We start from the raw sequence: 143,660 nt of genomic DNA, 5'->3' as shown, positions 1-143,660 counted from the left end.
TAGTTAAATCACAAGCGGATTGTGATACATTACAGGAGGACCTTGAAAGATTGGGCAATCAAATGGCAGATGAAATTTAATGTGGACAAGTGCAAGGTGTTGTATATAGGGAAAAATAACCCTTGCTGTAGTTACACGATGTTAGGTTCCATATTAGGAGCTACCACCCAGGAAAAAGATCTAGGCATCATAGTGGATAGTACATTGAAATTGTCAGCTCAGTGTGCTGCAGCAGTCAAAAAAGCAAACAATGTTAGGAATTATTAGGAAGGGAATGGTTAATAAAACTGAAAATGTCAATGCCTCTATATCGCTCCATGATGAGACCGCACCTTGAGTACTGTGTACAATTCTGGTCGCCGCATCTCAAAAAAAAGATATAGTTGCGATGGAGAAAGGTATAGAGAAGGGCAACCAAAATGATAAAGGGGATGGAACAGCTGCCCTATGAGGAAAGGCTGAAGAGGTTAGGGCTGTTCAGCTTGGAGAAGAGATGGCTGAGGGGGGATATGATAGAAGTTTTTAAGATCATAAGAGGTCTAGAATGGGCAAATGAATGGGTTAATGTGAATCAGTTATTTACTCTTTCGGATAATAGAAAGACTAGGGGGCACTCCATGAAGTTAGCATGTGGCACATTTAAAACTAATTGGAGAAAGTTCTTTTTCACTCAACGCACAATTAAACTCTGGAATTTGTTGCCAGGGGATGTGGTTAGTGCAGTTAGTGTAGTTGGGTTCAGAAAAGGTTTGGATAAGTTCTTGGAGGAGAAGTCCATTAACGCTATTACCGTATTTTTCGCTCCATAAGATGCACTTTTTCTTCCCCAAAAGTGGGGTGAAAATGTCTGTGCGTCTTATGGAGCGAATATAAAAAAAAAACAAAAAAACTAACTACAAACCCCCACCTTCCTGACCCCCACAAGACTTGCCGAAAGTCCCTGGTGGTCCAGCGGGGGGTCCGGGAGCGATCTCCTGCACGTGGGCCGTTGGCTGCCAGTAATCAAAATGGTGCCGACGGCCCTTTGCCCTTACTATGTCACAGGGGTTGTAGTTAATTAAATTTAAAGGGTTTGGATGGGTTTTTTGTCGTCCCCCCCCATAGAAAGAGAACGATAAAAGTTTTCTGATCTGGGGAGTGGTCTGAAATGGCCCTCCCCAGACCTGAAAACGAAATGGGGACAAAAAAAAATTTTATGCACTCCCCTAATTTGCTCCATAAGACGCACAGACGCCCGGGAACAGAGCCGTTTAGCACACCATTTTTTTTTTTTTTTTAATTTTCCCCCTCTGAATCCTAGGTGCATCTTATGGTCAGGTGCGTCTTATGCAGCGAAAAATACGGTAATGAAGTTTGCTTGGGGAATAGCCACTGCTATTAATTGCTTCAGTAGCATGGGATCTTCTTAGTGTTTGGGTACTTGCCCGGTTCTTGTGGCCTGGTTTGGCCTCTGTTGGAAACAGGATGCTGTCAACCAGCTTCTCTCCTGTGAGTGGCGGCACAGAGCTGCACGACCCCGGGCCACATGGCAATGGCACACAGCAAGTCATGCCGTACTTGTGGGGGATTGCGTTCCTGGCTTAGCAGAGAAGGCCTGTGTTCCAGCTGCGTATCGAGCAGAGAAGGCACTTTGGGAGTGCCTGCTGCCGCTGCTGTTACTGCTTCTAAGTCGGCAAGTGCTCGTGTGTGTCTGGGCCTACCGTTGGCGGCCATATTGAATTCTTTGGCAGGGCTGTCAGCATTGGCAGGGAGTTCCCCACCATGACTGTTGCCAGCACCAAGGAGGCTCTGATTTTGAGGACTTTCCCCTAGATTGGAGTGGCTTGGATGTGGAGAATTTTCCCCTGGATTGGGATTCTGATGAATCCCAGGCTTTTTCTGCTGAGCTTGTGTTACTTATACATAAGGCATATTTAGCAAAAAGAACAGCAGGGGATCATTCTAGGTCCCGGTCTCTGTCTACTGTTGTTACCCAGCCAGTGAAGAGCCCTGTGCAAGCCAAAAAATAGCATTTGGCGAACATTCGGTGTGTTCTGGGTCTTTCTTCTCAGGCAGGTGGAACTGAGGGGGATATTGAGGACTCAGATAGCCAGAGTCTAACTGCAGGTTTTGCACAGCCACCATTCTCTAATACTGAGAGACTGCAGGTGAAACACTGTATTATGTACCAGCAGTACAGTAAAGCTTTTCTTCTCTGCCTCCATCTGCTCGTGGGGAGAAAAACCCCATTCATCTGGAAGGAACTGGGGGACAATAAGGAAGGAGACATGACTACTTACTTGATCATTCTCTTTCGTCTAAGGAAAGCACAACAATCCACACAAGCGGGTTATGCACCTCTACCTCTACTCGCTGATTCCATGGGAGCAGACCCGATGCCGGATGCGGCAAATCCGGCTGAGGACCCAGAGGAGATTCCGATGGCCAAAGGAGATGATCCCAAGGTGGTGCGCCTTTTTCGCAGAGAGGAACTCTGGCCTTTGATTCCACATGTGGTTCAGGAGCTGGGAATCAAGGTTTCATAGGAGGAGTCTGACCTGGAGGGAGCGGATCTTGTCTTGGATGGTTTGCACAGTCTAGCGAAAGCTTTTCCTTTTCACATGACGGGAAAGAAGTTAGTAGTTCAGGAGTGGGACACTCCGGAGTCCAGCTTAAGGATTGGCAGAGCTATGGTGAAGCTTTATCCGTTGCTGGAGGAGAAGTTGGAGCTTTTAACTCTCCCTAAAGTTGATGCTTCGGTGTTGGCAGTCACTAAGAAGACCACCATTCTGGTAGTGGGGTCTGCTGGTTTAAGAGATGTGCAGGACCACAAGTTCACCTCGAGGATTTTTTTTTTTGTATCATTATCTTTATTAGCATTTCAGTACAACAATGAACAAGCAGGAGACCAAAAAAGAAGCCCTGCAATAATATAACAATATAACATGTAACAACAATTGTGCACACATTGAATCCATCCCTTTCTCCACCCCACCCATCCTGTCTATCCAAATGTCATCATTGGAGGATGTCATTGGTAATTGTCTTGAAAATATTAGAAAAAGTTGAAAACTGCAGAGAATAATTAATAATGTGGTGAAGAAAAAAAGCCAAACCATAGTTTTGACCAGACACTTAAGAACATAAGAAATTGCCAGGCTGGGTCAGACCAATGGTCCATCAAGCCCAGCATCTTGTTTCCAACAGAGGCCAATCCAGGCCATAAGAACCTGGCAAGTACCCAAACACTAAGAAGATCCCATGCTACTGATGCAATTAATAGCAGTGGCTATTCCCTAAGTAAACTTGATTAATAGACGTTAATGGACTTCTCCTCCAAGAGCTTATCCAAACCTTTTTTGAACCCAGCTACACTAACTGCACTAACCACATCCTCTGGCAACAAATGCCAGAGCTTTATCGTGCGTTGAGTGAAAAATAATTTTCTCCTACTAGTCTTAAATGTGCTACTTGCTAACTTCATGGAATGCCCCCTAGTCCTTCTATTATTCGAAAGTGTAAATAACTGAGTCACATCTACTCGTTCAAGACCTCTCATGATCTTAAAAACCTCTATCATATCCCCCCTCAGCTATCTCTTCTTCAAGCTGAACAGCCCTAACCTCTTCCGCCTTTCCTCATAGGGAAGCTGTTCCATCCCCTTTATCATTTTGGTTGCCCTTCTCTGTACCTTCTCCATCGCAATTATATCTTTTTTGAGATGTGGCGACCAGAATTATACACAGTATTCAAGGTGCGGTCTCACCATGGAGCGATATAGAGGCATCATGACATTTTCCGTTTTATTCACCATTCCCTTCCTAATAATTCCTAACATTCTGTTTGCTTTTTTGACCGCTGCAGCACACTGAGCCGACGATTTTAAAGTATTGAATGTGGAATGTATTAGTCTCCTAATATGTCATGTTATGTCTTTTGACACGGGTCAAAAGACATAACATGACACAAGGTAACCTCAGGACATAAGACATATCAGGACTTTAAGGAGACACTTGAGCACCCATCTCTTCCGTACCATACTCTTTAAGGAGTCACCCGACCCTCAAGGATCTTAGGAGACTTGATCACCCTTTACTCCCACATCATATCCCGTTAATCTTGTTCTAATGCCTCACTCCCTTCCTGCCTACATACTCCTCCTTCCCTCCACCACTCAGTCTTACTCTCATAGCTACCTTATGCCCTATGCTACCACCACGCCTTATCCACTATGCAGCTGCACAATGACACTTCATTAAACGTATTTTGATATTACGCATACAGTCGCCCCAGTTGTTGTTCCCCTATTTATATATATTATGTTACTCTATGATGAAGCATTTCACTATATATTATTGTTGAACTGTTGACCTGTTCTATGTTTATTGTTTATTGCTCAATGTTCTATGTTCGATGTAACGCCATAGCCGCGACAGTTATGTTCAATTGTAAACCGATATGATTTGATATCTTTGTTCAAGAATGTCGGTATAGAAAAATTCGAAATAAATAAATAAATAAATTATCCACTATGATGCCTAGATCTTTTTCCTTGGTGGTAGCTCCTAATATGGAACCTAACATCGTGTAACTACAGCAAGGGTTATTTTTCCCTATATCACCTTGCACTTGTCCACATTAAATTTCATCTGCCATTTGGATGCCCAATCTTCCAGTCTTGCAAGGTCCTCCTGTAATGTATCACAGTCTGCTTGTGATTTAACTACTCTGAATAATTTTGTATCATCTGCAAATTTGATAACCTCACTCGTCGTATTCCTTTCCAGATCATTTATATATATATATATATATTGAAAAGCACCAGTCCAAGTACAGATCCCTGAGGCACTCCACTGTTTACCCTTTTCCACTGAGAAAATTGACCATTTAATTCTACTCTCTGTTTCCTGTCTTTTAACCAGTTTGTAATCCATGAAAGGACATCGCCTCCTATCCCATGACTTTTTAGTTTTCTTAGAAGCCTCTCTTGAGGGACTTTGTCAAATGCCTTCTGAAAATCCATATACACTACAGCTACCGGTTCACCTTTATCCACATGTTTATTAACCCCTTCAAAAAAATGAAGCAGATTTGTTAGGCAAGACCTCCCTTGGGTAAATCCGTGTTGACTGTGTTCCATTAAATCATGTCTTTCTATATGCTCTACGATTTTGATCTTGAGAATAGTTTCCACTATTTTTCCCGGCACTGAAGTTAGGCTCACTGGTCTATAGTTACCCAGATCGCCCCTGGAGCCTTTTTTAAATATTGGGGTTACATTGGCCACCCTCCAGTCTTCAGGTACAATGGATGATTTTAATGATAGGTTACAAATTTTAACTAATAGATCAGAAATTTCATTTCTGAGTTCCTTCAGTACCCTAGGATGCATACCATCCGGTCCAGGTGATTTGCTACTCTTTAGTTTGTCAATCTGGCCTACTACATCTTCCAGGTTCACAGTGATTTCGTTCACCACGAATATAACATATCAATGACCTGAAAGCAACTTACTTTTCAAATCTATTGGAATTAAATTGAAAAAGGGGCTCCAAATACCCTGAAAATGATGTTTAGCCCTTGTCGAGGCTATTTTGGCTGATTCATGTTCCAAAAGAAGCAAATCCAACATTGCAGATTTCCATTGCAGAAGAGTTAGACCTTTAGAATCTAACCAACTGTTTAATATACATTTCTTTGCCACCAGGTGACCTTTAGTGATGAGAGCTTTAGAATGCTTAGTTAGAGATATCAAATTCTCCTGGAAACCCAGCAGACAAAACACTGCTGACAACTGACCAGACGTTGTATATCCTGCAAGCATTGCTTAGTTGATTGCCAAAAAAATTTGAATATCTGTACAGTCCCACATGCAATGCATCAGTGTTGCTCTTGACTGTCCACCCTTTAAACAGCAGTCAGAAGACGCAATGTGAGCTTTAAATGCTTTGATAGGCCAGAAAATAGTTCTATGTAAAAGGCATGTGTAAGTAGTGTAAGGGCTAGGGAAAGGTGGTAGTGTATCCATGTGAGGGATAGGGAGCTATGATAATTTTGTATGTGAGGAGAGTAATGAATATGGAAAGGCAGTAGTGTGAGTGTGTGAGGAGAGTAAGGGTCAGGGAAAGGCATTGTGTGTGTGAAGAGAGTAAAGGATAGGGAAAGGCGTGTGTGTGTGAGGAGAGTAAAGGATAGGGAAAGGCGTGTGTGTGAAGAGAGTAAAGGATAGGGAAAGGCATAGTGTGTGTGTGAGGAGAGTAAGGGACAGGGAAAGGCATTGTGGGTGTGAAGAGAGTAAAGGATAGGGAAAGGCATAGTGTGTGTGTGTGAGGAGAGGAAAGGCATAGTGTGTGTGTGAGGAGAGTAAGGGACAGGGAAAGGCATTGTGGGTGTGAAGAGAGTAAAGGATAGGGAAAGTGTGTGTGTGTGTGTGTGTGTGTGTGTAGAGAGTAAAGGATAGGGAAAGGCATAGAGTGTGTGTGAGGAGAGTAAGGGACAGGGAAAGGCATTGTGGGTGTGAAGAGAGTAAAGGATAGGGAAAGTGTGTGTGTGTGTGTAGAGAGTAAAGGATAGGGAAAGGCATAGTGTGTGTGTGAGGAGAGTAAGGGACAGGGAAAGGCATTGTGGGTGTGAAGAGAGTAAAGGATAGGGAAAGGCGTGTGTGTGAAGAGAGTAAAGGATAGGGAAAGGCATAGTGTGTGTGTGAGGAGAGTAAGGGACAGGGAAAGGCATTGTGGGTGTGAAGAGAGTAAAGGATAGGGGAAGGCATAGTGTGTGTGTGAGGAGAGTAAGGGACAGGGAAAGGCATTGTGTGTGTGAAGAGAGTAAAGTATAGGGAAAGGCATTGTGTGTGTGTGAGGAGAGTAAGGGACAGGGAAAGGCATTGTGTGTGTGAAGAGAGTAAAGTATAGGGAAAGGCATTGTGTGTGTGTGAAGAGAGTAAAGGATAGGGAAAGGCATTGTGTGTGTCAGGAGAGTAAGGGACAGGGAAAGGCATTGTGTGTGTGTGTGAGGAGAGTAAGGGACAGGGAAAGGCATTGTGTGTGTGTGTGTGAGGAGAGTAAGGGACAGGGAAAGGCATAGTGTATGTGTGTGTGAGGAGAGTAAGGGACAGGGAAAGGCATTGTGTGTGTGTGTGTGTGTGTGTGTGAAGAGAGTAAAGGATAGGGAAAGGCATAGTGTGTGTGTGTGAGGAGAGTTAAGTTATAGGGAAAGGTGGTAATTGTCTGTGTGAGGAGAGTAAAGGATAGGGAAGGATGGTAATGAAGTAATGTGTGTGTATTTGTGTGAGCAGTAAGGGATAGGGAAATGCAGTAGTGTGTTTGTGTATATGGAGAGCAGTGTATGAAATAGATGGTAATGTCTGAGTGTGAAGAGGGTTAATTTAGTGTATGGTACTGATATTTTAAAATCTTCAGTTCACTTCTTTTAAGGTCTTACCATCACTCTCCCTCTTTCTTTTTTCCCCTCTCCCAGTCTTTTTTTTTTCTCTTGCACTTTTCTCCTTTCTCTCTCTTCCCATTCTTCTATCACTGTGTGAATCTTTTATCTGATTTTGGAAGCTTTCTTGGCCTGATGTGTTCTTGTGTGGGGGAAAAGTAGCACAAAAAGAGGATAAAAGAGTAAGTCTGCAGGGATGCTAATCCCATACAGGAGCGTGAGAAGGCCGGTCCCCAGCTTCGGTGCCGCTCGGCATTGTCTCGGCTCAGATCCTGTTTCCGGCCTGAGAGCAGGAGCTGACGGATTTTGCTGCTCTAGCTCTCTCTCCTCCCTCGCTTTCGTTTTTTGCTTCGTCTGCACTTTAGCTCCCTTCAGTTTTTGTTGCTTTCATCTGAGCACTCACTGTTCAGTTTCCATTAAAGACTAAGGATATGCAGTCCCTGCTTAGGTTTTTAAGGGAGGGAGAGAGCTGTGACTGCTTCACCCCTCTAACCCTGTAAGGCAGGGATAGAGGGGCTGAATAGCCACAGCTAGGGCTGCTTCAGAGCAGCATCAACCACAGCACAATGGAAACGGCCTGGCTAGTGAGGGCCCCCACAACTCACCCCCATCTGGATCGGCTGAGAGTGCACCAGCCAAGGAGTGCAGAAGCTCACAGAGCAACTGTATACAGGTGTCACACTGGAGCTTTTGCCTGGCACTGGGTAATGATGGGAGCTGGAGCTGGATCCTCACACTAGATGGTAATGGGAGACAGAGCTTAGCCCTGAGTCGTAATAGGAGATGGAGCTGGTGCTTGGCCTTGGGTAATGATGGGAGATGGAACTGGCGCTTGGCCCAGAATCATTATGGGAAATAGAGCTTGTACTTGGCCTGAAGGGTGATGACTGGAACTAGTGTTTATCCCGGGTATGATGGGACCTGGCACTACTGCTTGGCCCTGAGTAATGATGGGAGGTGGAGCTGGTGCTTGGCTCCTGCTAGTGATGGGAAATAGAGCCTGTTCTTGACCTGGGGATAATCATGGGAGATGAAGCTGATACTTGGCCCATAGTAGTGATGGGAGATGGAGCTGCTTCTTGGCCTGGGTGTGATGTGATATGGAGATGGTGCTTGGCCCTGGAAAAAGTTGGGAGATAGAGCTTGTTCTTGACCCAGGATATGATGGGAGATGGAGCTGGCTCTTGGCCTGGGGGTGTGATGGGAGATGGAGCTGGTGCTGGGGTGGGAGAGATGGAGATGAAACTGTTGCTTGGTCCTCAGAAATGATGGAACTTGTTCTTGACCCAGGGTATGATGGGAAATGGAGATGGAGCTGGTTCTTGGCTTGAGGGTGTGATGAGAAATAGAGTTGGTGCTGGGTTGTGGATGATGGGAGATGGAGATGGAACTGTTACTTGGTCCTGGGTAATGATGGGAGATGGAGCTTGTTCTTGATCTAGAGGTGATGAGAGATGTTCTTGATGCTGGTGTGATGGGAGATGGAGTATGATCTTAGCCTGCACTGAAATGACTGTATTTCAGATTATCTTTAATGACCTCAAAGCCATCTGTTCTGTGCATCATGACTCCTCTGACATTGGAAATAAGGTTGCTTGTGTGTGGAGTGACAGGGCAGGAGGGTGTGCCGGGGAGATGTCAGTGAAGACTGTGAATGGAATACCCAGAGGGGAAACAAGGCGATAGCAGTCAACTAATTGTAAGAATGTGAAACAGAATGGGAGATGTACGGACAGTGAAGTGTTACCAATGTGCACTCTGTACTGTGCTGAAAGGATTACCAGCTGTAATCCCTAGGGGGACCTGGCTGATTCAATTAGACAGAAGGAAACCTCAAATTGGCTCATTTTCACTTTCAATTGGAGTCTTCCTGTTTAATCGGTGGTTTTGATAAATCTAGAGGGGATGGAGTTGGGGAACATGGCATGAGGTTGTGGCTTACATTTTGTGGTTGAGCATTCCCAAGCCACTTCTCAGCAAGGCGGAGGGAAGGACATAATTGTCTTGCACTAGTACCTGGGAGCACTCGATGTAATCCCTCTAGCACGGAAAGCCTTAGGGGGGGAGATAAATGGCATTGTGTTAACATTCCACGTCCTTGCGGGTCACTCGTGTACCAGAGTAAGTGTCGCTGTCACTCATTTTGTAACCTTGGGCAGGCCACATGTACCTCAGTACCCTTTTCTCCTGTAAGCTTTCTGGAGTGGAGACTCATTGTAGCCACGTGTACTTGGTTGTAGGGTGCTCATGGCCCCACCTCTTGGCCTTTCTCCAGGTTCTTGCTTCTCCGACTCCAGCACTGGGCACACATGCAAGTACCTGCAATGAGACTGCAGCAGTGCTCTCCTCAGACACTACAGCTCACATTGGCTCGCCATGCTGCCTCTTCATCTTGATTCATTTTCAGCTCAGCAGACAATGTTGAATCTGTTGGGAAGGATTTTTTTTTTTTAAGTACTGCAGATACAGAAAAGGTTTTTTCTCTCCCTTTTCTCTGATATCAGTGTTTCTGAAGCTGGTCCTGGAGTACCACTAGCCAGTATGGTTTTCAGGATACTTACAATGAATGTGCATGGAAATCTTACCTTACTACATTTGACAATGTGAAGAAGACTGAACTCGATGGACCTTTGCTCATATTGCAATTTTAAACCAACCACTTGATCCCCCCTCCTTTCACACACCTTATGATGGTAACCAGCATCTCCCCTGTCCCTCCCAGCTGCTGCCCTGGCCTTCTGTGCCCCAAGGGCATAGCTGCACTTTTTGCATTAAATCTTACATTGTAGTCGGTGCAAGCCAATCGGATCCCGGGAATGACTTAATGTGTGGCTCTGGACTTCACAGCCAGGAGGAACTAATCAGAACCCGGGAGTGTGATGTATTGTGTGACTGGACATCTCAGTATTGTGCAAAGATCCAGCAGGAAGATATGCTCTTCCATTCCTTCTTAACAGAAGATGTAACGGAGGCTCCCCAACACATCAGCGATCCTGCAAGAATCATCCTCACTGAGCCACTTCTGTCCCCGCAAGGAAAACTTTTGTCCCCAAGAGGCTCTGGGAAAGAGTGTTGAACTGGGCATACAACTCTCGCATGACAGGACATCCCAAACTCTCAACCTTCTTCAATGCCACTATTGGTGGCCCCAAGTAAAAAGAGACATAAAAAAACTGTGTGGATTTCTTCCCTATTTGCATGCAGAACAAACCTGTTCATGCCTGACCCTGGGGATTGTTACAACCGTTGCCAGCTCCTAGGGAGCCCTGGACCCATATTTCCACAGGCTTCATTGTGGATCTCCCCCTCTCGCACGGCGCCACTGTGATATGGGTCATAGTGGATAGATTCTCTAAAATGGCACATTTTGTACCACTCTCTGGACTACCTTTGGCTCCTGAACTGGCCCGCCTCTTCGTCCAACCTGTCTTCAGATTACACAGTCTACCATCTCACATTCTGTCTGACAGGAGTTTCCAACTCACTGCATGCTACTGGAGAGCTCTCTGTCAAATATTTGGCATCATTTTAGACTTCACTACAGCCTATCATCCACAGGGTAACTGACAAAACCTTCCTCCACCTGTACATTAACAAAAGGTAGGTTGACTGGGCCGTCCTTCTACCCTGAGCAAAATTCTCTCATAACAATCATGTGAGCAGTGCCACTGGTTCCTCTCCATTTCAAGTGGTCTATGGGAAACATCCCAGAGTACTTCTCCCTCTTCCTCTCTCCTGTTGCGTTCATGGACTCTTGGGCCGAGGCAGGATTGGTGCCACCTTCAGGGAGGAGCCCTGCAGGTTCCTACTGTTGGCAAGTGGACTCGGATGAAGCAGAAGCCCAGCTAGAGCTCTGCCTATACCAGCCCTCATTCCCCTCAGGTTGAGCCTTTGGGTGCCAGGGCTGGCAGGTCTTAGGTGGGGGCCTAGGCTCATAATGAAGGGGTTTCTCATAGGTTGAAGCAGATGGAGGTCAGGTGTATCTGGAGGCAGGCAGTGGTCAGTGGCAAGCAGCAGTCAAGCTTATCTGATGACATACAATGGTCGGTGGCAGGCAGTGGTCAAGAGTATCTGAGATCAGGCTGAGGTCAAACCAGATATCCATCTGAAAGGAAAGGAGGGATGGATAGGCAGGGCAGGAATGTGAGGAGAAGAACAGGTGAGCAATGAGGACAAGGCAGAAGAACTGAAGACAGGACTGCTGGAACTGAAGAACAGACGACAAGGACTTGGAGAGCAATACACATTACTACAAGAGTAGATGGACCTATTGCTGAGGCAGTGAGGAAGAGAGAGAGCAAAGGCCTTTTATAGGCCTGAGCTTGTGAGGTCATCAATGGGCGCTGTGGGGGATATCCCGCCATGGGCCCTTTAAGTGGCATGATATTGGGCATGCGCATGCCTATGAGGAAGCCTGGCTGAAGGATGGCAGCATCCTGCTGTGAAGAGCATTGGCCTTGAAGCACGACATCCCTCTGTGAGGTTGAGTGAAGGAGTTCGGCGGAGTCAGGAGCAGACAGTGGTGGCCCGGACCGGGAGGTAAGTGCGGTGGTTTGTGAGAGGAGCTAGTGGACCACTAAGCACAACAGTTCCCCCCCTCGTAAACCCCATCCCTGAAGTCCTGGGTTTCTTGGGGTATCAAAGGTGAAAATCTTTCAAAAGGTTGTGGTCCAAGATTTTGGAAGCTGGCTTCCAGGAATTTTCTTCCGGACCATAGTTCTTCCATAAAATGAGGTATTCAATTCTCTTGCCCCTACAGCGGGAATACAAGACCTTTTCAACTTCGTATACCATATCACCATCGATGGTTACATCCTGTATTTTGGGTAATGTTCAAGAGGGCCATGAAAGCACTAGTGGTTTGAGTAGCCACACATTGAATTCATTATGTATCTTCAGTATGGGTGGTAACTTTAATTGGTACATGACGGATCCCAGTTGCCGGAGCACGGGGAAGGGTCCAACGTAACGTGGAGCCAGATGCATGGAAGGCACCTGTAGGTATAAATGCCATGTGCTCAGCCACACTTTCTCTCAAACTGAGGAGCTGGTCTTCTGTGGGCATCTGTGGTTTTCTTGGCTCTGTCAGCAGCTTCCTGGATGATCCATTCCCATAGTTCATGCAATTCCCTGGGTGGACAGTTGAGCCACTGGTGAAGACATTGTCACAGATAGTTGCAGAGGAGGCAGAGGTTGTTTCCCACAGACCAACTGGAAAGGAGAAGATCCTGTGACTGCATTGACATGTGTGTTATGAGAGAACTTGGCCCAGGGTAAATGAGTAGCCCAGTTGTCCTGGTGCTTATTGCCCTATGAGCAGAGGAAGGTCTTGAGAGTGCGACTGGTGCACTCTGCTTGTCCGTTACCTTGTGGGTGATAGGCATAGTGTAGTCTAGCGTGATGCCAAATCTCTTACAGAGAGTGCAAGTATCATGCGGTTAATTTTACTCCTCTATCTGACAATATGTGCTTAGGCAAGCCATGTAGAAGGACATGGAGGGTGAAAAGGCGCGTCAATTCTGTTGCTGAAGGAAGGCCTGGTAATGGAACATAATGTTTGCCCTGAGCAGATGCACGGATTGTGACTCCTGCTTCCTTTTTCTAATTTCTCCTAAGTGTGCCTTTTTTCTTAACTCTGAATATGGGGAAAAGGAAAGGTGTCATAAGTTCTTACCTTCCTGCAGGAGCTCCCCGGCAGACCATTTTGCCAGAGTTTTCACTTGCTCTACCTCCACCAATGCCAGATGCCAACTTGACTCGATCTGGGTCTTCCTGCCTGTTGGCTGCCGAGATTTCTCTCAGCCCAGTTTGAGCGGTCCACACCCAGGCCTTCTGAAGATCCCGCCTGTGCGAGGGCTGAGACGTCAGGGCTGGAATGAAGTCCTGACGCTGCTCTTTGGCATCAAGCAGCTTCTGCAGTCCCACTGGTTGCAATGAGATGCAGCAGGAAGCTGCAGAGATGGTACACTCTCTTCAGGAGCCTGGGAGGTTCGACGGAGGGCAATGTTGGTGTGCCGGCGCCAGGTGTGATCTCTGGAGCCATCGAAGCCGATTCACAGGAGCTCCAATCTGCTATTAACCTACTCCAGGTCAGATCTGCAGTTATTTAGCCAAATTTGGTGACTCTTGATAACTTTTGGGGTGTTATGGCCTCTATCGAACAGTCTGTTATCATCATTGGTATCTGTCACACTGGACATTCATTTGAAAATTGCGAATCAAGATCATCGCTTGCAGCAGTGTAAACTTAAGATATCCAATCTTGAAGATTTTGCTTCTAAAGCTAAAGTCATACAAGCTAAGCAAACTTCTGATTCCTTGTCTGTATCTCGAAGAATTGAGAACTTGGAAATGTCTTAAAAGGTTTAAATCTGCGGATAGTTAACTTTCCTCAGATACCACTGATTTATCCTTTGGAAATGTTTGAACTTTATATAAAAGATATCATGCAAATTCCAGAATTTGCTTTTCCTCCAATTCAGAAGAGGACCAGAAGGCTCATCTGCATACTGCTCCTAGCATCCCCCGGGAGAGTACTCCAGAGATCACAGCGAGCGAATCAGGCTTTGAACTCCACAGCCTCAGCTTCCAGAGGCCCCACACCCTTTGCAGTAGAAGAGGACTGGAAGCGCGCCATTAGGTGCGCAAATCTCAAACCTTTCAATCCTTTGAGTGAAGATCAACTTAATGGCGGTTGAAGAAGATTGATAAGTATAGCTTTGGGAAATCTTAGGACTTAAAGTTTGGAGAGAGGTGAAATAGTGGGATATATTCTTTAGAGTTTGTTTGTGTCAGATAAATAAGCAAGCTAGAGGGGGTTAATTCTAGTATCTGTTTTTCCCACCCACCCCTATCTCAACACTTAATTTTTAGGCAAGAGACACTTTCTCATTTAAAATCAATTAGGCTCTTATCTAAATCATACTATTGCACCAGCCCTTATTGAGAGTTTAATCATCCCCGTGTAGGTCACTAGCAGATTAATTACTAAATACACTTGTAAATTTAGTGTACTCTAATTCCAACTCCCTTAGTAACCTAAACTTAACTAGGAACTCAACGGTGAGAGATTGTATGTGTGCACCTGATGCAAAGAGCTCCTGGCTCTCAGAGAAACAAGTCTGATCTCTGGAGGCTAGAGTGGCAGACCTGGAGTAGCTGAGGCAGACAGAGAGGTACATTGATGAGACCTTCAGGGACATAGTAACCAAGTCCCAAATCCAGTCTGGCAGCCCCAGTGCTGCCTTGGATCAAAAAGGTCTCCCGGTTGGAGAACATCTCCCTGGTATAGCAGGAAGTGATCCTGTAGCAAGGACCTGCTCTCCAGGTGATACATTGTCCTCCATGCAAGAGGGCAAGTCTCCCAGGGCTACTGCCCAGAGAGGAAGGGTTAGGTTGGCCATCATAGTTGGTGATTCGACTATTAGAAATGCAGATAGCTGGGTGGCTGATGGATGTGAGGACTGTCTGGTATGAAGGTTGCGGACCTCACGCGTCACCTAGATAGGATTATAGACAGTGCTATGGAGGCAATGCATGCAAATTTTATCTCATGCATATTCATGGTGGATATCCCGAAAACCTGACTGGTTGGGGGTCCCCCAGGACAGGTTTGAGAACCTCTGCTCTAGAGCCTTGGATGGTGTCTTCATCCTCACAATGTCTTCATGTCTGCCCTTGGACTGACTGCCCTTGGATCTGACCACAGCCTGTACCTTGACTACTCTCACTTGCCGCCTGCCTTTGACCTCAGCCTGAATCTCGACCACTCTCGCCTGCCTCTGACCTCAGCCTAGACTATGACCATCCTTGCCTACTGCCTGCCTCTGACCATAGCCATGACCGAGACATCTCTCGTTACTACTCCCAACGAGAGTCATGCCTAAGTCTTGCTGGTCCCCAGAACCTGAGGGCCCAACCTAAGAGGAAAGAGGCTGGATTAGGTAAAGTCCTAGACCAGTCTCGCACCAGCCCCGTCCTGCCAACTGTCAGGTAGCACCTACAGGGCCTTCCCTGTAGGTGGAGTCAACCTACCCACAGCAGCAAGTGTCCACGAACCTTACACTAGGTCGGGGGAAACTGATCAGATGCTGGGAGTGCAATGAGTTTGCAGTCTCTTGTTAGCATGGCTGCTTGTCAGATGTACCTGATGAAGGAAACGTGTGCCCTGTGCTAAGGAATGCAGGCCCTGTCCTCTCATCTATTCAATAACTGGCAGCACTAGTGCAGCAGGACCAACTTCCATAAGGGATCCTTTTACACTACATTACAAACACAGCCCTTGAAGGGCATGAGAGGATGCCTCACTCATCCAGCTTGCAATGCCCTGCCTCATGGAGAATGCAGCACCCCTTGCAGAGGCCCTCAGCCTTCACTGGCTGTGGACTCGCCCACTGGCTGCAGACCTGCTGCATATAGAAGCCTTTATTCCTTTCTGTTTATCACAGGCCCTGGAGGAGGGATAAGGAAAGACTTGACTGCAGGTCCTTGGAGACCACTTCCCTTTCTAATTTTTTCCTCTAGAACTGAATTAATGCTATGACACTATTAAGTTATAAACTGGAACTGCATGCCTGAGAGCCTGGAGTGGGAGGGGGAGGAGGATGTCAGTAAATGTTCTTTTTTTTTTCCTAACCCCTGATCTCCTGCAGTTCCATGCCACCTGTATGGAAATCAGATAAAGCTGCTTTTCCTTTCTCCATCAACAAATAGGCATGAATTAGCCATTACGTGGCACCAACACGGACCCATCTCTGAATTGCACATGCTGGGTAAACAAATAAGAGTGGGGGTAGCTTGCTTATTGCGGCGGTTACTACCCCTAACCAATTAAGTTAGATACTTTTCTTTGATGCGGCTCCAGCACTGCTCTCTGCATCAATGACTGGGGGGGGGGGGAAGGAAATTGGAACCAAAAAGTTACCAATAAGGGCCAAGAGTAACAGATAAGTATGAGAAAAATAAGTGTGGAAGCTTGCTGGGCAGACTGGATGGGCCGTTTGCTCTTCTTCTGCCGTCATTTCTATGTTTCTATAGCGTGCAGTAAATCTTTACTGAGCACTTGTGTGCACGTGCTGCCTCGTGAGCCCTTCAGCCTGTCTTCGTCTGAGCTACCGCACAGACGTGACCCTTTCTCTCTCTCATAATTTTTTCTCTTTCAAGAAAGTACTTCCTTATTTTATCTGCCTCCTTGCTAAAAATTCTTTTCACTACCGCTTCAGCAGCTCCTTCAACAGAGCTTTTTTCTAGCAAAAAAAAAAGAAAAAATGTCAGCCTGACGAGCCCTCTGTAAGCGGACTTAAGGGTCTGCTTCTGTGGGCACTCTGTGTCCATCATGGATATGCACGCGTCTGTTATTGATGCTTGGGCCCAGCCCACAACTCAATAAACTGTTATCACTGTGGTTCCATGCCCCTCAGGATGCAGCATTATCGGGCCTGGAAAATGTCCCAAAGTCTTGATGCACAGGCAAGCAGCATAGCTGCTCTTCATTGCAAAGTGAAGCATCTTAAGGCGAAAGGCTGGATGTTCTCCCTCTTATCCCTGCAAGCACTGGAAGACTTCCTTCTCCCACTCCTCCTCCATGGCACCAAGCTCCAGGTCTGTCCCAGGTCAAGGGTTGAACATGATACAAAAGCTTTAGGTGCCGCAGGAGGTGTGGAGAAAGGCACCTAAGAAGCAAGGGGGACCTCCTTCGTGGCTATCCCCGTCAGAGCTGAAGAGAAGGTCAACACCACTGATGCAAGGCCCCGCAAGAGCAAACCAATCCTCAACACCAGCGACAGGATGCAGCCTTGTTGGCATTGGTGACGTCGTTTCTGGTGCAGAAGATCCCCATGGTGCTGAGTCACCTGTCCTAGCTGGATTGTGAGCCGACCAGGGCGCCATTCGTATTCTCAGCACAAATGTACACTCCAAGGCACTTCTACACGCTTGGCACCATCTGTGGTGCTGGAAAGGAACACTTCAACATGTAAGCTCAAGAGTCCCACTGTGGATGTCATAGCGCGGAACAAATTACCAGGGCCATCTATGAAACGGAGTACCGATCTTCAAGAATTGTTGATGCATCCAATGCTGTGTGCCTCGTGGGCAGCCACCATTGTAACTGTGGTGCCAAGCTCTTCTGCTGCCTTATCGCCAACTCTAAGTGAAGATGAGCACATTTGGAGTTCTGAGGAAGATGCAACTCCTCCAACTCAGAGGGTTCCCCAACCGGTAGGAGCTCAATGATCAGAGGGTGGTTAGGGTTGTATTGAGCCCTTCACCCACCCACTGCACTTCACCGTATGCAGGACACAGGAAGAAGGAACTTTTTCTGCTCCTTCCTGGGTGGGAAGTCCTGGATTTTCTCTCTCTGGATGTTGCTCGGTGCAGGAGGAAATGCACTTCTGCTTCTCTTCTCTGGTGCTGCACTGCAGGCAGAGTTGGGTTTCCAGCTCAGTTTATGCCTGCACGTTTCTTTTCCTAATTTGTGATACTTTATTCTGTGACTGATGAGGTCTGTGAGTGGTCTCGTGGACTTGAAGGGGAGGAGGTCTGAACAACTCCCTGCATTGGCCCTGTGGGCTGGAAGAGGGAAAGGACCAAGGTGAGGAGTGCTGCTAGCATGGAGTTGCTGTGTAGGGATCTGTCACAGTCTGGCTGGTTCTGTTTCCCAGGAGGAGATGTATTAGGGTTCTAGGTAGGGCTGATGCTGGATGATTTCTAGCAGTTAGTGCTATTGTAGCGTAGTAGATTTGCTGCATAGGAGATGTGTGTGTGTGGGGGGTTTTTATTTTTTTTTTGCAGGGTTTTGTGTAGGAAGTTTGTATCGCTGTCACTGATGATGAGATACCAGAATGTGAAGACTTTGTTTTCATATGGTAAGGGGAAGGGTCCTAGTTCTGCTCTGCAGCCGTTGTTGGGGGAGTTTCTATTGACGTGACAGCTGCAGGTACCAGTGGGGCTCTGTCCCTTTCTCTCTCTTTGATTCCTGGAAGAGTTCATAAGCAGAGTAGCAGAGCGCCTGGGGTGCAAGCGTAAGAGAATATATGGCGTTAGGAAAGCCAGTAATAGCCAGAAAATGGAGCCTTGGAGGAACAGTTATCTTTTGTTCAGCGTCTCATTCTCTGCCCTGCCTGTCTCTTGACATCGCAAAACCGTCCACTCTACCACCACCTCCCACTGCCCCATCCAATGGGTGCCCTTGATCCCAGATGATAGGCACTGCGGTTTTCTGAAAGTAGAAGGGGAAAAAAAGCCGCAGCTGTTATTAAGCACTTGCCCCTTCCCTCATCATCTGGCCTCATAGTGCATCCCATGAAGTTTTGCTTTATTTCCACCATGGGAACGTGGCCTCATCCAGTCAAGCTGTGCACAAACTGGGAAGGCAGCCGCTCCGTAGCTTTGGACCAGCCCCTCCCTAACTAGCTGGCTGAAACCATTCCAGCCTCAAATCCCCAAGACCTGCCTTACCTGATGAGGTCTGGCCTCTACCTCTGGGAGTGCTAGGTAGGCAAGTTGCTTCCATATGCCGAAGGACCTGCTGCCTCTGGTTTCACTTTGAAAATGCTTCTTTTTTCATTTCGGCCTGTCCTGTCTAAGCATCTGCTGTGCCAGACCCTCCCCCTGCCTGTTCCCTTCTTCTCACCTTATTTACTTCCCTCCACACCACCACCCCTCTACTTTTGGTCTGGAGTCCATATGCTGGCAGCCATGCTGAGCATGCCCCACTTGTCCAAAGAGACTTGGGGCTTGTCCTTTCCTCTGTCTCCTGGGATGTTAGTTCCTGGATCGCTTAAGATGGCATGAGGTGTGGAAGATGCTGGCGCTGCTCGAGGACTCTGCCCACGCCTTCCCTCCGCTCTTTGACAAGGCAGACGGCGCTGGGATCTCTGAAAGCTCTGGCTGCTCTTGGCATTCCCTATCTGCTTCGTTTCAGAACCTCCAAATACTTCCCCAGGTTCATGGGACCCTTGGACTTGTGAATGCCATTTCCACAGGCTGAGGAACGTCTGTGGGTATGGAAGGGGAAAAGGGGTTGTTTGCTGCTCTTGGTTTTTCACCTGGGAGAAGATCGTATCTAGGACAAATGACCAGTGACAGCTTCTGTTGTTCCCGTCACCTAGAAGAGACCCTGGCATAGAGACTTATCCCTTGTTTCAGCAACCTCTTCCCAGTTCCCTTTGCCCCTGTCCCTCCACCTCCCAATTTCCTATTTTATCTCGCTCCTCTCCTAGCCCTTATTCCACCAGCCCTTCTCTTCCCTTCTGCTCCTCTCTTCCGCTTCGCCTTCCTGCTCCCCTCTTCTCTCCGCTATCCTCTTACACCCAGGCAGCTGATACTTTCCGCTGTAGGCTGCTTTCTGCTGAGCAGAGATTATTGTATTCTTGCTGTAAACTTGTCCACACTAGGATGGAATTATAGATAGCTTTTTTATTCAGCTGAGCAGGGAAAAAGAGCAGTTCCCAAGGTCAGCATTTTCTCAGTTATCTAAACCTTTTACATATAGCTCTTTTTTATTTTTTTTTTAGGTTCTGACAAAAGAACACATGCACACTCGTGTTACATGTTCACTACAGATGCACACTCAGTACACGTACCCCATGCATACTCATGACTGTATGCATGTAATACATGAACACACACCGTGCACACTGAGATTTTCGCACACAGATGCATGTCTGCATGCAACTGACCACACACATATGAATGCTGGCACACAGTGCATGTGCACATGTGGATTACCAGTAGGACTGGGGACATTCCTGGAACTAGCAACCGGCATATTTAAAACAAATCATGGGAAGTATTCACGCCATGCAGAATCAAGCCATAGAATCTGTTCCCGGAGGATGTGTACAAAGCAATTACCAAGGTTTAATTCAAAAGAGGCTTCGACAAGTTCCCAAAAGAAAAGTCCACAAACAGTTGTTAGACAGATAGACTTGGGCCAGCCAGTGCTTAACCCTGGGAAGGTGGAAAAGAAATAGATGAACTCTGGGGGACCTGATGGGTATTCGTGACTTTAGTCTCACCCAGCAGAGCTGTTCTTATGTACGGCTGGGGACTCCATGGATCCTGGGTGTGACCCAGCACGGCACTTCTTATGTTCTTATGTACAGGATGAGGGGCTCGACGGATCCTGGGTGTGACCCAGCACAGCACTTCTTATGTTCTTATAGACAGGATGAGGGGCTCGATGGATCCTGGGTGTGATCCAGCAGGGCACTTGTTAGGTACAGGATGAGGGGCTCGTTGGGTCCTGCTGTGACCCAGAAGAGCACTTCTTATGTACAGGATGAGGGGCTCAGTGGGTCCTGGGTGTGACCCAGCAGGGCACTTCTTATGTTCTTATGTACAGGATGTGGGGCTCGATGGGTCCTGGGTGTGACCCAGCACAGCACTTCTTATGTTCTTATGTACAGGATGAGGGGCTCGACGGATCCTGGGTGTGACCCAGCACAGCACTTCTTATGTTCTTATGTACAAGATGAGGGGCTCGATGGGTCCTGGGTGTGACCCAGAAGAGCACTTCTTATGTACAGGATGAGGGGCTCAGTGGGTCCTGGGTGTGACCCAGCAGGGCACTTCTTATGTTCTTATGTACAGGATGTGGGGCTCGATGGGTCCTGGGTGTGACCCAGCACAGCACTTCTTATGTTCTTATGTACAGGATGAGGGGCTCGACGGATCCTGGGTGTGACCCAGCACGGCACTTCTTATGTTCTTATGTACAGGATGAGGGGCTCGATGGATCCTGGGTGTGACCCAGCACAGCACCTCTTATGTTCTTATATAGAGGCTGAGGGCTCGATGGGTCCTGGGTGTGACCCAGCACAGCACTTCTTATGTTCTTATGTACAGGATGAGGGGCTCGATGGATCCTGGGTGTGACCCAGCAGGGCACTTGTTAGGTACAGGATGAGGGGCTCGTTGGGTCCTGCTGTGACCCAGAAGAGCACTTCTTATGTACAGGATGAGGGGCTCAGTGGGTCCTGGGAGTGACCCAGCATGGCACTTCTTATGTTCTTATGTACAGGTTGAGGGGTTTGATAGGTCCTGGGTGTGACCCAGCAGGGCACTTCTTATGTTCTTATGTACAGGATGAGGGGCTCGATGGGTCATGGGTGTGACCCAGCACAGCACTTCTTATGTTCTTATAGACAGGATGAGGGGCTCGATGGGTCCTGGGTTTGACCCAGCACAGCACTTCTTATGTTCTTATGTACAGGATGAGGGGCTCGATGGGTCCTGGGTTTGACCCAGCACAGCACTTCTTATGTTCTTATGTACAGGATGAGGGGCTCGATGGGTCCTGGGTGTGACCCAGCAGGGCACTTCTTATGTTCTTATGTACAGGATGAGGGGCTCGATGGGTCCTGGGTGTGACCCAGAAGGGCACTTCTTATGTATAGGATGAGGGGCTCATTGGGTCCTGGGTGTGACCCAGCACGGCACTTCTTATGTTCTTATGTACAGGATGAGGGGCTCGATGGATCCTGGATGTGACCCAGCACAGCACTTCTTATGTTCTTATGTACAGGATGAGGGGCTCGATGGGTCCTGGGTGTGACCCAGCACAGCACTTCTTATGTTCTTATGTACAGGATGAGGGGCTCGATGGATCCTGGGTGTGACCCAGCACAGCACTTCTTATGTACAGGATGAGGGGCTCGATGGATCCTGGGTGTGACCCAGCACAGCACTTCTTATGTTCTTATGTACAGGATGAGGGGCTCGATGGGTCCTGGGTGTGACCCAGCACGGCACTTCTTATGTTCTTATGTACAGGATGAGGGGCTCGATGGGTCCTGGGTGTGACCCAGCAGGGCACTTCTTATGTTCTTATGTACAGGATGAGGGGCTCGATGGATCCTGGGTCTGACCCAGCACGGCACTTCTTATGTTCTTATAGACAGGATGAGGGGCTCGATGGGTCCTGGGTGTGACCCGGCACGGCACTTCTTATGTTCTTATGTACAGGATGAGGGGCTCGATGGGTCCTGGGTGTGACCCAGCACGGCACTTCTTATGTTCTTATGTACAGGATGAGGGGCTCGATGGATCCTGGGTGTGACCCGGCACGGCACTTCTTATGTTCTTATGTACAGGATGAGGGGCTCGATGGGTCGTGGGTGTGACCCAGCACAGCACTTCTTATGTTCTTATAGACAGGATGAGGGGCTTGATGGATCCTGGGTGTGACCCAGCACGAGGGCACTTCTTATGTTCTTATGTACAGGATGAGGGGCTCGATGGGTCCTGGGTGTGACCCAGCACAGCACTTCTTATGTTCTTATGTACAGGATGAGGGGCTCGATGGGTCCTGGGTGTGACCCGGCACGGCACTTCTTATGTTCTTATGTACAGGATGAGGGGCTCGATGGGTCCTGGGTGTGACCCGGCACGGCACTTCTTATGTTCTTATGTACAGGATGAGGGGCTCGATGGATCCTGGGTGTGACCCAGAACAGCACGTCTTATGTTCTTATGTACAGGATGAGGGGCTTGATGGATCCTGGGTGTGACCCAGCACGGCACTTCTTATGTTCTTATAGACAGGATGAGGGGCTCGATGGGTCGTGGGTGTGACCCAGCACAGCACTTCTTATGTTCTTATAGACAGGATGAGGGGCTCGATGGGTCGTGGGTGTGACCCAGCACAGCACTTCTTATGTTCTTATGTACAGGATGAGGGGCTCAATGGATCCTGGGTGTGACCCAGCACGGCACTTCTTATGTTCTTATGTACAAGATGAGGGGCTCGATGGATCCTGGGTGTGACCCAGAAGGGCACTTCTTATGTATAGGATGAGGGGCTCATTGGGTCCTGGGTGTGACCCAGCACGGCAATTCTTATGTTCTTATGTACAGGATGAGGGGCTCGATGGATCCTGGATGTGACCCAGCACAGCACTTCTTATGTTCTTATGTACAGGATGAGGGGCTCGATGGATCCTGGGTGTGACCCAGCACAGCACTTCTTATGTACAGGATGAGGGGCTCGATGGATCCTGGGTGTGACCCAGCACAGCACTTCTTATGTTCTTATGTACAGGATGAGGGGCTCGATGGGTCCTGGGTGTGACCCAGCACGGCACTTCTTATGTTCTTATGTACAGGATGAGGGGCTCGATGGGTCCTGGGTGTGACCCAGCATGGCACTTCTTATGTTCTTATGTACAGGATGAGGGGCTCAATGGATCCTGGGTGTGACCCAGCACGGCACTTCTTATGTTCTTATGTACAAGATGAGGGGCTCGATGGGTCCTGGGTGTGACCCAGCACGGCACTTCTTATGTTCTTATGTACAGGATGAGGGGCTCGATGGATCCTGGGTGTGACCCAGCACGGCACTTCTTATGTTCTTATAGACAGGATGAGGGGCTCGATGGATCCTGGGTGTGACCCAGCACGGCACTTCTTATGTTCTTATGTACAGGATGAGGGGCTCGATGGATCCTGGGTGTGACCCAGCACAGCACCTCTTATGTTCTTATATAGAGGCTGAGGGCTCGATGGGTCCTGGGTGTGACCCAGCACAGCACTTCTTATGTTCTTATGTACAGGATGAGGGGCTCGATGGATCCTGGGTGTGACCCAGCAGGGCACTTGTTAGGTACAGGATGAGGGGCTCGTTGGGTCCTGCTGTGACCCAGAAGAGCACTTCTTATGTACAGGATGAGGCGCTCAGTGGGTCCTGGGAGTGACCCAGCATGGCACTTCTTATGTTCTTATGTACAGGTTGAGGGGTTTGATAGGTCCTGGGTGTGACCCAGCAGGGCACTTCTTATGTTCTTATGTACAGGATGAGGGGCTCGATGGGTCATGGGTGTGACCCAGCACAGCACTTCTTATGTTCTTATAGACAGGATGAGGGGCTCGATGGGTCCTGGGTTTGACCCAGCACAGCACTTCTTATGTTCTTATGTACAGGATGAGGGGCTCGATGGGTCCTGGGTTTGACCCAGCACAGCACTTCTTATGTTCTTATGTACAGGATGAGGGGCTCGATGGGTCCTGGGTGTGACCCAGCATGGTACTTCTTATGTTCTTATGTACAGGATGAGGGGCTCAATGGATCCTGGGTGTGACCCAGCACGGCACTTCTTATGTTCTTATGTACAAGATGAGGGGCTCGATGGGTCCTGGGTGTGACCCAGAAGGGCACTTCTTATGTATAGGATGAGGGGCTCATTGGGTCCTGGGTGTGACCCAGCACGGCACTTCTTATGTTCTTATGTACAGGATGAGGGGCTCGATGGATCCTGGATGTGACCCAGCACAGCACTTCTTATGTTCTTATGTACAGGATGAGGGGCTCGATGGGTCCTGGGTGTGACCCAGCACAGCACTTCTTATGTTCTTATGTACAGGATGAGGGGCTCGATGGATCCTGGGTGTGACCCAGCACAGCACTTCTTATGTACAGGATGAGGGGCTCGATGGATCCTGGGTGTGACCCAGCACAGCACTTCTTATGTTCTTATGTACAGGATGAGGGGCTCGATGGGTCCTGGGTGTGACCCAGCACGGCACTTCTTATGTTCTTATGTACAGGATGAGGGGCTCGATGGATCCTGGGTGTGACCCAGCACGGCACTTCTTATGTTCTTATAGACAGGATGAGGGGCTCGATGGGTCCTGGGTGTGACCCGGCACGGCACTTCTTATGTTCTTATGTACAGGATGAGGGGCTCGATGGGTCCTGGGTGTGACCCAGCACGGCACTTCTTATGTTCTTATGTACAGGATGAGGGGCTCGATGGATCCTGGGTGTGACCCGGCACGGCACTTCTTATGTTCTTATGTACAGGATGAGGGGCTCGATGGGTCGTGGGTGTGACCCAGCACAGCACTTCTTATGTTCTTATAGACAGGATGAGGGGCTTGATGGATCCTGGGTGTGACCCAGCACGAGGGCACTTCTTATGTTCTTATGTACAGGATGAGGGGCTCGATGGGTCCTGGGTGTGACCCAGCACAGCACTTCTTATGTTCTTATGTACAGGATGAGGGGCTCGATGGGTCCTGGGTGTGACCCGGCACGGCACTTCTTATGTTCTTATGTACAGGATGAGGGGCTCGATGGGTCCTGGGTGTGACCCGGCACGGCACTTCTTATGTTCTTATGTACAGGATGAGGGGCTCGATGGATCCTGGGTGTGACCCAGAACAGCACTTCTTATGTTCTTATGTACAGGATGAGGGGCTTGATGGATCCTGGGTGTGACCCAGCACGGCACTTCTTATGTTCTTATAGACAGGATGAGGGGCTCGATGGGTCGTGGGTGTGACCCAGCACAGCACTTCTTATGTTCTTATAGACAGGATGAGGGGCTCGATGGGTCGTGGGTGTGACCCAGCACAGCACTTCTTATGTTCTTATGTACAGGATGAGGGGCTCAATGGATCCTGGGTGTGACCCAGCACGGCACTTCTTATGTTCTTATGTACAAGATGAGGGGCTCGATGGGTCCTGGGTGTGACCCAGAAGGGCACTTCTTATGTATAGGATGAGGGGCTCATTGGGTCCTGGGTGTGACCCAGCACGGCAATTCTTATGTTCTTATGTACAGGATGAGGGGCTCGATGGATCCTGGATGTGACCCAGCACAGCACTTCTTATGTTCTTATGTACAGGATGAGGGGCTCGATGGGTCCTGGGTGTGACCCAGCACAGCACTTCTTATGTTCTTATGTACAGGATGAGGGGCTCGATGGATCCTGGGTGTGACCCAGCACAGCACTTCTTATGTACAGGATGAGGGGCTCGATGGATCCTGGGTGTGACCCAGCACAGCACTTCTTATGTTCTTATGTACAGGATGAGGGGCTCGATGGGTCCTGGGTGTGACCCAGCACGGCACTTCTTATGTTCTTATGTACAGGATGAGGGGCTCGATGGGTCCTGGGTGTGACCCAGCATGGCACTTCTTATGTTCTTATGTACAGGATGAGGGGCTCAATGGATCCTGGGTGTGACCCAGCACGGCACTTCTTATGTTCTTATGTACAAGATGAGGGGCTCGATGGATCCTGGGTGTGACCCAGCACGGCACTTCTTATGTTCTTATAGACAGGATGAGGGGCTCGATGGGTCCTGGGTGTGACCCGGCACGGCACTTCTTATGTTCTTATGTACAGGATGAGGGGCTCGATGGGTCCTGGGTGTGACCCAGCACGGCACTTCTTATGTTCTTATGTACAGGATGAGGGGCTCGATGGATCCTGGGTGTGACCCGGCACGGCACTTCTTATGTTCTTATGTACAGGATGAGGGGCTCGATGGGTCGTGGGTGTGACCCAGCACAGCACTTCTTATGTTCTTATAGACAGGATGAGGGGCTTGATGGATCCTGGGTGTGACCCAGCACGAGGGCACTTCTTATGTTCTTATGTACAGGATGAGGGGCTCGATGGGTCCTGGGTGTGACCCAGCACAGCACTTCTTATGTTCTTATGTACAGGATGAGGGGCTCGATGGGTCCTGGGTGTGACCCGGCACGGCACTTCTTATGTTCTTATGTACAGGATGAGGGGCTCGATGGGTCCTGGGTGTGACCCGGCACGGCACTTCTTATGTTCTTATGTACAGGATGAGGGGCTCGATGGATCCTGGGTGTGACCCAGCACGGCACTTCTTATGTTCTTATGTACAGGATGAGGGGCTTGATGGATCCTGGGTGTGACCCAGCACGGCACTTCTTATGTTCTTATAGACAGGATGAGGGGCTCGATGGGTCGTGGGTGTGACCCAGCACAGCACTTCTTATGTTCTTATAGACAGGATGAGGGGCTCGATGGATCCTGGGTGTGACCCAGCACGGCACTTCTTATGTTCTTATAGACAGGATGAGGGGCTCGATGGGTCGTGGGTGTGACCCAGCACAGCACTTCTTATGTTCTTATGTACAGGATGAGGGGCTCGATGGGTCCTGGGTGTGACCCAGCACAGCACTTCTTATGTTCTTATGTACAGGATGAGGGGCTCGATGGGTCCTGGGTGTGACCCAGCCCGCACTTCTTATGTTCTTATGTACAGGATGAGGGGCTCGATGGGTCCTGGGTGTGACCCAGCACGGCACTTCTTATGTAAGGATGAGGGATACAGTACTTCTTATGTTGTGTGCCTCTGATACTTTTCACTCTTTGTGTGAGAGGGTTTTTTTTCCCACTTTCTCCTCCGTCTTCTCCTCTTTTGTCCCCTTTTCCTTTCTCTCTGCTCTCATTTTTTTCTCTCAAGATTTAAGAGTCTTTCTTGACCTGACCGTTTTGGTGCGTGATGCCAAATCAAGGAATTATGAAGTAGGGAGGAGAAATAACCAAGAATTCATGTGAGTGTTGATGCTGGTTTCTTATCTCTGGTGTGGTGGCACCATGCCACAGAGTTTTTCTCTGCTCCTCTCAACCTGTTCATCTCATCGCTCTTCCAGCATTAGTCATTCACGCGGCAGCACCGCCGAGAAACAGAAAAGAGAGCTGAGCCCCCTTGAAACGAAGGTTCAAATTAGAAACCAGTCAGGTTTATTTCCTGCTGTTACTCTCCCTGCATGGTAGATCATGCCATGCAGGGCTTCCTGCAGTTTCCTACACTTCGGTCTTTGTAATTGCATCCCATTCGGAAAACAGCAGGAAAGAAACAAGTGGGACTGCGAATCCTAAAGGAGGAGATCTGGGGGCAGAGGAGAAGGAGGAGGGCAGAGGGTGCTCTGAGCTGAGCTGGCTGCTCTCACTTGGGGGAGATAATGGGCTGGCCTTGCCAGGGAACGCTGCGGGCTGCTGCTTCCATGTGTTCTGTGCACTGCAGCATGCTAGAAAGGTGAGGGCATGGGCTCGGGCCTCAGGAAACCAGGACTGCAGTGAGATTGCATGGTTAGTGTATCGTCTCTTCCCTGTCTGGCACTGACAGAAATCGGCCGCAGCAAGAAGGCAGGGATTAGACTCTTCTCCAGAAGGAAACAGGAGCGTTAGAGGCCCCCTCACATTGTCTGTTTTAATTTATTGCTTGCTTTATGGGGAATGGGTTGGATGGGCCAAGTCCCATGGTAATATATATGAGAGAAGCAAGGAAGTAGGGATTGGATAGTAAAACTCTTTTCTGGCGCTCTCCCTTCCCCACAGCCTGCTGCTTTCTGGATAGCAGCTGAGGAGAGGAGCCAAGGCTGCTCCACCACAACCCTAGTACACCTAGTGCAAATGCAGGAAGACTTCCTGTGTACCCAGATCCATTGAATGCAAAATAATTCTCAGTACAGGAATGCACATTTTGAAAAGAGTTACTTTTATAATCACATTATCTTTATTTAATATAAAAGCGTCAGTCTTGTTATTACTATTCGTGTTAATGCACTGACTCCAGGTGCCCCTGGCGCGCTCGTCCCATGGTAAGCTCGTAGGTGCAGGGCTACCTCTTCTTCACCCACACCGTGGGTTGTATCGGAGGGGAAGGGTTTACAAATTTTGGAGGGAGAAAGTGGTGGGAGCCTGTCTTAGCATGCTGAAAGGCAATGGAAGGGTTCGCCTGCCATTGATTGCCAAGGGTGAGGGTCAGTGTCCAGAGCGAGTGGCGGAAGGGGTGGAACGGAGATCCTCCCATGACCTCCAAGCTTCCCTGTGAACACACAGCCTGCAGCATGCTCTTTCAAAGCAACAGACTAGACGTGGCATGGAGCTTTTCCAGATCTGAAGCGTAATCGTATCTGTTTTTATTGCCACTTTAATAATCACAGTCGCAAGTGTGGGCAGTAGGATGCAGTCGCCATCGGTGTTCAGCTTTCTGTCTTCCCAGCAGCTCCACAGCCAGAGGCAGAAATGCTTTCCTTATTCTTCCCACCCCCTTGCCCCCACTTTCCTCCTGCAAGAGTATTAACTGCAAGCAAGGGTCTTCTCCTCCTTCTCCCCCCCCCCCCCCCCCCAGCCAAGGAGGAAACCTGGACTATGACACCAGGAGCAAAAGAATATGGAAGGAGCCCATCAAAAACAATATATCTAAATCCTGAAGCGGAAGAGGATCCTGCTCCTGGGTGCCAGGGCTGCTTCCAAAGAAACCTGCCCTGCCCCTGCTGGCTGAGGGGCACTCCTGTCCTTTCTACAGGTGCCAAAATGTTAAATCCAGCCCGGCCCCTACTTCAGAAAAAAAAACAAGGCAGTGTAAAAAACTGATGATGCTTTCCTGTCTGGCCTAAACCGTAGAGGCTGAGGTCCCCTTTGATTTCCCATTCACCCAGAACAGATCACATGTGCTGTAAAGACAGGCCTCGCTTATTTATTTGGGAACAGAAATGCTCATCCCCTTCGTAACATCATGGGCAGGATTATTGGTGTCAAAGCCTCTTCTGTTTGTGGCAGTGTCTTTGGAGTGCAGCCACCAGCTCCCTGCAGTGCATAGTGTGGGGGTCCCCAGGCAAGGCCCTGAGGCCTTCTGCCACCTCAACATATGCACCGAAGGGTTGTTACTAGCTTCATACTCAGTGGGGCCAATGCAATAAAGTGCACCCAGGTTTACACGTGGATGGATGTGTGTTTTGGATGTGCTAGACTAGCACCCGAGGCACTAAGATTGGCATGTCCAACAGCCGCGTGCAAACAAATGTGTAACATATATAGAAACATAGAAATGACGGCAGAAGAAGACCAAATGGCCCATCCAGTCTGCCCAGCAAGCTTCACACAAATAGTGCAGACCACGTGTAAATTCCATGCAGATGAAGCTATTAGCTATTACCCCCCACGATGCAGAAAAGCACTGGGTGCCCAGTGCACAACAATTTAACTCTAGCTCCAGAAGGCAGTAAGTCAACCTGCAAGGCACAGGCTCAGGAGAAATTAAAAAAAAAACCATTCTGTCCTCTGTGGTTCCTCCTACTTAGTATCGTTGCAATACTTCAATCTACTCTTTGCGCTGTTTAAGAATCAAGGTGTAATCTAATGGCTTGTGCTAAATAAAAAAAAAACAACACATTCTGGCTGCACAATCGACCCGCTCCCGGCCGATTTCGCCCCTTGCTAGTGGGCATGTATATTGGGTGAAATCGACCTGAAGTGGGATAAAACGGATGCTCATATTGAGCGCCCATTGCATTTGAGGGCTCGGGGGGGGGGGGGGGCCGCACAATTCTTCCCTAGCGAATCTTTATTTTTTTTTTTGAAGGCAGCAGCTCCTTTAAATATTGCCATCAGGCACCCAGGAGACGTGGCTGGGCACGCATTAGGAAAACTGGCGCGCTCAACAGGACTGCCCGTTTTAATGCGTGTCTTATTGCTTCGGCCCCATCGTGGGAGAGGGCAAAAGTGGCTAGAAAGGAAAGATTCCCATCTGTCATCAAAAGGTCCAACCCTGCTTTTCTAGCTTCACCCCCCTCCCCACTGCTGCTCAGACTGCATTGTGCAAATAGCTGTAGTGCCTGAAGACAGGGCAGTCAGCTGGAGCCCCCTGTTGTCCTCCGCTTTCCTGTGCTCTGGGCCTTTTCCCGGTTTTAGCCCAGTAACGTTGCAGTAAAGCTGAGGATCATCTGCTTGTTTACTCGATCATCTATTTTGAAAAAGAACTGGAAGGCCGCCACGCTCTCAGGCCTTAAAAGTCTGCAAAGCATTCTCTCTATCACAGAAAGTTCCCCCTCCTCTAAAGCGCTGACCTCTCCCTTCTTTTCAGCACCATGCGCTGGACAGCTCCTCTGCTAGCCAGGGCATGCCGGCGGGATTGTTCAAACCTGCTACAGATGTGCGCGCTCTCTCTCTCTTTTGGGAGGTGGGGGCGGGCCGTTGTTAGCGCTCTGGGCTTATTCTTACATGGTGAGATCAGAGTAATTCTGCGTACACTTCCAGTCAATGTAGGTAGCGCAGGCAGGAGGAGCCGCTGCACCGGTCAGGATCCCTGGGATATCCCAGGAAGGAGGTGACCACCTTTATTTCATTTTGTTACCTGGCGCTGGCTTGATAAGGTGAGCCCCCACCTACCACTGACTGGCAGGGGCTCTCCTTCATCTACCCCCTCCTGCAGTCTGCACACAGCCTGAACGGGTATAATTGCCCGATTGGCCGTGCATATGAATATACCTCAGCGCACACAAACCTGGCCAGTGCTCGGCTGCAGTGTACCGGCATACACCGTGTTTGAAGGTAGGTTAAACCCTTACAGGCTGATACAGTAAGGGGTTTAACGCATCAAACATGCGTACCCCCCCCCCCCCCCAAAACTAATAGCACTCATCACATGCAAATACTATTAGTTAGTTCCCGGGATACTGAAAGTAAAATGTGCAGCTTAATTTCTGAGCAACCCGGCAAAGTGTACAGAAAACCAAAAAATACTGCTTTTCCGTACACCCTCCGACTTAATATCCTAGTGATTATTAAGTTGGAGGAACCAGAAATTTAAAAAAAAAAAAATCTGCCCGCCAGTCAGCAGGTTGGAAAAACAGATGCTTAGTTTTACCAGCGTCCATTTCCCTAACCCGTGGCTGTCACCGGGTTCAGAAACCAACGCCAGTAAAATAGACCGTTGGCTGTTGGGACCCGCTGCCAGCCACCTCTATGCTAATAAGGAGGCGCTAGGGATGCACTACTGTCCCTAGCGCCTCCTTATTGGCGTGACCCCTCATTTAAATAAAAGAATTGCGTGCCCAGGAGCGGTGGCTGGGCGCGCACCAGGAGCGCAGGCGCTCAACGCGGAGCCCCCTGCTCTCCTGCGATTTTTACTGTATTGGCCTGTTAGAGATGCCTACTGCATGTATACAGCTTGGAAACTGAGCTGTTCTCATATACTTTCCACCCCTGCCCCAGGAAGCCCGGTTTCTGGATAGAAAACGTGTACACGTTACCAAAGCATGTATGTGCTTTCTGCTGGCTCCACATCCACTTTGTAGGGTATTAACTGACCACTGAGTTAATTCTATTTTTACCTGCGGAAAAGTCACTTAAGCTTTTGAAAATGTACTCCATACTTACCCCTGCTGGGGCAGATGAAGGAGAGAAGGAAGGGAGGTTACACGGAGCCCTGCTGGCTGCAAGCTAATGCAGAATAAAGGAGCTACTTCGCCTTCCCCTGGCACGCTCTCCTTTCCCAACTCCCACCTGCTGTCTGATGAGGGGTCTGCGGAGTTGGACTGCAGCGTGCTTTCAGGAGGGGGAAGGCATATCAAGTCCCCAGCACTAACACAAGGTCATAAAAGCAGGTCCTGCTGACTAGCCCACCGGGATGGAAGTCACATTTCCATCTCTCTTAAAGGTACGTATGCACGCACCCTACACACCATGGTAGTTACAATAAAAACGGATGATCAGTAAAGTGGAGACGACAGTAATACAGAAAATGGTCTGGATTTCCATTTTTTTATCAGTTTGTTTTTTTTTGGGTTTTTCCCCCTTTAAAATGCTTCTTAAAATCATCATAGCTGAAACAAGGTTGGCTGGGGGTGAGGGGTGGGAGCGGGCACAGGCTCAAACCACAAAGCATGCCAGAAAAGTAAAGGCAAAACAGTACAAAGGAAGAAAAAGATTTCAAAATGCAGAATTATCTGGCAGCAGAAGTTTCCAGGGAGGCGTTCAGCTGCACGGCTCGGCATCTTCTTTTGCTGGCTTAGGGGGACGGCTAAAGCAGAGTTCTTGTCACGGGAGCTGACTGACCCCCCCATTCATACTCCCAGCCCTGTGGAGGAAGTTTTGGCTGGCAGCATTACCAACGGCATGAGTGATGCAGGGCACATGGATGCTGCCAGGGCCCTTCTGGTGCTTTACCCTGTGCACAAGCCTGCAGCGCATGGCTCCCTCACACAGATGCCAGGGTCGGGGGCCTTAGACCTCTGTGCCAGGGAGTGGCAATCAGTTATTTGGGGGTCTGACTCTGGCCCAGTGAAACCTCTCAACTCCCCTACTACAGCACATTCTTAAATGGGTCTTTAGAGGTTGAGTGTGCATGTATTTATACATATATCATAATCCATGGTCACATGACCTCAAGAAGAAGGTAACAGCCATGATGTGATGATGTCATGCATTTAAACCATTTCCACCTTTTGGGACAACATGTGCTTCTCAGCTGGGAACAGCCATTTCCAGAAGCAATAGTCAATGAACAGCTAGAGTGCTATACACCAGTCCTCAATCAATCAGTGTTACCTCCCTTGGGGGCTCAATATTTTCTACTATGGACGTCCCTGGTAGTCCATATGCACACATACGCGCATATATACACACACACATATAAATGAAAACAATAATTACCATGATATCATCATTGTGCATGAGCCAAAAGGATATCAGAGCAGTGACAGTGTGGAAAACCCCCCTGGAAGCTATGGAGTCTTTGTCAGACATGAGGAAGGGAGCGGAGGTGGAGGAGAGGGGAGCACTGAGAATAGGGGAAGAAAATAACACTTAAGCAGTCTTTTCGTGCCATAGTAGAAAGAGAGACAGAAGAGTAGTCAGTCAATATGACCGATTATCCATTCCACGACTTGCTCCCCCTTAGTTCCAGGACAGAGCCCTAGGGATTGTGTTCACTGGTGAGTCCTGAGGAGCTGAGGGACAACCATTTCTCCCCAGAACCCTGCTATCCCTGGGGAAAGTATTACACCTCATCCCTTCCAAGTGTCCCTGGCAGGGTTGCCACCTGACCCAGGTCAACCCTGCCAGGCTGGTCCAATTCTGGTTCTGTTCCATAGCATCTATGGACCTGCAGTTCCTGCTTTCCTAGAGAAATTGTATTTCCTCTAGGGCAAAAGCAGAATCCAATCAGCCTGGCAGGTGGCTGCCCTATTTGTCCTAGAGGAAATCCTTCAGATGTCCTTCCCACGATCAGAGCTGAATCAGAGAAGCAAGCTATGAGTATGCGTTCTGTAGGACTTCAGGTCACATTAGATTCAGTATTGCAGCCAAAGCTCCTGGACAGCATCTGGTTTTCAGAGGGGATAAAGCACTCTCCCTTTTGCTGATGAGTGTAGAAGGAATTGATTTTTTTTTTTTTTTTAAACCTGCAGTTGTAAAGTACGGAAATGGGGCCCAGAAGAGAAGGGAAGCATGGGGCTGCAGTACTAAGGTCTGCCTATGTGAAGAATATACAGTACTTTCTCATTTCGAAGGGAGAGAGAAGAGGCACCAGACCATTGCATAGGATTAGTTGCATTGCATACCGGAAGACTTTGAGCGCCAGGCGCTTCAGTTTGGTAAAGGTTTGCTCAGTACAGGGGAGATGGGCACAGGTTGCCTGGCTGCCCCTTTTCACCTCTCTTGCTTTTAGTAAATGAAACATGGTACGACATTAATCAATAAAATGAGATGGAAAGCCACCAGGTGTAGAAACACAGCAGGCAGAGAATGGCATGTAATCAGAGGACAGCAGGGCGAGGTATACTTATCTTCATTAGTAGGAGAGGAGCTCAAACTCACCTGAGATAGGGATTTTGTCTGATAGGACCAGGTGCAGAGAGTTAGTGGGAATGATGATGGACAGGAACAAGGGAGAAGGCTGCTGGAGAAATCAAGGAAGATGGTTGTGAGCTGGAATGATAATAGAGAGAATGTAACATTGATTGAGTGGATGGAAAAGGAGAAAAAGAGGGGTGAGGATTGGTTGACCTATGGGGATTGGAGCAGAAGAGTGGTGGGAATATGGGTGGGGAGAAAATGGGATATAGAAGAGAACTGGTCACAGTGGTAGTGGAAAGAGAGGAAGGCATAGAGGATGTTAGACACAGTGCTTCCCGACCTTCTCCTGGAGGCACCCCTAGCTAGTTGGGTTTTCAAGAGATCCATAATGACTATTCATGATAGCTTTCCTTACTCTGGGTCTCCAATCTATGCAAATCTCTCTCATGCATATTCATGATAGGTATCTTGAAAATCTGATCAGGTGAGCCTCCAGGAGAGGGTTGGGAAACACTGGGTTAGAATATGGACAGAGAGAAGAAAGCGTGGGGGAGAAGATTGGTCACAGTGATAATGTCAAGAGTGGAAGGAATAGAGGAGGTTGGCTGGAATATGAAAGGGGAGAAGGAGAGAGCTGGCTGTAATTGGACTCATGGAGAAAAAAAGGGCGAGGAATTGTAAAAATGGCGAGATGGAATAGGAGAAAGGGGGCACTGGAAGTATAATGGAGATTAGTTGGAATGATGATGGCGAGAGGAGATGGTTGGGTAGAATTGTGATGGAAGAAGAAGGGAGGAGGTGATTGGTTGCATTAAGAATGAGTAGGGAGGAGTGGGTTGGTTGGAATGAGGCAGGAATGGTTGAGGGGCACTGGAAGTATAATGGAGATTAGTTGGAATGATGATGGAGAGAGGAGATGGTTGGGTAGAATTGTGATGGAAGAAGAAGGGAGGAGGTGATTGGTTGCATTAAGAATGAGTAGGGAGGAGTGGGTTGGTTGGAATGAGGCAGGGATGGTTGAGGGGCACTGGCTGGAGAAGCCAAGCACAGAAGCTGGAGGCTTCTTGCCTTCCCTTCCTTTGGCGGTGCCATGTGGCAGGAGTGAGAGGGTTTCATTTGAGATTTCCCCGGGTTTGCCTCCAACCTACGGGGCAGCTCTGATTTCCGCTGCAGTTGCAGCTCTTGCATCTAGCATACATAAAGTTAACCACCTAACAGGAGCAGTAGAGTGAATTGGGGAAAGCAGTGGAGCCAGGGTGCTAAAGTTTAGCTGGCTCCCCTCCCCCCCCAAGGCACTGCAGGGTTTCCCTTCATTCTGCCCGTGCCACGCCCACCCGGGGCTTTCCCAGATCCAGTCCCAGCGATCCCCGATTTCGGCTGCCCCCCTCCTGGCTCGGCAGTAGGGCAGGCTGCGCCATGAGCCCTCCAGCCCGGGCAGTACCTACCTCTCCTCCCTGCCCCGGAGCCACCAGTGACGCAAAGCCTTGGCCCGTCCTTCACAGATAGGAAACCCAGAGGGAACGTTTTCCGGTCAGAAACAGCCCTGGAATACTTGTCCAACCGAGCACTGGTAGTGCAGGAAGCACCCAGTCAGAGCAGTAGCTGGTGAGTCAGTAGCGCTAGAGTGTTTAGCCAGTCTGAGAGTTTACTCACCCTCCTTTTCATACAGTTTTTTTTTTTTTGTTGTTGTCAGGTTTTGCAGTCTTGAAGGAAAATATAACTTTTTTTTTTTGCATATAACATTAAATATTATTGTTACAGTATCGCATGCAAACTCATGCTGGCTAGGAAAATGCAACCTTTAAATAGCGTTTGTCTTGGTTTTGTGTGGGTTTCCTTGTGATGCGTCCCAACGGAGGAGGAGGAGGGGGCGGCGAGGAAGCAGCGGCAGCAGCGGGACCCTCAGTCCCTTCTCTCCCCTCCTGTGCCTTCTGCTTTCTCTCTTCTTCGTCCTCTGCTGGGGGAGCTTGGAGAATTCTTGTTTTTTTGTTTTGGTTGGGTTTTTTTTTGTTATGATTTGACGTTCACATTCCTCGTTGGGTGTTGTCCTTGGTTCCTCTCCAGCGTAGTCTTTGTCCATGAGTGCCTCTACCCCGTCTTTCCCGCTGTCCCAAAAGTTATAGGCGGCTGAAGGAGAGACTCTCTGGGGTTGTTGTTTTTTTTTTTTGGTGCGTTTGTTTCTGTGACTGGGGGTTTGTGTGTGTGTGTTTTGTTAATTCACAGTGACAACTTCTGTCTGCATATATTGGACAAGGAGAGGGCTTTCTGTGTGTGGAATAAAATAAAGGTAAAACAGTAATAATCATAAATAAAAACAAAACAAAACAGAAAAGAGAGAATGCAAAAAATAAATAAATAAATAAATAAAAAGACGAGGAAAAAGAAGAGATAAAAAAAAGGAAGAGAGGGCTCAGCGATTATCCATCAACCATTTTTCTTGTAACGTTAGCAAAACTCACTCGGGATCCAGCCCTCCAAAGCTCCTTCAGCTAATACATGCGTGTCCATTTTCAATATATACAGATAAGAAAACAGTTTCTAAATAGTTTTGTCCTGGAAATGTTTTGTTTCCTTTACGAACATGCAGACAGGCAGCGTAGCTGTTTATTGCTTGCATTCGTAGTCCATGCACAGAAAGGATTAAAGAGAGGGATGGAGCAGACCCTACTGGGTCCTTACAGCTTTTGTTCTCGCTTTCTTCTTCTGGTCCTTTTTAGTTTGTTTTTTTTAAAACTTGCTTTTGCTCTGTGCCCCTCTGTATCGCAGTTCTTTATCGACAGCTTGATAATGAATCAGTACTTATTTGTGTTAAGATATGGCTCATAGAATCCTGAGAATGTGTTGTTGGGGGGGAAAAAAAAAGGGGTAGGGGTAAGAAAAGAAAACAGTGAAAGAGAAGATTCATATTGTAAAGAAAGGAGAGAACGTCCTCCAGCTGCTCTGTAAAATAATAAAACTGGAAAAGGGCTAGAGAAGGGGAGAAAGAGACCTACGGACCAGACAAATATGGGAAAGGAGCGAGAGAAAGACAGGGAAAGGGAGAAGAGAGAGACGGACGGAAATGTATGGGAAAGGAGAGAGAGAGAGAGAGATACAGGGAAAGAGGGGCGAGAGACAGGAACTGTTGGGGGGAGGAGGGTCAAAGACAGAGAAAGCACCAAACCAAAGAGGGGAAGGGAAGGGGGCGATGAGTGAACTGTTTTTTTTTCTCAGAGAGCTGGTTCCCCCCCCTCCCCCCCATCACCCCCACCCCCACATGTGCAGGAAAGTCTATTGAATTAAAACCCTCCTCTTCTGTTCTTACTTGCTTCCTTGGCGTTTGCTTTAACAGCCCCCCCCCCCTTCCTCAGCCCCTCTCCCCCCAACTCTTGTCTTTTTAACTTAAAAAGAAAAATGTGCACGTGTGTGTGTGTGTGTGTGCGTGCGGAAAATGTTTCTAGAACAACATAAAATGAGTAACTAATAATAAAAAGCCCCCCTTGCCCGTTAGACCCTGAAATCCTCCCCCCACCCGCCACACCTGAGGGGCTTCCTCCCAGCCTTCCCCTTCCTCCAACATGCCAGGACCTGATAGATCCATGGGAGGAGGAGGGAAGGGGGAATCGGACAGAACGTACAAAATAATTTATATATATATATAGAGAGAGAGAGAGAGATAATCTATGCATATAGTTTCTTTTTCAACTGCTCAAAAATACTTGAATTGGTAAAAGCTTTTCATCCTGGGGTGTTTGTTTTAATGCTCCCCCCATGTTGGTTGGTAGAGTCCGTGCTATAAGATGGCGGGGATGGCCGAGCGCGGGCATCTCATTGTGCACGGGGACCCAAAGGGGGTGGTGAGAGGAGACGGTCTGGGCGCAGTCCCACTCATGCCAGCTATGCTGCTTAGACTCCGGGACTTTTCGTAACCTTCGTTTCCATGGTGAGATCAATGAACACCAAAAAACAAAACATAAAAGAAGGAAGGAAGAAAGGGAGGGAAGGAGGGAGGACAAGAAACAAAACAGAATTATGGATTGCAGATTTTGTTCTGAGGCGAGGGCAGGGGCGGGGGAGAGCACTGTATAGTCCATGAATAACATGGAACAGCTCAGAGACAGGACAGGGGTCACAGTTTAAAATCCTGCCATGCCAAAAGGCAATAATCTAGTTGCCCGCACTCTCTTTTCCAGTCTCCTCTACATCTAATTTCCCAGTCCTTCTTTCCAACATTCCTTCGCCCTCATCCAGCATCCTGTCTTCCTCTTTCAACATTCCGTACAGTCTTCCAAGATCCCTTCTCCCTCTGCCTGCATCTCTTCTTCCTCTTCCAATAGCCCATCCTCTCTCCCCAACATTCTTGGCCCCTTTCCTACTATCTCTTCCCCTCTTCCTTTTAGTGGATTAGGCCAGGCAGGCACTGAGAAGGAGACCTCTGCATCTTGCTGGGCCTCTGAACAAGTTAAGATCCTGTAGAAAGCAAAGGTCTCCATGTAGTCATGCAGCAGAGCTGCCCCTCCCTCCTCTTCCTCCGTGGTTATCCAGATATCCTATTTGCACTCAGAGTCTCTGGTTCTTAATGAATTCCCTCTTTTGAAGTCACAGTTGGCTTGTGGTTAGACACTGGGCCTTATTTTCCTGCACTGATGTATGGGATGGCTGGAGCTATAATCATTTTGATAGTACATGTATTATTGACTTCTTAAATCTGCAGTGCTTATAATGAAGCAGGTGTGGCTTACACCACATCTGACTGATCTGACTCTGGCCCCTCCTCCCCTCCATAAACACACACGTTCACCTGTTCTAACCTGTCTGTTTTTTTTTAATAGGCCTGTCCCGTGTTCCCCGGGTAGGAATGCTCGACTCCAGATGCACTGGCACCATAACGTTGTGTGATGTTGTCTCCACAAACATAAGAGAAACCTGCAGGCATGCACTCCAGTGACAGGCATACAGAAGGGCAGATGGAGACCAACACAAGATGTGGGGGGGAACAAACAAGATGTAGCAGTGAAGGGGGTGCACTAAGGACCCAAGCACACCACTGACACTAAACCATGGGGTTTTGACCCGAAGCAACATCTTTGCACCCACTAACCCTTGCCACTTCCCTCGGTGTTGCCAGTCCCTCTCTGCCTGGGAGGTGATGGCCTGAATTCATGCTAGCACCTCTAAACTGCTATCTGATTTCAAATATTCAGTGCAGGAAAGCAAGGCCACCCAATTTGCTCAGATGTAAAATCCCTTGATGTTCTTTATAGCTAGCCTAAAATGAAAGACACGTGGTAGAGGCTGAAGTGCTTGTGGTCACGTGCCCACACTATTTCAGTGAAATCTAAGTAGCTTTTCCCCCTGTGCCTGCACGTGTGTGGCATGTGGGCCTGCTTCTCTGTTGGTTTTCTTTGCTAACTCTCCTCACAAATTCCTCCCAGGAGATTCTTGCTCTTCTCCCCAGAGCATAAGAAGAGCATGCCATACTGGGTCAGACCAAGGGTCCATCAAGCCCAGCATCCTGTCTCCAACAGTGGCCAATGCAGGCCATAAGGACCTGGCAAGTACCCAAAAACTAAGTCTATCCCCTGTTACTGATGCTAGTAATAGCAGTGGCTATTTTCTCAGTCAACTTAATTAATAGCAGGTAATGGATTTCTCCTCCAAGAATCTTCTAGATCTCTGCCCCAGTTCCTCCCAAGAGATTCTTGCTCTCTGCCCCAGTTCACCCACGGGATTTTTGATCTCATCCCCAGTTCCTCCCAGGAGAGTCTTGCTCTCTTCCTCAGTTTTCTCAAGAGATGCTTCCTGTCCTCCAAGGAGATGCCTGCTCTCCTCCCAGTTGCTCCTCAGACGATGCCTGCTTTCCTCCCAGAAAATGCCTGCTCTTCTCTCCAGTTCCTCCTCAAGAGATCCTTGCTTTCCTCCTCAGGATATGTTGCTCTTCTCTCCTCTTCCTCCCAGAAGATGCCTGCTCTTCTCTCCAGTTCCTCTTCAAGAGATCCTTGCTTTCCTCCTCAGGATATGTTGCTCTTCTCTCCTCTTCCTCCCAGAAGATGCCTGCTCTTCTCCCCAGTTCCTCCTCAAGAGATTCTTGCTTTCCTCCTCAGGAGATGTTGCTCTTCTCTCCTCTTCCTCTCAGAAGATACCTGCTCTTCTCTCCAGTTCCTCCTCAAGAGATCCTTGCTTTCCTCCTCAGGAGATGTTGCTCTTCTCTCCTCTTCCTCCCAGAAGATGCCTGCTCTTCTCTCCAGTTCCTCTTCAAGAGATCCTTGCTTTCCTCCTCAGGATATGTTGCTCTTCTCTCCTCTTCCTCCCAGAAGATGCCTGCTCTTCTCCCCAGTTCCTCCTCAAGAGATTCTTGCTTTCCTCCTCAGGAGATGTTGCTCTTCTCTCCTCTTCCTCTCAGAAGATACCTGCTCTTCTCTCCAGTTCCTCCTCAAGAGATCCTTGCTTTCCTCCTCAGGAGATGTTGCTCTTCTCTCCTCTTCCTCCCAGAAGATGCCTGCTCTTCTCTCCAGTTCCTCCTCAAGAGATCCTTGCTTTCCTCCTCAGGAGATGTTGCTCTTCTCTCCTCTTCCTCCCAGAAGATGCCTGCTCTTCTCTCCAATACCTCCTCAAGAGATTCTTGCTTTCCTCCTCAGGAGATGTTGCTCTTCTCTCCTCTTCCTCCCAGAAGATGCCTGCTCTCCAGTTCCTCTTCAGGAGATTCTTGGTCTCTTCCTCAGTTGCTCCTCAGGAGATGCTTGCTCTCTCTCGTTCCTCCCAAAAGATGCCTGCTCTCTTCCCCAGTTGCTCCTCAGGAGATGCCTGCTCTTCTCTCCAGTTCCTCCTCAAGAGATTCTTGCTTTCCTCCTCAGGAGATGTTGCTCTTCTCTCCAGGCCCTCTTCAGGAGATGCCTGCTTCCCTTCCCAGTTCTTCCCAGGAGACGGTTGCTCTGTTCTCCTCGGGAAATGCTTGCTCTCCCCATTCGGGACCTCTGATGTTACAGCCTGTGGTGTATGTCCTTTTTCCTGGTAGCAAGGCTCCCTTCCTTAACCCCCATCTCATGTAGCCTGATGGGCAACTCAAAGGGCCCGCCCCCAGCCCCTCCCCCAGCATGCTGCTAGGCTGTGGAGACTGGACAGAGGTGGATATGCCCTGTTTTCGGAGAAAGGGTACATTGCTTGGATCACTGTACTAACTTGCCTCTGCTGCTGGACTAACAGGTCTTTACCAGCTTCAGGGGTTATCATAGCTACGAGGCAACAGATAAGCAAACATATACAATCAAGTTGAACCAGTTGTCATTTTTTCTTAATAAGTTAAATAAAAGGTTTGAAGTGACAGCTAATGGCAGAAGGCTAAAGTTTCTCATCTGAATGAATTGAAAAATATGATTTTTTTTTCTTTATGAAATAAAAATCGGTCCAGGTAGCAGCTGGTTGTATATACACTATACCCTACCAGGGGAAGCAATATTCGGGCAGCAGCCTTATATTAGGAAGAGAGAGAGAGAGATAGCAACCATGCCAGCTTGCCCTCTGCTCCACCACTGCTTGCTTTCAGGGGAAAAGGAGAAATGTCGTTTGTAACACCTCCCCCCCCCCCCCCCCCGGCGCTCCCAGCCTGCGTTATCATCTTAGCACTATCTGAAGAGAGTTGCATACATACACTTTACATGTTGCACATTTGTGTACATGGATATGTCTGTGCATTTCATGAGCCACATATACATACCTTCTTCACACTTTAGTAACACTACGGGGACTCTGGATGGACCCTACAAGATGGCGGAAATGGGGGTGTTAATAGCATTCAAATATTGACAACCTCCAACATGGTGAATGCAGGTCTATCCCTCTACCCCACTCAGTGGCTTGACCCAACCCAGTTTCAGAGAGTCTTATCCCAGGTCTTGTTTTGCTTTGGAGGAAGTTACGCTGTGCATGACTGACCCTGTACAAAAGGCCCTTGATTCAGTAGCTGCTGTTTGTTAAAGTGGGGCCACATTGCTCCGCTTGTCCCCTATGATCTGCATGGCCAGGAGCTGCAGCGTTTGCTCTCAAGGACTCCCGCACCATCTCGGTCAGAATCAGGGGCCCCTGTCTGGCAGGGCAGGGGCAGGGCAAAGGACTGGCTCATTTCCGGGCTCTCCTTGTAGAAGCACGGTGTGGTGGGCGGCCCTCAGCCTAGTGGCTTGGGGAGATTTTCTTGGATAGAATTGGTCTCTCATTTGGTCTTGTGGAAGGGTCTTCTCAGTGAGCGTGCATCTTGTGTATGGCTTTAGCCCCAAGACGCCAGATACGAGACACAGAGATATGTTTGTGATTCAGAGCTGGGCACTACAGCAAGGCGAAGGCCACAGTGGGAGAGAACATTGACCCCCCTTGCTTCAGTTCCCCATAGAGAGACTGTGACACTACATTCACCACAGCACCTTCAGTCAATATTTGCTTCACAGATGGCAATTCAATTAACAGCACAGAACAAACAACCAGAAGACAGACGGCAGAAAAGCTTGGCGAAGCTCTCCAGGCATCTGGGCGGCCAGCATTTTCTGGTCACGCCATGGGATGGCTGCTGGCTTCCCACGAGCAAAGATGGGAGTGGGAAGGGCTTGAATGATGAAAGATGTGATGCTATGTGACCTGGAGACAGCCATGAAGGGCACGCGTCAATAACCCACGACTCAGATGGCTTGCATGAACCGCATGCACTGAATTCTGGACGTTTTTGAAACATGAAACCCCAACTGTGCTCCTGTGACCCCCCCCCCCAATGCAGGGATTAAAGATCGATTTTATTTATTGGCTGAATCAACTGATCAGATCTGATAAATTGACCTGTTCCAGGACGTGTGCGACTGGCGAGTGGGACCCAGAGAGAAAGAAGTATTTGCCGATGGCCTGGAGAGAGCTGACAGCCTGAAGAAGGCCCACATTTAAGGCAGGAAGCACATGGCACGCAGCTCTAAATAATGGATGAGGTGACATTTTGGTTTTTCATCCTGAATAAATCCCATCCCATCTTTCATCCTTTCCAAATACTTCTTGATGTTTCTTTTGCCATCAGTAGATCAAAAAAAGCACTCCGTAAGAAAGAAAAGGCACAGCATCATATGCCCTGGATAGGAGTGCATCGGAGGATAAGCATCCCCACCAGCAATGCACAGAACAGCAACATATGAGCATGTGCTAAACAGACCACCGGTGACCAGTTTTGTGGTTGTTGTAAAGCAGATTCCTATTGTGTGCCCACTATAACACCAGTACTACTGTGCTGGTGGGTTTGGGAGATAGGACTGACCCCGGGTGCACCGCAGTGCTGACATGTGACCGCCTCAGAGGGCAGAGCTGCATTGCGGGTGGGTCTGGGGGACAGGACTGGCTCCTGTGCGCTGCCCGGCTGACGCCTGACACTCTCAGAGGGCAGTGCTGGTTGTTCCCAGTGTAGGCCCGAACTCTGCGCCCTGCAGGGCTGAGGCATGGCACCATCAGTGCCGCAATACTGGAGCACCCTGGGGTACCAGGCACAAGACTTGTGCACTGTGTATGGGTCCTGAGGAGAATAAGAATGCCCATTCCACCTTCACCTTTCCCAAAAAAGAAAATAAAACTAGACAAACTTACAATGATCCAGCCGCCTGCCCATCTACTCCCAGGTTTGCTCATAACTACAGATGATACATGTAGATATATACACACGCACACACACACACACACTCATGTATGTATAATAACTGAGCCTGAACCAGCACACACATAGAACTAGCCCCAGTCTGCAGGGTCACCCTCTGTTATAGAGCAATCCTGACATGCTGACCAGTTCTGGTTTTGTCTCATGGCATCTATGGATCTGTTTTTCCAATTTGTCTAGAAAAGGCAGCACCAAAAGCCCATAGCTGCCCTGGGGACAGAACCAGAAGAGACTCAGCTTGGCAGGATTAACTTGGGTCAGGTGGTGACCCACTGTATGAGGCATATTTGCTGTTCTGGAGTTAATGGGAGCTCAGCTTATAGAGGGGGTGTGCAGCTCTGAGTTGCATTATGTGGAATGGTGATGAGGAAGGAGTTGACAGTGCAATGACAATCTCCAGGTGAAAAAATGATACACGTAATGGATGTGATGGAGCCGAGTAGAAAGGCAGCGGAGGCTAGGAGGGTTCAGGCTTGTAAGCCTCAAGATGCTTCCTTCCTGCTAATGGTGAATTACTTCAGGGAGTGTGTTAGTCACCATCTGATGAAATGGACAGAAGAGCAGTCTGTCAGTCAGCATCTCATGATGTCAGGAACAGAAAGAGCAACATGTCAGTCACTATCTGATGTTGTCATGACTAGGAAGTGCAGTATCTCAGTGTTTGATGATGTAATGAGCAGGAAGTGCAAACTGTAAGTCAACGTTTAATGATGCCATGAGCAAGAAGAACAATACTTCAGCATCTGATGAGGTCATGGGAAGTAAGGGTAATCAGTCAGTGTTTTAGGTCATGAGCAGGAACAGCAATGTGTCAATCAGCTTTTGAGGTAATGAACAGGAAGTGCAACCTGTCAGCCACCATCTGATGATGTCATAAACAGGAAGTGATATGTATCAGCATCTGATGATGTAATAAGTAGGAAGAGCAATGTGTCAATGTTGGATGAGCAGTAAGAACAATGAGTCAGTCAGCTTTTGATGATATCATGAGCAGGAAGAGCAATCTGTGGGCATCTGATGATGTCAGGAGAGGAAGAGCAATCTGTCAGTCAGAGTCTGATATCATGGGCAGGAAGAGAACTGCTTGCTTTCCATCTACACCTTGTGCCATAGTCAGAGGCCCCGTTTCAAGGTGTAGGTTAGCAAGAAAATAAGGACTATTATTTTCTGTGTCCAAAATGTGATTCTTAATGGCTCCAGAATTCCTGTGGAAAGCATTGATCCTGCAGTTTTCTGCCCGTGACATTGTAAGACCCACAGCCCCCTTGCAGTGTGGCACAGAGACCTGGTGACAGCATCCAGACTTCCGTTATGAGAGAACTGGAGTTAATGGTGGTGTTACAGTGGTTCATTGGGCTGCTCACCACTGGCCAAACCAGCACTAATGGGAAATGCGCCATGCCAGTACCAGTCAGTGGCTTCTGCTCAGTCTCCAGTTAGGACTGAGCAAAGCCCTTTCTGCTGGCCTGGCATGGACAACGGACTCAGTGTGACCCAGCAGACTGCCCAGAGACAAAGCGAGAAAGCAGCCCTCACCTTCTGCTTTTTCACAAGTGATGTTAAGCACCTGAGGCCCCTCCCAACAAATCACAGACTGTGACAGAAGAAGCCCTTAGTGAGGGAGGACGGGAGTTCACACGCCAGCCTGGAGCTAGCGCCTGAAACTCGAGAAGGAGTCACAAAGGTCTGGGGGAGGAAGAAAAGCATTGCAGGTACAAGTTTTAGTGAGGGGGGGGGGGAGGGACCAGGCTACTCACCCCTAAGGCATCATGCATCCTACTGCTGGATCCAAGAAGCAGCATTGCAATTGAGGTCATGCACGAGAGCAAGGTCCTGTTTGTACCAGTCGCCGCTGTTCTGAGGAGATGGAGTGCAGGCAAAGGCAGCTGCAGAGCCACAGGGTGCACGCAATGACAATGGAGCATGGATGGGAATGGAAATAAAAGAAGAAATGTTCTCATGTAGATGGCTTAGAGCTTTGCTTGTTAATTAAATAATGCAGTTACCCCCAACCTTCCCTAAGCTCTGTCCTTCTCTGACAAGCACAGTTAGCAAACTCCACATCGTGTCAGGGCGTAAGGACCAAAATAGATCTGCAAACCAAGGTGAACAGGGCAGAGAGGAAGTTCAGCTCTAGAGGTGTGCGCAAGGAATGGCTGGGGTCCGATGCTAGAAGTGTGTGCCAGGAGTGAGGGGCATCTGGTGCTAGAGATGTGCACAGGGAGTGACTAGGATCTGATGCTAGAGGTGTGTACCAGAAGTGATTGGAGTCTGATGCTAGAGGTGTGTGCAAGGAATGACCTGGGTCAGGTGCTAGAGGTGTGTGCTGGGAGTGACTGGGGCCATGTACTAGAGGTGTGTGCTGGGAGTGACTGGGGCCTTGTACTAGAGGTGTGTGCTGGGAGTGACTGGGGTCTTGTACTAGAGGTGTGTGCTGGGAGTGACTGGGGCCTTGTACTAGAGGTGTGTGTGCAGGGAGTGACTGGGGTCTTGTACTAGAGGTGTGTGTGCAGGGAGTGACTGGGGTCTTGTACTAGAGGTGTGTGCTGGGAGTGACTGGGGTCTTGTACTAGAGATGTGTGCAGGACGTGACTGGGGTCTGATACTAGAAAGTGTATTTGTAAGGGCTCTGCCCAATGGTTTTTTGTTCACTGTAAACCGATGCGATGTGCGAACGGTCATCGGTATATAAGAAATGTTAAATAAATAAATAAATAAGACATGACCCAGATCTGGTGCTGGAGGTGTGTTCAGGGAGTGACTGGGGTCCGATACTAGAGGTGTGTGTGCAGGGAGTGACTCATGTCTGAAGCTGGAGGTGTGTGCAAGAAGTGACCTGGCTCATGTGCTGGAGGTGTGTGTGCAGGGAGTGACTAGGGTTTGATGCTAGAAGTGTGTGCAAGATGTGGCTCAGATCTAGTGTTACAGGTGTATGTTCGGGGAGTGACTGGGGTCCGATGTTATAGGTGTGTGCTGGGAGTTACTAGAATCTGATGCTAGGTGTGTGTACAAAGTGACTGGGTCTGGTACTGGAAAGTGTATGAAAGACGTGGCCCAGATCTGGTGCTAGAGGTGTGTTCATGGAGTGACCTGGATCTGGTGCTAGAGTTGTGTGCAGGGAGTGACTGGGGTCTGGTACTAGACTGTGTGTGCAAGACGTGGCCCAAATCTGGTGGTTGAGGTATGTTCAGGGAGTAACTGGGGTCTGGTGCTAGAAGTGTGTGCAAGGAATGGCCCAGGCGAGTGCTAGAGGTGTACATTAGGAGTGACCTGGGTCAAGTAGCTAGAGGTGTGCACTAGTAGTGACTGGGGTCTGGTGCTAGAGGTGTACATTGGGAATAACTGGGGTCTGGTGCTAGAGGTGTGTGCAAGATGTGGGCCAGATCTGGTATTAGAGGTGTGTGTTTTGGGAGTGACTGGGGTCCAATGAAAAAGGGGTGTGCTGGAAGTGACTGGGATCTGGTGCTAGAAGTGTGTGTGCAAGATGAGGCCAGATCTGGTGTTAGAGGTGTGGGTTTGGGGAGTGACTGGGGTCAGATACTAAAGGTGTGTGCTGGGAGTGACTGAGGTCTGGTGCTAGAGGTGTGTGCAGGAAGTGACTTCATCCTGACGCTAGAAACTGTGTGCAAGGAGTGACCTTGGACAGGTACTAGAGGTGTGTGCTGGGAGTGACTGGAATCTGGTGCTAGAGATGTGTGCAAAATGTGGCCCAAATCTGGTGCTGGAGGTGTGTGTTTGGGGAGCGACTGGGGTCCGATGCTAAAGGTGTGTGCATACATCACTAGCAACAGACCCCAGTCACTCCCGGCACATACCTTTCGCACCAGACCCAGCTCACTACTTGCACACGCATTCTAGTACCAGACCCCAGTACACCTCTAGCACTGGACTAGCTATAATCATACTATGTCTTCTGATCGTGCTAAGTTTATCACATGACTGAAAAAAAGAATGATGTGCAAAGGCAAAACATAGCAGGCAATATGTGATGACAATCATTCTGCACCCCTCTTACTGGAGCGCTAATGCAATCTTATTCCCGGCTCACTCAGGGACAGGATTTTTTTTCTTTTTGGATCAGATGCCTCCTTGTCAAACCGTAAGTTTTCCACATGCATGTATCATGGTAAGCTCAGCCCCTCCACGCCTACCGTGGACAGCAACATCTTGCCACAATCTTCTGAACGCTTAATTCTCACAATCTCAAAAACCTTGCAGTGCCGAAATGTCAAGTGAGCTGGTTCCAGAAGGGCCATCTCAGGCCAGGCCTGGATTTCTGACCCACCCCCATCCTGCTGCATTCTAGTGTCTGTGGTGGTGCAGAGACTCTAAATCCCACAATGCTCTGGGATGTAGGCTCCAGCACCAGAGCTAACCAACATGGGCCCGCCTTGCACTGGGTCACTTGGCAGCCCTGGTAGCGCCACTCACAGGTAAGTTCAGGCCCCCCCCCCCCCTGCAAGTTTCATATTGTAGTTATTTGTATACATTCCTGTTTGAATGTCCAATTTCATGAGTTTGGATTTTTGAAATACTGGAGAAATGGGTGTAGGAAGGATGGCCTGAACCTACTAATACAGAGGGATAGTGGTGACTTAATAAACTAATCTCCTTCCAATCCAGCTCCTGTGAAAGAATACATGTTTATCTCATGTTCTTTTCCTCAGATCTGTGATGGCAGGTCTAGGGAGGATTTGTGGATTGGTGCTGTAGATTAGACTACCAAAGCACAGGGCTATTCTGTAATTCTGTATATGCCAGGCTCTGGATGCACTAGTAAAGGCTGGTCTTTAATCTGTAGTGTGTATACCAGGCATAATTTGCACTGGCATGGGCTGGTCTGTAATCTTTGGTATGTATAACAGGCGCTGCGTGCGCCGCTATGGAGCTGGTCTGTATTCTCTAATGTGTTTACCAGGCGCTGTGTGTGCTGGTGGGAGCATGGCCTCTATTCTATGGTGTGTTTACCAGGCACTGTGTGCACTAGTACGGGGTTGATCTGTAATCTGAGGTGTGTGTACCAGGTTCTGTATGCGTTAGTATGGGACTGGTTGTAATCTCCGGTGTGTGTACCAGGTTCTGTATGAACTGGTAGGGGGCTGGTCTGTAATCTGCAGTGTGTGTACTAGGTTCCATATGTGCTAGTATGGAACTGGCTGTAATCTGTGGTGTGTGTATCCGGCACTCTATGCTTTGGTAGGGAGCTGATTGTAATCTGTGGTGTGTGTACCAGGCTCTGTATGCGCTAGAATGGGACTGGTTGTACTCTGTGGTGTGTGAACCAGTGATTGTGCTAGTATGGGGCTGGTTGTAATTTGTGGTGTGTGTATCAGTCACTGAGTGCACTGGTAGGGGGCTGGACTGTAATCTGTGGTGTGTGTACCAGGCTCTGTATGCATTGGTAAGAGGTTGGTCTATAATCTGCGGTGTGTGTACCAGGCTCTTTATGAGCTAGTACGGGGCTGAACTGTAATCTGCGATGTGTACCAGGCTCTGTATGTGCTAGTACGAGGTTGATCTGTAATCTGAGGTGTGTGTACCAGGCTCTATATGCATTGGTAGGGGGCTGGTCTGTAATCTTCAGTGTGTATAACAGGCGCTGTATTCAGTGGTATGGGGCTGGTTTGTATTCTATGGTGTGTTTACCAGGTGCTGTGTGTGCTGGTATGAGGCTAGTCTGTATTTTATGGTGTTTATCAGGCACTGTGTTCACTGGTATGAGGCTGGTCTATTTTCTATGGTTTATTTACCAGGCAATCTGTCCACTGGTAAAGGGCTGGTCTGTAATCTGCAGTGCGTATACCAGGCTCTGTATGCATTGGTAGGGGGGCTGGTCTGTAATCTGTGGTGTGTGTACCAGGCTCTGTATGCATTGGTAGGGGGGCTGGTCTGTAATCTGTGGTGTGTGTACCAGGCACTGTATGCATTGGTAAGGGGATGGTCTGTAATCTGTGGTGTGTGTACCAGGCACTGTATGCATTGGTAAGGGGATGGTCTGTAATCTGCAGTGTGTGTACCAGGCACTATGTGCACTGTTGAGGGGGCTGGTCTGTAACCTGTGGTGTGTGTACCAGGCACTATGTGCACTGTTGAGGGGGCTGGTCTGTAACCTGTGGTGTATATATCAGAAGTAGTATGCACTGTTTTTATACCATTGTTCTTGGTGTCTATATAAACTCAAGCATAACAGTTTAGCTTTTGTTAGTTAAGCTAACCATGACTTCCTCAGGTACGGACAGCAGCACATAATCATTCTCATTCCTCTTCATGAAACAATCAAATCCCGAGGTAATGCAATTGAGCTGAGCTTTGCTGTGACAATAGGTTCAGTAAATGATTGCACAGGGCATTCACTGAGCCAGAGAAAGGACAGCTGCCCTCTCACACTGACTGAGAACCTTCAGCCCTCACCATGGCCTCCCCTCCCCTGCCAAACATACAATGTGCTCCTCTTCAATCATATTTTTTACAAATCCCTGTAATTTCCCTGCCTGAAAACTTGATAAGTCGAGCAAGAAACACTATCACTGTGACCTCACTTTATCACAGGTTCAAATAGCTTTATTGGCATGACAGTTTTGTATGCGTTGGCAAAGTAATACAAAAGTATTTTGCAGTACAGGGAATAAAGACCATCCCTAGGCATTTCTATCTCTCCTATCTCACTGCATCACACGGTGCACGGAATAAAGACCATCCCTAGGCATTTCTATTACAGTATCACACTCTGCAGGGGATAAAGACCATCCCCAGGTGTCTCTATCCCTCCCATCTCACTGCATCACTCGGTGCACAGAATAAAGACCATCCCTAGGCATTTCTATCACTGTATCACACTCTGCAGGGAATAAAGACCATCCCCAGGTGTTTCTATCCCTCCTATCTCACTGCATCACACGGCGCACAGAATAAAAACCATCCTCAGGCATTTCTATCCCTTCTATCTTACTGCACACGGTGCATTGAATAAAAACCATCCCCAGGCATTTCTGACCCTACTATCTCACTGTATCACTCGGTGCATAAAATAAAGACCATCCCCAGCCATTTCTATCCCTCCTATCTCATTGTATCATACGGTGCACAGATAAAGACCATTTCCAGGCATTTCTGACCCCCTATCTCACTGTATCACACACTGCAGATAAAAAACACCATCCCCAGGTGTTTCTGTCCCTTCTATCTCACTGTATCACATGGTGCAGAGAATACAGACCATCCCCGGGCATATCTATCCCTCCTATCTCACTGCATCACACGGTGCACGGAATAAAGACCATCCCCAGGCATTTCAATCCCTTCCATCTCACTGTATCACACAGTGTAGGGAATAAAGACCATCCCCAGGCGTTTCTATCTCTCCTATCTCACTGCATCACATGGTGCAGGGAATAAAGACCATCCCCAGGCATTTCTATCTCTCCTATCTCACTGCATCACACGGTGCAGGGAATAAAGATTATCCCCAGGCATTTCAATCCCTTCCATCTCATTGTATCACACGGTACAGGGAATAAAGACCATCCCCAGGCATTTCTATCTCTCCTATCTCACTGCATCACACGGTGCACGGAATAAAGACCATCCCCAGGCATTTCTATCTCTCCTATCTCACTGCATCACACGGTGCACGGAATAAAGACCATCCCCAGGCATTTCTATCTCTCCTATCTCACTGCATCACACGGTGCACGGAATAAAGACCATCCCCAGGCATTTCTATCTCTCCTATCTCACTGCATCACACGGTGCAGGGAATAAAGATTATCCCCAGGCATTTCAATCCCTTCCATCTCATTGTATCACACGGTACAGGGAATAAAGACCATCCCCAGGCATTTCTATCTCTCCTATCTCACTGCATCACACGGTGCACGGAATAAAGACCATCCCCAGGCATTTCTATCTCTTCTATCTCACTGCATCACACGGTGCACGGAATAAAGACCATCCCCAGGCATTTCTATCTCTCCTATCTCACTGCATCACACGGTGCACGGAATAAAGACCATCCCCAGGCATTTCTATCTCTCCTATCTCACTGCATCACACGGTGCAGGGAATAAAGACCATCCCCAGGCATTTCTATCTCTCCTATCTCACTGCACCACACGGTGCACGGAATAAAGACCATCCCCAGGCATTTCTATCTCTCCTATCTCACTGCACCACACGGTGCAGGGAATAAAGACTTTATTTGTTCCTTGAAACAAAATGAAGGTGATGGGCCCCCTTGCAACTGTGCGGAGCTGGAAGAAGGATGCCCACTTTGCCTAGGTACACGACAGACACAGGGAGTGAGCGCATGCACGTGTGTACACATCCTCTCATGCATATACACGTTCATGCATACATGCTGAGCCCCAGAACCAGACACACACACACTCGGAAGGAGACACACACGCAGGACTCTCTCCTTCAGCTTTCCATCCTGCTCTCGTCTCTGAGTTCCTTAAGCTCCTTCTTTCTCTCAGGATCTTCTTGCCTGACCCCTGATCTTTCTCCTGCCATCTTGTGATGGATGCATTGTCTGCTCCTTCCTTTCTGCCATTCTGCAGGATATCTTGGGGCGAGGTGAAAGGCTGCTGTTGTGGAGATTCTTTAAGGGGGAAATGTTCAAATTGTCCGTTAGGTGCAAAGTGTGTGAGGGCTTTGTACCCAGGGTCCCTTGTACCTTAATTTCGAAAGGAAAGTACAGGCAAACATTCCCCGTACAAAATGCCACTGGTCCTGCAGACGTTTGCTCTGAAAACTGCCCAAGCAAAAAAAGTTCCCACAAGGATTTGCACCTGCCTTTTATCAAAATCTGAAACTCTGCATGTGGTTTTCTCCCCCAATCTAAGTCCATCCCGGCAACGCCTCCACTGATAGAAATCCATGGGTTGTGGAAGTGCACAGGTGCTTCTACCCTCACACAACCAATTTATGTGGCTAAAACACTTTCTACCTGCAGAAATCCTATTGAAAAGGGCCTTCATTACTAGCTTAGTCCTCAAATAGAAAGAAAGATTGAATAATAAGAAGCAGCAGAAGGGATATTAGCCCAGAGTCTCCTGAGTGTTGCGTAGGAGAGAGCAGAAGGGCTATAGAGCGAGGAGGTAGAAGGGATATAAACCCCAAGGCCTTGAGTGCTGGGAGCAAGTGAGCAGATGGGATATAGAACCAGTTCCCCCACCTGCTGAGAGTGAGGGAGCAGAAGTATTATAAACCCAAAGTCCCCAAGTACATAGAGTGAGAGAGTAAAAGGGATATAGACACCAAGATCTGCTAGAGACCCGAAGGGGTATAGGCCCAGAGCCACTGAGTGCTGGTGTGAGAGAGCCTCAGGACTCACCTGCCTGCCATCCCAAGTATCAAGAGCAAAGGAGCAGAAGGGATACAGGTCTAGGGCTCCTGACAGGAGGAGGAATAAAGGCCCAGAACCCTTGAATGAAGGACAGGAGTTGTTGCACATGTTCTCAGCGGGGTAGGGAGAGGGAAGACAGAAGGTCGGAAATGTTCTCTGTGGTGCTGGTGGAAGGGAGAACGGGTGGTTGGACATATCCTCTATGGTGCTGATAGAAAGGCACTGGGAGGGAGAGCTGGGATGGTCGGAGACATTCTTGGTGGTGCCTGTGGAAAGGAGGCGGGAAGATGGGGTGGTTGGAGATGTCCTCGGTGATGCAGATGGAAGGAGAGGCGTAAGGAAGACCTGGTGTGGTTGGACACATTCTCAGTGGTGCTGGTGGAAGGGAGGTAGGAGGATGAGGAGGGGTGATGATGCAGAAACGTACATCAGCCCTGAATACCTTTGCGAATGTTGCCATCGGGGGAGTGTGCAAAGTCTCCAGTGGACAGCAGGAAACAGGCTCGGTCCCGGTTGTACCTCTCTCTGGAGCCTGGGGTAACAGGGGATTTCTCCTCTGGAGACAGAGCCTGGTCTATGGTCGGACAGTCCTCATTGGCCAATGCGGCTTTCGCAGCATCCCCGTTCTGTTTAGAATCTTAAAAAAAAGGGGGGGGGGGTAGAGTTTATAGGGGTAAAACTAATACAAGCCTTCAGTTGTGAGACATTTCAGGGACATGCAGGGAGGGTAAGGACGTGACTGGCACTGGGGTGGGTAGGGAGTAGGTGGGACAGGCAGGGAGGATAGGGGTATGACTGGCACTGGGGTGGGTAGGGTAGATGGGAATTGGGCATGCAGGCAGTGTACAGGGGTGACACATTGGGGTAGGTAGGGGATAGCTGGGACATGCAGGGAGTGTAGGGTTGTGACAGCCCTTGGATGGTAGTGGGTACCTGGGACATTAGATTCATGCAGAATAAGTAGGGCTGTGGATATTATTAGGGTATTCATTCTGAAGGTCATGGATTTGTATATATTTTTATCTTTACAGGTGAATGGGCATTACTAACATCTCTGTATGCCGCTAGTGGCATATTAATCTGCCCCTTTCCTTATTTTTTAGGCTACTGACCCCCTGCTGTTAATGCCAGGTGAAGGGTTAAAACTGGTCTTGGAGACTTATCTCCAGGCTCTTGTCTTCTCATTGCTGTGCACCAAGGAGTATCACAGGACTCCACGGCCCACGCAGAGCATTTACTGTCCGGACTGTACCAAACCTAGACACATCACCCGTGGCCAGTGTGGAGTCTGCGGCTTGTAAGGTGGTCATCCCCAGCTGTATCAGCTACAGGAGCCACTGGTGATGCTGGGATAATCTTAGTAACTGAATAACACCATCATGAATGCAATGAGTTTGTTGGAAACACAGAGGGATAATTAATAATGGAGGGAGAGTATTTTTATTGCAGTGGGCTAATAGGGAGGGCAAAACTCCAACCCCCGGGGGGGACAGGTGTAACGTGTGCATCAGAACGCATGCACAGATATTTCAGAATGAATGTCCTGCACACAGAGTCCTTTCCCCAGACCTGCTTCCAGCACCCAGTATTACTCACTTCCAATGTTGTGGTCATCTGTGTGTGTGGGGGGGGGGGGGGGGGGGAAGGGGACTTTCAAACCATGTTTTTATGTGGGTAGACATGCATTTGCTGGCATAAAAAAGTACAGCTATTGCTCTCATGGTGACTTTCTTTGTAACATTGTGTTATGACATTAGCAATGCAAATATCGTATTATAATACGGTAACTCATTGATGATATGGTGATCTCATTAGTAATTCAATACTGTCTTAATTAGCAATGCATTGACTTCCTTGATGACTCAACAGTCCTATGATTAAAAATGCAGTGACCTAATTATTAATAAACTGACCATCTTAGTAATGTTGCAATCACCTCCTGAATAAAAATGCCGTGATCTCATCAGAAATGCAGTGACCATCTCCTGCTTAAAAGCGCCGTGGCATCATTAATAATACAGTGATCTCTTCTAAATTAGAAGAACTGTGGCCTCTTTAATAAAGCAGTGATCACCTCATAATTACAAATTCTGTTTCATTAATAATGCAGTGCCACATAAGGATTAAAAGCACAGAAATCTCATTCATAATACAGAGATCACTTCTTGATTAGAAGCTCCATGGCGTCAGTAAATAATACAGTGATCACTTCCTAATTAGAAGGACAGTGACCTTGTTAATGCGAAGATCCTTAGAAATGCAATGGTCTCATTAATGAGAAGTGCAATGACCTCATTAATGATGCAATGATCACACAATATTAGAAGCATAGTGACCTCATTAATGATCACCTCCTTATTAGAAGCATAGTGGCCTCATTAATATAATGCATTATTCGCCTCTATTAGAAGCACAGTGATCAACTAATTAGAAGCATTAATATAATGTAGTGATCTACTCCTAAATAGAAGTGCAGTGACCTCATTACTAAAATGTAGCGGTCACCTCCTGATTGGAAGCGCAGTGACCTAATTAATATACTGCAGTGATCACCTGATTAGCACAGTGACCTCATTAATAATGCAATGATCATCTCTAGAAGTATGGTGATTTCATTTATGTAACGCAGAAGTCACCTCCTTATTAAAAAGTGGTGACATTAACGTAATGCAATGATCACGTGCTGATTAAAAAAGTGCAATGACCTCATTACTGTATTAATATAATAGTGATCACTTCCTTATTATAAATGCTGTGACCTCATTAATATAATACAGTGATCACCTCCTGATTAGCACAGATCTCATTAATATAATGCAGCAGTCACCACCTAATTAGTTCAGTGGCCGCATTTATGTAATACAGTGATTAGAAGTGCAGTGACCTCATTAATATAATGCAGTGATCACCTCCTTAGAAGCACAGTGACCTCATTAATATAATGCAGCAGTCACCACCTAATTAGTGCAGTGGCCTCATTAATGTAATGCAGTGATTACTTCCTGATTAGCAGTGACCTCATTAATATAATGCACCTCCTGTAGCAGCGATGGCCTCATTAATATACAGCAGTCACCACCTAATTAGAAGCGCAGTGGCCTCATTAATGTAATGCAGTAAATACCTCATTAGGTGACCTCATTAATATAATGAAGTGATATACTGATTAGAAGCACCTCAATATAATGCAGTGATCACCTCCTGATTAGAAGCAAGTGACCTCAATAATGCAATGATCACCTCCTGATTAGAAGTCAGTGATCTCATTAATTTAATGCAGAGGTAACCTCTTTACTAAAAGAGCAATGACCACATTAATTATAATGCAATGATCACCTGCTGATTTAAAAAGTGCAATGATCTTATTAATATAATGGAGTGATCACTTCCTTATTAAAAGCACTGTTAATATAATGTAGTGGCACCTCCTTATTAGAAGAGCAGGGACCTCGTTAATATAAAGGCGATCACCTCCTTATTTGAAGCGCAGTGACCTCTTTAATATAATGCAGTGGTCACCTCTTGTTTGGAGGTGCAGTGACTTCATTACTACAATGCAATGATCACTTCCTTATTAAAAGCACAACGATCTCATTAATATAATACAGTGCTCACTTCCTTATTAGAAGCGCAGTGACCTCATTAATATAATGCAGTAATCACCTCCGGATTAGAAGCAAGTGACCTCAATAATGCAATGATCACCTCCTGATTAGAAGTCAGTGATTTTAATGCAGAGGTAACCTCTTTACTAAAAGGGCAGTGACCACATTAATTATAATGCAATGATCACCTGCTGATTTAAAAAGTGCAATGACATTACTATATTGATTTAATGCAGTGATCACTTCCTTATTAAAAGTGCAATGATCTCATTAATATAATGCAGTGATCACTTCCTTATTAAAAGCACTGTTAATATAATGCAGTGGTTGCCCCCTTATTAGAAGAGCAGTGACCTCTTTAATATAATGCAGTGATCACTTCCTGATTAGAAGCGCAGTGACCTCATTTATATAATGCAGTGATCACCTCCTGATTAGAAGCACAGTGACCTCATTATATAATGCAGTGATCACCTGATTAGCACAGTGATCTAATTAATATAATGCAGTTATCACTTCCTGATTAGAAGCACTGTGACCTAATTTATATAATGGAGTGATCACCTGATCGGAAGCACAGTGACCTCATTAATATAATGCAGTGATCACTTCCTGAAGCACAGTGACCTCATTTATATAATGCAGTGATCACCTCCTGATTAGAAGCACAGTGACCTCATTTATATAATGATCACCTCCTGATTAGAAGCACAGTCCTCATTTATATAATGCAGTGATCATCTCCTGATTAGAAGCACAGTGACCTCATTTATATAATGATCACCTCCTGATTAGAAGCACAGTCCTCATTTATATAATGGAGTGATCACCTCCTGATTGGAAGCACAGTGACCTCATTTATATAATGATCACCTCCTGATTAGAAGCACAGAGTCCTCATTTATATAATGCAGTGATCATCTCCTGATTAGAAGCATAGTGACTTCATTAATATAATGCAGTTATCACTTCCTAATAAGAAGCACAGTGACCTCATTAAAGCAATATCAGAAGTGAAGTGATCTCTTAAATGCAGTGATCACTTCCTGATTAGAAGCTCAGTGACCTCATTAATATAATGCAGTGATCACCTTCTGATTAGAAGCGCAGTGACCTCATTAATATAATAAAGTGATCACCTCCTAGTTGGAATGCAGTGATCTCAATATAATGCAGTGATCACCTTCTGATTAGCACAGTGACCTCATTAATATAATAGAGTGATCACGTCCTGATTAGAAGTGCAGTGACCTCAATGTAATGCAGTGATCAGCTTCTGATTAGAAGCACAGTGACCTCATAATATAATACAGTAATCACCTCCTGGTTAGAAGTGCAGTGACCTCAATATAATGCAGTGATCACCTTCTGATTAGAAGTGCAGTGACTTCATTAATATAATATAGTAATCACCCCCTGGTTAGAAGTGCAGTGATTTCATTATAATGCAGTGATCACCTTCTGATTAGAAGCACAGTGACCTCATAATATAATATAGTGATCACTTCCTGATTAGAAGCTGAGTGACCATTAATATAATACAGTGATCACCTCCTCATTAGAAGCACAGTGACCTCATTAAAATAATGCAGTCATCATGTCCTGATTGGGGGGGGGGGGGGGCATACTGTTTGCTTAGGTATAATGCCTGTGGCTTCTTATTCCTCTGGTCTTCGTATGCATGAATTTTATCAAGGTACCCATAGGCTTTTGCAGTTGCTTTTTCTGTAGATTAAACTTCTGTGGAAAATAATGTCCTCCGATTTGGAAATCTAATCTGCCTGCAATTATTTCCTGCTCCCACTCAAAGCGCCCCCCTAAATGGTTCCCTCAGTCTCAGGCATGCTGTGAGCCAGGCTATGTGAGGACCTTGTTCAGAAAGCTAACTTTACCCAGCCAAACCACCCTCTAGAAGTGCAGTGACCGCTTTGTTAATAACGTGGCTGCTGGGAGCACTGCTGTGATGTTTCCCACTGCCCAGTCACTGCTTGCCCGCGCCTAAGGCAGCCACAGGGAAAACAGACCACTGGGGGTTGTCAAACCAGGGTAGGACTGCTTGACAATGGTGCTGCTGTCATAAGCCAAAATGTGTCTCTCTTAGCGTTTTGCATGCAGGTCTCCTGAAGAAGCAGCCGAGGGCTAAAGGGTCTGAGCAGCACCCGGCCAGCACATGTAATTACATTGCTTAAACTCAAAACCGAATATCCCCTTGAGCTTGTAAGGTACAACCGAGCCCTGCAGCAGGGGCTGAAGAGTAACTCTCCTGTCTTGTAGCTGACCTGGGTATCTCGGACACGACATTCTTGTCTCTAGTCTGGGGGTCGCCCAGCTGAAGCTGCTCTCTTTGCTTGTGGGCAGCTGATCAGTGCAAGGGTGCACCACATCATTATTCAAACAGCGCCGAGCGGGTCTAGAGCTGCCGCCTGGTCAGGAGACCCATGTTACCTAGCTGCAATGGGGACTTGTACCAGGTGGTCTTTTAGGCCTTGTTACTCCTTCTCTTGCAGAGTATTAGCTGTCCAGGAGCCATCAGTTTTGTGTTTTCCCAATTGGAAAATCAGCAGTAAAAATCCCCTCTCCCCCCCCCCCCCCCTTGGATGCAGCCAGATCCATTCTGGTGAAGATGGATCTGGGCTGCCCCACTGCACTCAGTGTCTGCTTTCTGACTTTCCCTCGCCCCTGGGAGCCCAAAGTCTGGAGCCAGCAGCAGCTGCATTGAAACTCAACCAGTCCCTGCTCTTTGTGCCTCTGGCAGAAAATCTAGGCTGACCAAGTTTATCATCGAAGAAGACCCTTCTGCTTGACCATTTCTAGCCTTGTGCCTGAGAGTGGCAAGCTAATGACACGGTAACTGATTGCCCAGTCAGGAATCCTGAAATCTGCCTTTTCAGAAGGCCGCACCAGCTCTTAGACAGACCTTCACATTGCTGGAGGCCAGGGAATCTCACTAGCCTGCTCTAGCAAGGGTTACTTCTGCTATGAAATGCTCACATGATTCATAGAACGGGCAGAAGAAACACTGGTGCAGTACCTGCCATTACAGCAAGTCACTGCATTCTGCCTTCTTACCTGCTCGGTTGATTTCTATGATTTCCTCCTGAGCTAAGGGGCAGGCATCTCCCGGGGCACCCCTATGGGGTGATTGCATGTCGGGCTTGCAGTAATTTGGTGATCCAGGTTGCGGAGGTCGTGGGATATGTTTATTTTTTTTCTTTGGTAGCTTCTGCTTGGCCATGGCGAGGGAGTAGTACATTCCAAAATTATTGACGATAACAGGCACTGGCATTGCAATAGTCAGCACACCTGCCAGGGCACAAAGGGCACCCACCAACATGCCAGACCACGTCACTGGATACATGTCTCCATAGCCCAAAGTTGTCATGGTTACCACGGCCCACCAAAATCCAATGGGGATATTCTTGAAGTTGGTGTGTTCACTGCCCGTGATGTCATCTGGCTTAGCTCCGATCCTCTCTGCGTAGTAAATCATGGTGGCAAAGATCAAGACCCCAAGGGCCAAAAAGATGATAAGAAGGAGGAATTCATTGGTGCTGGCCCGGAGGGTGTGACCCAGAACCCTGAGCCCCACAAAGTGGCGGGTCAGCTTGAAGATCCTCAGGATCCTGACAAATCGGACAACCCTTAAGAAGCCCAAGACATCCTTGGCAGCCTTAGAAGAAAGGCCACTTAAGCCTACCTCCAGGTAGAATGGTAGGATGGCCACAAAGTCTATAATGTTCAAGCTACTTTTTATGAACTCAACTTTGTCGGGGCAGAAGAGGACACGCATGAGGAACTCGAAGGTGAACCAGATGACACATATGCCTTCCACGTAGGTGAGGAAGGGCTCTGTCTCCATCTCCGTGATGATCTCCATCCGGGTGTCGTTCCCATTCGTGTAGGTTTCTGTCTTGTTTTTCATCTTGTTGAAAGCCTCATGAGTCTCAAGGCAGAAGGTGGTGATGGAGATGAGGATGAAGAAGAGGGAAGCGAAGGCGATGTACTGCCATACCAAACATAAAAATAAAGAGAAAGCACAGAGAGAGAAGAGAACTTTAGCAAGACACAACTTTCAGCTTTCCTTGGATCTGTATCCCTAGCAATTCAACCGCATTGGCCTGTGCTCATTTTGCTGTGGGAAGGAGTTATAGCAGAGGTGTGCTGCAGCCAATGCCCTCCCTGGCAGCACTGAGGTCAGATACCAGTGGGAGGCTTTTGGAGATGAAACCTCCATGCGTGTCCCGTGTTTAGAATGGGTTTTTTGTTTTCACACTAATGGACATTGCTAATTAGCCCATTTTCAGATCGATCGAGGATGCAGATTGGATGTGACAGTGCCGTGCCTGCAGCTGCTATGGCCTTGTTGAGAGAGAGAGAGAGAGAGGGGGAAAGAATGTGTTTCAAGCCTTGTATCTCGTTATTTTTCTTCTGCAGTAACTAGGCAAGTGAAGAGAACCCAACTTCATAAGTGGCCTAGGCAGAGGACACAGAGCAGTCGGGCATGGGCATCAGCTTTAACACCGGCCAGATCTGTTTTTTACCTGCCCTTGACAAATATCCTGCCTTTGTTCAGGTAACTTTGTCTGCACAAAACTTGGGTGAGGATGGAAGCAAGGCAAGGGCATGCTAAAATATGTAGCCAGACAGCGCCATAGCGCGTGCAATTCAGCTAAATTTGTGTGGGACGACTCTGTCTGCTTAAAATAGCTGGCACAAAGGTATCGGGATATTCAATGGACCACTCATCTGGTTGTCTTCCCCACTTGCTGGGGGTTTAGAAAATGGGGCTCAGGGGCTTCCCCTGTGCCTGTCCTTGTGAGCAATGCCCTGCGTCCTTTCCTGCCCCATCTTCACACTCTTCCTCCTGGCAGCTTCTCCCTGCGCCACTGCACAAGCCCCTGGGCCCTTTCCCACCCCGGCATAGATACAGTGGGAGGAGAGAGTGGCCCAAGACCTCCAGGGGAGCCTGCAGGCACTGCAGCTGCATACGCAGATCAGCTGAGAGCCAACTCTGCCGCCCTCTCGCCGTCGCCCACTCTCTCACACCCACAAAAATAGCTCCTCTCGGATGCTTATAGATTTGAATGAATTCTGATAGCCCAGTTCCAGGAAGGGCGGGCACATGTGTGTGAAGTCACAGCTTTCCTTAAATATCGAGCCGAGCGCATGGCGTGAGGGAAAGCAGGAGGAAGCCAGAGCGAGGGGAGCTGCCCAGGTACCTGAGTACTGCCCCGGCTGCTACCACAGACTTCTGGCGAGTTGCTTTGGGATACATTTCCAGTCGAAAACCACGCTGGTAAAATGGGTTAGGAGGGTGGGATGGCTCTCCCTTTACGTACTTGCCTACTTTTAACTTGAGGGACAAACCTCTGTGTGCACACTGAGGCTTCAGAAATGCACGCGTGTACTGAACCTGCATATGTTTTGCTCCCATTGGACATGACGCCTGTACATTTTATCTAGCCAGCCACCACCACTCACACATGAATCATGCAGGTATTTATGCCCGAAGATCACATTGGTTTGTGTGTGTGGAAAAGAACCTGCTACATTGTCAGATGCTTTCTGGAAATGTACCCCCTTTATAGCCTATACCTCAGCTCTAATCCCCGGCTCTGTCACTGACTCGGTGCGTGACCCTGGGGGGAGTCACTTTATCTCCCTGTGCCTCAGCTCTAATCCCCGGCTCTGTCACTGACGCTCTGTGTGTGACCCTGGGGGGAGTCACTTTATCTACCTGTGCCTCAGTTCTAATCCCCGGCTCTGTCACTGACTCGGTGCGTGACCCTGGGGGGAGTCATTTTATCTACCTGTGCCTCAGTTCTAATCCTCGGCTCTGTCACTGACTCTCTGTGGGACCCTGGGGGGGGGGGGGAGTCACTTTATCTCCCTGTGCCTCAGCTCTAATCCCCGGCTCTGACACTGACTCTCTGTGTGACCCTGGGGGGAGTCATTTTATCTCCCTGTGCCTCAGTTCTAATCCCCGGCTCTGTCACTGACTCTCTGTGTGACCCTGGGGGGAGTCACATTATCTCCCTATGCCTCAGCTCTGTCACTGACTTTGTGTGTGACCCTGGGGGAGTCATTTTATCTCCCTGTGCCTCAGTTCTAATCCCCGGCTCTGTCACTGACTCTCTGTGTGTGTGGCCCTGGGGGGAGTCACTTTATCTCCCTGTGCCTCAGTTCTAATCCCCGGCTGTCACTGACTTTGTGTGTGTGATCCTGGGGGGAGTCACATTATCTCCCTGTGCCTCAGCTGTAATCCCCAGCTCTGTCACTGACTCTGTGTGTGACCCTGGGGGAGTCATTTTATCTCCCTGTGCCTCAGTTCTAATCCCCGGCTCTGTCACTGACTTTGTGTGTGTGATCCTGGGGGGAGTCACATTATCTCCCTGTGCCTCAGCTCTAATCCTCAGCTCTGTCACTGACTTTGTGTGTGTGTGTGATCCTGGGAGGAGTCACTTTATCTCCCTGTGCCTCAGCTCTAATCCCCTGCTCTGTCACTGACTTTGTGTGTGTGATCCTGGGGGGAGTCACTTTATCTCCCTGTGCCTCAGCTCAAATCCCCGGCTCTGTCACTGACTCTGTGTGTGTGTGATCCTGGGAGGAGTCACTTTATCTCCCTGTGCCTCAGTTCTAATCCCCGGCTTGGTCACTGACTCTCTGTGTGATCCTGGGGGGGGGGAGTCACTATTTCCCTGCGCCTCAGTTCTGCACATCCACAGCATTGCACTTTCATGTCTGGCCTCCTTATGGTAGTATCTGATGAATGCTTATTGTCCAGTGCTCATCTCATGGGAAGAAAGAGGAAAGTACCAGTGATAATGAGGGATCTCTACTGAGCTCTGTGGCAAAGTGTCCAGCACAAAGGCTGGTGAGACTGGCCTCTTCCACCTCCTTAAAGAGTGGGGTGCCTGCCCTCTGCTGTGTACACACACACACACGTACAGATGTACAGACAAGCATACAAACATAAAGATAAGAATATACACACACAGATTCACATGCACACAGATCAAGACATAGGCACTCATGTATATGCACAACCTAAGAAGCTGCGACAAGCTTTGCTTTCTGCGTTGTGCTTGACAGCGCAATGCAGTGTCTGTAACAGGACATTTCTCCAAGACTTCATTAGAGCTGCTCCTGTAATTCCCCTGAACATTCTCAGCAGCATGGGCAGGAGAGCGGTGCAGAGCAGGAGAGGGGGACACGGCAGGGGAGGAGAGCACGAGAGGAATGCAGTACGGCTGCAGAAGAGCAGTGCGGGGCAGAAGAGAGATGCAGAAAAGGGAGGGGCAAGAGAGCAGTGGAAGGTCACAAGGGAGGGGAGGCATGCAGGGGAGGAGAGCAGTGGAAGGTCACAAGGTAGGCGATGAATTCAGGGTTGGAGAGCAGTGGAAGGTCATAGGAGGGATGCATGCAGGGTAGGAGAGCAGTGAAAAGTTACAGGAAAGGAGAGGCACGCAAGGTGGAGCAATGCAAGGTTACAGAGGAGGAGAGGCGTGCAGGGTAGGACACCAGTGGAAGGTTACAGTAGAGGGGATGCATATAGGTTAGAAGAGCAGTGGAAGGTTACAGAGGAGGAGAGGCATGCAGGACAGGTAAGCAATGGACGTTTGCAGGGGAGGTGAGGCATGTAGGACAGGAGAGCAGTGGAACATCACTGGGGAGGCATGCAGGGTAGGACAGTGGTGGAAGGTTACAGGGGAGGAGAGGTGTGCAGGGTAGGACAGTGGTGGAAGGTTACAGGGGAGGAGAGGTGTGCAGGGTAGGACAGTGGTGGAAGGTTACAGGGGAGGGGAGGTGTGCAGGGTAGGACAGTGGTGGAAGGTTACAGGGGAGGAGAGGTGTGCAGGGTAGGACAGTGGTGGAAGGTTACAGGGGAGGAGAGGTGTGCAGGGTAGGACAGTGGTGGAAGGTTACAGGGGAGGAGAGGTGTGCAGGGTAGGACAGTGGTGGAAGGTTACAGGGGAGGAGAGGTGTGCAGGGTAGGACAGTGGTGGAAGGTTACAGGGGAGGAGAGGTGTGCAGGGTAGGACAGTGGTGGAAGGTTACAGGGGAGGAGAGGTGTGCAGGGTAGGAGTGCAGTGGAAGGTTACAGGGGAGGAGAGGTGTGCAGGCTGGGAAAGTGGTGGAAGGTTAGAGGGGAGGAGAGGTGTGCAGGGTAGGAGTGCAGTGGAAGGTTACAGGGGAGGAGAGGTGTGCAGGCTGGGAAAGTGGTGGAAGGTTAGAGGGGAGGAGAGGTGTGCAGGGTAGGACAGTGGTGGAAGGTTACAGGGGAGGAGAGGCGTGCAAGACACGAGAGCAGGGGAAGGATGGGATAGGGTAGGATAGGACAGAAAGTGATTATAACTGGTAAGGGTAGAATCCTTCCTCTTTATTCTCAATTATTTGAGGCTCTCCAAAGGCCGGAGAGCTAGGCAGGAGGAAGATGTCTGTAGAGAAAGAAGGAAGGCTGGGGAGTTGAAAAGATGGAAGGAAGGGAAAAGAACAAGCCAGGAGGAAGGCAGGTAGGTAATAGCTGGGCCCTTCATGGCGCTGAATCTAGAACCTGGCCCAGGATGCCCTGCAGGCTCCAACCAAACGTCCATGAACCCCCACATCCAGGGGCTCACCTGGAAGTACCCGGTACATCCCCTTCTTACTGCTCTCCTCAAGAATTAAGAGGAGAAAGCACGGTCTATCTGGCTGCTAATTATTCATGGACCTGGGTCTTCCAGAGACCGATCCGAAACTTTCTTAAACTCAGTTACACAACTAAGCCTGTAACCACATTTTGTGGCAACAAGTTCCACAGCTTAATTAGGCATCGACCTAAAAAATACTTTTGTCAATTTGTTTTAAACCTACTAGCGCTTATTTTCAGGGAGGGTTACGTAGTCCTAGGTCTGTTTGATAGTGTAAATAACTGTTTCCTATTAACCTGCTCCATACACACAATTTTATAAACCTCGGTCATGTCTCCTCCAAGCTGAAGAGCCGACTCCTGTTTCGCCTTTCTTCATAAGCATAGTAACGACAGCAGAAAAAGACCAAATGGTCCATCCAGTCTGCCTAGCAAGTTTCTTATGGTAGTAACTGCTGCTCCGTGCAGGTTACCCCCATGTTGCTGTTAAGGGTAGTAACAAAGAACATAAGAACATAAGAACATGCCATACTGGGTCAGACCAAGGGTCCATCAAGCCCAGCATCCTGTTTCCAACAGAGGTCAATCCAGGTCACAAGAACCTGGCAGGATCCCAAACACTAAACAGACCTCAAGCTACTATTGCTTATTGATTAAGAGCAGTTTATGGATTTTTCCTCTAGTAACTTATCAAAACCTTTTTTTAAGCCCACTTACACTAACTACCTTAACCACATCCTCTGGCAATGAATCCCAGAGCTTAACTATGAACTGAGTGAAAAAGAATTTTCTTCGATTTGTTTTAAATGAGCTACTTGCTAACGTCTTGGAGTGCCCCCAGACCTTCTATTATCTGAGAGAGTAAATAACCGATTTACATTAACTTGTTCAAGTCTTTTCATGATTTTGTAGACTATCATATCCCCCCTCAGCCGTCTCTTCTCCAAACTGAACAGCCCTAACCTCTTCAGCCTTTCTTCATGAGGGAACCATTCCATGCCCTTTATCATTTTGGTAGCCTTCTCTGTACCTTCTCCATCGCAACTATATCTTTTTTGAGATGTGGCGACAGAATTGCACACAGTATTCAAGGTGCGGTCTTCACCATGGAGCGATACAGAGGCATGATGACATCCTCTGTTTTATTTTCCATTCCCTTCCTAATAATTCCTAACATTCTGTTTGCTTTTTTGATCGCCACAGCACACTGGGCCAATGATTTCAATGTGTTATCCACTATGACGCCTAGATCTCTTTCCTGGGTGGTAACTCCTAAGATAGAACCTAACATCGTGTGACTACAGCAAGGGTTATTTTTCCCTAAATGCATCACTTTGCACTTGTCCATGTTAAATTTCCTCTGCCATTTGGATGCCCAATCTTCCAGTCTCAGAAGGTCCTCCTGCAATGTATCACAATCCGCTTGAGATTTAACTACTCTGCTTAATTTTGTGTCATCCACAAATTTGATCACCTCACTCATTGTACCCTTTTCCAGATCATTTATAAATATATTAAAAAGCACCAGTCAAGTACAGATCCCTGAGGCACTCCACTGTTTACCTTTCTCCACTGTGAAAAATGACCATTTAATTCTACTCTCTGTTTCCTGTCTTTTAACCAATTTACAATCCACAAAAGGACATCACCTTCTATCCCATGACTTTTAAATTTTCTTAGAAGCCTCTCATGCGGGACTTTGTTGAATGCCCTCTGAAAATCCAAATACACTACATCTACTGGTTCACCTTTGTCCACATGTTTATTCACCCCTTCAAAAAAATGTAGGAGATTTGTGAGGCAAGACTTCCCTTGAGTAAATCCATGCTGGCTGTGTCCCATCAAACCAGGTCTATCTAAATGTTTTGTGATTTTATTCTTTATAACAGTTTCCACGATTTTTCCAGCACTGAAGTCAGGCTCACCGGTCTATAGTTTCCAGGATCACCCCTGGATCCCTTTTTAAATATAGAGGTTATATTGGCCATCTTCCAATCTTCAGGTACATTTGATGATTTTTATGATAGGTTACAAATTTTTACTAATAGGTCTGAAATTTCATTTTTTAGTTCTTTCAGAACCTTGTGGTATATACCATCTGGTCCAGGTAATTTACTACTCTTCAGTTTGTCAATCAGGCCTACCACATCTTCCAGGTTCACCGTGATTTGGTTCAGTTGATCTGAATCATCACCCATGAAAACCTTCTCCGGAACCAGTATCTCCCCAACATCCTCTTCAGTAAACACTGAAGCAAAGAAATCATTTAATCTTTGCGCGATGGCCTTATCTTTCTAAATGCCCCTTTAACCCGTCAATCATCTAATGGTCCAACCAACTCCCTCACAGGTTTCTTGCTTCGGATATATTTTAAAAAGTTTTTATTGTGAGTTTTTACCTCTATGGCCAACTTCTTTTCAAATTCTCTCTTAGCCTGTCTTATCAATGTTTTACATTTAACTTGCCAATGCTTATTCTTTATTCTATTTTTTTCTGATGGAGCCTTCTTCCAATTTTTGAATGAAGATCTTTTGGCTAAAATAGCTTCTTTCACCTCCCATTTTAACCATGTCGGTAATTGTTTTGCCTTCTTTCCACCTTTCTTAATGCGTGGAATATATCTGGACTGTGCTTCTAGGATGGTATTTTTTAACAATGTCCTCGCCTCTTGCACACTTTTTACCTTTGTAGCTGCACCTTTTGGTTTTTTCTAACTATTTTTCTCATTTTATCAAAGTTTTCCTTTTGAAAGTTTTTAGCACTAGAGCTGCAGATTTACTTATTGTCCCCCTTCCAGTCATTATTTCAAATTTGATCGTATTATGATCACTATTGCCAAGCAGCCCCACCACCGTTACCTCTCTCACCAAATCCTGTGCTCCACTGAGAATTAGATCTAAAATTGCTCTCTCTCTCATTGGTTCCTGAACTAATTGCTTCATAAAATTGTCTTTTATTCCATCCAGGAACTTTATCTCTCTGGTATACCTTGATGTTTCACTTATCCAGTCAACATTGAGGTAATTGAAATCTCCCATTATTACCGCACTACCAATTTGGTTAGCTTCCCTAATTTCTCTAAGCATTTCACTGTCCGTCTCACCATCTTGACCAGGTGGTCGGTAGTACACTCCTATCACTATTCTCTTCCCCAACACACACATTTGAAAATCAACCCCTATATATCTGGTAGTGACCTAAGAAATTGCCTTACTGGGTCAGACCAAGGGTCCATCAAGCCCTGCATCCTGTTTCCAACAGTGGCCAATCCAGGCTACAAGTACTTGGCAAGTACCCAAAAAACTGTCTATCCCATGCTACTGATGCTAGTAATAGCAGTGGCTATTTTCTAAGTCAACTTGATTAATAGCAGGTAATGGACTTCTCCTCCAAGAACTTATCCAAACCCTTTTTAAACCCAGCTACACTAATTGCACTAACCACATCCCCTGGCAATAAATTCCAGAGTTTAATTGTGCACCGAGTGAAAGAATTTTCTCCAATTAGTTTAAAAAGTGCCACATGCTAACTTCATGGAATGCCCCCTAGTCCTTCTATTATCCGAAAGAGTAAATAACTGATTCACATTTACCCGTTTTAGACCTCTCATGATTTAAAGACCTCTATTATATCCCCCCTCAGCCGTCTCTTCTCCAAGCTGAACAGCCCTAACCTCTTTAGTCTTTCCTCATAGGGGAGCTGTTCCATTCCCCCTTTATCATTTTGGTTGCCCTTCTCTGCACCTTCTCCATCGCAATTATATCTTTTGTGAGATGTGGCGACCAGAATTGTACACAGTATTCAAGGTGCGGTCTCACCATGGTGCGATACAGAGGCATTATGACATTTTCCGTTTTATTCACCATTCCCTTCCTAATAATTCCTAACATTGTTTGCTTTTTTGACTGCTGCAGCACACTGAACCAACAATTTCAATGTGTTATCCACTATGACGCCTAGATCTCTTTCTCGGGTGGTAGCTCCTAATATGGAACCCAACATTGTGTAACTACAGCAAGGGTTATTTTTCCCTATATGCATCACCTTGCACTTATCCACATTAAATTTCATCTGCCATTTGGATGCCCAATCTTCCAGTCTCTCAAGGTCTTCCTGCAATTTATCACAATCCACTTGTGATTTAACTACTCTGATTAATTTTGTATCATCTGCAAATCTGATCACCTCACTTCTCGTATTTCTTTCCAGATCATTTATAAATATATTGAAAAGCAGGGTCCTAGTACAGATCCCTGAGGCACTCCACTGTTTACCCTTTTCCACTGAGAAAATGGACCATTTAATCCTACTCTCCGTTTCCTGTCTTGTAACCAGTTTGTAATCCATGAAAGGACATCACCACCCATCCCATGACTTTTTACTTTTCTTAGAAGCCTCTCATAAGGAACTTTGTCAAAGCATGGGATAACCTTCACGAAGCAGCAGTTAATAAAGTGTGGGGAATTTCTGAGTTTAAGTTAAAAGCCTGATTAAATAAAAAAAAAGGTTTTAACTGTGAAAGTGACATCTGCCTATAAATTAAAGGATGAGCTAGGGGTGGGTAGGAGGGTTGGGAAATACAAACACACAAACTTCTCTTTATTGCCTGACTTTCTGACTACCTGTTTAAAACAAAACACAAGAACACACTAAATAATATACCCCAATAGTTTACTTCTCCCCAATACTTTTAAGTTTTAAAAAATTCTCCAAGCAGTACTTATTGATTCTTTCCAGCCACCAGCAAGGTGATCCTCTCTTCTCAGTGCTCTCATGTTTCCGTAAAGGGTAGTAGCTACCAATCCGTGCAGATTACCTCCATGCTTTCTGTTAAGGGCAGTAACTGCCGCTCCATGCATGTTACCCCCGTGTTTCTGTTAAGGGTAGTAACTGCCACTCCGTGCAGGTTACCTCAATGTTTCTGTTAAGGGCAGTAACTGCCGCTCCATACATGTTACCCCCATGTTTCTGTTAAGGGTGGTAACTACCAATCCGTGCAGATTACCTCCATGCTTTCTGTTAAGGGTAGTAACTGCCGCTCCATGCATGTTACCCCCATGTTTCTGTTAAGGGTAGTAACTGCCACTCCGTGCAGGTTACCTCAATGTTTCTGTTAAGGGCAGTAACTGCCGCTCCATGCATGTTACCCCCATGTTTCTGTTAAGGGCAGTAACTGCCGTTCCATGCATGTTACCCCCATGTTTCTGTTAAGGGTAGTAAGTGCCGCTCTGTGCAGGTTACCCCCATGTTTTGGTTAAGGGTAGTAACTGCCGCTCTGTGCAGGTTACCCTCATGTTTTGGTTAAGGGTAGTAACTGCCGCTCTGTGCAAGTTACCCCCATGCATCCTTTTCTTCATGTCTATGCTCCAGCCTTTAGGGATCCACATTGTTTAAGCCATGCATTTTTTAATGTGTTTACTGTTTTCATCCTCACCATCTCTTCTGGAAGAGCATTCCAGGCATTCACCACCCTCTCAGTGAAGAAATATTTCCTGACATTGGTTCTGAAATGTCCTCCCTGAAGTTTCATTTCATGACCCCTAGTTCTACTGATTTCTTTCCAACAGAAAAGGTCTGATGTTTGTACATCATTAAACCTTTCAGGGATCTGAAGGTCTGTATCACATCTCCCCTGCATCTCCTCTCCTCCAGGGTCTACATTTTGAGATCCTTCATCTCTCCTCATAAGTCTTCTCATACTGACCCCACATCATTTTGGTTGCCTTTTTCTGGACCGCCTCTGTCCTGTCTCGATCCTTTTTGAGAAACAGTCTCTAGAACTGAGCATGGTACTCCAGGTGAGGCCTCACCAAGGCCCTGTACAAGGGGATTATCACCACCTCCTTTTTCTTACTGGTTATTCCTCTCTCTATGCAGCCCAGCATTCTTCTGGCTTTAGCTATCGCCTTGTCACATTGCTTCACCATCTTCAGATCTCCAGACACTGTTACCCCAAGGTCTCTCTCTTGGTCTATGCACAATAGTCTCTCACACCCCATCACATGCAGCTCTTTTGGATAACCACACCCCAATGCAGGACTCTGCACTTCTTGGCATTGAATCCCAGCTGCCATATCTTTGACCACTCTTCAAGCTTTCTTAAATCTCTTCTCATTCTCTCTACTCCTTCAAGCTCTGTTGCAGATCTTAGTATCATCCACAAATAGACAGACTTTACCTTCTATCTCTTCTGTGATGTTGCTCACAAAGGTATTGAACAGAATTGGTCCCAAAATGAGCCCTATGCCGTTCTTTCTTCAGAGTAAGCTTCTTTTACTAATATATGCTGTCTCCTGTCAGTCAACCAGTTTGCAATCCACGCCACCACATTGGTGCTCACTCCCAAGCTTCTCATTTTATTCACGAGTCTCCTCTGTGGGACCAGATCAAAAGCTTTGCTGAAATCCAAATAGATCACATCAAGCGCTCTTCCTCGATCCAATTCTCTAGTCACCCAATCAAAAAATCAATCACATTAGTTTGACAGGATCTTCCCCTGATGAATCCATGCTGCCTCGGGTCCAGCAATCCTCCTGCCTGCAGATAGTTCACTATCCTTTCCTTCAACGGTGTTTCCATTAATTTCCCCAACTCTGAGATGAGGCTAACCAGCCTGTAGTTTCCAGCCTGCTCTCTGCTCCCACTCTTGTGAAGCGGGACCACCACCGCTCTTCTCCAGTCACTTGGCACCACTCCCGTTTCCAGGGATCTATTGAACAGGTCACGCAGCGGCGCCGCCAGCACATCTCTGAGCTCCCTCAGTATCCTGGGATGAACCTCATCAGGCCCCATGGCCTTCTCCATGTTCAGGTTTCCTAGCTCCTCCCATATTTATTGATATATTTATTTAAAACTTCTTCTATCTCGCTACTTCCTAATACATGTCCGGCATGGGTTACAAGGTTACAGCCATAAAAACATCACAATACAACATTAAACAAACACAACACTACATTTAAGCTAAAACATAAAATTCAATACTGATACAAGCCATCATATTTCAGTTAAAAGCTTCTTCAAAAAACATAGACTTAATACATTTTCTAAAAAACTTGAAACCCTGCTGCTCGCGAAGCCGTGCTGCCATACCTTCCCTTCTGTCAACGCCGTTTTGTCTTCCCCACCCCCATCTACGGTCTCGTCAACCAGTGATGGTCCTTCTCCAGGGTCTTCTTTAGTGAACACCGAACTGAAGTACTTGTTTAATATTTCTGCCACTTCTTTGTCTTTCTCCACACAGTGCTCCTTTTCCACCTTTCAATTTCACTATCATCGTCGTCGTTGCTGCTCTCTGTACTTTTTCTATGTGGTTTTTGAGGGGCAGTGACCAGAATAGCACATGATACTCAAGATGTTGGGTGCACCTTGAATTGAAACAGAGGCATGATTATGCTCCCAGCTTTGTTCTCTGTTCCTTTCTGAATAATTCCTAACATTTGATTTGTTTTTTTGGGTTGGTTTTTTTTTTGGGGGGGGGGGGGGGGGGGCGGCGGCTGCTGCACACTCAGCTGAGGAGTTCAGCGTGTTGTTCACAATGACCCCAAGATCCTTTTTCCTGGGTGATAAGTCCTAATAAGGAACCCAGCATTGTGTACCTACAATTAGGATTATGTTTCCCTATGTGCATCACTTTTCATTTGTTCATATTAAATGTCTTCTACCAGTGCCCCAGGCTCACAATGTGCTCTTGCAATTCAGGTTTGAACTACTTGGAATCATTTTGGGCCATCTGCAAATGTGATCACCGCACTTCTGCTCCTTTTTTCTAGATCATTTGTGCATATACTAAACAATGCTGATGCCAATACAGATTCACTATTTACTTCTCTGGACAGACCATTTGGTCCTTTTCTGCCATCATCACTATGCTACTATGGGAAAATTGACCATTTCCGGTCTTTTAACCAATTACCAGTCCACAATGGGACACTGCTTCCTACCCTATGGTTTGGGGTTTTGCATTTTCCTAAGGAGTCTCTTATGCGGGTATTTATCAAATGCCTTCTGTAAATCCAGGTGCACTATATTGACCAGCCTACCCGTATCCACATGTTTATTTGCACTTTCAAAGAATTCTAATAGACTGGCAAGGCATGATGCCTTTTGTTAAAACTATGTTGGCTTTTTCCCATAAAGCCATGTCTAACCATATGCCCAGTAATTCTGTTCTTAACTAGAACTTCTCCCATTTTGCTCGGCACGGATGTCAGGGTTACTGATCTGTACTTTCCCCGATCATTCCGGGAGTCCTTTTTGAAAACTGGCATTACGTTAGCTACCCTCAAATCTTCAAGTACGGTGCCAGATTGTAATGCTGTCACAGATTCACAGGAGTAAAGCTGCAATTTCACATTTGAGTTCTTTCAGAACTCTGGGATGAATACCAGCGGGTTCTGGGGATTTGTTGCTATTTAGCTTGTCAATTTTCTCTAATACATCCTTCTGTTTAACAATAATTTGCTTCAGTTCCTCTGACTTACCACCTTCAAAGAACTGTTTGGGAATGGGTATCTCCTAAACACTCTCTTTAGTATAGATTGAAGCAAACAATCATTTAGTTTTTCTGTGGTGGCTTTGTCTTATCTGAGCACCTCTTTTATCTCCTGGTCTTCTAGTGGTCCAACTGACTCCCTTGCAGTCTTTCTTGCTTTTGATGTACTTGAAAAAGGTGTTATTATTAGTTTTTGCCTCTGTGGCAAGCTTCTCCTCAAATTATTTTTTGGCCTACTTTATCAATGTTTTTCATCTATCCTGCTGGTGCCTATTCTCTCTCCTATTCTCCTCATTTCAATTTGCTTTCCATTTTTTAAAAAATGCCTTTTTGGCTTTAATAGCTTCTTTCACAGAACCATTTAACCAAGCTGGCAATCATTTGGTCTTCTTTCAACCTTTTTAAATCTGTGGAATACATTTTATCTGTGCTTCCAAGAGGGTATTTTTAAACAATCTCTATGCTTCATAAAGATTTTTAACCCCTTACAACCACCCTTTTTAGTTTCTTTCTGACTAATTTTCTCATTTTATCAAAGTCTCTCTTTTTGAGTACTACTGCAGTAGTTTTATTTAATATTCTCGTTTTGGTGATTATATCAGATTGGATTGCATTATGATCACTTTTGCCAAGCATAACCACCACTGTTAACCGAATCTACTGAGTACTAAGTCCAAAGTAATTCCTTCGCTCATCAGTTCCAGGACTAGCTGCTCCATGAAGCAGTCATTCATTTACTTCCCTTGAATGCCCTGTTGAGACATTCATCCAGTCAATGTTGGGATAATTGAAATCCCTCATTATTATTGTCTTGCCAAAATTATTACACTTTCTAATCTCTGTTAGCATTTCACAGTCTGTTTCATCATCCTGGTCAGGTCGACGATAGTATAGGATTACTGTTATACTCTTCCCCATGTCAAATGGAATTTCTATCTAAGAGATTCCAGAGCGCAGATTGTTTCCTGTTAAATGTTTATCCTACTTAACTCTCTGCCATCCTTAACAAACAGTGCCACCCACTACCTCCAATTCAATCAACCCTGTCATTTCAATTTTGTATCCTGATATATATTTAATACCTCTCAGTCATGTTATAGAAGGAAGACGGAGTAGAAGGTATAGAATCTGAACCCAGGCCAGGACTTTTTCAAACTGTCTGATACCCATCAGTCTTGGGGATTTTGAAAAAACGGAAGTAAGGCTCAAAGGAAGGCTGCCTAGAACACACAAAACCAAAACCTGGATCAGAAATTGTTCTAATTATCTACTATCATTGGTCTTGGGGCTCTCCTGAAGACCGAAGAAAGGATGGAAGCAAGGCTGACCAGAACCTGAGTCAGGGCTTGTTCAGAATGTCTCCAGAAGATGGGGGAATAGAAGGAAGGAGGACCGACCAAAGCATGTCAAATCAGAATCCAGGCCAGGGCTTGCCTGATTCTCTAACGTCTACCAATCAAATGGCCTCTTAATAGTCATTATTTTGATACCGTATGTTCCTGCCTTCTGGTTTTATTCTTGTGATGTCAAAGTCTTGTTAAGGCTGTCCCACCATTAGTTAGTGGGTCAGGAATCCAATTTATCTGCTATGACTGTCTAGCTGTCCCACTGTCATGTTAAACGTACCATGGCCAAGATTTCAATTCTTATATTTCCTCCCAAAATTGCTTCCCCTTTTCACATTTGTATCATCTTGGTGGATATCACCATCATCTTCCTACAACCTTGCAACTGTCACTGATTCCTTTGTAGCATGGGATCTGTTTAATGTTTGGGTACTTGCCAGGTTCTTATGGCCTGGATTGGCCACTGTTGGAAACAGGATGCTGGGCTTGATGGACCCTTGGTCTGACCCAATATGGCGACTTCTTATGTTCTCTCCTTTTCTGCTCACATTCAAAACCTTGCTAAAACATGTCACTTCTTTATGTACAATAAACCAAAATCCACCATTTCCTTTCTGAACCCACTACCAAAACCCTTATCTACTTTCTTGCTACTTCCCACTTGGACTACTTGAAATCTCACAGGTTTTCTACTGAAGCAGCTTTTACATAAGAGCATAAGAACATGCCATACTGGGTCAGACCAAGGGTCCATCAAGCCCAGCATCCTGTTTCCAACAGTGGCCAAGCCAGGTCACAATTAACTGGCAGAATCCCAAACAGTAGACAGATTCCATGTTGCTTATGCCCAGGGATAAGCAGTGGCTTTCCTCAAGTCTACCCGGTTAATAATGGTTTAATTTATGGACATTTTCCTCCAGGAATTGTCCAAACCTTTTTTTAAACCCAGCTACATTAACTACCTTTACCACCTCCTCTGTCAATGAATTCCAGAGTTTAATTGTGTATTAAGTAACAAAGTATTTCCTCTGATTTGTTTTCAATGTGCTACTTCATAACTTCCTGGAGATCTCCTAGACTTTTTATTTTTTGAAAGAGTGAATAACATTCCACCTCACTCATTATTTTATGGCCCTCTATCCTATCGCCCCTCAGTGGTCTCTGCTCCAAGCTGAAGAGCCCTAACCTCTTTACTTTTAGGTGGATCGTTCCATTCCCCTTATCATTTTGGTCGCCCTTCTCTGTACCTTCTCCATCACAATTATACCTTTTTTGAGATGTGGCAACCAGAATTGTACACAGTATTCAAGGTGCAGTCTCACCATGGAGCGATACAGAGGCATTATGACATTTTCCGTTTTATTAACCATTCCCTTCCTAATAATTCCCAACATTTTGTTTGCCTTTTGACTGATGCAGCACACTGAGCCAATGATTTCAAAATATTATCCACTATGATGCCTAGATCCCTTTCCTGGTAGGTAGCTCCTAATATGGAACCTAACATCGTGTAACTACAGCATGGGTTATTTTTCCCTATATGCATCACCTTGCACTTATCCACATTAAATTTCATCTGCCATTTCAATGCCCAATTTTCCAGTCTCGCAAGGTCCTCCTGCAATTCATCACAATCCGCTTGTGATTTAACTACTCTGAATAATTTTGAATCATCGACAAATTTGATCACCTCATTCGTCTTGCCCCTTTCCATATCATTTGTAAATATATTAAAAAGCACCAGTCCAAGTACAGATCCCTGAGGCACTCCACTGTTTACCCTTTTCCATTCAGAAAATTGTCCATTTAATTCTACTCTCTGTTTCCTGTCTTTTAACCAGTTTTCAATTCACAAGAGGACATTTCTTCTTATCCAGTGACTTTTTAATTTTCTCAGGAGTCTCTCATGAGAAATTTTGTCAAACACCTTCTGATATACCATCATTTACAGGTTTATTAACTTCTTCAAAAAAAGTAGCAGATTGGTGAGGCAAGACTTCCCTTGGGTTATTCCATGCTGGCTGTGTCCCATTAAACCATGTCTTTCTATAGATTCTGTAATCTTATTATTTATAACAGTTTCCACTATTTTTCCTGGCACTGACATCAGGCTCTCTGGTCTATAGTTTCCCGGATCACCCCTGGAGCCCTTTTTAAAAATTGGCGTTACATTGGCCATCCTCCGATCTTCAGGGACAACAGACAATTTTAATGATAGATTACAATTAATTGAAGAAAGACATTGTTTCCTGTCTTTCTGTACCTCTTCTGTCCATTTCTAGGTACCTACAAATGAGTCCAGCTTTTCAAAGTCTTCTTAGATGCAAAGAAATTACAAAGAGCTCTGTCCAGTGGAGGCTGGTATAGAGAGCTGAACCTTTCATCCCCTCTGTGTAAGGATGCAGGCACCCTGTAACACTGAATAATATCCCTGTTACCATTATAGAGTATACCTGTGATAATGATCTGTCTATACTAAGCCTCCTTTTTCCATGACTGTCTTGTTCCCTGCCCTCAGCAATTACTGCATCTATTTATTGCCCTTGCTTTCCCATCCTGCTTGGCTGTCCCTTTTCCCTCGGCAGTTCCTGCTTTTCCCCTACCTGCCTCTCTTTCCCACCTCAGAAGTACCTGCTTTTCCCCTGCCAGCCCTCAGCAGTTCCTGTATTGCCTCTGCTTTTCTCCTGTCAGCCCTCCTCTGACTACTCAGCAGTTCCTGTATCACTGTTTATTGCCCCTGCTTTTCTCCTACCTGCCCCCTCTTTCTTTCCTCAGCAATTTCTGTATCTGGTTATTACCCCATGTTTCCCCTTTCTGCCTGTCTTGCCCCTGCTTTCCTCCCTACCTCTCTCTCCCCTTTGCAGTTCCTGTATATCTGGTTATTACCCATGTGTTTTTTTTCCCCTGCCCTCTCTCCCCCTCGGTATATCCTGCAGGAGACTAAAAGCACAGTAGAATCTTTATGAGAAAATCCATGTGTGATGGGGAAAAGTATAGTGGTGGGGGTATAATACCATCCACCTGACCAAAATAAATAGATGGATGATGAAATGCTAACAGAAATTAGGAAAGCTAACAAATTTGGCAGCATGGTAATAATGGGAGATTTCAATTACCAATAGGAAAAAGAGATGCTTCTCAAAGTATCTAAGCCCAGGTGAGATTTCAAAAGTAATATATCCAAGAATTTTATTCTCAAAGCATTGCCTGGGTTAATGTCCCATCAGAACATGCCAGGAAGTAAAGATTCTAGATGACATACATGACTGTTTAATGGAGCAGCTAGTCAAGGACTTGACAAGAGGGGAAGCTATTTTAGATCTAAATTAGTGTAATGCAGAATTTGGTGTGAGAGGTAACAGCAGAGGAGCCACGTCAACATTGATCATAACGCAATCAAATTTGTCTTCATGACCGGAGGAAAAACATTAAGTAACTCTACTGCTCTAGCATTTAACTTTCAAAAGGGAGACTTTCACAAAATGAGGAAAATAGTAAAAAATTAAAAGGTGCATCTACAAAGGTTAAGAGTTTGCATCAGAGGAAGATATTGTTTAAAAATGCCATCTTGGAACCCCAGACCAGATGTATTCCAAATATTAAAAGAGGTGGAAAGAAGGTCAAACAACTGCCAGCATGGTTAAAAAGTGAGGTGAAAGAGTCTATTTTAGCCAAAATAACTTCTTTCAAATATTGGAAAAAGGATCCATCTGAAGAAAACACTAAGACAGGCAAAAAAAGAATTTGAAAAGAAGCTGCCGTAGAGGCACAAACTCATAATAAAAACTTATAAAAGTATATCCAAAGTAGGAAGTTTGTGAGAGAGTCAGTTGGACCATTAGACAATCGAGGGGTTAAAGGGGCACTTAGGGAAGATAAGACCATAGTGTAAAGACTAAATTAATTCTTTACTGAAGAGGATGCTAGGGGATACCTATGCTGGAAATGGTATTTAATGGTGATGATTCAGACAAACTGAAACAAATTACTGTGAACCTGGAAGATGTAATAGGGCAGATTGACAAATCACCTGGACCAGATGGCTTCTGAAAGAACTGAAGTACCTGAATGTAATTCACTTTGAAATGCCTGAAAAGCAGAATATAAGACAAATTTAAAAAAACGGAAATTGCAGATCTATTCCTAGTAATTTGTAACCTATCATTAAAATTGTCTATTGTACATGAAGATTAAAGGGTGGCCAATGTAATGCTGATATTTAAAAAGGAATCCAGGGGTGACCTGAGAAACTATAGATGGTGAGTCTGACTTCAGTCCTGGAAAAAAAATCATACAAACTATTCTAAAGAAAAAAATCACAGACATGGTTTGATGAGAAACAACCAGCATGGATTTACCCAAGGGAAGTCTTGCCTCATCTGCTACTTTTATTAAGGTGTTAATAAACATGTGGATAATGGTGTATTTGGATTTTCAGTAGAATCGTTTGACAAAATCCCTCATGAGAGACTCCTGAGAAAATGTAAGTGTCACTTTTTAATAGGAGGCAATGTCCTGTTGTGGATTGCAAACTGGTTAAAAGATAGGAAACCGAGAGGAGGACTAAATGGTCTGTTTTCACAGTGGAAAAGGGTAAACAGTGAAGTGCCTCAGGGATCTGTACTGGGACCTGTGCTTTTAAAATATTTATAAATGATCTGGAAAAGGGAATGATGAGTGAGGTGATCAAATTTGCAGACACAAAATTATTCTGAGCTGTTACATCACAAGCGGACTGTGAGAAATTGCAGGAGGACCTTGCGAGATTGGAAGACCAGGCATGCAAATGGCAGAAGAAATTGAATGTGGACAAGTGCAAGGTGATGCACATAAGAGAAAAGTAACTCACCCTGCAGTTACATGATGTTAGGTTCCAGTGGAAAACGATCTTGTCATCATCGTGGATACTTTAAAATCCTCAGATCAGTGTGTGGCAGGGGTCAAAAAAGCAATCAGAATGTTCGGAAATATTGAGAAAGGAATGGAAAATGAAACGGAGAATGTATTGTATTGTTCTATGGTGACATTGCAGGTTGCCGCAACTCAAAAAAATATAGTCTAAAGATATGATAATCAGTTATTACAATAGTTAAACTGGAAAAGGTACAGAGAAGGACGACCAAAATGATAAAGGGGATTGACCAGCTCCCCTATGAGGAAAGGCTAAAGAGGTTAGGGCTATTCAACTTGGAAAAGAGATGGCTGAGGGAGGTAAGGATAAAGGTCTATAAAATTATGAGTGGAATAGAATGGGTAACTATGAATTGGTTATTTTCTCTTTCAAAAAATACAAGGACTGGGAAGCAGTAGTAAGTAGCACATTTAAAACAAATTGGAGAAAATTCTTTTTCCCTCAATGCAAAAGTAAGCTCTGGAATTCATTGCTGGAGGATGTAGTTAAGGCAGCTAGTGTAGCTGGGTTTAAAAAAGGTTTAGACAAGTTCCTGGAGGAAAAGTCCATAAACTTGGGAAAAGTTACTACTTAACCCAGAGCAGCATGGGATCTATCTACTGTGTGGGATCTTGTTAGGCACTTGTAATGGCCACTATTGGAAACAGGATACTGGGCTTGATGGGTCCTGGGTCTGCCTCAGTATGGCAGTTCTTGTATTCTTGCAACTCTTGTTATTAGCCCTGCTTTTTCTTTTCCTGCCCCTCTCTCCCCCTCAGCAGTTCCTGTTCTTCCGGTTATTACCCTGCTTTCCTCCTCTCTGCCCTTCTCTCTTCAGCAGTTCCTTTATCGCGTTATTGACCATGCGTTTCCTCACTCTCTGCCCTCAGCACTTACTGTATTTCATGTCTGTGCAGCAGAAGATGCATTTCAGAGGCTACCAGAGGAAAATGACCTGGTGCAGTCTATGACGAGACACATGGCTTTCTATCATACCATCTTTCTCCAAACACTGCATCCCGAGCTGCCTCCTGCTACTTAACTCTGAGAAATGCTCCTCTCTGACAAGCCCCGATTCAAGGGGAAAGACTAAGAAGCCGCGTGAAATTGCCGGGGCCTGAGGCTGCGGCAGGCTGCAATTCAGCACCGCGGAGAGCTCCCGAAGCCTGAAAGCTTCCGGCTCCTTCACTGCAGTTTCTGACCTGCTCCAATTCCACAGCGGTCACTGCACCCACCATGCACCTCTGCTTCTCCTTCCCCCTCTGGCCTGCCCCATTCCCAGAGCAGTCACTGCACCCTGCCATGCACCTCTGCCTCTCCTTCCCTCTCTGACCTCCATTCCCAGAGCAGTCACTGCACCCACCATGCACCTCTGCCTCTCCTTCCCTCTCTGACCTCCATTCCCACAGCGGTCACTGCACCCGCCATGCACCTCTGCCTCTCCTTCCCTCTCTGACCTCCATTCCCTGAGCAGTCACTGCACCCACCATGCACCTCTGCCTCTCCTTCCCTCTCTGACCTCCATTCCCACAGCGGTCACTGCACCCACCATGCACCTCTGCCTCTCCTTCCCTCTCTGACCTCCATTCCCAGAGCAGTCACTGCACCCACCATGCACCTCTGCCTCTCCTTCCCTCTCTGACCTCCATTCCCACAGCGGTCACTGCACCAGCCATGCACCTCTGCCTCTCCTTCCCTCTCTGACCTCCATTCCCACAGCGGTCACTGCACCCTGCCATGTACCTCTGCCTCTCCTTCCCTCTCTGACCTCCATTCCCACAGTGGTCACTGCACCCACCATTCACCTCTGCTTCTTCTTTCCTCTCTGACCTCCATTCCCACAGCGGTCACTGCACCCACCATGCACCTCTGCCTCTTCTTCCCTCAGCAGTCACTGCACCCCACCATGCAACTCTGCTTCTCCTTCCCTCTCTGACCTCCATTCCCACAGTGGTCACTGCACCCACCATGCACCACTGCCTCTTCTTCCCTCTCTGACCTCCATTCCCACAGCGGTCACTGCACCCACCATGCACCTCTGCCTCTTCTTCTTCCCTCAGCAGTCACTGCACCCCACCATGCAACTCTGCTTCTCCTTCCCTCTCTGACCTCCATTCCCACAGCGGTCACTGCACCCACCATTCACCCCTGCTTCTCCTTCCCTCTCTGACCTCCATTCCCACAGCGGTCACTGCACCCGCCATGCACCTCTGCCTCTTCTTCCCTCTCTGACCTCCATTCCCACAGCGGTCACTGCACCCGCCATGCAACTCTGCTTCTCCTTCCCTCTCTGACCTCCATTCCCACAGCGGTCACTGCACCCACCATTCACCTCTGCTTCTCCTTCCCTCTCTGACCTCCATTCCCAGAGCAGTCACTGCACCCACCATGCACCTCTGCCTCTCCTTCCCTCTCTGACCTCCATTCCCACAGCGGTCACTGCACCCCAACATGCGCCTCTGCTTCTCCTTCCCTCTCTGACCTCCATTCCCACAGCGGTCACTGCACCCCACCATGCGCCTCTGCTTCTCTTTCCTCTACAGAGCTCTCTCTCTACACCAGACAGTGGCCAGTGTCTTCATGCATCAATCTGGTTTTGACTAATTGCACTTTCCAGATTTACCAGAGTATTGATTCTTGCCATTCTTCAGACTTAATCACACAGGAGGATACAAAAGAATTAATATAAGGGGGAAAAAGACAGGAGGGAATCTGCAGAGTTTTCTGCCCTTCTGGTCTCTTGCTACCCATTGGTGAGTGCGGCTTTTTCACTGTGTGGCTGACTGTTTCGCAATATACAATATGAGTCTTACACTATAGTGTATGATCCATTATACACCATGTATGACTGCCTATTTTCTGTGACTATCTCATTATACACGTTGTGTGATTCTCACAACATACATTGTGTGACCGTCTCATTATTTTCTGTGACTCTCGTTATACAGTGTGTGACTACCTTATAATATATATATATATATATATATATAGTGTGTGTGTGTGACTGCCTGACTATTCTCCCTGGCTGTCTCATATGCTGTGATTCTCTCACTATTCTCTGTCTCATTATACTCTTTGTGACTGTCTCACAATTCTCTGAGACTGTCTCATAATATACACTGTGTGTGACTGCTTCACTATTCTCTGTGACTGTCTCATATGCTTTGTGTGAGTGACTCTATTCTCTGTGACTGTCTTTTATACATTCTGACTGTCTCACATTCTCTGTGACCATCTCATTATATGCTGTGCATGACTGCCTCACCATTCTCTGACTTATTATACATTGTGTGTGATTGTCTCACTATATATATTGTGTGACTGTCTCACAATTCTCTGTAATTGTCTGTATGACTGCCGCACTATACTCTGTGACTCATATGCTGTTTGTAATTGTCTCATTATTTTCTGTGACTGCCTCATTATACGTTGTGTATGACTGTCACTTTATTCTCGTTTACAGTCTCCTAGGCTGTGTGATCGTTGATCTGTTCTCTGTGACTGTCTCATAATACACTGTGTGACTGTCTCACAATATACACTGTATGACTGCCTCACATTCTCTATAACTGTCTCACAATATACAGTGTGTGACTGCCTCACTATTCTTTGTAACTGTCCGATACGCTGTGTATGACTGCCTCAGTATTTGCAGTGTGTGACTGCCTCACCATTCTCTGTGACTGTCTCACAACATACATGGCCTCACCATTCTGTGACTTTCTAACAGTATATTCTGTGTGTGACTGCCTCACTCTTCTTTGTATGACTGCCTTACCATTCTCTATGACTGTGTCATTACATAGTGTGTGACTGTCTCACCATTCTCTGTGGCTGTCACATTTTATACTGTGTGTGATTGTCTCACTTTTCTCTTGGCTGTCGCATTATATGCTGTGTGTGAATGCCTCACTCTTCTGTGAGTGTCTCAGTGTATACATTGTATATGACTGCCTAACCATTCTGTGACTGCTTCACCATTCTCTGTGACTGCCTCACTATTCTCTGTAACTGTCTCATTATATACTGCATGTGACTGGCTCATTATAAACCTTGTATGACTGCCTCACCATTCTCTGTGACTCTCTCATTCTATGCTGTGTGTGACTGCCTCACCATTCTGTGACTGTCTCATTATACGCTGTGTATGATGGCCTCACCTTTCTCTGTGACTGTCATTATACGCTGTGACTGCCTCACCATTCTGTGTGACTGCCTCATTATACGTTGTGTGTGACTGCCTCACATTCTCTATGACTGTCTCATTATACGCTGTGTGCGACTGCCTCACCATTCTGTGTGACTGCCTCATTATACGTTGTGTGTGGCTGCCTCACATTCTCTGTGACTGTCTCATTATACGCTGTGTGAGACTGCCTCACCATTCTGTGTAACTGTTTCTTTATACGCTGTGTATGACTGCCTCACATTCTCTCTGACTGTCTCATTATAGGCTGTGAGAGACTGCCTCACCATTCTCTCTGTCTCATTATAGGCTGTGTGAGACTGCCTCCCCATTATCTGTGACTGTCTCATTATACGCTGTCAGTGACTGCCTCACCATTCTGTGTGACCGTCTCATTATACACTGTCAGTGACTGCCTCACCATTCTGTGTGTCTCATTATACGCTGTCAGTGAATGCCTCACTATTCTCTCTGACTGTCTCATTATACGCTGTGTGTGACTGCCTCACCATTCTGCGTGACTGTCTCATTATACGCTGTGTGTGACTGCCTCACCATTCTGTGTGACTGTCTCATTATACGCTGTGTGGGACTGCCTCACCATTCTTTGTGACCGTCTCATTATACGCCGTCAGTGACCGCCTCACCATTCTCTCTGACCGTCTCATTATACGCTGTCAGTGACTGCCTCACTATAGGCTGTGAGAGACTGCCTCACTATAGGCTATTAGAGACTGCCTCACCATTCTCTCTGACTGCCTCACCATTCTCTCTGACCGTCTCATTATACGCTGTCAGTGACTGCCTCACTATAGGCTGTGAGAGACTGCCTCACCATTCTCTCTGACCATCTCATTATACGCTGTCAGTGACTTCCTCACTATAGGCTTGAGAGACTGCCTCACTATAGGCTATTAGAGACTGCCTCACCATTCTCTCTGACCATCTCATTATAGGCTGTCAGTGACTGCCTCACTATAGGCTGTGAGAGACTGCTTCACCATTCTCTCTGCCTCACCATTCTTTCTGACCGTCTCATTATATGCTGTCAGTGACTGCCTCACTATAGGCTGTGAGAGACTGCTTCACCATTCTCTCTGACTGTCTCATTATATGCTGTCAGTGACTGCCTCACTATAGGCTGTGAGAGACTGCCTCACTATAGGCTATTAGAGACTGCTTCACCATTCTCTCTGACTGCCTCACCATTCTTTCTGACCGTCTCATTATATGCTGTCAGTGACTGCCTCATACGTTATGAGTGACTGCCTCACCATTCTCTCTGACCGTCTCATTATACGCTGTCAGTGACTGCCTCACTATAGGCTGTGAGAGACTGCCTCACTATAGGCTGTGAGAGACTGCTTCACCATTCTCTCTGACTGCCTCACCATTCTCTCTGACCGTCTCATTATACGCTGTCAGTGACTGCCTCACTATAGGCTGTGAGAGACTGCCTCACCATTCTCTCTGACCGTCTCATTATAAGCTGTCAGTGACTGCCTCACTATAGGCTGTGAGAGACTGCCTCACTATAGGCTTGAGAGACTGCCTCACCATTCTCTCTGACCGTCTCATTATATGCTGTCAGTGACTGCCTCACTACAGGCTGTGAGAGACTGCTTCACCATTCTCTCTGACTGCCTCATTATACGCTGTCAGTGACTTCCTCACTATAGGCTTGAGAGATTGCCTCACTATAGGCTATTAGAGACTGCCTCAGCATTCTCTCTGACCGTCTCATTATAGGCTGTCAGTGACTGTCTCACTATAGGCTGTGAGAGACTGCCTCACTATAGGCTATTAGAGACTGCTTCACCATTCTCTCTGACTGCCTCACCATTCTCTCTGACCGTCTCACTATAGGCTGTCAGTGACTGCCTCACTATAGGCTGTGAGAGACTGCCTCACCATTCTCTCTGACCGTCTCACTATACACTGCCTGGAGGCTGGACAGCCAGCTTTCGCCTGCTCCTTCTCACCGAGGAGAAGGGGGGGGGGGGGGGGCTGCACGTCTCGTGCTGCTTTCTCGAGGACTTTGTGTGCCCGTCCTGAAGCAAACTCTGCCGGGAGCCGCCGGAGCGCGCTGCAGCCCCCTCTCCCCTCTCCCCGCTCCGGCGGAACCGGGCTCCACACTGCGGCAAGCAAGGCACGAAGGCGAAGGCAAAGCGCCCGCCTTTGTCTGGGCTTCTCCCGCAGGGGACGAAGCAGCAGCCCTGGCTTCTGCCTGCTCAGCGTTTCCTCCCCCCCCCCCCCCCCGAGCAATGCAGCACGGCAGCGACCCCCCCCCCTCCTCCCCGGGGTCGGGAGACGGACTTGGTCCTTGCTAGCTTTATCGGTTTTCGTGCTGCACTGCAGTCCCCCGTCCCCCTCCACCAGCCTCAGCACTTTCTGCTGCAGCTCTCCCCCCCCCCGCCCCCTCCCTCCCTCCCTTCTAGCTTGGCCCCCGGGCTTCAGAGAGCGCCTCCTGCAGGGCGACCCGCTGCACCCCCCCCGCCCGCCCCGAAACGCAACTTTACCCGGGCCGCCTTGGACGAGTAGGGGTCCTCGAAGAGCGCCCAGACCTTGGGCTGCAGCCGCTTCCAGCAGCCCAGCCGCCGGCCGTCCTCCTGCAGGCAGAGCCGGTTCAGGTCGCCGCCGCCGCCGCCGCCGCCGCCGTCCTCCTCGTCGTCGTGGCCGGGCGGCTCGGGGGGCTCGAAGCTGTCCAGCGCCTCCTCGGCGTCGCGGTGCTGCCGGTAGTTCATCCAGCAGCAGGCCTCCACGTCCGTCTCGTCGATGCCCCAGAAGGCCAGCTCCTCCTCGTAGAGGGGCCCGCACACGTCGGCCGGGCAGTGCAGCTTGCCCGTGCGGTAGTAGTTGAGGACGTAGGCGAAGACCTGCGGGTGGCGGTCGAAGAAGAACTCGTCGGCCTTGGGGTCGTAGTCGAAGTTGCTGGAGGCGTCGGGCTCGGTGAGCCAGGAGAGGCGGGTGCCGGGCAGGGTCTTCAGGGTGCTGCGGTAGGTCTCATGCCGGACCCCCCCCCCACGTTGATGACGATCTTGTCGCTGTCCTCCGTCTTGCCCATCTCTCCTTTCAAACATGACTTGGACGCGGGCTTGTTCCCCGACTTGCGCCCGCGGAAGGAGGAGACGCAGACTGAGCTGATCATAAGTGCCTCGGGTCGCCTCCTGCCTTTTTTTTTTTTTTAAAGTCCCTTCCTCCTTTTTTTTTTAGGGGTTTTTTTTTTTTTTTTTCCTGGAGAAATCCGCAAGCCCGGATCAGGTTTCACTGGGACATCGAATCAGCTCCTCTCACACTGGAGGCGTCATCGCTTCTTCTTCTTCTCCTTCTCCCTCCAGATCTCTCTCATCCGACCTCCTCCTCTTTCCCCCACCCCCCCCCCAAAAAAAAACCAGGGGACTCGGGAGGTGTAAAAGCTGCGGGAAGGATGGCAGATCTGACTTTAAAGGCTTGATCTTTTTTTCTTTTTTCTTTTTTTACAAAAATAAATCTGGTTCTCTCTTTGTATTTCTAGCTAGGTGGAATTTGGAAGACACCAAAGGCAGGAGAAGACCGCGCGGCTCCGACGTGTCCTGAGAAGCTCTCTCCACTTCACTCGTTGCCAGACAAAACCTAAGAGGAGAACAAGGTCATTATTACTCTCGTCTTTGTTTCCCTTCCTCATCCATTTCCCCGTCTCCCTCTCTGGCCCGTGCTTCCCAACTCATGAGTCCTCGTTGTCCTCTGCCTCTTTCAGCTCTCCAAAAGTGTCTCTTTCTCAGACAGGACGAGCTGAGAAGAAGCGAAAGAGCGAGCTGCTCTTCCTGATTCCGGATGACTGCCCTTTCCTGGGGATTTCAGGGTCCCACCATGCCTTAGTGGTGTTGTGATTGGGAACCCGGGACTGAGGGGTGCAGGCACTTTTTTTTGTTTTTTTCACTTGGCATGCCAGTTTATGGAGGGACGTTTTCTTAAGTTAAAATTCGGTGCAGGGAAGAGGAAGGCGCTGATCCGAGTGTGCAAGTGCATTTGTGTGTATGTGTGTATGGTACCTCTGTGTGAAGGTGACTGTGTCCGTGTGAAGAACTCTATCATTAATACTACGATGCTCTTATTTGCAGACTAGTGCTTGCGTCTATTCTTCCTAAAGTTTTCATTGTAGCTGGGAGTATTAAAAACGTTGCTGTACTTTTGACAGAAAAGGTGCCGATTTCGCTCTCCACCTTGCTTCTCTCCTTTTTTCCCTCCCCCTTTCCTCTCCATCTTTCTCCTCTGTCCCATTCCTTCCTTTCTCTCTCCTCCTCCTCCCCTACGTTGATATTTTGCTGCAAGCCCTAGGTGAAAGGGAGAAGACGGGAAGGGGGAGGAGGGAGAAGGAAGAGTAAAAGGTTCATTCGTCTGTTTAAAAAAATCAGGCTCTACAGTCACGTGACAGTGTGGCCAGGTTGCCTTTCCCTAGCGCTCCCTTTAAGGTCGCGGCTCCCTTAGCTTCTTTCGGAAGGTTTGCTTTGGATTTGGATTTTGGCGAGCTCCTTCTTTTTAACTCGGGGGGGACAGTGAGCTCTCGGCTTCAAGCTTACGCTCCAGCGCCTTGCTCACTGCGGCTCAGGCCTGCTTGTCCTACTGCAACAGAAGGGAAGCCGGGGCTGGAGAGGAGCTTGCAGCGTTCGCCTTGCTGCCTGCAGGGCTGATGGCGGGGTGGGGAGAGGGCCTTGCTCTCTCTCTCTCTAACATCTCTGAATCAGAGGTGGCTGTGTCACTCCTCCCTCCAGTGTCCAGATCTGCCCCCCACCCCCTCCTTCCCTTGTCGCAGGCAGCGCTGGGGCCCTCCATCCATCCATTGCGGAAGCCTCCTGCCCGATTCCTGATCACATTCGCCTCTATTTACCCCACGCCTCCTTCCCACCATGCCAGTCACGCCAAGGACTGGCACCGCGAGTGGCATCTCCAAAGTTGCTCCCTCTCAGTTGCCTTGGATGCATTCTCTCCAAGAGCTCAGGCAGTCTTTTTTTTTTTTCCATGGGAGCCCCCTTACTAGCCCGCAGGCCAGCCTGGCAAGGGAGACTGTGTGTGAAATGCCCACGCAGGCAGGGGGGGGGGGACGGCCAGCCCGACCTGCGCCGGCTGCAGCCTCCTCCCCAGCAGAACGTGCTGCCATGCAATGCAGAAGATGCAGCTTGCCCTTCATTTTCTGAAGCCGCGGTACATTGCAGTGAGAGAGGGAGGAAAAGGTAGGGTAGGGTGGGGAGGGGGGAGGGAAGGATCTTAGCATTACCGGAGACCTTGCTCTTCTGGTAAGCGTGTGGCGTCGAGGCAGCTCCTAACCCCCTTAAAAAGCTGCAGATGCCAAGGGGCCCCAGAGAGGTGTCGGTAGTGCCCCCGGTGCATTGACTTGCACCTGCCCGGGCTGTGTTGGGATCTGGCAGCTGCCCGGGAGGAGAGGACGCGCGCACAACCCTCCCCCCCCCCCCCCGCCCCGGCGCCTCTTACCTGGGCAGCTCCTGGATCAGCCGGCCGGCCGGGGTCACGGTTCAGGGCCTGCCGGCGGGACCCGAGGCTGCTCTCCCTCTCTCAGGCTCGCACGGTGCGGAATGGGGTTGTGCCCAGTCTGCTGCAGACCGTCGTGTGACGTCATCGGCCTCTTAAGGTGGAACCGGAGGCTCGGAACCGGGGGGCGAGCGGGGAGGCGAGATGGATGTCGGGGCCCGCTGTCAGATGAGGAAGTCGGTGCTGGGGCTGAGGCTAGTGATGGGTGAGCCGGGCTGGGAGGGTGCAGAGCCAGGGGTCTCGGCAAGAATTGATGGGGGAGGGGGATGATGGTGTTATTTGGGCATCGGGATCCAGTGACTGCCACATTTTCCAGTCCTGGCCCGTTCTCTGTTTTGAGCTGACAGTCTTGAGTATTTGGTTATTGTAACTCCCATGTGTTTAAATTGCCTGGAGGAAGGGGATTTGAGAAATCCACCTTAAGAAGGTTAGCCTGGCATGTTTTATAGTTTTGGGGGGTGAAGAATGAGGGAAAGCGCCTGGTGCAAGGTAAGTGGTGGGATTGGGGGCATCTTACTGCAGACAGGGGAAGGGGTGAGGGTAGTGTTGCCAGCTGCCTGCATGGATGGACTTGCAGTCTCTGCTTTTCCTAGGGGCATCAGCAGGGACTCCAGAGCTAAAAGTCCCTGCAGGCAGTGGGTTAAAACCAGGACTGGATTAGTCTGTCCTGAGATCTGGAGCCAGCTGGCAACTGTAGCTGAGGGTCCTGGATCGGATAGAAAAAGGGATGAGTGGTGTAGAGGCAGGTCAGGGCTTCTGCTTATGGCACCTGAATGTAAAACTGCTTGGTGGAGGATGCTCTAGGCCAGGACTTCCCAACCCTGTCCTGGGGACCCCACAGCCAGTCGGGTTTTCAGGATCTCCACAATGAATACAAACCCAACTGGCTGTAGGGTCCCCAGGACAGGGATGGGAAGCGCCCCCCCCCCCCAATTTTTCATGAAAAATTATGAGGCCCATGTACTAAAATGCACTAAAACTTTGGCAAGCATTAGGTATGTTAAGAGCACTGTTAGGCTGCACAATGTAGTTAAAAGTATTTTAACAGTGCTTTTCAACTGTGTTAATCAGTTCAGGAGACTGTTAACGCTACACCCAGTGCTCATGTGGAAATGAGATGCAAAACTATACAAACTAACTCATGACCTAGTAGGGTGCAGGCAAACAGCATTAAATCATGCAAAAAGGAACACTGACCCCTTAAACCAAAAAAAGGCACCCCAGGTTTTTGTGGTAAACTAAGCCTTTAATGCTAGCAAGTGACTGCAGAGCCCATTAACGCGAGCTAATTACTGCACGTGAATGGCCAGTGTCGGCCCATTTTAGTACGTTGGCGCTCATGAATGGAGACGTCAGGAGCCAAAGGGAAGTGCAGAGCGAGAACAGCAGGGCCACCTTGCTATTTCCGGTATTAAAGCTGCACTCTTTGGGGGAGCTTAGGAAGGCTGGGAGGCAAATTTCCGAATGAGCAGAGTGTTAAACTCAACACCGATTACCCCTTCCTGACCATAGGAAGGAGTCTGCCCAATATGGGGGTTGATGAAGCAGCTACAGAGCTGGCACTTGTGTTAGGAAGTAAATATTCCAGTTTGTACTCTGCTGCAACTGAATGCAGGCAGCCGGAGGGTCTCATGTTGATAAAGTGACTCCATGCAATGCTGGTTTGCTGCCTTGTTTTGTACTTTGGGGGCGGCTCCTGGTTGAGGGACCACAAACTGGTTTTCCCCTAAGAGTTCAGATCAGAATGAGAAAGGTCCCAGCTTCCATAGCCTGGGCTTGCTTTCCTGTACTGCTGGGCAAGTCAATCTGTGACTCCTGGCGTGGAAATGCAGTGCTGTAGTGGCACAGTGCTAAACGCTCTGGAGGTGGGAGCCCACTCCTGGCCTCTCCCCTGGTTACAGTGCTCCTCTGGTTCATGCCCGCACTATCTGCAGGACCCTCAAGTTGCACTTTAATCCGCCCATTTCTCTGTGATCCAATTAGGTATTTCAGAGCCAAGGAGATTGCTGCTAGAGGAGCAGTGGAGGGTTGAAGAAACTGATCCCCCCCTGAACCGATGGCGAGACTGTCAGTAAGTGCCTAGACTGTAACCCCCAGTGGGTCCAGGCCACTGCGCTCAGACCCTGAATATTCTCCAGCACACTCAGTATCTGCTGCGGCCTGGTCATTTGGCCTGAGTAGGACCACAGGTGACAGCAAGGGGTCGGAACTGGCAACAGAAAAATGTATTTCAGAGTAATGTTTGTATTAAAGCCCATGAGCCATCAGGCAGAATCTGAGTGATTGACGATCACTCCTGCAAGGCCCGGTGAGCTTTCCTCTGGCTCCCTGACACCTAGAACCAAACTCGGCTGGCTCCCTGATACCTAGAACCTAAAACCGCAGGCCAGCAGAGGGGCCTGGTCTCCAGATCTGTCGGTTTCGCCTTCCAGAAGCTGGAAACGTATCCTCTTTCCTCGCCTTTGTTCTCTGTGTTGAGGGGTGAATTGCAGGGGGGTGCGATGACCTTTCATTTGTATAAAGGGTGAATTAGATCCCTGACTGCAGGTTTGTATCGGAGCATTGGCAACCACCCCACAGCCGCCAGCCTTGCGGTTTTCTCTACTTAAAAGCTCTTATTGCTTACCAAACTTTTGCTTTGGCTTTGGCGTTATGCCCAGACTTCCGGCCTGGGCTGTTTGCTGACCAGTACATCATTCAAAGAAATATTTTTAAGAGGGCCTGCTACATGGGTCCTGCATCCACTGCAGTTCTGGTCTCCACCCCAAGGTTTCTGGAGCCCTTTCCTGCAACACTTCGGCCGTTTGTGAAGACATCTGTTGCCAAACTCCGTTTCTTTGCCCGTTACCCTTCTGGCCCCGGAGGCTGCTGCTGTTGGATCACTGGGGGCCATCTTCGGGCTTTCCCTGCACCCCTGCAGGTCTCCCCCATCGTCTGCCCTTCATTTCAGCCCCTGCAGCATGGCTGTGAGCAGATTTCACCGTCCAGCCCCAGGAAGCAGCAGGAGAAAGAGGGCAGTGTTCAAAAGCCATTTCCCTGGGTACCTGAGGCTGTCTGGAAACTCCCCTCCTCCATCCAGCTAAAAGGGTGCACGCTATGGAAACCCAGGGGCTAGACAGAGGTGTTCCTGGGGGGAGGGGAGGAATCCCGCCTGCATCCATTGGACTTAGCGTCACTGTTCTACGCCTACGCACATGGGCACTTTTAGCGTGCAGCGCTTTACGCCAAGTTCTAAAGAGAAATGACTCGAACGTTGCAAAGAGTGTGCGTTAAAATCTCCTGCATGCGTTGTAACTACATGGCTACAGTACATGACAATTCTCCCCTAAGTGGAGTTTCTTTTCCCTTCCTGATCTTCTCTCCCTTAACTGTCTGCCTCTCTCCGCCCACTCCCTCTGTAACTTTCTGGCTCTCTCCCCCCTCCCCTCCCTCTCCTGTAGATTTTTGCCTCTCCCCTTCCCTTCCGCTCGCTAGCTTTCTCCCCTCTCCTTTCTGTTGCCATATTTCCTTCTTCTTATCAGACTTTAATTTCTCTCTTTCAGCCTTGTCTAGTCTTCTCTCTTCCATTCTCTTTCCCTCTTCTTCCACCCTCCCACTTTCCATCCTTGCTTTCAAATTAGGGACTCACATTCCAGGTTTAAAATCAGCTCCTAAGGCTCACTGTTTGTGGCACTTGATTCCGTGCTGGTAACAGTGCTGGAGACTGCTGTCCTCCAGAGTGAAAACTCTGCCCGTGGACCTTTTTTTATAGTGCTTGAGACTGTAGTCCCTCAAAGTGATAAACTCTTCCTGTGGACCCTTTTTAAAGCACTGGAGATTGCAGTCCTCCAGAGTGAGAGAATCCCTGCCTGTGGTCCCCTTTTATAGTACTGGAGACTGATGTCCTCCAGAGTGAGAATCCCTGCCTGTGGTCCCCTTTTATAGTACTGGAGACTGATGTCCTCCAGAGTGAGAATCCCTGCCCGTGGACCCCTTTTACAGTGCTGGAGACTGATGTCCTCCAGAGTGAGAATCCCTGCCCGTGGACCCCTTTTACAGTGCTGGAGACTGATGTCCTCCAGAGTGAGAATCCCTGCCCGTGGATCCCTTTTACAGTGCTGGAGACTGCAGTCCTCCAGAGTGAGAATCCCTGCCCGTGGACCCCTTTTACAGTGCTGGAGACTGCAGTCCTCCAGAGTGAGAATCCCTGCCCGTGGACCCCTTTTACAGTGCTGGAGACTGAAGTCCTCCAGAGTGAGAATCCCTGCCTGTGGATCCCTTTTACAGTGCTGGAGACTGATGTCCTCCAGAGTGAGAATCCCTGCCTGTGGACCCCTTTTACAGTGCTGGAGACTGCAGTCCTCCAGTGTGAGAATCCCTGCCTGTGGACCCCTTTTACAGCGCTGGAGATTGCAGTCCTCCAGAGTGAGAATCCCTGCCTGTGGATCCCTTTTACAGTGCTGGAGACTGCAGTCCTCCAGAGTGAGAATCCCTGCCTGTGGATCCCTTTTACAGCTCTGGAGACTGCAGTCCTCCAGTGTGAGAAACTCTGCCTGTGGACCACTTTTACAGTGCTGGAGACTGTAGCCCTCCAGAGTGAGAAACTCTGCCCGTGGACCCCTTTTACAGCGCTGGAGACTGCAGTCCTCCAGAGTGAGAATCCCTGCCTGTGGATCCCTTTTACAGTGCTGGAGACTGCAGTCCTCCAGAGTGAGAATCCCTGCCTGTGGATCCCTTTTACAGTGCTGGAGACTGCAGTCCTCCAGAGTGAGAATCCCTGCCTGTGGATCCCTTTTACAGCTCTGGAGACTGCAGTCCTCCAGTGTGAGAAACTCTGCCTGTGGACCACTTTTACAGCGCTGGAGACTGCAGTCCTCCAGAGTGAGAATCCCTGCCTGTGGATCCCTTTTACAGTGCTGGAGACTGCAGACCTCCAGAGTGAGAATCCCTGCCTGTGGATCCCTTTTTACAGCTCTGGAGACTGCAGTCCTCCAGAGTGAGAAACTCTGCCCGTGGACCCTTTTACAGTGCTGGAGACTGCAGTCCTCCAGTGTGAGAAACTCTGCCTGTGGACCACTTTTACAGTGCTGGAGACTGTAGCCCTCCAGAGTGAGAAACTCTGCCCGTGGACCCCTTTTACAGCGCTGGAGACTGCAGTCCTCCAGTGTGAGAAACTCTGCCTGTGGACCCCTTTTACAGCGCTGGAGACTGCAGTCGTCCAGAGTGAGAATCCCTGCCCGTGGATCCCTTTTACAGCGCTGGAGACTGCAGTCCTCCAGAGTGAGAATCCCTGCCCGTGGATCCCTTTTACAGTGCTGGAGACTGCAGTCGTCCAGAGTGAGAATCCCTGCCTGTGGACCCCTTTTACAGTGCTGGAGACTGCAGACCTCCAGAGTGAGAATCCCTGCCTGTGGACCCCTTTTACAGTGCTGGAGACTGTAGCCCTCCAGAGTGAGAAACTCTGCCCGTGGACCCCTTTTACAGCGCTGGAGACTGCAGTCCTCCAGTGTGAGAAACTCTGCCCGTGGACCCCTTTTACAGTGCTGGAGACTGCAGACCTCCAGAGTGAGAATCCCTGCCCGTGGATCCCTTTTACAGTGCTGGAGACTGCAGTCCTCCAGAGTGAGAATCCCTGCCTGTGGATCCCTTTTACAGTGCTGGAGACTGCAGACCTCTAGAGTGAGAATCCCTGCCTGTGGACCCCTTTTACAGTGCTGGAGACTGTAGCCCTCCAGAGTGAGAAACTCTGCCCGTGGACCCCTTTTACAGCGCTGGAGACTGCAGTCCTCCAGTGTGAGAAACTCTGCCTGTGGACCCCTTTTACAGTGCTGGAGCCTGCAGTCCTCCAAATTGGAAAACTCTGGCTGTGGACCTTTTTTACAGCGCTGGAGACTGTAGCCCTCCAGGGTGAGAATCCCTGCCTGTGGATCCCTTTTACAGTGCTGGAGACTGCAGACCTCCAGAGTGAGAATCCCTGCCTGTGGATCCCTTTTACAGTGCTGGAGACTGCAGACCTCCAGAGTGAGAATCCCTGCCTGTTGGACCACTTTACAGTGCTGGGAGACTGTAGCCCCCTCCAGAGTGAGATCCCTGCCTGTGGACCCCTTTTACAGTGCTGGAGACTGATGTTCCTCCAGAGTGAGAGAATCCCTGCCTGTGGTCCCCTTTTATAGTGCTGGAGACTGATGTCCTCCAGAGTGGAGAATCCCTGCCCGTGGACCCCTTTTACAGTGCTGGAGACTGATGTCCTCCAGAGTGAGAATCCCTGCCCGTGGACCCCTTTTACAGTGCTGGAGACTGATGTCCTCCAGAGTGAGAAATCCCTGCCCGTGGACCCCTTTTACAGTGCTGGAGACTGCAGTCCTCCAGTGTAGAATCCCTGCCCTGTGGGACCCCTTTTACATGCTGGAGACTGCAGTCCTCCAGAGTGAGAATCCCTGCCTGTGGACCCCTTTACAGCACTGGAGATTGCAGTCCTCCAGAGTGAGAATCCCTGCCTGTGGATCCCTTTTACAGTGCTGGAGACTGCAGACCTCCAGAGTGAGAAACTCTGCCCGTGGACCCCTTTTACCAGCGCTGGAGACTGAAGTCCTCCAAGAGTGAAAATCCCTGCCTGTGGACCACCTTTTACAGTGCTGGAGATTGCAGTCCTCCAGAGTGAGAATCCCTGCCTGTGGATCCCTTTTACAGCGCTGGAGGACTGATGTCCTCCAGAGTGGAGAATCCCTGCCTGTGGACCCCTTTTACAGTGCTGGAAGACTGCAGACCTCCAGAGTGAGAAACCTCTGCCCGTGGACCCCTTTTACAGTGCTGGAGACTGCAGTCCTCCAGAGTGAGAAAACTCTGCCCGTGGACCCTTTTACAGTGCTGGAGACTGCAGACCTCCAGAATGAGAATCCTGCCTGGGGACCCCTTTACAGTGCTGGAGACTGCAGTCCTCCAAAGTGGGGAAAACTCTGCCTGTGGACCCCTATTTTAAAAGACCTAGTGATATGTTGCAAGGAATAAAAGATTTAGATAATATACCATATGAAAAGAGGGGAGAGATTGGCATAGAGTGGCAAAAGAGGTTAACGCTGTGATGTAATGAGGCACCCTTCAGAGGACTCAGGAGAGCACAGGTCAGCTCTGTTTATTGTACATTTAATTTAAAATGGAAAACATTAATGATGGATTTGCATAAACAAAACAGGCAACCTGCCAGATATTAAGAATTGGAAGCTGCAGTAGGGGAGCTGAAATATTTCTTATCCTCAATAATGCTGCAATGGGACTACAGCAGAGCAATCCATGTGTGCAGAGGAGAGGGAACATTGCTGGCGGAGGAATCCATACATGAGGAGGACAGGGGATGGCAGTGGATAAAAGCATATTGTAGGGAATACAGGGATCATAGCGGAGCAGTCCATGCATGAGGAGGTCAGGCAATGACAGTGGATCAGTGGCATGTGTGGGAATTCAGGGACCACAGCAGAGCAGTCCATGTGTTGCAGAGGACAGGGGAAGGCTGTTGATCAGTGCTCTTGTGGGGGATTCAGGGACCACATTGGAGCAGTCCATGTGTGCAGAAGAGGGGGAACGCTGCTGTGGAGCAGCCATTCATGAGGAGGACAGGGGATGGCAGTGGATCAGTGCATGCGTAGGGGAATTCAGGGACCAGAGTGGAGCGGTCCATGGTGGGCGGCCGACAGGGAACACTGCTGGCAGAGCAGTCCCATGAAATGTGGAGGACAGGGGATGGCAGTGGATCAGTGCATGTGGTAGGGAATTCAGGGACCACAGTGGGAGCAGTTTATGTACGCGGAGGAGAGGGAACATTGCTGCGGGCAGTCCATGCATGAGGAGGACAGGGGATGGCAGTGGATCAGTGCATGTGTGAGGAATTCAGGGACCACAGTGGAGCAGTCCACTACTTGGGGAGGAAAGAGGTCGGCAGTGGAACAGTCTGTGCATGAGGAAGCAGGATAGGACTGCTGCATAGGAGCCTACCACATGAGGAAGAGAGGGGATTGGTAGCAGAGCCGTCCACCATGTGGTGTGGATGAGGGGAAGGGACAGGGGAGTGCCCCACCACAATGGGAAGAGGGGATGCTAATGGAGCAATCCATCATATGGAGAAGGGAGGAGAGGGCAGTGGAGCAATCCACTGTGTGGTGTGGAGTGGGGATGGCAGTGAAGCAGTTCACTACTCGGGTGAAGAAGGGAATGCAATGGAGCAGTCTACAGTGTGAGGCTGGCATGGGGCAGGGGGACTTTCATCGGGTGGGGAGGACAGGGAATGGCAGCAGAGCAGTCCAAGGTGCAGTGTGAAAATGGGGCAGGGGAGAGTCATGGGAGCTCGAAATATAAGGGAGGGACCTGGGGGCTGGCTGGAGGAAAGGAGGGCAGGTTACTGAAATGAAACAGTTTTCAGTGGAGAGGAGTTCATAGAACAGGAGACCATGGTATTGGGGTTCCAAGAATAACAGCAGAAAGAGTGGTGGAGGAATGGCCTCCCGGGGGAGGTAGTAGGAGGAAAAAGAACAGTCACAGCAGTCAGTAAAGCCCAGGATAAGGACAGAGTATCCCTAGTGGCGAAGAGGCAAGGGGAAGGCCAACGATCAACTGGAGTCTCTTGCATTGCACCAGGAATGACACTAGGCCAAGATGGACTTTCTGCTCCTTTCTAAGACCATATTCGGTGAGACCAGTCCATTCTCCGACAGTGGCCAGTCTGCCGCCACATTTTCGATGTAGGAAGAGGGTGGCCGAGTAGGTGAGAGCAGCTGCAGAGGATGGGAGCGCGTGACGAAAAGCTAGGGGGGTGCCATTGTGTGAGATGGGCTTCTCTTCCTCGTCAGATTCCCCATGCACTCATGTCGCTTTTGCCAGACCCACACGGCTCCTCTGACGATCAAAGACAGTGTAATATTGACCGATGAAGACATCTCCCAAGATCCAGAGGGGGCCAGAGGGGGGAGGAATGTCGAGGCCCATGAATCCGCTCAGACAGATTGACATCCCAAACTGGGTCACCTGGAACAGACGGACAGAGCCCTGTTACTTGCAATATTACGCTTTCACCAGGGCAGAGGGAGTAGTAAGTGGGTAAGAGAACATCTTCCCCTGGGAGACGAGGAAGGTCCATCCGTGTGCTCGTGGCGCTGAACGGCTCTCGGTGTGCACGTGTGGGAGGGTGTCTGAGGGTTTCTACGTCACTGGCTGGGTGCGCGTGTGTGTACGGATACCTGCACGAAGACTCAGCATATGCCCTTACCTTCAGCACATACTGATCCCCGCTCAGACTGTACTGCACACCTCCCAGGGTAATCGTCACATCCGGCAGCGATGGGACAGTCTTGCAGCTAATCAGGTACTGGGACGGAAGAGAACCACAGGTCAAGACGGAAATGGATCTGGACTGGGCTACCATCAGCTACCTTTCCTTGCCCTCTCTCTAGTCCTCTCCCTCACCATTTTCCCAATCTAGATCTTCATCATCCCACAGGCTCTCTTCCTTCCTCATCTTTCTTATGTCCTCTGCCAGCCCTCTCTTCCTGCGCTGTGCATTGGGGCCCCAGCAGGCTGTGTTACCTCCCCGTTGATGAAAGGCTTGGCACCAATGGCTTTGTGCAGGGCACGGATCTCCTCAGCTGGGCCGGTGATAAGAGAGGTTCCCGTGTCCAGAATAGCTTGGCAGCCCCCTTTGCACAGGGTGAGCTGGTCCCCCACTGCCACCCTGCAACGACAGCAAACAGGCAGGAGTTTAGTGAGAGCAAGGAGATGGGCCTTGCAAAGGAAAGGTTCCTTGTATCTCTAGCAAGCCTGCAATCCTTCAGTCTCCAGTCGGTGTAATAGCAGAGCCCCAGGAAAACAGGGCTTAGGCCATAAGGCCAAGAAGGCGCTGGGAGCAGCTGATGGAAGTGTGGGAGAAGAGCAGACAAAAGGTGGAGAAGGAGAATTGGGGGCCACTGACATAGGGCAGGGAGAGGGCGTTGGGAGCAGCAAACATGAAGGCAATGTAAACAGCAGATTTGGCTCCAGATTTTCAGGACAGGCTCATCCAGTCCTGGCTTTACCTCTCTGCATGCTGGGACTTGTAGTCTTGCTTTCCTTAAGGTGGACAATAGGAAAGTGAAAACTACAAGTCCCTGCATGCAAGGGGTAAAACCAGGACCGGATTAAAAAACTGGAGCCAATTGGCAATTCTACAGGAGAATGGGATAAGGGAAGGGAGAGAGAGCTGGGAGCAGCAGACAAGGGATGGGGCAGTGGATAGAAGAAGCTGGGAGCAGCAGACTAGGGGTGAAGGTAGAGGAAGGGAGGTGCAACAGACAGGGAGGGGGGGAAAAGAGAGCTGGGGGGTGAGAGGGAGGGTGGCGCTGGCAGCACTTCACGGGGAGATAAGCCCAGTCCCAATCTGATAAGCAAAGGAAAAGGTGGATGTAACAACAAGTATAGGAGGATCAACAGGAGGTACTCTCGGGTATATTGGTGTTATTACTTGTAGATTTATAACTATGAATGTTAAAATTTGTAAACCGCTGTGATCTTTTACATGGAACGACGGTATATAAAAAGTCAAATAAATAAAATAATTGATAGTGGGAGGTGATGATGGGTGTAGGGGGAGCAGGGGGAGTAATAGTGGGAGGTACTCACTCATCAACCTTGATCTGCCAGTAAAGCCATGCGAAGTGACATTGAGATAATGGAAATCTCCTGTGTAATACTTGGGGGTCCGTGCCCCCCAGAAGCAGCTCGCCACCCACCTCCGCTGTAGGATCCCTAACAACAAAGACAAGGAGAAGAAACAGAGTGACGCCTGCCGCAGAGCCCTTATGTCCAGCACGTCCCTGGGGGCCTGCAATAAAGCACCGTCTCCGGTCCGTCTGACGGCGCAGTGAGGCAGCCGGTGGCATCGCTGGCACGGATGAGGCCAGAAGACTTTTCCCCCTTGCACGCCCAGCTCCCTCCTGCACCCCAGCGGGGCTGCTCTGAGTGAGTCCCCGAACCCCACTGGAGCGGAGTGATGCTGGTCAGGGGGAATGGAGCGGGGGGGCCGCCTTTGGCCAGCAGGGGCGAGCTCACCTGTTCAGGTAGAAGGAGAACAGCTCTTTTTCCACCAGCGCTTGTTTCATGATGTTATCGAAGACCGGGGGCACGACGCCGTCCACCGAGATGGAGGGTACGCCATCCCCAGGATCCCATCAAAGCGGGCAAAAACAAAGGTGATGCCTGGCTGCTTCACCGCCTCCGCGAAGGGTCTGGTTGAGGATCTTCAGGCCCAGCGATCTGGAGAATGGGGAAGCAGAGGAGCGGGGGCTGAGCCTGGCCGCCTGCATGGTCTGGCAAGGAGGAGACCCTGTCACCCCCCCCCCAGTTGTATGAGGATGAGGCAGGGGAAGGGTCTCGTCACTCACCCCAGAAGGGAGTTGATGATGAGGGGGTGGTTGGGGGAGAGAACAGTGTGATGGAGGAAGGAAGCTTCAAATCCCGTGTCCTAGAGACACGTTGGGCATGTAGAAGGGGGTGCGGGGCAAAATCATTTTAGGATAATAATTGGAGCTGTGTCTCATCTTCTGTGCTCACCGTGACAGTGTCTTGGCTCAGGAATCCTGTCAGGCTACCTGTCGCATATCGAATGGCGAAGCCCGTGTTGTTCTTTTTGTAGCTGCTGGAAGTGTTTGAATTGTAGCGTTTATGAATCCCTGAAAAATGCACAAAATGGGAAAGATAAGGAAGGCTCAGGACAAGCAGGCAAAGAGATTTCCGTTGGTGTGTTCCCCCTGGATAGACCCCCAGGCCCTCTGGCCCCCGACAGGGTGTGTTTCCCCCCTGGAATAGACCCCAGGCCCTCTGGCCCCCGAGCAGGTGCGTTCCCCTGGATAGACCCCAGGCCCTCTGGCCCCCGAGCAGTGCGTTCCCCCTGGATAGACCCCAGGCCCTCTGGCCCCCGAGCAGGTGCGTTCCCCCTGGATAGACCCCAGGCCCTCAATATATTTATTTATTGAAAACATTTCTAGACTGCCCAAGGCAGCAAACAAAATAAAAATACAATACACCAATTACAAAAACCAACAGATGTAACACAGTTTAAAACAGACAACATCAAACTGGGAATCTCACAGCCGTGCTACAGGGCAACCAGATGATGTTAAATTGGTTCAGTATAAAAGGGAGGTCTGGGTTTTATTGCCTCATGAGGGAGCTGCAGATGGTGTGCTCTAGCTGTGTCTCACCTCCAAGCACCATCTTAGGCAGGTGGATTTTAGTTTGCAGCTCTCTTATCTCCTGTCATTCATTTTTCCTATTTATTTTGGCAGGTCAGCTGTTCAACGTGATCTGCTTATACTTGCTTTTTTACTCTTTAAATCCATTTTGGGAGACTTCCAGCTGTGAGCCTCTTTGGGAACGGCGCACAGAGGATTGGGGCGTCCCTGTGGATGGTTCCATCAAGGGAAGAGAAGGCTCGGACTGTTGTGCTACAACTCCTCCAGGCTTTTGGACCTGTCTGGGACCTGATGCAAGGACGTTTCAAGCTTCAGTTGGTTTTTGTTTTTTTTCTGTCCGTAACTCTCTCCTCATCCTTGGAGGCAAGGACGGGTTTTCCACTCTTCCCGTCTGTGGTTTCTTTTCCTTATTTTTGGCATAAAGACTATTGGTTTGTTTTTTTTTCCCACCAGGAACTGAGTGCCCTTGGGACCAGGGACTCGGTTTCCATGCTATGGGGAAGGGGCGTCTATCACCTCGGAAGGCTTTATATCATCTGTGACGTGGAGTCCTGTCCCTGGCTAGAGGGGAGGAGCTGAGAGTAATGGAGGAACTGTGTTACACTTGAGAGGAGAGTGCCCCTCAGGTACTTCATGAGGAGATCTAAAGCATTTACCTTCTAATCAACTATTGGGACTGCATTCTAGCCACTCCATAGTGGGGAGAAAGCAGTGATAATATTGGGAACTGGAGAAAGAGGAGTGAACTATTGTCAATCGGAGTAATTGGGAAGAGATTCAGTGTTAAGAAGTGAGCTTCCAGAGACATTCAGAGACTGTATTAATTCAATATTTCTGCTGTTCTCTTATTTACTGACGTATTTGTACACATGAATGGAGTGCTGTAACTATTCGACTATCAGTAAAGAAGTTGGAAACCACATTGCTTCTCAGTGTGCTTTTTGGATACAAAAGACTGAAAGTTACAGAAAAGTGCCCAGGCCGGGTCATTAGAAAGTACCTGCCAGGTCCCAAAGAGTAGATCCCGGGATATGAGTGGGTTTCCCAATAATGCTTTATGGCCTTGTAGCCCCTGTGCCGATCAGCTCTGGGAGTGTCAGAGCTGAGGGCAGGCCCCATGACCTCCCGGGGTTCCCACACGGGAGGAGAAACCACTTTCGAGGCCCTTTGGGTTTTCTCACACTGAGCCTCTTCGGCTCACCGGCCCAGTCCCTCCAAAAACCACCCCACTTGACAGCAAAGCTATTGTTCAAAACGAAATCTTTCCCCGGCTGTGAAGGCCCCGAAATGAACAGGTGCCACACTGCAAACCAGGTCCAAATGGTACAAAAAATAATCCCCAGGCTCTCTCCTCCCGCAACGGACGCACTCCTCCCTGGGGACCCTCCCCCCCCCTCCCCCTCCTGGTAACGGCTCCGTTTGCAGGACTTCTTGGAGCGCCCATGAAGCAGCTTCCTCTGTCTGGCAAGACCACCCCTAGGATAAATCCTCTCTGCCGATCTCTTCCCAGTCTGGCAGCTTCTCAGGAGGACCCCAGATGCCCCTCTGCCAAGGAGGGCCCCAGCACTCTCCCTGGAATGGTTTCTCCTCCTCGGGTTTCCGACATGCCCTTACATGCCCTCCCTTTTTCCAGGCGGCTGACTTCTCTCGCTAGAGTCTGTACTTCGACCTTTCTCTGGAATCCGCTGTCTCTACCAAAGCGAGCAGACTGGGCTCACAGACCCACCCACCTACCTGCACTGCCAAGCAGGCCTGTGTGGAGCCACTGGTAAGGGGCACAGTCGGGATTCCCTGTACAGACTGTCCCTCCCAGAGCTTGTCCAAGCCTCTTTTAAACCCTGCCGTGCTCGTCGCCTTGACCACATCCTCTGGCAGCAGATTCCACAGCTTGACAATACGTGGAGTGACAAAGTACTTTCTAGTTACTTTCATGGGGTGTCCCCTTGCTTTAGGATTATTTGAGAGGCTAAATAACCTTTCCCTATTAACCTGTTCCACCCCCCTTCTGATTTCCTAAACCTCTCTCATGTCCCCTCTCCACTGTCTCTTTTTCAGGCTGCAGAGCCCTCCCCTGCGCAGCCTCTCGTCATAGGGGGGATGCTCCATCCCCTTTATCATCTCTGTCACCCTCCTCTGCACCTTTTCTAGTGCCGCTCTGTCTTGAGATGGGGGCGGCCAGGACTGCACACAGTGCTCAAGGTGTGCTTGCATCATGGATCAATACAGAGGCATTCTGAAATTCTCTGTCTTATTCTCCATTCCTAACATTGTATTTGCTTTTTTTATCTGTGGTTGCACACACTGAGCAGAGGATTTCAATGTATTGTCCACAAGGAGTCCAAGGTCCTTTTCCTGGGTGATGACTCCCAGTGCAGAACCCAGCACCATGTACCTATAACCTGGGATTATTTTTCCCCTATGTGCATCACTTTGCACTTTTCCACATTAAATTGCATCTGCCGTTTAGTTGCCCTGAGTCCCAGTCTCACAAGCTCCTTCTGCAATTCCTCACAATCCACTGCTGTTTTTAACAGCTCTGAATAATTCGGTGTCATCTGCAGATCTGATCACCTCACTGCTCGTCCCCTTTTCCAGATCAAACATGAATTTATGAAATAGCCCAGGTCCCAGGACTGATCCCTGGGGCGCTCCACTAATGAGCTTTCTCCAGTTGGAAACCTGACCATTTCATCCTGCCCTCTGTTTCCTGTCTTTAATCAGTTACCAGTCCACAACAGGACCCTGCCTCCCATCCCATGACTTTTTAATTTGCTGAGGAGTCTCTCATGAGGGACTTTGACAAATGGCAGCTGAAAATCCAAATACACCGTATCAGCGACTCATCTTTATCTCCATGGGTATTTACACCTTCAAAAAATCTAAACGTTTGACAAAGCAAAACTCCCCCCCTTGCTAAAATCATGTTTACCCTTCCTCTTTAAGCCATGGCTGTCTACATGGAGGAGGAAAGAGAAGTGACAGTGAGGTCATGCAGGCATTTCAATTTAAGAAAGAGGATCTTACATTTGCACTAAAGTTTAACTCGTGGCCATTGCAGGTAGGCCCACAGAGGAGAGGCCTGGCTAGGCCGCGGTCTGACAGGGACGGAGCCAGGACAGCGTGACAATAATCTGGACCGAGCAGGCATCAAAGCCACCGCTGAGATTCTGGGCCGAAGTGGAATGAAGGGAAAGAAAGCCAGAGAGGTGGCAGGGGACGGGAAGGGGAGGCTGATGTTTGCTCTCTTTCAGAGGTGTCTTCCTGCTGGGTCTGGACGGGCTGAGGCTGACCGGGTTCTGTGATTGTATATGCAATGCCGGATTTAGGCAGAAGCTACCTAAGCAATGGCTCAGGGCCTCTGTGTGCCCTTAATCCGGCCCTGCATAGATGCAGCCCTGAGGGTAGGCCTGGGAGTCCGTATCGTGCTCGGTTCGATACTCACAGCATGCAAAGTCAAAGAAGGAGCATTTCATGGACGGCACCCAGAGGTTGGAGGAGCCGGTGTCAAACACCACGGTGAATGGCTGGGGAGGCGTGCCAATGGAGATTTCCCCATAATACTGTGCCTGAAAGAGAGGGGACATATAGTTAGCTGGAAAGGGGGGGGGGGGTGGTCTGGGGCTTCGAGTGGGAACATGTTATAGTTCCACGGATCCGAGACCTCCCCTGTTGCCCGAGCGTGTGCCATTCGGAGGAGTGAAGGAAGCTTGCAGACCACACTCACTTAGCTTGGTGGTAAGGCATGGGAGCAGGGGGGCTTGGGTGTTGGATTGAATTGGTCTTTATAGGCCTTCATTTACAAATGGGATCAATTATTCAAAAGACTGATGCAGTTAAAACTGGCTTTTCACCACATTAACCAGTTAGCAATTCCACCACCTGGCATCCCTCACACCCCTGCGCAGTTAAAATCTATCTGAACAAAATTTGCTGTGTGAGCAGCCCAGGGGATGCCTGGGACAGGGTTTTCAAATTTAGCTGCTGCAGCTAACTGGAGAACTTGTAGCCAAATATCTGGTTCAGGCTGACCATGCAAAACTCATGTGGTTAGATTCAGTACAGCCATTTGTGGACGGAGCTGTCTGTATAAATTTACCCTGTTCGTACTAAATTTGAAAACCCGGGTCGCCCTGACCAGGCCCCATATTGTGTGGACAGAGTGTAGCCTGATAGTGGCGAGGAATTTTGAACTGGTTCAATTTTATATGGTAAAAGGCCGATTTTAACCACATGGACTCCTTATATGTAATCTGATATTCATCCACAACTTTAGCAGGTTAGCTGCGGCTAAATGTCCAGTTAAAATTAATGGGTTAACTTTCCACTCAGCGGGATCACCTCTTCCCTCTGCCCAGCACTCACATCCAAGTAATTGGTCAGTTTCTCCGGAACGTCCACCTCATTGTCCCTGGCCTGGAGGTCCTCAATGGATAGAGCACTTTCACTCAGTGCTCGGCGGATGGAACGGGACTTCTTCAGGGGGATCCTGGCAAAGAGGCACTCAATTACTCTCTGTACAACGAGTGTAGTACGTTCACCTCCCCGCACACTGAACTGGTGCAGCACCGGCAGCGGCAGTGCAGGCTTCACCCACGCAAACACAGCTCCACCACAGGACAAGGACAGCCCAGGCCGTGGCAGTGCAGGCTTCCCTCACGCGCACCCAGAACACAGTGGGACTAGCAATGAATGCCCTCGGTGAACCTGTGCTATGGTCACCTGGACCTGTTTTTCTGATGGCCCTGTTGATGGGAGGGTGAGAGCGGTGGCCCAACGCATGGCTGGCCTGAGCAGGAACCGTTTAACTTTGTGGCAGAGGGAAGCTTCCTTTGTCACCTTGCTGCCGTGTGCAATGGCTGAAGCATATCTGGGCTATAGGGCTGTTCAGCACAAACAACCAGTGAGCCCCCGGTGCTCAGGCACAGCAAATTGTATCTAACAGGAAAGACAATCTCCTTCCAGGGCCCAGACTGGGGGCCGAAAAGGCTTTGCTGAATATACACGTCAGGGCCTCAGACGGAGGTCCTTATCTTATTTATTTATTTATTTATGGTATTTCTATACCGTCTTTAACAATATATAATTGACCAAAACGGTTTATCTTGCACTCCTGGGCTGGCTGGCGGAGTACACTTCCCGAGTCCTCACTTACCGGAGCAGAGCGGTCGCGGACAGGAAGAGACAGAGGAGAGGCAAGAGCGAAGAGAAATTCATGTTTCCTTTCCTTGCAAGCAGGCAGCCGTCTGAAAAGTCAACTTTCTTTTTCAGTTTTTTTTTTCTCTGCCACTCAGGGCTTCGAGGGGACTGCCACTGCCCTGGAGCTGGCTGCACACGGTTTGGGTTTTTTTTCTTGCCACTTGTCCGGCTGCTGTGCCTCTCGAGAGGGTTAGCGAAGGGAATGACACAACATGTGACCGATCACACGACTCCTTCAGGGTTGGCAGGAACAGAGAGCAGGTCCACCGCTTAACCCTTCCTGGTGGAAGAGGGCTGCACGCCACTTACAGACAGTGCCCTGTGGCATTCAGCTCACAGGAGAAAAAGGACCTCGATATGCACCCGGCCTAGCGTACAGGTTTACAGGCAGTTGGACGCACGTTTTGGACGCGCTAGACTAGCACCCGATGCAATAAGGAGATCAGCGCGCCAAAGAACGCGTCCAGACAAGCGCATAGCCGATGGCGCCCATCACATGTAAATTCCATGGAGATGAGACTATTAGCTATTACCCCCTGTTGCAGAAAATCGGTGGGCGCTCAACGCGCACTTTTTAACTTGGCAAATTTAACTCCAGCCCTGGAGCTGGTGTTAAGTCAATCCATTCATGATAAATAAAACATTGCTGTCCACTTTGGTTCCTCCTACCTACTATGGTTACGACCCTATCATTGGTGTTTAAAAATAAAGGTATAATATGATGGCTAGATGTAAAAAAAAAAAAAAATGTCTGGACCCACACGTTGCACGCACAATAGCAAAGGGGCAAAATCGTCCTGAAGTGGGATAAAACAGATGCACGCCCGTTGCAATTCTGGGCGCCAGATGCATTTGAGCGCTAGGCACGCACAATTTTTTTTCTCTAGCGCTTTTTTTTTTTTAACGCATCTCATTTTAATACTGCATCGGGTGCCCGGGGTATGTGGATGTGTGCAAGTTAGGGGAACGGGCGCGCAATACGAGTGCCCGATTTAACGCGAGTCTTATTGCATCGGCCCCTCAGTAAGAAGCGAACCTTTGTTCAAGAAGCAGCAGGCATACCCTTTGCAATCATGCCATGGTTTTGCCTGGGGTTCATCTTAAACCTTATACAGCAGAGCCGTTACTGACATGGGAAGCGGAGGAGGAAGGAACCTTGCAATGAATGATGTGGGGCACACATTAATCACCTTCAGTGATGCTGTTGCATTATCACTAGAGTACAGTGATTCTCAATCTGGGTCCTCAGGACTCACCTAGCCAGTCGGGTTTTCAGGAGATCCACAATGAATATGTATGAGGTAGGTTCGCATGCGCTGCCTCCATCGTATGCAACTCTATCTCATGAATATTCAGTGTGGATCTCCTGAAAACTAGCACTGGGTTGAAAAGCCCTGGTGTGGTAAACAGGGGGGGAGGGGAGACATGACCAGTGACACTGCTGCAGCAGTGCAGTAATGGGAACGGTATGTGTGTTGGTGTGTGTGTGTGTGAGATGCTGTAAGGGTGCAGTAATGGGGGTGGGGTGGACGTGATGCTGCAAAGGTGCAGTGATGGGGAAGGGTGGGTATGATGTTACAGCAGTACAGTAATGGGGAGGGGTTTGTGTAACACTATAGTAGAAAAAGTTATAGAGGTTTTTAGGGCAATAATGAGGACAAAGCTTTTGAGATGATGCAGCAGTGCAGTAATAAGGGCAGGGTGTGTGTGACCCTGCAGTAGTGGAGATGGGATTTAAAGGGTAGTAATGGGGCTGGTGTGTGTATGACATTGCAATAATGCAGAAATGGGGGCGGGGATTGCATGGCAGTAATGAGGTTGGGGTGTGACGCAGCAGCAGTGAAATAATGGGAAAGAAGTTTGCAGTGCAATACAGGGGCACTGCAGTAGTATGTGACACTGCAGTAGTGCGGTAATAAGGGCGGGTATGTGTGACTACAGTAGTGCAGTAATGAGGCTGGGGTTCGATGCTGCACTAGTGCAGTAATGGGTTGGGGATTGCATGGCAATAATGAGGTTGGAGTGCAATAATGGAGAAGTTTGCAGTGCAATACAGGAGCGAGGTGTGTGTGGCGCTGCAGTAGTGCAGTAATAAGGTCAGGGTACGTGTGACTACAGTAGTGCAGTAATGGGGCTGGTGTGTGTGTATGACGCTGCAGTCGTGCAGTAATGGGGGCGTGGTTTGCACGGCAGTAATGCGGTTGGGGTGTGACGCGGCCGCAATTCAATCATTGGGGAGAAGTTTGAAGTGCAGTACAGAGGCGGTGTGTGTGACGCTACAGTATTGCAGTAAAGGGGGCGGAGTTTGTAGAAGCCGAAATGGGGGCGTGTGTGTAACGCAGCTGCAGTATTGGAGCGAGCGTGAGCTGTGACGTTTTTCGGAGGCGGGGTCAGTGAAGTGAACAGTTTTTTGGACGGTGAGACCTGACGTTGTCGGCCGCTGCAGTACTGGCGCGGGCTGAGCGTTACTCGTGACGTTTCAAGCAGAGGTGGGGTTGCGCCTGCGCGTTGGAGGGCGGGCGACGGTTGCCTGGTGACGGGGATGGCGGGGCTGGAGCTCACGTTGCTGTGTCTGACGGCGGGCAGTGGGGTCCCGCTCTACTGCAGGAGCCGAGGGGGAAGCCGGCAGGTAAGAGAGAGCCGGGGCGGCACCACATCCACACTGTACAGCTTATAACCCTTCCCCATATATGCACCCTTGCTGTACATATATATCCTTCCCCATATATACTCCCACACTTATATAATGCACAGTGTGGACCTCTACATGGAGAAGGCTATATAGTAAATGTATTCAACTCTCTAAAAGGTTAGCAGATTTGCGTGGATTACAAATGACACACAGATTGTAAGAATTGCCATGCTGGGTCAGACCAAGGGTCCATCAAGCCCAGCATCCTGTTTCCAATCCAAGTCACAAGTACCTGGCAGGATCCCAAACACTAAACAGACCTCAAGCTACTATTGCTTATTGATTAAGAGCAGTTTATGGATTTTTCCTCTAGAAACTTATCCAAACCTTTCTTTAAACCCAGTTCCACTAACTGCTGTAACCACATCCTCTGGCAATGAATTGCAGAGCTTAACTGTGCCCTGCATGAAAAAGAATTTTCTTTGATTTGTTTTAAATGAGCTACTTGCTAACTTCACGGAGTGTTCCAGTGAATGTTTATTGCAAACCAGTATGCTCTTAAAGTACATTTTCAAAGTCACAATTCATTATTTCTCAGCATTTTTTTGTAAATTAAAATTAAAAACAGAAAAATACTGCTTGCATAAGTATTCAACCCCTTCAGACTAGTACTTGGTAGAACCATTTTTTGCTGCAATAACAGCTTTAAGTCTGTTGGGGTAAGTTCCTGCCAGCTTTGCACACTGCTTGGGAGTGATTTTTGCCCATTCTTCCTGGCAGATTTGCTCCAGGTTGTTTGGATGATGCTTATGGACTGTAATTTTCAAATAGTGCCACAGATTCTTAATTGGAATGAGATCTGTGCTTTGACTTGGCCATTGTAGAGCATTCACCTTTTTGTTGTTCAACCACTCCTGTGTTGCTTTGACCTTGTATGTATCATTGTCCTGCTGAAAGGTGAATTTTCTCCCATGTTTTAGTTTTGCAGCAGACTAAAGCAGGTTATTTTGCAGGATCTCCCTGTATGTTGCACCATCCATCTGTCCTTCAAATTTTAACAAGATGCCCAGTCCCCGCTGAGGAAAAGAACCCCCACAATTTGATGCTGCCTCCCCTATACTTTACTGTTCAGTTGGCGTTTGCTGAGGAATGGGCAGCGTTAGGTTTGCATCACACATAGCATTTTTACTTTTGGCCAAAAAGCTCCATTTTTGTCTCATCTGACCACAAAACCTTATCCCACGTTTTAGCTGGGTCACTTTGATGCTTTCTGTCAAACTCCAGACGTGCTTTGATGTGATTTTTCACCAGTAATGGCTTCTTTCTAGCCACACTGCCATGCAGGCCAGTTGTATGCAGAGCTCTTGATATAATTGATTGGTGCACCTCCACTTCAGTCTCAGGCACTGAACTCTGTAGCTCCTTCAAAGTGATTGTTGGCCTCTCTGTGACTTCCCTCACAAGTTTCCTGCTTGCTCTGACTTTAGAGGGATGGTCTTGTCTAGGCAGTATCTGGGTGGAATGACGCAGCTTCCATTTCCGCACAATTGATCCAACAGTGCTCACTGGGATGTCCAAACCTTTTCCTCTTGTGCATGTCTGCAACTTTATCTTTAATTTCCTTAGAATGCGCTTTGGTCTTCATTTTCACAGCTTTCCTTCAGATTCACATAGTGCTGGTTGTTATATGTGTATTGACATTCATACATAATGGTTGTAATAGAAAAGTGTTCATTTATTCTAGGTTTCTGTGCCAATAAAGGAAGTACATATTTTTAATGGAAATTTTATCATTAGTGCTCGAGTTCTTTCCTCATCATTCTCATGTTGTATGGGATCCCTTTTTTCCTTCAATAGTTGAGCATTTTAAACATTATCATTGTCCTATATCTTTTGGTTTATATATAGCTCTATCTATCCACACCCACACTGTACACTTACATAGTAACATAATAATGATGGCAGTCTGCTCAGCAGTATCTTATGATAGTAACTGCAGCTCTATGCAGGTTACCTTCAATTCTTACGTTAAGGGTAGAAATATTTACAATCAAAACTAAGCAACTGCCAAAGCTATAACAAAATTACTGCTAGCAACATATTTTTACAGGGCAAGCAGCCTTAATAATTCAGACAGTACTGCTGCTTGAACTAGCTTTGCTTTTGGACTTGATTGTAGAAGCAGTCCTGCGCTTTTTCCCTGTGTCCATCAGTACCCCGGACTGTAAGGGCCCAGCGTTGGCTGTCGTCTGAATTCAGTTCCTCTTTAACCCTCGCCATTGAAGCGGAGAGTGATGTTGCAATTGTGTAAAAATCATGAAAGCTAATTGCTTAAGGATAATAACAACCATTCCATGCAACTTTTGTGGATTGCAAACTGGTTAAAAGACAGGAAATGGAGAGTAGAATTAAACAGTCAGTTTTCACAGTGGAAAAAGGTAAACATTGGAGTGCCTCAGGGATCTGTACTAGGACCAGTGCTTTTTAATATATTTATAAATGATCTGGAAAGGGGTACGAGTGAAGTGATCAAATTTGCAGATGACACAAAACTGTGCAGAGTAGTTAAATCTCAAGCAGATTGTGATAAATTGCAGGAGGATCTTGTGAGACTGGAAAATTGTGTTTCCAAATAGCAGATGAAATTTAATGTGGGTAAGTGCAAGGTGATACATATAAGGAAAAATAACCCTTGCTGTAGTTACACAGTGTTAGGTTCTATCTTAGGAGCTACCACCCAGGAAAGAGATCTAGGTGTCATAGTGAATAATACATTGAAATCGTTGGTCCAGTGTGCTGTGGTGATCAAAAAAAGCAAACAGAAGGTTAGGAATTATTAGGAAGGGAATGGAAAATAAAAGAGGATGTCATCATGCCTCTGTATCGCTCCATGGTCGATGCATCTAAAAAATGATATAGGTACCCTGGAGAAAGTACAGAGAACGGCGACCAAAATGATAAGGGGCAAGGAATGGCTGCCCTATGAGGAAAGGCTAAAGAAGTTAGGGCTTTCAGTTTGGAGAAGAGACGGCTGGGGGGGGGGATATGATAGAAGTCTACAAAATCATGAAAGGACTTGAACAAGTTAATGTAAATTGTTTATTTACTCTCTCAGATAATACAAGGACAAGGGAGCACTCCATGAAGTTAGAAAGTAGCTCATTTAAAACAAATCTAAGAAAATTCTTTTTCACTCAGTGCATCGTTAAGCTCTGGAATTCATTGCCAGAGGATGTGGTTATGGCATTTATTTATTTATTTATTTCTATACCGTTGCTATTTCTATACCGTTGCTATTTCTATACCGTTGCTAAGTTAAATACCGTCGCAACGGTTTACATGTAGGCACATATTTAATGTAGGTAAAAGTGTATATAGTACATTCTAACAGGTGCCGTCAAAGGCTCGGTTACAATATATCATTAGACATAAGTCATTTAGCGAAGTAGTTCCTGACCAATTGTACCAAGGTACTTACACCGGTAGTTTTATTACATATAGTATTATCGTTATGCTTTATTGTGGTGTGGAGTTCATAGACTAATCTACTGTACAGTCCTAAGGACTGTATGTCGGTGCCTTTCTGTCTTTTCCTGAAATATTTCTCTCTATTCTCCTGTCTCTTTGTAAAATGCTTGTTTAAAAAGCCATGTTTTTAGGTTTGTCTTGAGATCACTTTGTAGCCTGATCTCTGGAGGCATTGTGTTCCAGATTATGGGTCCTGCTAGTGATTTAGGGCTCTTTCTCTCACTTGGGTCAGTCTTGCTGTTTTAACTGATGGAATGGTTAGGAGGACTTTATTTGCTGAGCGGAGGTTCCTGTGTGGAGTGTGTACCCGGAATGATGTGTTCAACCAGTCTGATTTCTCATCATAAATTAGTTTGTGAATGATACATAGGGTTTGGTATTTAATTCAGTGTTCAATTGGTAGCCAATGTAACTCTGCTAGGGTTTCAGTTATATGGTCCCTCCTTCTTTTTCCAGTTAGTATTCGAGCTGCTGTGTTTTGAAGTATTTGCAGTGGTCTTAATGTTGTATTAGGTGTAACTGGGTTGTATTAGTGTAACTGGGTTTAAAAAAGGTTTGGATAAGTTCCTAGAGGAAAAATCCATAAACTGCTATTAATTAATAAGCAATAGTAGCTTGGGATCTATTTAATGTTTGGGTACTTGCCAGGTACTTGTGACTTGGATTGGCCACTGTTGGAAACAGGATGCTGAGCTTGATGGACACTTGGTCTGACACAGAATGGCATATCTTATGTACCCGCATGCACCTTTTTGTTCATTTCCATGCTCCAGCCTTTAGGGATCCGCATTGTTTATCCCATGCCTCTTTGAATTCATTTACTGTTTTCTAACTCACCAACTCTTCTGGAAGAGCATTCCAGGCATCCGCCATTTTCTCCGTGAAGAAATATATCCTGATGTTGGTTCTGATTCATGCCCCCTGGAATTTCATTTTGTGCCTCCTCCTTCTACTGTTTGCTTTCCAATGGAAAAGGTTGAATATTTGGCAGCTGGGATTCAATGCCAAGAAGTGCAGAGTCCTGCATTGGGGTGTGGTTATCCAAAAGAGCTGCATGTGATTGGGGGGTGAAGGGCTGATGTGCACAGACCAAGAGAGGGACCTTGGAGAGATCTGAAGACGGTGAAGCAATGTGACAAGGCGATAGCTAAAGCCAGAAGAACGCTGGGCTGCATAGAGAGAGGAATCACCAGTAAGAAGGAGGAAGTGATAATGTCTTTGGTGAGGCCTCACCTGGAGTACTGTGCTCAGTACTAGTGCCCGTATCTCAAAAGGGACAGAGACAGGATGGAGGCGATCCAGAGAAGGGCGACCAAAAGGGTGTGGGGTCAGCATGAGAAGACTTATGAGGAGAGATGAAGGATCTCAATATGTAGACCCTGGAGGAGAGGAGGTGCAGGGGGAGATGTGATACAGACCTTCAGATACCTGAAAGGTTTAATGATGCACAAACTTTGAACTTTTTCCGCTGGAAAGGAAACAGTAGAACCAGGGGTCACGAAATGAAACTTCAGGGAGGATAACAAGCAACGTCAGGAAATATTTCTTCATGGAGAGGGTGATGGATCCCTGCAATGCCCTTCCAGAGGGGGTGGTGAAAACCAAAACAGTGGAAGATTTCAAAGGGGCTTGGGATGAACACTGTGGATCCCTAAAGGCTTAGAGGATGGGAATGAGGAAAAGCTTGCATGGGGGTAACTTGATGGTGCGGGGTCACTACCCTTAGCAGAAGCACGGGGATTACTGCCCTTAATCAATAAACCTTCTTACTGCTGACGCAACTCCATCAGTGCTCTCTGCTTCAAAGGCAGGGGGGAAAGGGGAATTGGGTTTGTACAGCAAGCAATGAGGGCCCCGACATTTACGGTTTGGGGAACAAATAAGCAGGGGGGTAACTCGCAGATGCGGCTGTTACTACCCTTAACCAATAAGCCTGATACTGTTGATGCAACTCCAACATTGCTCTCTGCTTCAGCGGCAGGGGAAAATGGGAATTGGACTCAGAAAGCAACCAACGAGGGCCTTGACTTTCACGGGCTGGGAAACTGATAAGCATGGGGCTGACCTACACGGCGCAGCAGATGCTGTCATAGGCTTGCTGGGCAGACTGGATGGACCATTGGTCCTTTTCTGCCGTCATTTCTATATTTCCATGTGTTTCTGGTTGTGCATCATTAAAACCTTTCATGTATCTGAAGGTTATATATATATATATATATATATATTGTACATCTTACATGTATATGTAACTGTCTGTCTATAGATAGATATTCTCACTCACCCTCTAATACCACGTGAAAGTGATCAAGTTCTTAGCTTGATGAATCCAGTTTGATGTTTGTCTATAAGAGAAGACGTAATTCAATCCAATCTAAGAATTTAACATCCCCATTAATAAGCAGTCTGAGAGGATCTTTTCCTTTCTTGTAAATTAGTACCATTATAAGAACATAAGAAATTGCCATGCTGGGTCAGACCAAGGGTCCATCAAGCCCAGCATCCTGTTTCCAACAGAGGCCAAACCAGGCCACAAGAACCTGGCAATTACCCAAACACCTAGAAGATCCCATGCTACTGATGCAATTAATAGCGGTGACTATTCCCTAAGTAAACTTGATTAATAGCAGTTAATGGACTTCTCTTCCAAGAACTTATCCAAACCTTTTTTGAACCCAGCTACACTAACTGCACTAACCACATCCTCTGGCAACAAATTCCAGAGATTTATTGTGCGTTGAGTGAAAAAGAATTTTCTCCGATTAGTCTTAAATGTGCTACTTGCTAACTTCATGGAATGCCCCCTAGTCCTTCTATTATTCGAAAGTGTAAATAACCGAGTCACATCTACTCGTTCAAGACCTCTCATGATCTTAAAGACCTCTATGATATCCCCCCTCAGCCGTCTCTTCTCCAAGCTGAACAGCCCTAACCTCTTCAGCTTTTCCTCATAGGGGAGCTGTTCCATCCCCTTTATCATTTTGGTTGCCCTTCTCTGTACCTTCTCCATTGCAACTATATCTTTTTTGAGATACGGCGACCAGAATTGTACACAGTATTCAAGGTGTGGTCTCACCATGGAGCGATATAGAGGCATTATGACATTTTCCGTTTTATTAACCATTCCCTTCCTAATAATTCCTAACATTTTATTTGCTTTTTTGACTGCTGCAGCACACTGAGCTGACGATTTCAATGTATTATCTACTATGACGCCTAGATCTCTTTCTTGGGTGGTAGCTCCTAATATGGAACCTAACATCGTGTAACTACAGCTAGGGTTATTTTTCCCTATATGCAACACCTTGCACTTGTCCACATTAAATTTCATCTGCCATTTGGATGCCCAATCTTCCAGTCTTGCAAGGTCCTCCTGTAATGTATCACAGTCTGCTTGTGATTTAACTACTCTGAATAATTTTGTATCATCTGCAAATTTGATAACGTCACTCATCGTATTCCTTTCCAGATCATTGATATATATATTGAAAAGCACCGGTCCAAGTACAGATCCCTGAGGCACTCCACTGTTTACCCTTTTCCACTGAGAAAATTGACCATTTAGTCCTACTCTCTGTTTCCTGTCTTTTAACCAGTTTGTAATCCACGAAAGGACATCACCTCCTATCCCATGACTTTTTAGTTTTCGTAGAAGCCTCTCATGAGGGACTTTGTCAAACGCCTTCTGAAAATCCAAATACACTACATCTACCGGTTCACCTTTATCCACATGTTTATTAACCCCTTCAAAAAAATGAAGCAGGTTTGTTAGGCAAGACTTCCCTTGGGTAAATCCATGTTGACTGTGTCCCATTAAATCATGTCTTTCTATATGCTCTACAATTTTGATCTTGAGGATAGTTTCCACTATTTTTCCCGGCACTGAAGTTAGGCTCACTGGTCTATAGTTACCCGGATCACCCCTGGAGCCTTTTTTAAATATTGGGGTTACATTGGCCACCCTCCAGTCTTCAGGTACAATGGATGATTTTAATGATAGGTTACAAATTTTAACTAATAGGTCAGAAATTTCATTTTTGAGTTCCTTTAGTACCCTGGGATGCATACCATCCGGTCCAGGTGACTTGCTACTCTTTAGTTTGTCAATCTGGCCTACTACATCTTCCAGGTTGACAGTGATTTCGTTCAGTTCGTCTGACTCATCACCCCTGAAAACCAACTCCGGAACTGGTATCTCCCCAACATCCTCACTAGTAAACACGGAAGCAAAGAATTCATTTAGTCTTTCTGCAATGGCCTTATCTTCCCTAAGAGCCCCTTTAACCCCTCGGTCATCTAATGGTCCAACCGACTCCCTCACAGGTTTCTTGCTTTGGATATATTTAAAAAAGTTTTTATTATGAGTTTTTGCCTCAATGGCCAACTTCATTTCAAATTCTCTCTTCGCTTGTTTTATCAATGTTTTACACTTAACTTGACAATGCTTATGTTTTATCCTATTTTCTTCAGATGGATCTTTCTTCCAATTTTTGAAGGATGATTTTTTGGCTAAAATAGCCTCTTTCACCTCACCTTTTAACCATGACGGTAATCGTTTTGCCTTCCTTCCTCCTTTCTTAATGCGTGGAATACATATGGACTGCGCCTCTAGGATTGTATTTTTAAACAATGTCCAAGCCTGTTGAACACTTTTAACCTTTGCAGCTGCACCTTTCAGTTTTTTTCTGACTATTTTCCTCATTTTATCAAAGTTTCCCTTTTGAAAGTTTAGTGTTAGAGCTGCAGATTTACTTATTGTCCCCCTACCAGTTATTAGTTTAAATTTGATCATGTTATGATCACTGTTGCCAAGTGGCCCCACCACCTTTACCTCTCTCACCAAATCCTGTGTTCCACTAAGAATTAAATCTAAAATAGCTCCCTCTCTTGTTGGTTCCTGAACCAATTGCTCCATGAAACAATCATTTATTACATCCAGGAACTTTATATCTCTAGCAAGTCCTGATGTTACATTTACCCAGTCAATATTGGGGTAATTGAAATCTCCCATTATTATTGCACTGCCAAATTAGTTTGCTTCCCTGATTTCTCTTAGCATTTCATCATCTGTCTGACCATTTTGTCCAGGTGGACGGTAGTATACTCCTATCACTATACTCTTACCCAACACACATGGGATTTCTACCCATATAGATTCTACTGAGCATTTAGTCTCTTGTATGATCTTTAGCCTGTTGGACTCTATACCCTCCCGGACATAAAGTGCCACACCCCCACCAAGTTGATCCTCCCTATCATTGCGATATAATTTGTACCCTGATATAGCACTGTCCCATTGGTTATCCTCCTTCCACCAAGTTTCTGTGATGCCAATTATGTCAATCTCATCATTTGCTGCTATACACTCTAACTCTCCCATCTTACTTCTTAGACTGGGTGAGGAACCCAGTAAGGCACGCCCCATCTCCTAGGAACTGGAATAGTTCGTGCAAAAGGGATGTATGTATATTCCTGCAAAAAAAAACCCAAAAAAACAAAAACCTTTGTAAAAACTGAAATCCATCTGGGCCAGGACTCTTCTCCCGACGCCAAGGCCCTTACAGCTTGGCTGTTTAAACTAGCCTATGATATCAAACGAGATATTTATTGATAGTCATTTTGTAACGGTTTCAAATTAAGGTGTATTCCGGTAAATTTCTTGTGATAACTGTATGTTTTATTTACCATGTATGTTTTATTTTGTAAACCACTCTGATCGTTAGGGAAGGACAGTATATAAATTCCTGTAAATAACTACATAAATAATTTGGGGGAAAAAAATTTCAAGAAGCCTGTGCGTTAGTCTGTTTTGCACCAGTTTGAAATAGCGAGAGGCTAGATGTTGGCTGCTGAAGACCATTTGGTGTAACCTGCCTGGTCAATTACCCTATCTACAGCACTGACACTTGCCCACTGTGCTCAGGAGGTGGCTCAGAGTTGACTCCAAGAGGTCACAGCTTCTCCTTTTTTTTTTTTACCTTTTTAGTTGGGGAGTGGAACTGAGCCATCCCGCTGCCCATTCCGAGCGACCTGCCACCTCCCCTCAGAGCTGCTCAAAGCCCTGCCACCATTTCACCCCGGTCAACCGTGCCACTTCTTCCAGCGAGCGCAGCATGGCCGGAAAGCTTAGTGCAAGTCAGCCTTTTGGCCCTCTCCCATTCCGGGTTGATCGACGTGCCTCGTATGGCTTTTTTACCTCTCCGCTTCGTGGGGGGGCCGAGCGACCTCCGACTCTGGCACTGTGCAGTCCTCTCGGTGAAGGCAGAAGGAGTTTCCTGTGAGCAGCGTCCCTTCTCTCTACCGCACATCTCAATACTATAGTTGCACGTCAGTGGCCAAGGGTTTCCTTTCAGTTGCTTGCATCTCCTGAAAGGAAAAAACCAATTCTGCAGAAGAAAAATTCTGCAAAGCTTTGGCAGATTCTTAAATCTAACACTTTGGGTCAAAAAGATCTCCCAGTGTCCTTAGTTTGTGCCACCTCCGTGGATCAAATCCGTGGAGACAAACTCGGGTGCAGGCTTTTACACTTTCTAATTTGCCTAAAAGTTTCAACCCTGCTCACAGACTGGAAGATTTTCAAAAACCATTCACATGAGTAACTAGCAATGCCCCCATGTAAACTCGCCTTCTGAAATAAGCTGCCCTGCAGTCCTGGTAAAATGATGCTCGTTCCTACAGGGCCCCTTCTTACAGCAGCTGCATTGCAGTCCGTGCTTCTGTGAGGCATCTGGTAGGCTCACGCTGAATGACTGTAGAGCTTTTGTTGCCGGTCAGGGCGGTGGAAGACTGATTCTCCTGTTCTTAGTGACACATGAGAGGTGGTGTCTGGAATTCTTGCAGCCAACGCTGGGGTAAACCCTTCCTTTTTCTTGTCCGGTTCACAGCTCCCCTTTTCTGTCATCGGCTCCCTGAACGGGGTCCACATGTTTGGCAACAACCAGGAAGTCCTGCTGAGCAGCACCTGCACTGAGAACGTCAGGGTGGCATGGAAGTCCTTCCACGACGGGTGAGGAATTTTGTGAGTTCTGTCCCACAAAGAGACAGGCGGATGCAGAAAGGGGGTGTTCGGTCGAACACCCCTTTCTGCCTGCACTTGAATGCACATTTTCTGTTCGCAAAACTTACTGCCGCTGCAGAAAATGTGCGTTCATAATCGGGAGGACTGCTTAGTGACCTGGCATTGAAACCCCATGCAGCTGAGGGCATTAAGCACTATTTCCCGATGCAGAGAGATTGCATCTGGCCAGCGCACATTTCTTAGTGCTGGAAACTTAAACCCGGGGTCAGAGCTGGAGTTAAGTTTCCAGCTGTATTGCGCTGGTATTTACAAACATTAAAAAAGAGGAAAATAACTTTAAAAAAAAAAGTTAAAATGTCGGCAAATACGTTCTGACATCTCTGGCTATCTGGCACAGTTCACCGCTACTTAGCTGGATAAGTACTGTTGAAATGAAAGAAAGTAAATGAGCTTTTAGGACTTTGTGTGTTATTGAGAAGATATTTTGAAAAAGTGAAAAAATACACAAAAAATACAAAAAAAGAAAAACATTGAAAAAATGATTTAAACTGCTAAAAATTGGCGGCAGTATGTTCATCATGGTTTTAAACAAAATATAGGTTACCCTATGATTGCATTTGGAAACGGGCAGCCAAATTGGCGATTGTACATAAAAGTAAAAGACACCGGTAGGCGGAAGTGTGCATTAGCCCTGGTATGAGGGTATTCCTTAATTTCAAAACCATGAGAGTAATGTGACCTGCATTTCTAATATTCTCCTTCTATCTAGCACAGTTCACTGCTACTTAGCTGGATAAGTATTCACCTCTCCTTCTATCTAGCACAGTTCACTGCTACTTAGCTGGATAAGTACTCACCTCTCCTTCTATCTAGCACAGTTCACTGCTACTTAGCTGGATAAGTACTGACCTCTCCTTCTATCTAGCACAGTTCACTGCTACTTAGCTGGATAAGTACTGACTTCTCCTTCTATCTAGCACAGTTCACTGCTACTTAGCTGGATAAGTACTGACTTCTCTGGCTATCTGGCACAGTTCACTGCCTCTGAGCTGGATAAGTACTCACCTCTCCTTCTATCTAGCACAGTTCACTGCTACTTAGCTGGATAAGTACTCACCTCTCCTTCTATCTAGCACAGTTCACCGCTACTTAGCTGGATAAGTACTTACCTCTCCTTCTATCTAGCACAGTTCACCGCTACTTAGCTGGATAAGTACTGACCTCTCCTTCTATCTAGCACAGTTCACTGCTACTTAGCTGGATAAGTACTCGCCTCTCCTTCTATCTAGCACAGTTCACTGCTACTTAGCTGGATAAGTACTTGCCTCTCCTTCTGTCTAGCACAGTTCACTGCTACTTAGCTGGATAAGTACTGACTTCTCTGGCTATCTGGCACAGTTCACTGCTTCTGAGCTGGATAAGTACTGACCTCTCCTTCTATCTAGCACAGTTCACTGCTACTTAGCTGGATAAGTACTCGCCTCTCCTTCTGTCTAGCACAGTTCACCGCTACTTAGCTGGATAAGTACTTACCTCTCCTTCTATCTAGCACAGTTCACCGCTACTTAGCTGGATAAGTACTTACCTCTCCTTCTATCTAGCACAGTTCACCGCTACTTAGCTGGATAAGTACTGACTTCTCCTTCTATCTAGCACAGTTCACCGCTACTTAGCTGGATAAATACTAACTTATCCATGGACATTTTTAAACTTTTTAAAAACCTTTTCCTCTTTTTTAGGGGATTTAAGTGCCAGCCGATCTGCCTGTCAAGGATGCCTCCCTCTTCTTTTTGAGTTAAAATGTGTGTATGGCCAATGGAACCTTTTTTTTTTTTTTTTAACTCCCACTGCATTAGCATATGATTATCTTGCTGCATCGGGAGTTAAGATATTTTTAAACTAAACAGTAATACTAGTTAAGTCTAGTTAAGATCCATTGTTAACCTGGAAAGTTTGCCTACACCATTTTTCCATTGGAATTGATATTTATTTTCTGGTTTCAGAAATTTACTAATTGTGTTTATTAAATATTTATTAAGTTCCGATTAAGTATTTATTAACTATTTATTGAGTAATGTTATGTTTCTCAACGGGCAAGTTTGAAGTCCCCTTATCCCAGTTATTTACTTGCCTCTCCCTTTTGTTCCATGTAACGCTCACATGCGATGTTATGTTTCATTGTAAACCGGTGTGATTTGTATTCTATACAGGAATGTCGGTATATAAAAGTTAAAAATAAATAAATAAATACTGTGCGCTGAAATCCAGTCCACACTATTTATCGACTAGATTGCTGCATCAGCCTGAAAGAATAAGCTCTGTCCAGCACTGTTATTTTACTCACAAGCATGCTGTGATTAAGAGGAGAATGCCAGTGATGTCTGTAGAAGGAAGCGACGTGGTTAGGAGGAGGATACCAGTGAAGTTTGTGGAGGGGAGCGGCGTGGTTAGGAGGAGAATGCTAGTGGAGGGGAGCGGCGTGGTTAGGAGGAGAATGCTAGTGGAGGGGAGCGGCGTGGTTAGGAGGAGAATGCTAGTGGAGGGGAGCGGCGTGGTTAGGAGGAGAATGCTAGTGGAGGGGAGCGGCGTGGTTAGGAGGAGAATGCTAGTGGAGGGGAGCGGCGTGGTTAGGAGGAGAATGCTAGTGGAGGGGAGCGGCGTGGTTAGGAGGAGAATGCTAGTGGAGGGGAGCGGCGTGGTTAGGAGGAGAATGCTAGTGGAGGGGAGCGGCGTGGTTAGGAGGAGGATGCCGGTGAAGTCTGTGGAGGGGAGCGACGTGATTTGTAGGGTGACTTGCTTTTGGTTCATGGTATGTGGGAGAAGGAATAACCTAGGGAGCGACGTGATTTGTAGGGTGACTTGCTTTTGGTTCATGGTATGTGGGAGAAGGAATAACCTAGGGAGCGACGTGATTTGTAGGGTGACTTGCTTTTGGTTCATGGTATGTGGGAGAAGGAATAACCTAGTGATAATCTTATTACCTTGCTCTGTGTGCGGGACGTTTGGGATGGTGCTTCTCAGCTTTTCTCATGGTCTGCTTTTGGATTTTTAGTATCAATCTAATAGTGATCTCATCAGAGGAGGATATCAGCGACTTTTACCTGCACAGGCTCCTGGACAATGTGTTTCATGCCATGGTGAGTTTGTGTCTCTCCCCCTGAACTGTTTGCCTTCTCAGGACGCCCCCGCCCATAAATGTAACTAGGGCTTCCTATAGATCAGCCACTGACTGGGGGAGAGGCCGCCTCCTTCAGCCCCAGGTCCCTGGCTTCTTAGCGTTCGTCTTTCATTGTTCTGTGTGCCTTTCTATCCTAGGTGCTGGTTATTGGCCTGGATGAGCTGATTAACATTAAGAACGTGGAGCGGCTGAAGAAAGACTTGCGGGTGTGTCCAGTTTGCGGTGGCTGAGTATTGTCCGCCTGCTTATCTCACCTGGCTTCCTTTTTGCCTCTCTTGGTATCTCGCTGAACTGAGAGAGTCTGTGCTCAGGACCGAGGGGGGGGGGGGAGAGTGGAGGGGACCGCAGCTGTGCCGTCTCTTCACCGGGGAGCAGCATAGCAAGACCACGGGCCCTTCTGCTCTGCCTCGCTCCTTTCCCTGTTGTGATAAGTCTACATCCCACTGCCTCTCTGCTTTTTTACTCTCGCCGCTTAGCCCGTGCCTTCTTGCTTTCAGCTTCATTAAAATGTTGCCGGATTACAGTGGCTGCCTCTCCTCCCCTAGGCATGTTACACGCTGATTGACAGCTTCCTGCTGGTGTCGGAGAGGATTGGGGACCTGGTGCAGTGCGCGGAGTGCGTGATGGCCCACGACACCCCCATTCTCCAGGTAAGATGGGGGTTTAGAAGAGAGGCGCTTCCCGGGCGAGGGGTGTGGGGGGCTCTCCTCACTGCGTCCGTTCCTCTTGCAGGAGGGCCTGGATGCATTCACCCGTGCTGCTGACAGCGACTTTGGCTGCCTGCTCGCACAGGAGAAAGTGGTGGTAGCCACAGAGAAGTGGTGGCGCCTGGCAGCTCAGGAAGTGATGCTGCTAACCTGGCTTGTGGCTTCACAAGCACCACACTCATCAAGGGATTACCCAGTTTACCTACCACATGGCAGCCCCACGGTGAGAGCATAAATACCCAAAGACCTCCTGTCCCCTCGCCTTCTCATGCAATGTCCTTCACGTGTTCTTCTCTTTCCTATGTTATAGTCCCAGCTCCCTCGCGGGCTGCTCACCTTCCTGTCTTACGTTCCCAGCTCCCTCGCGGGCTCCTCACCTTCCTGTCTTACGTTCCCAGCTCCCTCGCGGGCTCCTCACCTTCCTGTCTTACGTTCCCGCTCCCTCGCGGGCTCCTCACCTTCCTGTCTTACGTTCCCAGCTCCCTCGCGGGCTCCTCACCTTCCTGTCTTACGTTCCCAGCTCCCTCGCGGGCTCCTCACCTTCCTGTCTTACGTTCCCAGCTCCCTCGCGGGCTCCTCACCTTCTTGTATTATGTTCCCAGGTTCCACACAGGCTCCTCACCTTTCATCTGGTCCCTGGGGTGGATGTTTGTATTCTCTGTGGACCAAGCCCCTCTCTACAGAAAGTGGAGACCGAGGTGGGTGTCCTGATTAGACAGTGGCTGTCCCAAGTTGATGGCTTATTGGTTTCTGTCAGCCCAACCCACCATCTGTCTCCTTGCTTTTTCTGCAGCTGGTCGAGAGGTTTTGGAAGCCACTGCTGGAGCCAGTGAAAGCCTGCCTGAGGGTACAGCTCCGCACTTTCCCAGCATCAGCCCCTCTGCACCTAGGAGTGCTGGGGTAATGTAGAAGAGGACCCCAGCATCCCCGTGTCTGCGTGTGTCTTGTCTCAGTGTCTCAGGTCTGTTTTGTGTAACTCGCTCTCCGCAACCCATCTTACGTTCTCCTCCTGTTTTTAGGCTCTTGCTAATTAAACGAGATCAGAACAGGATGTTGTTCACCGTGCAGGCTCACCCCCTGGAGGAACTGCAGAAACATGGTAAGACCCAGGGGGTACGGCTAGTGCCGCCAGCTCGCCCCTGTGCAGGCATGCGACTGATTCCGGGCTCCTCTTCCCCAGGCACCGGGCTGTCCTTGGCAGAGCGAAGATCTGTCCTCCGGTCCTTCTACACGCTGGCCGTGTCCCACTACTTCCCCTCCGAGAAAGCGGACGAGCGAAGCCGTGAGTGCCCTCGTGCTGGGAGAAGGGATCTAATGTACTGTCGGTTCCATGGCGGCGTCCTGCTGTAGATTCTCAGGTTTCTCCTCTTCCCCTTGCACCCCCCGGAAATATTGGCCTGTGATGCTGCAGGTGGGCAGCGTTCTGCTGATGCGTTTCTCTCTGGTTTTTTTATGCTGTCTGGACCTCCAGGATGGAGGCGTCCCCTTCACCCGCTCTCCACACCAGGAGCTTTTCAGACCCTAAAGCACTTCCTTTGCACCTTGCTCGTTGGGATATTGCCAGCTTCAAGGGGTTTTTTGCAGGAGAGCAGGGATCCTTTGTCTTTTTTTTTTTTTTTTTGTATTTGAGAGACTCGCTGGTTGCAGCTCCCTCCTTACCAAAGAGACCATGTTAGCTCATTTTGCTAACCGCACAGATGAGGAGCCTGGAAGAAGAGATGGTGTTAATTATCGTAGAAGGAGGAGCATGTGGCTTTTGCAGGGGAGTGTTAGAGGATGCTAGGCTGCGTGTGAGAGCGCTGTCGGGGAGCCTGTCCTGAGCTCGGAAGACTCTCTCTGGTGGACCTGCCCTTTGAGAGCTCAGCATCGAGAGCCCTACCTTCCTTCATTCCCAAGGTTCATGCAAGAAAGAAATGTAATAGAGTGCCATAGGACTAGGGTTGACAGTGGATGTGACGTTATTTACATCCGTTGGAATATAACTCCCCAGAGCCTTTGGGACAGTACAGCAGGTCGGTGACCTCCCAGGCCACAGGAGGCTGGCTCTTTATGCAACAGACACGATGGCTATTGAGAGTGTTACAAAAGGTGTGTGGGAAGGGAAGGAGGGGGTGCCGAGGGTGAGCTCCATGGGGCTCTCGTATACTGGTTTACCTGAGAGATGTGCGGGCAAGGTCTTACAGCACGGCTTCCCAAACCTGTCCAGGGGTCCCACAACGAATATGTGCGAGAGATAAGTAGCCAATAATGGGCTTCTAATATATGCAAATTAAGAACATAAGAACATAAGAAAATGCCATACTGGGTCAGACCAAGGGGCCATCAAGCCCAGCATCCTGTTTCCAACAGTGGCCAATCCAGGCCATAAGAACGTGGCAAGTACCCAACAACTAAGTCTATTCCATGTAACCATTGCTAATGGCAGTGGCTATTCGCTAAGTGAACTTAATAGCAGGTAATGGACTTCTCCTCCAAGAACTTATCCAATCCTTTTTTAAACACAGCTACACTAACTGCACTAACCACATCCTCTGGCAACAAATTCCAGAGTTTAATTGTGCGTTGAGTAAAAAAGAACTTTCTCCGATTAGTTTTAAATGTGCCCCATGCTAACTTCATGGAGTGCCCCCTAGTCTTTCTATTATCCGAAAGAGTAAATAACCGATTCACATCTACCCGTTCTAGACCTCTCATGATTTTAAACACCTCTATCATATCCCCCCCTCAGCCGTTTCTTCTCCAAGCTGAAAAGTCCTAACCTCTTTAGTCTTTCCTCATAGGGGAGCTGTTCCATTCCCTTTATCATTTTGGTCGCCCTTCTCTGTACCTTCTCCATCGCAATTATATCTTTTTTGAGATTCATCTCGTGCATATTCATTGTGGCCGTCCTGAAATTCTGCCTGGCTGTGGGGGTCCCCAGGGCAGGTTTGGCAAACCCTGTCTTGCGAAGCACCATAGCAAATGATGGCAGAAAAAGCCCGTCTAGCCCATCCCGCGATCCTGTCCTCACTGTCAAGCCACAGAGTGCAGGATCCCCCTGCCTTTCCCTTCTCTAACCAGGAAATTCTGCAGTCTGAATTACCAGCAATGCTGGAGTGACTATTGGCCAGTCAGACAGAGCCGACCACGGGAGCACCCGCAGTTTCACCAGGACTTTAGTTAATCCCGGAACATGCAGCCTGTCCCGGTACGAGCCAAATAGCCTCCATTATTGGTGAGGCTTGGCGTACCGGTGCTGTCGGACCACTGCTGCTATGTGTGGAGACTTACCCCAGTGCTTCATTACTAGCGTCTTGCTCTGGGGATCCTCTGTGCTTAGCCCACAAGCTTTTGAAGTCCATTATTTATTATTTTTTTTAAACTGTTTTTATTGAAAGAGTCAACACAGCATCCACAGACTCAAGGGCATAACAAGTGAGGCAATTCAATAGCAGGCAAACACCTGGAGTGTAGGCACAAAAGGTACATCAAACAATATTGAGATAATACAAAATCCCCCAATAAAGAACTTTACATTTCGCATTAGCCCTTATTGTCATTTACTGCTGTCGACCCCCTAATACAACTACAGAAGAGCCGCATTATGAAAATCCCAGTAATCTTTCCATATTTTGTCATAAAACACCTCTTTGTGCTTCAACTTATAAGTTACCTGTTCAATCAGAGCAAGTTCATGCTCCTGTCACTTCCACACTGCCAAAGTGGGAGCCGCCTTCCACATCAGGGCTGTAGTAACTCTCCCAGAATGTATTAAATGGTCTGCCAATACTCCCGTGGAAGTTGGTAAGCGGATTTTCAAAGTTGCACTCTGCTAGATCCAGGTGAGTGGGAACTGGCGGAAGCCACAATGCAGCTCATCCGGAGATGTTGGGGGTCTCTTCACGTGGATTTGATGGCGACTCGTCAGAATGCCAAAGCAGTTCGATTCTTCAGTCGAAGGCGTCGACGCTCTGGTTCTGCCTTGGCCTCAGGGGGTTCTACTTTGTGTTCCCTCCTTGGCCACTGGTGGGTAGGGTGTTGCGTAGCATAGAGAGACATCACGGGGAAGTGATTTTAGTCGCTCCAGAGTGGCCTCTGCGTCCATGGTTTGCGGATCTCATCAACATGGCAGTGGACGGTCCGATTCATTTTGGACATCTAAAGGGACGTCTTTGGCAGGGCCCCATATGTTCCGACCAGGCCGATCACTATTGTCTAGCGGCTTTGCTTTTGAGAGGTGGTGGTTGAAGAGTAAAGAATATCCGGATTCTGTCATCACCACCTTGTTACAATCCAGGAGGAAATCTACTAATCTGGCTTACGTTGGAGTCTGGCGTGTGTTCGAGTCTGGGTGTACTTCTCATGGTGTCCACGTTCTCCATTCCCGAGATTTTATTTATTTATTTATTTATTTATTTAAAGTTTTTCTATACCGGCATTTGCGATGAATATCGCATCATGTCGGTTTACAATTAACAAGTGGGGAGGGAACAAAAAAGATAATAAATAATAATGATAATAATAATAGTAAACATTAAACACGTGAAGGCTAAGGGTTGCAGTTACAATAAAACAAGGGAGTTATACAACTTGGAACAGAGAAAAGAAGCTAGGGTTTTAACAGAGAGAACAAATATGCCAATAACGGCATTTGTAGCATTAATGAATTACCCTGTTGAGGTGGAGTTATTAATTACCATGTTATGTTTTGTCTTTTCTGCTGGAAGGTTTTGCCTAAGGGTCTATCACCGAGTTCCCTTAGAGTTCAGGTGGCAGCCTTGGGCTGCCTTCGGGGCAAAGCTGGGGATTCTGCTATTTCAGCTCATCCGGATGTGATCAGGTTCCTGTGGAACCTGAATCTCGTCCTACGGGGGTCTATGTTCGGTGCCGTTCGAGCCTTTGCGGAGGGCGACGCTGAAGGACTTGACTCTCAAGGTGGTTTTCCTCATAGCGATATGCTTGGCTAGGCAGATTTCGGAATTGCAAGCTTTGTCCTGTCGGGATCCCTTCCTTCAAATTTCGGACTCAGGGGTCTCGTTAAGGGCAGTGCCTTCTTTTTTGCTTAAAGTCATTTCTGCGTTTCATGTGAACCAGTTGGAGGAGCTTTCCGCCTTTCCGGAGATGGAGGCGTCCGCTCCTCTTGCGAGAGAGCTCAAGCGGTTAAATGTTCTAGCTCTTTTCCACTATCTTGAGGTGACTAATGATTTCAGGAGATCCGATCACTTTTTTGTCTTGTGGAGCGGCGCGAACCGAGGTTCTAAAGCTTCAAAGGCTACTGTTGCACTTTGGTTGAAGGAAGCTATTGGTTCCACTTACATTACTGCCGGTCGAGAGGTTCCGGAGGGCTTACGTGCTCATTCTCTGACCTGGGCGGAGGTGCAACTGCTGTCTCCTAAAGAGATTTGCAAAGCTGCAACTTGGAAATCGTTTCATACTTTTGCGCGACACTATCATCTGGATTTGGGAGATTCTGGGTCTCCTTCTTTTGGCGAAAGCGTTCTGCGAGCGGGACTCTCTCCAGGTCCCACCTTAGATAGGGGGCTTTGGTACATCCCAGAAGTCTGGACTGATCCGGGTACATACAGGGAAGGGAAAATTTGTTCTTACCTGCTAATTTTTGTTCCTGTAGTACCACGGATCAGTCCAGAACCCGCCTGTTTCCTGGAGGTGGAGAGTCGCCCGCTCGGCTGTAGTATTGCCTTGTGCGTACAGATTCATAGCAGCCTGTTTATAGTTTTGCAAGTTGACAAGATGTTTAGAGTTTTACACTTTTTTTTTTTTATTTTCTTCTTCATTGGTTTGGGCATTGGAAGTTTTGTGCTTAGGTACAGGCCTATACTGAGGAACTGCAGGTGGCACTAGGGTTTGTGTAGCAGTGTCAGTCAAGTTTTTCCTCTGTCTCCATCTGCTGGCGGGGAGGCATAAACCCAGGCTTCTGGACTGATCCCTGGTACTACAGGACCGAAAATGAGCAGGTAAGAGCCCACATTCCTTTCCAGCAGGGAAACAGCCACGGAAGAGCAAGGCTTGGTCTGATAGAAGGAGAGGACAAAGAAAATGAAAACAAAGAGTGAAATAAAACAAAACCAGAGTAATGAAAAGGCCAATGTTTTTAGAAACAGCTAGAAAAGATGTTTTGTTTTGTTTTTTACCCGGGTGCCCAAGGGTCTGGGCTAGTGCATAAGTTTCCAAACCTCCCCCCTCTTGTTGTTGCTAGGCTGATGAACAATCCTTCCTTCTGGTGCAGCTCTCACAGGGGCAGAGGAGGCTCTGAGAATCTGACGTTTCCGCAGCAGGGCTGGACTGGCACTAGTGGAGGGAACCAACAGTGTGGATGTGTGGCAGCTGTAACGCCTCCTTCTAACCATCTTGCCTTACAGCCGTCCTCCTGGAGGAGCTGCCGGCCGGCTATACGCACGGCGCCTTCGAATGTTACGTAACGTCCAGCAGTCACAAGTGCTACGGACTGCAGACGGACCAGCACCAGCTTTTTCTCCTGTTCGGTGCCACGGTGCCCACCTTCAGTCTCCGGAACATAGCCACCAGAACCCTGCAGACATTCACCAGGGACTACCCTTTCTGAGCCGCTCGGGTAAGGTTCTCTCTGCGGTGGCTGAGACTCCCAGATCCTGCACGGCTTGCTTATTTACGTTCACTGCAAAGACTGGCGCTTATGCAGCGCCTCAGTTACAGGGAGTGGCTTTTTGTAGTGCGGTGCTAGTCCTGCCCCTTTGGGACAGCAGAAGTATTGCTCGGCCTTGCCGTATGGTGCATGCAGAGAGAGCCTGGCAGTGTGGCAAGGGAGTGCAAACAGCAGCAGGAGCAGGAAGTGTGACCATGGCTAGAGAAGGTACAGGTGAGGGCCACCACAATGACGAAAAGCTAAAGAGGTTAGGATTCTTCAGTCTGGCGGGGGGGTGGAACCGGTATACAGGGAATGGTTATTTACTATATCAATTAGTACTAGGAGTAGGGGAACATTCCATGTAGCTAATAGGTAGCACATCTAAAACAAATCAGAGAGAATTTTTTTTTTCACTCGGCGCACAATTAAACTGTGGATTTTGTTGTGCGAGAATGTGGTGAAAGCTGGGTTGAAAGAGTTTTGAACAAGTTCGTGGAGGAATATTGATCTGAAGTTGTGTAGAAAGCTTGTGTAGAAAGCTTCTGTGATTCTTTCCTGTCTGCAAAGCTATCAGCTTTTAAACTGGTAAAATCTCTCTAGTTTGGGGTTAGCTGGCACAAACTAAAAAACTGGGGCATAAACTGTTTTTTTTTTAAAAAGAATTGACCAAAACGCAAAGACAACAGTCCAGTAGTGCCCTGCTTTACCCAGCTTGTCCCAGGCTAAACTGTTTGACTCCCACCCACCCCTGGGGCTTGTTTCTAATAAAGACTGCCTAGATTACCATTGGCAGCAAGATAGATTAGTACATTGGTTACAGTCAAGGAAATAAAGTCACAAATTACCAAGATGAGGACTATCCAATGTAACTGCTGTGGAGCCTTTATTCTGAGGGAAAGCATCTGGAAACTTAGAGCTTGCCCAATTTGTGCACAACTCTCTTCCTTGAAAATGGAGCTGACTGTGATTAAAGATCAATTAGCTTCAATTAAAAGAATTACACCCACATTGCATTACTCAGAAAATAATTCCCCAATACCACAAACAAACCAGGAGTCAAGAAAAGGAGATCCATTAGGCTCAGGTAGGACCCACAGTCACCCATTCTTGACAGAAGAGCAGCCAACAGGTACACCCTCCCACTCAAACAGGTCATTAGGAAATTCTTTAAAAACCAGGAATACAGTTGGCTCTGGTAGAATTAGACCTGTGATGAGGAGACACACAATGTACCAAATGCAAAAAGAACAACAAGCCTTCTCTAAAATAAAAACTGAAGAAGTTCTTGAGAAAAGCATTGCAGTATTACCAGAAAAGAGAGAGAAAACACAATGCATGCAGTATTTCAAGATCCATAAGCAAAAGAAAAATCTAATTGAGATGGATAACTCTGTCAACAGTGGCACTACCGCAAAAAGAAATAGTGAAGTGAATAACAAATCTCAACAAATATCTCACAAGGAGTCCAGGAAATGCAATAACCGTAAAGAGAGTACCTGGAAGGCTATGACCACAAATGCTCATAGTTTGGGAAATAAAATCCCAGATCTGCAGGCCCTAATGGCTGACGCAGAATTGGACATTGTTGCTATCACAGAAACATGGTTCACAGAATCTCATGAATGGGATACAACAATACCAGGCTACAACTTGTTAAGGAAGGACAGAGAGGATAGAAAAGGGGGAGGTGTGGCTCTTTATGTCAGAAACAACATCCAAGCAACTGAGCTACAAGGAAGTTGGGGTATTGAAGAAGCTCTATGGGTCGACCTAAAAAAAGATGACGGAGCATCCATTTATATTGGAGTGGTTTACAGGCCTCCAAACCAAAAGGAAGAGCTGGACAGAGATCTGGTTGAAGACATCCATAAGATAGGTAAGAAGGGAGAAGTGGTGATCGTGGGTGACTTTAATATGCCAGATGTAGACTGGAAAATTCCATCTGCAGAAACTAAAAATAGTAGAGCAATAATGGATGCCATGCAAGTATCTTTGTTCAAACAAATGGTGTTGGAACCCACGAGAGAAGGAGCTATACTCGACTTAGTGCTCACTAATGCAGATAATGTCTCAGATGTCCAGGTGGGCGCCCACCTCAGCAGCAGTGATCATCAAACGGTATGGTTTAATATCACTAAAAGAATAGGGAAAAGAATCACAAAGACCCGAGTTTTACAGTTCAAAAACACAGACTTTGAGGAAATGGGGAACTACCTGGAGGAAGAACTTAAAGGATGGGGAGAACGAGAGAGATGTGGATCAGCAGTGGACCAATCTAAAAGGAGCAATCACCAAGGCAACTGCTCTATATGTTAGAAATGTAAAGGAAAGCAAAAGAAAACTGAAACCTATCTGGTTCTCAAAGGAGGTGGCTGACAAAATTAAAGCTAAAAGAACAGCATTCAAGAAATATAAAGGATCCCAAAGGGAGGAGCACAAAGAAGAATATTTGTATCAACTGAGGGAGACAAAGAAATTAATCAAGTTGGCAAAGAGTCAAGCAGAAGAGAGGATTGCCAAGGAGATAAAAAAATGGTGACAAAACATTTTTCAGATACATCAGCGAAAAGAGAAAGGTCCAAAGTGGTATAGTGAAATTGAAAGGTGGTAATGAGCAATGTGTAGAGAGAGACGAAGAAATGGCAGAAATATTAAACGAATACTTCAGCTCTGTGTTCACTAAAGAAGACCCTGGAGAAGGACCATCTCTAAACAACAAGAAACTGGAGGGAAGGGGAATAGATGAAAATCCTTTTACAGTAGAAAATGTGTGGGAAGAACTAAAGACCTGAAAGTGGACAAAGCCATGGGGCCTGATGGGATTCATCCAAGGATATTGAGGGAGCTCAGAGATGTTCTGGCGGGTCCGCTGTGTGACCTGTTCAATAGATCCCTAGAAACGGGAGTGGTGCCGAGTGATTGGAGAAGAGCGGTGGTGGTCCCGCTTCACAAGAGTGGGAACAGGGAAGAGGCAGGCAACTACAGACCGGTTTAGCCTCACTTCGGTGGTGGGAAAAGTAATGGAGTCACTGCTGAAAGAGAGAATAGTGAACTATCTACAGTCTGGAGAATTGATGGACCAGAGGCAGCATGGATTCACCAGGGGAAGATCCTGTCAGACAAATTTGATTGACTTTTTTGACTGGGTAACCAAGGAATTGGATCAAGGAAGAGCACTAGATGTCATCTACTTGGATTTCAGCAAAGCTTTTGATACGGTTCCGCACAGGAGACTGGTGAATAAAACGAGAAGCTTGGGAGTGAGTTGCCGAGGTGGTGTCCTGGATTGCAAATTGGTTGACAGACAGAAAACAATGTGTGATGGTAAATGGAGCCTTCTCTGAAGAGAGAGCGGTTTTAAGTGGTGTACCGCAAGGATCGGTGTTGGGACCGGTCCTGTTCAATATCTTTGTGAGCGACATTGCGGACGGGATAGAAGGTAAGGTTTGTCTTTTTGCGGATGACACTAAGATCTGCAACAGAGTGGACACACCGGAAGGAGTGGAGAGAATGAGACGGGATCTAAGGAACTGGAAGAGTGGTCGAAGATATGGCAGCTGAGATTCAATGCCAAGAAGTGCAAAGTCATGCATATGGGGAGTGGAAATCCGAATGAACTGTACTCGATGGGGGGGGGAAAGGCTGATGTGCACGGAGCAGGAGAGGGACCTTGGGGTGATAGTGTCAAATGATGTGAAGACAGCGAAACAATGCGACAAGGCGATAGCAAAAGCCAGAAGAATGCTGGGCTGCATAGAGAGAGGAATATCGAGTAAGAAAAGGGAAGTGATTATTCCCTTGTACAGGTCCTTGGTGAGGCCTCACCTGGAGTACTGTGTTCAGTTCTGGAGACCGTATCTACAAAAGACAAAGACAAGATGGAAGCGGTACAGAGAAGGGCGACCAGGAAGGTGGAGGATCTTCATCGGATGACGTACGAGGAGAGATTGAAGAATCTAAATATGTACACCCTGGAGGAAAGGAGGAGCAGAGGTGATATGATACAGACTTTCAGATACTTGAAAGGTTTTAATGATCCAAAAACAACGACAAACCTCTTCCGTAGGAAAATAATCAGCAGAACCAGGGGTCACGATTTGAGGCTCCAGGGAGGAAGATTCAGAACCAATGTCAGGAAGTATTTCTTCACGGAGAGGGTGGTGGATGCCTGGAATGCCCTTCCGGAGGAAGTGGTGAAGACCAGAACTGTGAAAGACTTCAAAGGGGAGTGGGATAAACACTGCGGATCCATAAAGTCAAGAGGCCGCCAATGAAGAGTGGGTGACTCGCCAGAATGATGGCTATTGACACAATACCCTTATTAAATAAACATACACATGCTTACTGTGACTCCTACATCGCTCTAAGCTTCAACAACAAGAGGTAATGGAAAAAAGGATTTGCACTCACAAAGAGGGGAGTAGCTGGCTTGTTACGGCGGTTACTACCCCAAACCAAATATGCCTGATACTTCACTTTCAATGCATATACAGCATAGCTCTCTGCTTCAATGACAGGGGAGAAGAATAACTGACAGGGGAGAAGAATAACTGATACTTCACACATCCAGCAGAGCTCTCTGCTACAACGGCAAGGGAGAAGAAAAAGGGTTCGCACTCAAAAAGCGGGGAGTAGCTGGCTTGTTACGGCGGTTACTACTCCAAACCAAATGTGCCTGATACTTCACTTTCAATGCATATCCAGCATGGTTCTCTGCTTCATCGGCATGGGAGAAAGACTGATACATCACGCATTTCCAGCATAGCTCTCTGATTCAACGGCAGGGGAAAAAAAAAAAAAAACAAAAACAAAAAACTGATGCTTCACGCATATCCTGCATAGCTTCAACGACAGGGTTGAAGAAAAAAAGGATTCGCAATCACAAAGCGAGGAGTAGCTGGCTTGTTACGGCGGTTACTACCCCAAACCAAATGTGCCTGATACTTCACTTTCAATGCATATCCAGCATGGCTCTCTGCTTCAACGGCAGGGGAGAAGAAAAAAAAAAAAACCAACAAGGGCTGTATAACATAGTCTAGGTAAAACAAATAAGCATGGGTGTAGCTTGCTTATCGCAGCAGTTACTGCCCCTACTACCCCTAACTAATCAAGCTAGATATTTCACTTGGATGCAGCTCCATCACTGCTCTCTACATTAAAACTGGGGGTGGAAGGGGAATAGAACAAGGAGCTAAGAGAAACAGATAAGAATGAGAGAAAAAATGTGTGAGGCTTGCTGGGCAGACTGGATGGGCCATTCGGTCTTCTTCTGCCGTCATTTCTATGTTTCTATGTTTCTATGGAATAGTCTATAAATCACTGTTAGCCATGTAGGCTTGGGGAAAGTCAGCACCTTATCCCTGGTGAAGGGTAAGAAGGGCTGGATCTCTTCTTTGGGGATCCTAGACAGGTCTTGATGGATTTTTGCTTTGACCCAGCCTGGCACTTATGCTCTTTCTCTGTCTGTCTCTCTTTCGGAAGTATGTCGGTGCATCTTGTCGTAGAGTTTGAGCTTTTGGAGGCGACTCGGACCTCCTGTCTTGGATGTGAATGTTAGCATGTCTGTGTCTGATCTCTTCCCATACTGAGATATTGGGCTCTCTCAATCCTGGCAGTGGTCACCACACGATGGCGTTTCCAAACAGGGTCAGCTGGAATTCCAGAAGACACCCAGATTAACATTGCAGGTAGCCTCTGTGTCTACCACACATCCTCTTCTCTCATCATCTCTCCTTCCCCAAGAGGGGAGGAGTGTGTGCCCAAGAAAAAGGGGACAGTGTATATGGGGGGGAGGAGGAGCATGTATGATACGTATGACAAGTGTATATGAGAGGGCAGGGAGCGTGTGTGATGTGCGTCAGGTGTATATTAAAGGGCAGGGAGCATGTATTGTGACAGTTGTATATGAGAGGGAGGGGGCGTGTATGATGGTTGACAGGGGTATGGGGGGAGATTATATATGAAGTGTGACAGGTGTGTATGATGGGTGACGGGTGTAGATGTGGGGGGTGTTGCACTCCTCTTCGTCTCGTATCCATGTGTGAGGGCCGTGTGTAGAATTGGGGGGGGGGAGTATGCCAGGTGAGGATGAGAGATGGGTGTAGGCAGGAGATGAATTTTTCTTTCGCAGAATTGTCACTGCTAAAGTGCTGAGGTGTAGCCTGCAGTCACAGGGCAGACAGGAGGTAAATCGTGCGTATGTCACTGATAGAGTCGCCTGCAGCCTTCATGGTCCTGACTTCCTGCTTTAGAGAGAGAGTGCATTTTGCCCTGGTCTTTTCCTTATCCCCCTCCCCTCCCCCCAGACTGCCTGCCCGCCTGCCCCAGTCCTGCCTGCCTGCATCCTGCGCACCTGTGCTATGCTCTTAAGCCAATGGGAGAAAGTGGGGTCGCCCTCCAGGCGACTGACGATTTATTTTGAAATGAGAATTCTTTACCTCTGTACAGGTACCTCAGTCTCCCATCTGCACCTAAAGACCAGAACGGCCCGCTGGAGCGCAGCCTCACTTCCCCACCTATGGTCCTGAGATTGCAGTGATGTCCAACTGGCACCGGTCATCGCCACCGCAAACCGCAGCTGTCCAAAGGTGGGGCCGGGCTTGGCCCGAGTCTGCTTCGTGCCTTCCTCCCGCCCGGCTCCCTCATTGCACGCAGGTCCGGGAGCGGCAGGGCCCGTGGCTGGCTCGTCCCGCTCTGCAGCTCTCGGCTATTTGCAAGGAATGGCTCCCGAGGCAGGGAGATGGGCACGGGCCCTGCTACTTGCTGTGCTTTGAGCCCCCAGCCACTAATCTTGTGTTCTCTCGGACGCCTGGCTCATCTTTATATTCAAAAGCTGCAGACGGGTAAGAGTGCGGCTGTGGAGAAATGAGCACTCTCATCCTGCAAGACCTCAGAGAGGCCCAAAGGGAGTTTTAAAGCAAACCTTGTGGAGAGTTTACTGCTCCCTGTGGAACTGTCTGGAAGGAAGATGTGAACAAATGCCCTGCGCCTGGTCTGTGTGTTAAATTATCAAGTTAAAAAGACAAATGGTGCTCAGCCACTGAAGTTTTGGCAGTCAAGGTTCGTAATGACCCTGGGGTGATGGGATTTCAGTGTGCAGGGACAAAACGTGTTCTATCATTACACGCAGATGATGTTCTGTTCTGTCTTACTAGCCCTAAACAATCAGGGCAGACCCTCTGGCTACACCATCAACTTTTCCAAATCGGAAGTATTCCCTCTGGGCCCACTGTCATTAGAGGGGATTCCCCGATGCTTCTTTCTTTTTAAGAAGGCCTGGAAGGACTTTAATTCCCTCGGCTTCCTGGGAGACCTCTGACCGCTAGAGACTGGTTGTCACGGAGATTAGGCATGACGTGGACAGGTGCGATGACCGTTTCCTCTCCTGGGCGGGTAGAATTCACGTTCTCAAACTGAATGTCCTACCACCTTTGATGTATCTTTTTCAATCCATGCCATGTAATTTAGCCGAGAGTTTTCTTTCCTACACTTAATGGGGCTGTTTCTAGGTTCAGTGGGCCCGTGCACTGTGGAGTCCTAAAGCAGCGGGAGGGTTGGCCCTACCTAATTTGCAAAGTTACCATTGGGCCTGTGGCCTTGCAGGTGCCATGGGGTGGCTTCGTAGGGAGCACGTCAGACCGTAAAATTCTGGGTGACATTGATTTATCTGTTGTTTTATTACACAAAACTTCATCTCAAGAGGCCAGACGTGCAGGAAGAACTAGCCCCCATCTAAATTCCACTTTAAAAATTTGGAAGACGTGGGCTATGAAATTTAAATGGCCCATGCACAGCGTTGCTGCACTTTCTCCTCGGCGGGGGGAACTGGAGCTTGACTACGGCTTATGATGTCTACGGAAACTGTTAAGCGGTGGAAACAAGGTCTAAAAGGTGTGGCGGTCGATTATGGGAAGACGAGCCAAGTCCATTTCGATCCTTTCAGGACCTTCCAGATGAAGTTGATGCTGATGACAGTTCAGCTGTTTTCCATAGTCCGTTACTGGCGGAACGACCGCCTGCGGGTAAGGGAGGGGCTGGCAACTATGCTTCCGGATCCTGTAGTACGAATACTCATACAGGACCCCCCCACCTCGCAAGCGTATTTCCCTTTTCTCTAAAGCTGTGCTAAGTGTCCAAGGTAGGCAGGAATGCAACCAAAACAAAAATAGCTCGGCTTCCGCGGTGTTTTCAAGGTATGCAGGATCCACCCCCTCGCATTTTCCACCGATGGAGTAGAGACCTACAACTCGCTCTAACCAGTCAGCATTGGAAACTGAGATGGGAACGGGTGGAAGGCCTTGGGAAGCTTAATCGGTACCCTTTTGTTTTATACTAAATTCTCTCCCACCTGGCGCGGATGTGGCTTCCCAGGTTCCTCCCGCCACGTTTGGTGGAATTGTAAGTACATTGAGGCCTTTTGGAGAGCAGTAAAGCGGCTATGTTGCCTTATTTTCGGCAAGGAAATAGTCCTGACCTCTGCATTGTGCTTACTTGGTTTATGGCCGACTGATACGCTTCACTACTTCCCAAAGGAAATGAGATCCCTTCCTCCAGGCCGGGCGCTTCACTGGCGAGATGGTTGAGCCACGTTCGTGAGATTGCCCTTAAACGAAACCTGTTTGTTATACGACACAATATGGTCACCCTATTGGGACTAGAGGAGGACGTTCCTCGTGTAACAGTGGAAGCATAGCTGTCACGGACAACCGTAATGTATTGTTTGCAATGTCTTGGTATAACTCTGTAATACGCTTGTTACGCTCCTGTTGCGTTATTCGTTCAGCTCCACTGGGGGGGTGGGTAAGAGGGTTGTTATTGTTCCTACATCTCTGTGTTATGCTTCTGCTTTTTGTACTGTTAAAACTATTAAATAAAGTTAAAAAAAAAAAAAAAAAAAAAAGACAAATGGTGCTCTGTTAGCATGGGTGAGCAGTGCTCCTAGTGTGAAATCCTTTCAGGTTCAAATCCCAGTAAGCCCGGACTGACCTGGATTGCAGGGTCTGTAACTGCGCTAAATGAAAAGTTTTGGCCATTTTTCATAGGAAAAATTAGCAGAACCCAAGCAGTCATTAAGAGTTTACTAAATCGATTCAGCACGCAGGTCCATCTGAGCCCCTCCACTCAGCCCGCTGCCCTGCGCCAGGCCCCTTCTGGCTGCTGCCTGAGCTCGACCAGTGCCCATGTAGCTCCTGTCTTTCACTGAAGTCCTCGAGCCACTGGGAAACGAGTCGGCCACCAACAGAAGTCCTGCTTTCTGCTACGAAGCAACAGGGCAGCCTCCCCGCCCCCTGCCCTGCCTCACTCACCCCACTGAGCTTTTTATTCTCTCTCAACAGCAGAACAAAAGACCGTGCAAGGCTCCCTGCCTCTCCCGCTGCGTTCTCTGCGGACGTATTCTGCCAAGGAAGTGAACGTGCGCCACTGGCAGAGGATGGCAAACTTTCCAGCTCCTCGCTGGGGCTGAGGCAGTAACCTGTGCGCTAGGCCGGGCGCACTTTTCCCCCGCTGTTGGATACGCTAGACTAGCACCCGATGCACTAAGGAGGCTAGCGTGGCCGATTTTAATGCGGCAAATTTAACTGCAGCCCCGGCGGTGACGTAAATTCAATCCCTGAGTCAAGGGCTCATGACAGATTAAAAAAATTCGGTCCTCTGTGGTTCCTCCTCATTATGACACTTAACTTGACCGCTTGCGGTGTTGGAAAAGTAAATGGATGTTGGCTTGATTTTAAAACGAGAAACATTTTTTCTGGCTGCACAGGGGTGCTCAGCTATGGGCGTCTTCGACAACCTCAGCAAAATCGGCCAGAAGAAGCGGGAGAAAAGCAGACGCTCGGAGTGTGGGCGCCCGATGCACTTGAGCGCTAGGGAGGCCCAATTCTCCCCTCGCGCGGCCGTTTTTTTGCGCAGTCCCTCGTTTAAATACTGCAGCGGGCGCCCGGGGGGACGTGGCTGTGTGCGGGTTAGGAAACTGGCGCTCAATACAAGTGCCCAGTTTTCAACACACGGCTTATTGCGTCAGCCCCCCCCGGTGTCTCAGGGCAAATGGAGAAACCTTGTCCACCTCCAGGCTGAAGGGAGGCCTAAGGGCACTCAGCGCCCTACTGGGCCTTTACTGATTGTCCTGGAGATTACAGATGTCCGCTAAGTGCAGCTGCGGTGAACGCTGGAGGCCAGCAGGGAGCAGCGGAGTCAGGCATGGCTTTACCACCGTGCATCTATAGGCTAGGAGGTCTTGGCCCTCTTAGAGGAAATACTGGGGTTAGAGCAGTATAAGGGGGGAAAGCAGATCACTCACTAACAGCAGACTGGTAGCCCAATGGCTAGAGGGCTTTAAGTAAGCTCAGGAGGTTGGGGGTTCAAATCCTTTCATTGTACAGAACTTCCTTTCTTTTACAGCAGAATCAGGGACAGAGGGGAAAGCAGAGCCTCTTATCAGCTCAGGGGGGTGGAGGGCTTTCCTTGACTACAAGAGGGAGTGGATTTGAAGCCTTTAGTGTTGGTGCCCATTTAGAGGCACCAACACTAAAGCCTTAGATCAGCAAATAAGAATTTGCTAGAATTACCGACAGTAAGAGTAGCGAGGCTGAATTTGACTAGAGAAAGAGCCTTCTCGGTGGCAGGCCCTTTATTGTGGAATTCACTTCCCAATACACTAAGACAAACCGTGAATCATGCTGAGTTTAAAAAATTATTAAAAACACATCTATTTAAAGAAGCATTTGGGGATTTAGACACAGGAAAACACTCAAGTTGAAAGGTTATACGTTGTCAGCGTATATCTAAAGAAGATCTTGTTGACCTAGGCATAGGTTCTTGTATAGACCTCAAAAATGCCGTTCTTTATCGGTATTTATTTTATTTCTATACTTTGTCTTTTTCTTTTCTTACTTTGGTAAAATTTTAACTAAGTTAGTATAGTTAATTTTAAATAATTAGATAAGTTTATTAGAGGTAGGGTTTATAAGAAACAATTGTAATTTCTCTTTTTCTCCTTTTTCTTTTCATTCTTTCTTCTATTATTATTTGTTGTTTTATGTAATTAATTTGTTATTTTAATTTAATTTACTAATTTACTATCTTATCTTTTTGTTTAAATTTTTTTGTAAACCGTTTTGGTGAGCGTTCTCGCTTTTAAAAGACGGTATAGAAATGTTTTTAAATAATAAATAAATAAATAGAGATTGTGGAGCCACATCTGGCGATGCAATACTGTGTGCAGCGGCTCACGCACGGTTTGGCCACGCGTCCATAACCCCTGATGAAAGACGGGGACGAGTGCGTCCAAAATACACATAGCTAATAGCACGCGGCACGGGTAAATTCCATGCAGATGAGGCTATTAGCTAATCCCCACAATGCAAAAAATGTCCTGCGCGGCCAATGCGCCCATTGCAATGTGGCAAATTTTACGCCAGCCCGAGGATAATGCAAAGGTATGCCACGTTCAAGGATGCATTGAAAAAAGGAAATCCTGCTTTCTGTCATTCCTCCTAATAGTATAGCGATGCTATACTATTAGGAAGAATGACAGAAAATAAAGCAGATTTAGTTAAACCCCAAACTAAATTCTGGAATCCAATAGACCCCCACAAGATCCACGGCCCAGGCCATGTATCTTGTGCCTGTCTATGCTGGTAGTGGGAGAAAATGGATGTTCGTAGATTGAGCACCGACAGCTCTACTCATGCGTGGCCGTTCCCGCACAATTGTCCCGCTCTGGTTTCCTCAGTTCTTTTTTATCCACATCACGGCACAGATGTGAGTTCTCGCTCTCTCTCTCCTCAATTCTACTTTCGCAACTGCGGTTCCCTGAACAGCACTTTTAAGTGTTAAATATGGCAGAGAAGAACACTCTGGGGTTCCAAGTACTGCCAGTGCAGACAATGTGTTGTTATTTGTTCCTCTGCCCAGACCATGACCAGGTGGGACTGCAGCCATTGTGGAAGATGTCGCCATGGGCGCACGACAAGCTGTAAGAGGCAGAGGTAAGGTCGTCATCAGGAAGCTATGCGCCCTCCCCCTAGACAATCCTCGCTGGGTCCCTAGATGCATTGGCATGAGCAGCACAGGAGAGCAGCAACTATGGAGCTGGGTACAGCAGCATCAAAACAGGCTAAGCCCACTGAGGCAAAATCAGCGAAGAGCAGGGCTTCAGGGACGACGCA

At 47.8% G+C, this 143,660-nt stretch overlaps 3 protein-coding genes and 1 long non-coding RNA gene across 4 annotated transcripts; 2 read left to right on the top strand and 2 right to left on the bottom strand.

Annotated features, from left to right (window-relative positions):
* Nucleotides 1-38,584: 38,584 nt before the first annotated feature.
* LOC115080534 (potassium voltage-gated channel subfamily C member 1-like) lies at nucleotides 38,585-88,435 on the bottom strand. Its single transcript, XM_029584747.1, is given in 7 exon segments — nucleotides 38,585-38,679; nucleotides 42,464-42,506; nucleotides 46,180-46,308; nucleotides 54,211-54,405; nucleotides 60,443-61,376; nucleotides 87,436-87,936; nucleotides 87,939-88,435. Coding segments are annotated over 5 exon segments (1,866 nt in total). The 5' UTR covers nucleotides 88,065-88,435; the 3' UTR covers nucleotides 38,585-38,679; nucleotides 42,464-42,506; nucleotides 46,180-46,198.
* On the top strand, nucleotides 87,783-103,547 carry LOC115080536. Its single transcript, XR_003853591.1, has 3 exons — nucleotides 87,783-87,912; nucleotides 88,431-88,544; nucleotides 102,727-103,547. It is a non-coding gene; the product is annotated as an uncharacterized LOC115080536 (long non-coding RNA).
* LOC115080535 (cathepsin D-like) lies at nucleotides 97,525-108,046 on the bottom strand. The gene is given in 12 exon segments (XM_029584748.1): nucleotides 97,525-99,436; nucleotides 99,678-99,776; nucleotides 99,995-100,139; nucleotides 101,063-101,094; nucleotides 101,097-101,138; nucleotides 101,140-101,188; nucleotides 101,492-101,585; nucleotides 101,588-101,667; nucleotides 101,970-102,111; nucleotides 106,076-106,199; nucleotides 106,996-107,119; nucleotides 107,786-108,046. Coding segments are annotated over 12 exon segments (1,155 nt in total). The 5' UTR covers nucleotides 107,848-108,046; the 3' UTR covers nucleotides 97,525-99,274.
* A 2,243-nt stretch (nucleotides 108,047-110,289) lies between these two features.
* FUZ (fuzzy planar cell polarity protein) lies at nucleotides 110,290-140,343 on the top strand. The gene is made up of 12 exons (XM_029585360.1): nucleotides 110,290-110,458; nucleotides 120,871-120,992; nucleotides 124,057-124,141; nucleotides 124,320-124,388; nucleotides 124,728-124,832; nucleotides 124,915-125,112; nucleotides 125,492-125,587; nucleotides 125,683-125,789; nucleotides 125,909-125,988; nucleotides 126,070-126,171; nucleotides 131,249-131,460; nucleotides 137,941-140,343. The coding sequence occupies exons 1-11, from the start codon at nucleotides 110,372-110,374 to the stop codon at nucleotides 131,449-131,451; spliced, it is 1,254 nt and encodes a 417-aa protein (XP_029441220.1). The 5' UTR covers nucleotides 110,290-110,371; the 3' UTR covers nucleotides 131,452-131,460; nucleotides 137,941-140,343.
* The last annotated feature ends 3,317 nt before the right edge of the window (nucleotides 140,344-143,660 follow it).

The sequence above is a fragment of the Rhinatrema bivittatum genome, chromosome 19, assembly GCF_901001135.1.
Source record: "Rhinatrema bivittatum chromosome 19, aRhiBiv1.1, whole genome shotgun sequence".
Classification (NCBI taxonomy): Eukaryota; Metazoa; Chordata; class Amphibia; order Gymnophiona; family Rhinatrematidae; genus Rhinatrema; species Rhinatrema bivittatum.
Note: the sequence above shows the minus strand (reverse complement) of the source record. Positions and strands in the feature narration are given on the sequence as shown.

What these genes read in the sequence shown, in the direction of transcription:
- FUZ (XM_029585360.1), top strand. Translation starts at nt 110,372, where the DNA reads ATGGCGGGGCTGGAGCTCACGTTGCTGTGTCTGACGGCGGGCAGTGGG. An exon ending in GCCGAGGGGGAAGCCGGCAG is followed by an intron (nt 110,459 to 120,870) that starts GTAAGAGAGAGC and finishes TCCGGTTCACAG; the next exon opens with CTCCCCTTTTCTGTCATCGG. An exon ending in GGCTGAAGAAAGACTTGCGG is followed by an intron (nt 124,389 to 124,727) that starts GTGTGTCCAGTT and finishes CTCCTCCCCTAG; the next exon opens with GCATGTTACACGCTGATTGA.